A 144,179-nucleotide genomic window follows, 5' to 3' on the forward strand; every position below is an offset into this window, starting at 1 on the left:
AAATATTACTTTTGTATGTAGCTGTCTCTTCAACTTTGGGCTAATTTTCAATAAAACTGTGCAACTAGAATTTTCATCACAAGAAGATTTCATTGAAAAAAAAATCTTTCTATGTTCTTTTTAATTGAAAATCATGTAAGTAATACCATCAGAATCTCAATTTGCCTGAAACTGTTGTGCTTTATATCTATAAATACTGTTGAATGGTGTCTAGTATAAAAAAAGCATAATTATTACATAATTTCAGTTTTTTCAGTGTAACTTGATACCCCATGCTTTTTTTCTCTTAAAAAGTCCTTAAATCATGATGTTTTATCATTCTGGGCACACAAAAGTCCACATGAGCTACTTCCTTGCAGTGAACATATGAGAAAAATACCCTATGCAGGTTGCAGTCTTGTAATTGACTGCTCCATAGGCTTACATGCAAAACAGCTGATCTTTGAAAATAAAAAAATAAAAAATGCTACACAGAAATATTTTTTCATGTTCATATCATGTATGTACTAATGTGAAATTGTGATTTTATCCAAAAAAAAGAGGGTCTTGCCACGAAGAATAAAAAGTTACGTAATCCTGAAGTCAAAACATTTTTTTTCTTCTTTCTGTTTGCTATTTTTACTAGGCCGCACCACTTCCAGTAAACATGATATCCTTCCACTTTCCTGGATTGATATCCTCCAAAAGATGCAAGATTTTTTTAAAGTCTATATATATGTTTCAATTCAGCATAAACCTATAATCAAACAGAAAAAATTGAGTTCACAAAAAAATTCAGAAAAAAATGCACTATTTTGTTTCCCTCCATGTTTTGAGACATACACCGGAAACTGGAGTTGTAATACAAGACTGGTACCTTTAGATCAGTGTAACAAGTTTATTGTTAGCATCCTGTCATTATACTGAAGAGATAAGTAGATGATACATTGCTCTGTAAACTTAAAAATAACTTTGTTTATTGTGTCAGACGTCCTTGTTTAATTTCTACGATTTTATGATTTCGGAAAGAAGGGCTGGTCATTTCAAAATGCAGCCCAGAAATTATTTTGATATTTTTGTTTGATGAAAGAGTAGACGAAACTATTTAATTTCCAGTGTCAACTATTTTAGACATCTTCTGGACGAAAACTCACAAATTAAGAATTTAATTAAATTCTTTATTACGACTCGGACAAAACGTGTGTAAAATGAGGATTAATTACAATCCAGACCAATAAATGACAGACTGAATAGACGGGAAAGTTAACCGAAAATTATAACAAAAGTTTACTTTCTAAATTTTTCAAACTATATAAGGTACATCTTTTTAAAAAAGTGTAGATACTCTGTGAAGATCACTTCTAACATCTCATTGACACTGTCAGAATAATCTGTCCAAGAACAGTTCTACTTTGAACAGTTTTTAGTAGAACTGTCAGAATGTGTGCTAGTCGTAGAACTGTCAGGATCAGTTCTATCGTAGAACTGTCAGGATCACTTCTATGGTAGAACTGTCTAAAACTGTTCTAGGTAGAACTATCCAAACCAGTGCTAGTCGTAGAACTGTCCACAGAACTATCCATAACTGTTTTAGCCGTAGAACTGACCAATCCTGTCAGAATTGTAAAACAGTTCAAAATGACGTCACTGCAGTTAGGGCATTTCACTGGTTTTAATATATATTATCGTAGAACTGTTGTAGTCGGAGAACCGTCTAAAACTGTTCAAGGGTAGAACTGTCTAAATCAGTTCTAGGTTGGAACTATCTATAAGTTGTCAGGGTGACAGTTCTACATACTGTCCTAGAACAGTTCTCCTGACAGATTCTGACAGATTTGATGAGAGATTAGAAGTAATCTCCACTGTAGTTTTATGCACATATAAAATGAAATTGAACATGGAAACGGTGAAAGCGTCAAAGAGACAAAAAAACAACAAAAAAGCAGAAAACAGCTCGAGGCCTACTATAGTTCTTCAACAGAGCAAGAAAATCATGCAATCCGCGGAGGTCTTCAGGCCATTTCTAAACAATGATTAGATTTTAAAGAGATGTGGTATGAGTGACAATGAGAAAACTCCCCATCGAAGTCATGATTTGTAAAAGTAAACCATTATTATAGCTCAAATTGAAGTCTGCAGAATCAACTCGTCTGTATTAAGTCACATATGATATCATGCTAAAAGTTTTCTACCCCATAGAGTATAATAAATATATTTCAATTGCATCAATACTTTTCAGTTTTTTTAAATATTCTACGCCTGCAAATTAGCTTTTCATGGGTATATCCCATATTACTGAAACCAGTTATACATGGTATATGCTTAACAACCATGACTGTATTCAATTAACGTAGCATAAAGTATTTTACATTATTTTGTAAGAAGAAACAACAGTTTGTATTCTGAATCAACAGGTAAAGAGGTAGGGTACTAAGTAATATAATATGCATACTTGATCACATGACTTTTATTCATTGAACCTATTATCTGATTGTATATACTATTGATGAACAGAATGTTTATGGATATGGAGATTTAAAAAAAAAATATTAAAACAATAATAAGGTATTTACATTATTTTGATGAATTGTTTTCGATTGAAATCAGATATATGGGCGTTTTTCAATAAAACGTGATTTCTTGTCCCAGACACTTTTAACAAAATGTGTTTGATCTTGAATTACAAGTAATTGTTTTTTGCAGTCAGTACATTGAATTAGATTTAACATTTGTAAGGAAAAGAAACACTATTTTTAGAGGGATTAATAAGATATTGATTCATAAATTGTTCAAACTAACCAAAATGACATATCCCTGGACCTCCTGTTCAACATTCATACTCCAAAATATTGTAAAAAAAGGTAGGAATAAATGTTATTTTTACTTAATATAAGTTCTTTAATTATTCAAAAGTATGTTTAGAGCCAATATATTTTATTAAACAGCTTTTGGCAAAGGATTTTTAATTTTAGAAGGCGTTTCCTTTATATTCCTGACAACTGAATGTCCACTACGAAACGAAGTCATTAAAATAATTTTGCTTATAAACAGTTTTAGAAAATCAATGTTTGCAAGAGAAATAAACATTATGGCCTTACAAAGGCAGTGATTTTTTTACATTGTTTTATAACGGCTGTTAAATTGTTGAAAAAAATAATTGAGCACATCAAATTGACCAGGTTAATACCCTTATATTTTTGTTAATGTTGACTATGAAACGGGTCAAATCTCCTTCAGTATCTGGTTTTAAAATTATGAAAAAAATATCAGTGTACAACTTAACTTTGTACTTGTTTAGCTTTATAAATATTTTGATATGAGCGTCACTAATGAGTCTAATGTAGACGAAACGCGCGTCTGCCGTACTAAATTATAATCCTGGTACCTTTGATAACTAATTAGTATGTGCTTTGATGGATAGAATAATTTTTGTTACAATTAAAATATAGGGATTGTGTGGGGGAATAAAATATGTGAATATGTCCACTACGAAAGGTCACCTACGTAACAAGTATGGAAGCAAGACGTTTCGTAGTGAACACTACCACTACCATGTGTCGTGGACCTCAATCCTTTTGATGTCTTGGGGGGACTAATAAGATTGAAGTCACGCTTTTGAATATCGATATCTAAACTTTATTCTACAGCCATTTTATCAAACACATGGATGACAGACGACACTAACTGTTCGCCGCCGACAAGCATAAAAGAAGGTATACAGTCCCGTAAAATACAATAAACAGGCTAAATTATGTCCTACATTTCCGGTAACCAGAAATACCAAAAAGAGGTATATAACATCCCCCGCCTAAATATGAAATTTTAAAAAATTTTGTCTGGTCACTGGAAATGAAGACAGCAATATAACAATACGATAAACAAAACAAAAATTCATTTCAAATTTGTATACACCATTTCTCACTCTAGCATCACTAACTCCGTCACAGACTCCGTACATGGACGTAGTTTTGTTTGTAATTGCACATGTAATAAAAGATTAATAAACATTTCATACAGTTGACTTAACTTTTAAGTTTGATATATATTGGTGACAGTTTGTGCTCTAATCACAGTGTGCTATCAGAGACCAGAAATTTTTAATATAATTATTTTAAATAACACAATCTAGTATTAACACTATCACACACTCACGTATACAAGTAGCCAAAAGTTCCATGCAAATAATTTTGATAGACATATCATACATACACTGTCAGCCTCATTAAACAATGTTATAGAAAATGTACAGGTTTTCACTCTAGTAGACACTATAACACTATGTACACCGTTATATATTCAACTGAGAAAAAAATTTCGCAAGTATTTGAAAAAAAAATTAATTCTGTTGCATGTAACACATCTAGTTCATATTAATGCCTTATCTAGCTTCATGATATATATACTTAAAGTTTTTGAATGTAAAATATGATAGAAATGTCTACCTTTAAGAAAAAAATCACAACAGTCATTCGTCATATCATACGAAATTAACAGTAAATAAAAGTACATTAGCGCAATTCAATTAAAGCGATGCTATCATTACCGAAAACGTCACAAATCAAGAAGATTATGTACTTCTGCATAGTCCATAGCTAATCTTTAGGGTATAACTGCAACTGTTCACATCTCGCGATCTAAGGTTTGTAAGTTTAGCGATGCAATCATCACCAAAACAGCAGAATTAAAGTCCAACCATGGGTATTACTTAATGGAGTGTAAATAATTTGAGCGATCAATCATCACTTTATAAAGCTCGAAACTAAACGTTGTAAGAAATCCAATCCTTGCTATTGTTAAACGAAGTGTAATTTCAGAGTAGCGATGCAATCATCACTTTATAATGCACGTAACCTTTGCTATATTTGAACGGAGTGTAATTCAACCTTTGCTATTTTAAAACGGAGTGTAATTTAGCGATGCAATCATCACCAAAACAAGGAAAACTATGATTCGAATTTCCTCAAATTTTATCTACGACAGTTTCATAACTTGTGAGGAAAATTAAAAAAGTTCTTCCACATTTATACTATATTAAAATTTTAATATGAAAGGCAATTGAAAATTAACTGGCGATACTTTATCTGATACCAATTGTTTAAGACAAATTAACATAAAAAATGAAATGGCTTATTGTGAGGAAAATTTTTTAGAAGCAACACTGTACATGAAGGTACCAGGATTATAATTTAGTACGCCAGACGCGCGTTTCGTCTACACAAGACTCATCAAGGACGCTCATTTCCAAACATTTAAAAAGCAAAAGACATTTTTCAAAACTTTTTCTTATTTATTGTTCTTTTGTTTTCATTTATTTTTAAACAATTCTTTGAAAATTATCGTGTTTGACATCCCGATTCTAATTTCTTTTCCTGTGTACATCATTATTGGAATTTTGTTTAGTTCTTTCATTCAACTACTTAATGTAATTTTGATGTAAACATTTTGTTATGAATGAGTTCATTAAAGATTTTGTCTGTTAATTGTCAAGGCCTTCGGAACACATTAAAACGTAAAGACGTATTTGATATGCTGAAGTCAAAGAACTGTAATATATATTGTATTCAGGATACTCATTTCACAAATGACATAGAACACTGTTTCATCGCCACCGGAAATTGGGTACTAACGAAGCGGAGAGTAATGAAATATTATAAGACCGATAAGTACAAAATTAAGACCAGATTGTATGTTATACTCCAAAACTTGCCACTTACATGTAGTACCGGAAAATTTCGAGGTCGATCGTCCTCTGTTGCCCCATTGGCAAGATATTCAACTGTTTTTTAATATTTTTCCCCGACAGATTTTTAGATTAGTATAGTGTGGCATCATTTTTACTGAAATTTGTTGTCAAACAGATGTTTTTTAATTCAAGTTTTGGAGTATAAGACAAAATCTGTCTTAGTTTTGTACTTTTCGGCCTAATAATTCAAAGAATTATATACCAGAAAATCATTTCTTAAGCGGTACTCACGTCAAATCAGTAGAAATGCTTTAAATTGAATGAATTCTTATCTTGTTTACTTTTTTCATTTATCTCGTCAGTACCCAATTTCCGGTGGCGATGATACACAGTTTAGAAAACATACTGAGATATAGGATATTATGAGTGTTACTTTTCATCTGTTATCTCAAACTTTAGACATGTAAGAGGTGTAGCTATTTTGTTCAATAATAATTTTGTGGAACTCTTGTATGTCTATACGGACCAAATACAGACAATCCAGATTTTTCCCAATATTCTGTATGTTACTGATGATTCTGAAAATGAATACTTTGCTATTTGTGGTGATTTTAATCTTGTCCAAAACCCATGTATATATTATTGTAACTATGTGAATATTAACAATCCGAAAGTTGGGGAAAACAAATTGTGAAGAAAGAAATTTGACTAACCCATGTAGAGAACCTTTTTCCAGATGTACAGCGATACACTTGAAGGAAGAGAAATCCTTTTAAAGAAGCTAGATTAAATTTTTAACAGTCTCAAAAATGTAATGTACGTCCAAGCTATCGATCAGATCACTCTATGATAATGTTAGCTTTAGAATTTAACCCTTTAAATTCTCCCTCATAAATTCGTCCGAATTTAAAACATTTCTAATCTATCTACATGACGAAATAAGAGGCAAGTCAAAATGTAGGTTTGGTTTGCTCGCAGTAACTTCTTATTTTCTGTGCGATTCAACATTTAATTATGATAATAAGACATTACAAATATATCCCAGCAAATACACATCTAGCTATTCCAAACTAAATCATTATAAATAAATAAAAATAATATACTATGCAGAACGTGTTGTTACTTTGAAGTTACTGTGAGAACCTCGATACAAATTATCCAAGTATCGGACTTATATACCCCACCCGTATTCCCGCCTATGAAATGCTCGTGCAGTACTCACTAAAGACTTATATATAGATACTATCCAACCAGTTCTTCAAACTTGTTTTACAACTTGTTCTACAAACCACAGTTACTAAAGATAGAAATAGATAAGGGAAAACCCCAAATATAACGGAATAGAAATAAATTTCATTAGCCTAAGGAATAAAGGTTTGTGGAAGTTTAATAACTCTTAATTATATGAATAAAGGCAACAGTAGTATACCGCTGTTCAAACTCATAAATCCATGTACAAAAAACAAAATCGGGGTAACAAACTAAAACTGAGGGAAACGCATTCAATATAATAGGAGAACAACGAAACAACACTACAATGTATCACACACAGAAACGGACCAAGCAACAGACAAAATCCCACGAGAATAACAAATATAACATCAAAACTAAATACATGAATTTGGGATAGACAAGTACCGTGACACGTCTTATCGCAATGTGAATTTACACTCAAAAATAAGAGAAAACAAACGACGCAACGTTAAAATGTAACACACACGGAAATGATATATATAATAAGAAGATGTGGTATAATTGCCAATGCGACAACTGTCCGCAAGAGACCAAAATGACACAGACATTAACAACTATAGGTCACCGAACGGCCTTCAACAATAGACTATATAAATACTATTAAGCAAATAATACAGGAATTGAAAAAAAAACAATATTGTGCTTTAGTTTATAATATGGAAAATATTGACCAAATTTGGCTCAGTAGAGATAATACAGACATTCATTTTAGAATTAACTGTCAGATTTTTTTTCTATATAGATCAAACTTCAAAAATATTAACTATTAACAAAGAAGATTTTCTGCGTTCTCAGTTTTCGACTTTTTTCACTAAAAATCACTCATTTCATCTCAAAATTACTTCAATATGAATAATAGTAGCTAAAGGACTACATTGTAGTCTTTTAAGATCAGGTTTTCTGTCTTCCACAAGCTTTAGGTCTAAAAATGCAGCAATCAATAATAAGTTTTCTTCTTTTTCAGTTTTCAGCATTTTTTCTCTAAAAAACACATATTTCACCCAAAATAACCTTTTCCGCAAATTATATCAATGTATAGTTCGTACTTTATTTGGCCTTTTCAACTTTTTTTTTGATTCGAGCGTCACTGGAGAGTCTTTTGTAGACGAAACGCCCCTCTGGCGTATATACAAAATTTAGTCCTGGTATCTATACTATATATAATTTGCACTAAAAAAAGCTTGTGTTGCATATAGTTGGAGGTTGAGTGATTTTAGAGCTTAATTGACTAGGCTAATATCCAAACTCGTTCGTTATGCCCGTGAGTGTAGGTATGCATTTTAACGACTGTAATCAACGCATCAGTGGTAAATTATTTTAGTCAGGAATTTCGTTACCATAAACTGCTTTAATCTTTTACTAAACTTTTTCATAAATAAATATATTTGATTTATAAGTCTGACTTTACTGAAACTTATTATAACTGGATTTCATATCCTAAATTTTACGATAGTATTGTATTTGAAACGCGGTAATCACTATGTGATGACTCTGTGATCCGTGTTAACTCATTAAAGGTTATTTTACAAATGTTGTTAATATATCTTTGTATAAAATAAACATTGGCAAAATTTCGATTTCGTTATCAGCAGTTTTAAAACAGAACTAATTTTTTAATCTTTTTAAACAGTTTGTTTTGGGGAAAGACGTAAACATACATATCCACGTTAATTTGCAGTTTTACTCATAACTATCTTATTGCGTGGCGATACTTTTATAATTGGTATAAGTTGCATTGCACACGTTATGTCTTATTTGACTGTCCATGACGTTAAAACACTAAATACCTGGGATGTGTTATAGTTGAATTAGACTATGATGCATGAATTTTGTCGAGTCTGCGACTTTTGTTTCAAGCGCGAGACATTTCGATCCTACATTCAGTCGTCGTCGGTTGCGTCCACAAATATTCACTCTGTGGTTAAAGTTTTTGAATTTTAATACCTTTCTATACGGGATTACAACCAAACTTGAATAGAAGCTTGTTAATGATCATACGATAGTTTCCAGTAGTACATTGTGTAAAAAAACATCCTGATTATCCGTATTTCAATTATAAATGAACTTAGTTTTTCTGGCAGTTAACAGTACATTTACCCTGTGTTTAAAGTTTTTCTATTATTATTAATTGTGTATGGCTTTTAACACGTGTTTAACTAGCTTTCAGTAACTGTGAGTACCTCTCAAATTGTACTTTTGTGTTAATATGACCTGTTTATTTTATTGTAATGCTTTTTGTTATTTAATATATATCTGTTTAGTGTTTTAATGTTTACTTTTTTAGTGTCTCTATATTTAAAAAAAATACCAGCTTTGAGAAGTATTTGGTATGACTAAAAATTTTCACTTCTGTTATAGTGCAATGAACAAACGAATATTTCTGTTCTCCATTACTGTATATAATACATAACGACATAATAATTTTCATTTAGATAAGGACGAATGATAGAACCTATTGAAACGTTTAAACCCACTGCATTTGCTTACATCTGTCCTTAGTCAAGTTTTGGTGATGTGGTTCATAGGTGTCTCGTTCTTGTTTTTCATATAGATTAGACCGTTGTTTTTCCCATTTCAATGGGTTTACACTAGTCTTTTGGGGGACCCTTTATAGCTTGCTGTTAGGTCTGAGCCAAGGCTCCGTGTTGAAGATCGTACTTTGACCTATACTGATTTACTTTTACAAATTGTGACTTGAATGGAGAGTTGTTTCATTGGAACTCATACCACATCTTCTGTATATCTTACGCGGGGGTCACCACCCCAGTAGTCAGCATTTCTGTGTTGACTTGAGTAATCATTGATATGTTCATAATTATAAATGAACTGTTGACAAAACTTTGAATTTTTGAAAACTAAAGATTTTCTACCTAGGGAATAGATTACCTTCGCTATATTTGACAAAACCTTTAGGAATTTTTGGTCCTCAATGCTCTTCAACTCCGTACTTTATTTGACTAATTTAACATTCTTTTATTCAAGCGTCACTGGTAAGTCTTTTGAAGACGAAACGCAGGTCTGGCGTAAATACAAAATTTCAATCCTGGTACCTATGATGAGTTTATTTAGACAGCAGCGGAATAGCGTGCTCTGTATGACGAGGCATTATTCACCGATTATCAAGATCAACATAAAATATGAAAAACATTTCAATTTTTATTGCAGAGTGTTTCCATATCAATTTTAACTGACGTATCAGAAGTCACTTAGATCTGTCTCGAATGGCGTCCAGTACAGGTACATATTGTGACATTTGTCAGAAAAAACATATATCTAAAGCGGCGGAGGAATATTGTCCTGAATGTGAAGAAGCCTTTTGTACTGATTGTAAAGATCATCACAAACTGGCAAAGGCGTCAAAAAGTCACCAAGCTATCTTGATAGATGAGTATAACAATTTGCCTCCCTTTATTCGAGAGATCAAACAACAATGTGACGAACATGGGGATATATTTGATTTTTTCTGTCCAACGCATAACGAGTTGTGCTGCAAACGGTGTATTACTACAACTCATAAAGAATGTAATGAATGCATAGTAATAGAAGATTTTGTTAAATTTTCGAAATCATCCACAACGATAGATGAATACGAAAAAACTTTGAAAGACGTTGAAGGAAATATTCAAACTGCGATCGATGATAGAAAATATAACCTGGAGCAGTTCGAAAAGCAGACACAGGATATCACAAAACAAGTAAAGGGTAAAAGGAATGAAATAAACGAGCATTTCGACGACCTTGAAGCGAGAAAATTGGAAGAATTGTCAACTATTGGTAATGAAAAGAAACAAAACATCCAGTCAGTTATTGAAAATTTAGAAAAACACAAGAACAACAATAAACAACTCAGGGAAGATGTAGATGCAATGAAAAAGTATGGATCGAATAAACAAGCCTTTATGGGAACAATAAAACTTCAACAACTCGTATCAAGTCAAGAGAAATTCGTCCGATCATTGCAAGACGATGAGAGTTTACGTTTCGTTGAACTTGAATGTTCCATAAGTGAAGGGTTAAATAGCATCAGCACAGGGAATCACACTTTCGGTACGGTTACACAAATTTCTTCTGATACACTTGCTCAATTCAATTGGAAAAGTACCAAATTAGCTCAGATATTGACACCACCGACAGGTATGAATAGTATTGGCAACATTAACCCTAAACTGATATGTAAAATCGATGTCGATACCGATAGAACTATAACATCATGCGTTTTGGGTAGATATCTTTTGTTTTCGACAATGGGAAATGTATTGCAATATAATAGCAAAGGCAAATACCTGAAAAAAGTAGAGCTGACGAATTCACATGCGTTCGATATCGTGTTAATTGATTTGAATACCATTGCAGTTACAGGTGGTAGTTCAAGTTTTAAGATTTACATTCTTGATGTAGGAACCTTGGAATTAAAAAGAGATATAGATGTTGGAGAAGGCAACTGGTTGTTTGGAGCAACATATGAAAAGGAATCAATCATCGGCTGCACAAAAGACAATGCAATAAACAGTTTCAACATAGCAATTGGAAAAGACATTAGCCAATTTGCTCTTCCTTTAAACATTAAACATACAGCTAACGCATATCTTGCATCCGATAACAATCATATTTATTTTTCAGATTTACAAAACAATTCTGTTACATGTTATGAGCGCAAAGGCAAGATAATATGGTCTTTCAATAAAGATATACTAAAAGAACCCCGTAGTATATGTCTAGATTCAAATTCAAACGTTTATGTAGCAGGAAGTGGTTCAGACAACGTCGTGGTCTTTTCATCTGATGGATTGCATTCAAAACAATTACTTGGACCAGACGATGGAATTCAAAAGCCGCATGCTATTCATTACGATAAATCAAGTAAAAGACTGTTGGTTGTGAATGAGAAAGGACCAGCATTTTTATATCAAACTGTTTAAATAGAACATTAAATCATGTTTTCCAAACGACTATCGCAATATCATGCAAAACATTCGAGTTGATATCGTCAAGCCATATTTAACTAATTTTAAAAATGAAGCTACAGAATAAATAATAAAAGTTTAAATTTCAAAAATATAAAGAAAAAAACAATGCTAAAGTAAAATAATTACACTTTTTAAATTTAAATTTTCCAGGATATGCAAAAATAAGTTCATATAAAAACATTCTTAAATAAAAACTTTTCTAATTGAAAAGCTAAGAAGGAATTTGATGTTTCAAATTGCAACAGTGAAGCTTTAAACGGGAAGTCGAACATGTATTTGTACAGTCAAAAACAGTTTAATTACAATCCATGTGCTTCATATCTTTATTTTCAAAATTGTTTTGCCTAAAATCAAAGCAAATGTGACAGTTTGATATTACTTGTGGTTTAAGCTCATAGCCGAAACTCACTTTCATTGCATCTTTTGAAACAAACTCCATGCTATAAACAAAGGTACATTCATGGATCTACAGTCATTCTATACCTGTATCTTGCATTAGATTATGTTTTTCTTGGACTGTTTATGACGTCTTTACACTTATTCCATTGGATGTCGAATGTGTAATGATTGATATTTGAGTCTCAGATGCATATTTTTTTATTAGTTTTTATTAACCTTTGAACTAGTTGTCAGTAACTGCGAGTACTCTCAGATCTGTACTTAGTGTCTTTATGTTGTAACGTCCACTGTGTGTTTTTGTTAATTGTTTATTTTCTATAAGAGATCAAATTGTTAAATTAATTGTAATTAATATGATTATATATTAGCATTGTTTTGTAGTAACCCTAATAATGACTATGTATTTTGCCTCTAGTCTTGTTCCGCAAGTATATATGTGTTTGAGTGTTTTCAAATAAAGTAAAGTATAAAGTATAAGCATATGTTAACTTCAGCCTATGATTACTGATAAAAACCACATGCATTTATGATGTCTTCCACAGGGATAATATACTGTTGTTTGCTTGATAAATTTATCCGGTTGCTACATATTGTTTCAGATAAGTTGTTTCACATGAGACCTTCCATCAATACTATCGTATAATATAGTGTCGTTGTCAACTTAGAACCAAGAAACAGAAAAAAGAACTGCATAGTGGACATTGAAGTGCGTCGATCATTCTGCATTTTATAAAACTTTTCAGACTACTAGAAGTGTGAAACGTCCGTGTACTCATTGTGATATGTTTATTGTCAATAGTAATTGAGAGACATTGCATACATTTGTACGTGCAAAGAGGAACATATTCTTCATATTTTAGTTTTTCCTGTTATTATATTTTGTTACTTCCTATGAATCGCGATTACGTCCTTCTGATCGGAAGTGAAACGTTTGCATTAATGATCAACTGCACAGGCTCAAACTGGAAATGAATAAAATTAGATTGAAGCATATTTCCATTCGAACCATTGGGATAACACGTATTTTTTTTTTTATATATTAACAAAAAATATCAGTATTTTATTAAAATATAGAGTGTCATCTTGGTTTCTGTTCAAGTTTTGTGTCGCATTTTCGCCTGCATGTTGAATTTATATTATAACTTTCATTAGAAGATGCATTTTTTGTCTTGGAATTTACAAAATAATTTACTTTTTAAACGTCCGTTTAATCTATCTCAAGTACACCATAATTTAGAATTAAATTCCATGGACAAGGTGAGACAACCCTGACTTAAAAAAAGATTACAGGTGTATTGGAGGCACAGTTTATGATATCTTGATTAATTATTTGATAAAGTTAAAAATAATTGTCAATTAAATTTTACCCAGCTATTTTATAAAGCTATCTTTTGCTTTGTAATATCTATGATTTCAACGTCATTATGCAGATCAGGTGCATATCCATGTTTTCGAGGGAAAGGAGTGGACAGTTAATTGTGCGTATTGTGTAAGGTGATTGCTGTAGGAATGATTTTTTTTAGCACAAAATTTTATATTTTCGATCAAAACATCAAAAGTGAAAATTTTAATTTCGCTATCGTTTTTTATTACACGTATATTGATAAAAATGTATTTTTTCTCATATTTTGTTTATCAAAATAAACTCATCATAGATACCAGGATTGACATTTTATATTTACGCCAGATGCGAAAAAGATTATATGAGTTACCGTAACAATAAAACCATCTCCTGTTCTCAATAATTAAAATTAATCATAAAATTATTTTACTTTATGATCTTGCAGTAATTCATTGGTGCGACGTGAGAGTGGTAAAAATATTATAAAAGAAGATGAGGTATTATTGCCAATTTGACAAATCTCCACCAGAAATCATAATGACACAGAAATTAACAACTACATGTATTACGTACATGGGGGACATATACTTGCCTTCTCATGTCGCTAAAGTTATATTTGCTTAAGAGCAACAAAAACACGTCTAAAGACTATTTCCATAGCACGTTTATTTCAAAGAGACAGATAATATCACATGACAAATATGCATCATTATCATACAAAGGGACACAACTCTCACGACTAAACTGCAAAACACATACGACCATACAATACATATACATAACATCCCGCCCCCAAAAAGAAAATTTCCCAAATTTTGATCAAAATGGTTTATGTGTTTTATCCATATACAAATTCAAGAGGGAAAATACACTTTAATTTACATTCAAACTATGTAATCACTTCCGTATAAGACTAAAATCATTTTCCAAATAATCAGGTAAATACATTTATAATAACTGAAATACTCGTGGCTGACCAGTTCTCACAACTAGCATCCATTGGCATATACACCAGTATCAACAATGCAGAAAAATCCGAACGTCTGGCATCTCGATCTCCCCCTTAGGACCTTATGCACGCATTACGTTCATTCAACAACACAAAAAAATATGCATTTGATACATTTACTCAATCTACTAAATGGAAAGTACTAGAATATTGTCATAAATGTAGCTGTATACATCAAATTGATAGATAATCATCAGAGACCTTTAACTCTTAAAAATGGTAAATATAACATAAAAGAAACACTTCATAAGTTACATATGCAGCCAAAAGAAAATACGACTTATTCTCCCTCTCTAACGTGTTCAATCTTTCATACATCACACTCACAAAATAAAATAAAGATGAAACAAATGAATAGCTCTAGAAATGTCAATATCAACCTAGGTTTTATTTATGACTATTATCTCACCGCTACTGACAATCCGCTATCAAATCAGTCCAACTGCTAACAGAAATATATGTATTAATAATAATAAAAAATCCTTCAGACAAAAATTGAAATGAATTCATACTTAAAGTCGGTGTTTTCCTTGTAACTGGGTAGCGTACGACGAGATAAATCTCACACGTACCGTCTGTAGTATAATTTAAATAGTTCAAAACTGCAACACATTTTCCCTGCTAAATCCTATTAGTAAATACACATATAGGTCAAGCTGATTATAGTTAGTAAAGATAACGCCAATTACTTTAGCAATTATTTTCGAAGTACTGTAAGCTAGATGATCGGCCGCGACGTCACATGACACATGCTTCAGTTTTCTGCACACATAAACATACACAGCTGTATTTCTTGATGTCAGACTGACCAACGCCAAATTGCGGTTAACATCTAATTGTTTGTGTAGAAATTTCAATCGCGTCCAACAGTCCAAATGAAAATCAAAGTTCAAATGATAATAAACAATTGCGAAATACTTTCGATATGAATATGCATGTATACAATGTTGTTAAAAAACAGTTCCTTGAATTTTACCGTTTTCTTTTGTTGTCGAAAACTCCCATAAATTTGTGACTTCTGAATATTGGCTAAATCCAAATAAAAAACATCCAAATTTCACACAAAATCCAAAAACTGTTTCTAGTGTCAACCGCATGGTACTGCTATACTCCACTAAACGAAAATTCCAAGGTTTCAACGTGGTAAAAATTTAATAATGGCACCGCCAACCTCGTGGTCTAGACTTTAAAAAGTTTGATCTTCATCTTGGGGACAGCTCACATAATAAACACTTAAAAAGGGGTCGTTTTGAAGTCCTCCACCATATTACGTACATGGGAGGACATATACTTGCCTCCCCATGCCGATAAAGTTATATTTGCTTATTTCCATAGCATGCATAGCACGTTTATTTCTAAGAGACAGATAATATCACATGACAAATATGCATCATTATCATACAAAGGGACACAACTCTCACGACTAAACTGCAAAACACATACGACCATACAATACATATACATAACACATGCCACCGTACGTCCTAGGACAAATTTCATTCCGCATAGTCAGCTATAAGTGGCATGTTTTGAACTAGATAATAAGCCCGACAATGTCGAAATGTATTCGCTCCATCGAATAGCATGCATGGATCTGCACAAGTAGTGCTCTAGGTCGAACATGCGCTTTTTCATTTTGATTGTAGGTGGTGCATGTACCGACATAATATTCACCTCCTTTGCGCGTATTATACCACAATAATTCCTGCTTCAACTTATCGGTCTTTTTTTCTGACCCAAGCGTCCTGATGCCTTTTTGTCATGGCAGTTTTAAGAAGTATCCTTTCAACTGTAATGGGACAACTAAGCAGATATCACAACGAAAGTCAGAATTCGAATATACATAATATACTTAAACTCATTAACAAACTACTTGTAGCGTTATTAATCAAAAGAACACAACTTATCATTTAGCTAAGTTTCTGCATATTCTGCATAACTTTATATGTAAATTAGTCCACACTTAACAAGCATGAATTTGCAAATAAGATTATCTAACAAAGAATCTAAGTCTTCCACTACAGATGCAATTTATTTAAATCTGAGTTGTCTCTCCTACTCCATGGCATCTATGCTTACTATCTTTATATGATTATAGTTTATTTAATATTAATTCAAAAGGACGATTTAAAGAGAAAGCAAAGTAATTTGACATCCAGTAGAAAATATTGCGTGCATGCTATGGACAAAAAAAATATCACACACCCCGAGGAGGGCTTCATCTGGTCCCCAAAGAAAGATGTATACTAGTTCGAGCAAATGTGAAATAAACAAACACCCAGAAATACGCTGAGTAATAAAATTTAGAATGGAAATGGGGAATGTGTCAAAGAGACAAGTACCCGACCATAGAACAGACAAAAGCAGAAGTTCGCCAACAGGTCTTCAATGCAGCGAGAAATTCCCGCACCCGGAGGCGTCCTTCAGTTGGCATCTAAACAAATACATACATTTGGTGGGTGGTCCTGTTATAGTGATCGATTATCATGATTATAGCATGTATAGGGGATTACAGGACATTTGACCTGCCACTTGAAAATAAGGGTACATTGGATTCGCTGCAAGGGAGCTTAAATTGCAGAATGAGTCGTTGCATTTTCTCTACACGTGCTCCGGATTTGACATCCTCCAAATGAAATGCCATAAAATTTTTGGTTTATTGAAATCATTTAGAAGGATAGTTGTTTACTATGTTACGAATCATTATGACATAATCTACGTTAATAACCAAAAGCATCAAAATATATAAGAAACATATTTTAAACTAATTTCCTTCAATCAATATTTAGAAACAACGCAGCTGTATTTAGTCAAAAATGATCTCATGTTCAGTTATCTATCCCGTGACGTACATGTATATAGAGGGGGGATAGGACCTTTATCGGGACTCCGGAATCGGGTGTTTTTAAGCCCGGGATGTCGGAATTGACTCTTTCGGGATCTGGGAATATTTTTTTTCGGATTTCGGGATGCCGGGATTTACTTTATTTAAATTCAGGACCTCGGTATTTCGTGATTTTAAGCCCAGAATTTCGGGATCAGGACCACTCCTATCCCCCCTCTTTATACGATTCATTTCCGTCATGATTAAATTTTTATTTTTGTTTTTATTATACGACTGAAAATGGGAATTTCATTTGTATATCCTATATAACTGTTATATGCTTATCACATATAAAGAAATTAAAAATAACGTAGCATAAATGTACCAAGTATATATTGTAAACGGAAAATGCATTATGTATTTTCAATCATATTCAAGGAAAACGGGTAGGGTAATGTAAGATTCTGAATGCTATGCATATTTGACAACACAACTGGTACTTATTTGAGGGGGGGGCAAGAGGGGTCCCAATAACAGCAAAACAGCAAATTGATTTGGCACATAACAGATAACAAGGAATTAAAATGGACAAAAACAGATACATGTAACATTTAATGAAATATTAAAATAATTCGGTCTTTGACAAATCAGTATTTCTTATTACGGATATAATCCTTTGTAATGCATTCCATTTTTTATGACTATGTTTTTAGTATTAATTTATGCATCTGGAATGTGTTTAAATTACTACTCAATATATTATAATATTTTTTATACGCTCGTTTACGGAAAGTATTATGGTATACTGTTGTCCGTCTGTTGTCAACATGTCGGACATTAACTCAAAAAACTCTTTAACCATTTGCATTAAACTTTGGGAAATTGTTTATATCTATTGACGTGAGCTCTCTTTTTTTTTTTTTTTTTTATAAATTTTAGATTTTAAGTTTCTGGGTAATGGGTTTTTATTCAATAAAATTGGTGTTTTTTTTTCAGTTTTCTGATAATATCTCAAAAATGCTTTCACAAAGCAAGGAATTTTGGTGAATTGTTTATATCTATATTAACATGAGGTAACTTTCAATTTTTATAAATTTTAGATTTTACGTTTCCGAGTTAACAGGTTTTTTTTAATTAAAAAGGGGTGATTTTCCAGTTTTCAGACATTAATACAAAAATGTTTTCAGCAGTTCTCATGAAACGTTGGTGTATTGTTTATATATATTGACTGAAGCTCCTTTTGTTGCTAATAAAAAAAAAAGTGACCTACAAGAGTTTGAATATTCTGACTTTTTCTAAATGACCACTTAATGAGGTGTGTGAATTTTTCTTAATAAAACTATGAGGCAAAGTGGTGTATATGGTAGAAAAATCAAAAGCACCAATTATAAGCATGCAATTTATCAAGTACTTCGAACGAATTTTGACACTCTAAAAGCAATTTATTCCACTATTTTCAAAGGCCTTATTTGAACAATTTTTTATCAGCTGAGGTTTTTGATTGTACCAAGTGCACAAGTAAGTAGAAAACATAGTTTAATAGGGAAACAATGGCTTGAAACGAAATAAATCTTTGTTTGTAATGAGTTATGTGCAGCTTCGGACCCAAGTACATGCTGGAACTTTCATTGTACAATGCATTTGGTTCTGCTTTGAAAAGAATTACAGAGCTGAGTCTATGTACCATATTATATAAAAGATTAAGTGGTTGTTAGGACCTAGTCCTTAATTGAGATCCTTGTCAGATATTCCTGGCCATATGTTTTCCTTTTTGTCATATTAAGAATTGTTTTAATTTAATATGTTCGTACGGAAAAGAAGGAACATTATTCTCATACAAAACATTAAGATAATTCTAAATACACATTCATAAAAAAAAAATGGAATTTATTACAAAGGATAATCATAAGATATACTTGAATTGTCCTGGACCTCACTTCTGTGATGGGTATATGTTAATGGAATCCTTCTCTGAATACGGGACAAACATATTAGTAGTGGTAGGCCCCAATGGCCAATGATCTTCAATTTATACCGAATATTGATTGTCAAAAAAATGCTAACATTCCAATTTTCAATAACAGTTAACAGCAAATACATTATCACAATAACAGATAACAAAAAAACTAAAAGCCCAATAACAGCTAACAAAGAATAAGACAATAACAGCTAACAGCAAATATATTTTCAAAAAAACAGAAAACAAAGAATTAAATTGCCACATAACAGCATAACAGTTAAACCCCTTGCCCCCCCCCCCCCCCTCCTGTGAAATGCAGGATATTGTCTAAACCGTAAATGACCTTTTCCATTTTCCAACATTTACTTTCTTGTTTTAATTGAGAGAATGTTGTATTTCTTTAGAACGAATTAAATAGAAACAGTAATGTACAAATATACTTAAGCTTACTTTTAATACATGTTATGAAATTACATTGACAAAATTATCTCTTTAAATCATTAAGGTGCAAAGTGCTTAGTGTTGTAAAGACAATGACTTTTAAACAAATAAATTTAAATGAAATACCTAAATGATCAGTCGTTCGTATCGCGTACTTTATGTAAAAAGTAAAACAGAAGGGTTTAATAAGGTCTAATGAAGTGGTTTAATAAGGTCTAATGAAGTGAAATAAAGACAATGGTATAATATTACATTTTTGAATCTACGCTTTTTCAACAAACTTTATTAGCATGACGGCGTTTTTAACTTTTTGTTGTAATTATACGATTTTTTAAGGAAACCTTGTTGAAATCTTTTATCTTTTATCTATTCAAATTCAAATTAAATCGGATTATCCTGCATACACTAGAAAATACCAATGCTCAATGTATATTAAAAATTCAAAACCCGCGCATATTCTTACCATTTCTTCACGCACTCCACTATGTCACAGATGACGTTGGGTACTTCAAATTGTCTGAGCCATACTCCCATCCGCTTGACCTTTCTTGTGAAGACACTGAATTTGATTTACAATTATCTAAGTTTACAGAAATTTGTCTCTCGCGATTTCGCAATAAAACTGTAAGTACTGGTAAAGGTAAGTGCGTCATTTTAACGCAAAGCTAGGAACTTCAGTTTCGTAGTCCCATGCTTATGACATTAACGAAAGCAGGGGCGGATGCAGGAATTTTCGAAAGGGGGGGTGCTAACCCAGGGCACCCAGGGCAAAGGGGGGGTGCAAAACATATGTCCCGATACAAATGCATTGATCGGCAAAAATAAAGGGGGGTGCGCACCCCCGGACCCCCCGCCCCCCCCCCCATCTGGATCCGCCACTGGAAAGTTAATTTACCATGATAAATAAGGGGAGCACAACGCTCCTGTGATATCTTCAACCTCTTTTTAATATTGTAAAAATTTGAGAAACATATTATATTAAGAGTCATATCAGTTTAACCATAGACACATGGTAAATATTTAACTTTCAATTTTGCTAATTTTGAGAAATAAAAAAAATATCTCTCGATTTTTGGGTAAAATCGATCCTCATCCTTATCGACCTATTTCTTGATTCAACTTTTGTTATCAAAAGTTTTATTGATTTTTAGATTTGAAAAAAAATATATTATAAATTATTTATAACTTGCGTTTTGATAATTATTTACCGTGAAATTTTTCGATTGACATAATATATTTATGATTATGTGATAGAGATTACTTAATACGTCCCTCAAAAAGGAATTGCCTCTTTAAATATTTTTTCTGGAAATCATTTTATCTATTTTTATATTTCATCAATGGGTTGTATGATACATGTATCATGTTAATGTGTTGCTAACCTGGAAGGTCCGCCATTAAAACAACAGCGATTAGTAACTAAAGGTAGCCACGGTAGGTACAAATATATATTAATATGTTAATATGTTCAAGAACAATTGTTAGCAAAGTAGAAATGTGAAATACACTTGCAGATAAATTCATGCTTGATACAGAAATAGTTAAAAATACAGAAATTAAGGTACGCCAAACGTTTGATCAATGCGGAAGTAAGAAAGTTTTCATAACAAACAATTCAGTATAATGGTATAACATATATCTTTTTGAATATTTTCTTGACCTTTCATATAATTACTGTTTCGGAAGTATACAGATTTACATATATAAACTGTATACATAGCCGGATTAAAGTCTAACTATCGTGTTACATTAAAGTTATACCGTGCTATTGTTCATTCATATACGATTCGTTTACTCAAGAAAAAAAGGGGGAGGGTCCTTCCCATGCGACATATTCAAGCGGCACGTCCTATCATGCATTGATTGTCGGGGGGGGGGGGGGGGGGGGATTGGGGGGTTTTGTTATAGTATTTTCCTAAAAAATATTATGATCCTCAATTGGTCAAGCAGATGAAAAAAAAATCTGATTGCAGAATCCCCTCACACCTTATTCATGTTATTGTTAAACTTTAAAAAAATATATATATAATTGATAGTCAGCAACCGACGGTGTGTTGCAAATGAGGGTGCAATATCTGTCTTCGAGTTAAGGGCAATATTATTTATATGCAGATGAATACAATGGGAGCTTGATGTGGTGAGCTTTAATCGCAGACAGTCACATATTTAGTACATTCTCTGTAGTCTACGGCCTGAGGGTGTGGCATCTTTTAACTTTTTATTTCAAAGGATTTAAATAAATGAATTATCAGTGTATATAAAGTGGGAATCCAGCTAGTTCATTTCCACTGTCATATGCGGGTATGTCTATTGTAGAATAAAGGATCATGGGAAAACTGTATTTGTTTACGTTTTGAAAATACCAAATTAATTGATTTGAAGGAAAGTTTTTACATATTTTCATTGTGATATGTCTTTATATTGTACAAACATAGCATTAAAGTTCAAATAAGTGTTATAAAAGCAACATAATATAGCATATCGATTTTTGAAAGCGATCCATTTTAACTATAGATGCGATGAATTATCACTGTTAGTGCAGTCATTTCTGATGTGGAATTTTCGAAGATGCGAGGAATTTTTATTGTAGAATTATGTGATAAATGCACTTGAAACAAATGAAAAAACTTAGTTGATGACTTTAGAATTTATGATAAATGTATTTTCAAATTGAAATACAAACTCCTCATTCATTCTTTATCAAATATATAGCTTTTCAAACTTGTAACAAAATCGCCTCTCAAAATGTCATATTGTATTCTTCAAATTACGTTTTTCCTTGATTAAAAAAAAAAATTAAAAGATATTTCTGTATTTTTTTGAAGTCAAATATTGATATTGCGGAGTTTCAGTGCAGTCTGTGTAAAATAGAGACGAGTACATTTGAGGACGTTATCTTCCACGCAATAAATACACTTGCGAACAGAGAAATATGCATCTTGAAACGCAATGGTGACAGAAAAGCTTATAAAAGATTAACTTTCCCCAGTTGTACCCTCAACTGCTTCAATTTCCATATTCTGAAAAAAAGACTGTTTTGGTAGAACAAATGTTCTTGACTCGATTGTTGGTTGCATGATTTTAACTGTATAAGGTGAAACGGTATGTGACATAAATTATCCACAGTCATTAAAACATGAAATGTAAGGTGTGGGCGAACTTTTTTGTTTGCATTGGTACATTGGTACGTGAAGTAGAACACCCTTGATACAAAAAAAAAAAATTATCCGTAATGAACAGCTCGATACCAGAGGAGGATTTAGGGGGATAGGGGGTTGCCCCCTTTTTTGGAAAACATTTGGTTACTTTTATATGGATTCGCTGGAGCGGGCCCCCTCTTAGGTAGTCATTGAGCCCTACTTATAAAAATTTCTAGATCCGCGAGTGGATACTACCACAGAGGTCAAACAATGCACATTTGGGTAATTGTACACAACATGCATGCTACAATTCATGTTTGATGATCTTAGACCCTTGGGACCTCTATGTGGGCTATTTCGGTAACTTGGTAAAAATCCCCAAACTGGATACAAGGTTAGATTCAGCATGTCAAAGAACCCCAAATATCCATAAGGTCTTTTGTCTTTAAAAATGCATGCATGGGATACGTTTGTTATTGGAGGCATGACTGTAACAATAGGATGAAGATAAAAACAAATATCTTATTCTGGGGTCTCATTTGGGGGGGGGGGGGGTCTAATCCCTGGTCCCACTTACTGCTTTATCAGATTCCCGTATCCCGCTTATACTATGCAGTTCTCATTTTTTTTTAAATTTTCCGTGTCCCGCTATACTTTATTTCTCGTTTTCACGACACAATCATTTGACTATCACGTGTCATGCTTACAAAAAAATCGACAATTCCGCGCCATGCTTATACCCCAACGCGACCAACTATTCTACTCTTTTCTGACTCATATTAAGCCCATTATAAATATATTAAAAAAGTGTGTTTTTTATCCCTTTTTATCCTTTTTATAATAGATAAAAAAATAAATATATCATACAGTGAAAATGCGCCGCATATACAATACTAATGAATCGCTCTACAGTGAAAAAGAAAGAATAGTATCATTATTCGACAGTAAACATGACTCGCATAAAGAAAGCATCATAGTGGAATTCAGTTCAATATGAAGAAACTCAATGACAAAACCTATTCTATGGTTATACAACTTTAATAATTGTGTTGAAATGAATATTTTTTCTGCAACAACATCTTACCTGTTAGTTATAAAACACCTGCACGATCTGTTCGTGAAATGTCCTAAATATTCACCTATTTTGGTATATATTTCACAGCTATTTGGATTTAGGCGCGAAAAAAACCCCGTTCGCATCTCTTACTTTGTTTTATTAGTATTATGTGTTTCTTAACATATACTTTTTAACTAATTTTCTTCATTTTTGAAGAAAATAAAAAAAAAATCGTCTGTTTATTTATCATTCTACATCAAAAATTTCTGGCATATACAGTGAAAATGATATTTTAGGATCCGCACTTTACATACACTGGTTATTATAGTCCGCCTAAAGTTAAGCACTTGTCCGGACAACCTATTTTCATTGCATTCATTTTTTTTCCATTTAAAAAAAATCAGTTAATCCTTGAAAAAGAGAAAATATTCATGTACGTATTTTGCTAATATAGACCGTAAACAAACCACCAACTTAAGTTTGGTCACTTTATTCAGGTTTTATGCATACGAATTTTGCGTTCAGAGAAATAGTGAAAATTACACAAATTAGAAACGGAATTTAACTTTCACTGTTATTTTTTTAAAACAATTCATTACCCAATATCATTAAAAGTCTCGACAAATAATCTTTGGTATGTTTGGCAAATTTAATGTCAATATTTGTGTCAACATGATGTGTAACCACCTCTCTTCCGGTATAGTTCAATATCACGGCGTCTCATATCCTACATGTACAAGCCTTCTGAATTTTATTTGTGCAAAATTTGTTCCATTCATCAACAATTGACCCTCTAAAATCGCAAAGCTTTTGCAAAGGTAGATCTTTACGATTGATAATTCTGCCAATGGCTTCCCATACATGTTCGAGAGGATTCATGTCCGGAGACATGGAAACCCAAAATATAGGGTCGATGACTTCTTGCTCTTTTTACTCGGTTACAATCCTTGCCTGTATTGTCTATAGCGTTGTCGTCCATAGGCGGATCCAGGGAGGGGGCCCTGGGGGGCCCGCCCCCCCCCCCTTTCGTGGGAAAAATTTGGTTGATTATATAGGAAATCATTGAAGCATGCCTGGAGCCCCCCCCCCCCCCCCCCCCATAGGAAAAGTTCTGGATCCGCCACTGTCGTCCATGTATAAGGGTCTTGACGCAAGTGGGGGAGTTTTGTAATATTTGTTAAGGCATATATGTATATCTTACACAGGTAAAGAAAACTGTACTCTATAGGAAATTGCATTACGCACCGATTGTAAAAATCAACATAAACTGTCAAAGGTATTTCTATTTTTATTGCAGAATGTTTCCATATAGATATTGACTGAAAATATCAAGTCAGTAAGACCTGTTTCGAATGGCGTCTAGTTCAGGTACATATTGTGACATTTGTCAGAGCAGACATATATCTAAAACGGCGGAGGAATACTGTCCTGTTTGTGAAGAAGCCCTTTGTTCCGATTGTAAAGATCATCACAACCTAGCAAAGGCAACAAAAAATCACCAAGTTATCTCGATAGCCGAGTATAACAAGTTGCCTGCCTTTATTCGAGAGATCAAACAACACTGTGACAAACATGGGGATAGGTTTGAATTTTTCTGTCCAACGCATAACGAGTTGTGCTGTAAACGATGTATTACTACAACTCATAACGAATGTAAAGAATGCAAAGTTATAGAAGATTTTGTTGAATCTTCCGCGGCCATAGATGAATATGAACAAACTTTAAAAGACGTTGAAGAGAATATTCAAACTGCAATTGCCGATAGAAAAAATAACGTTGAGGAATTTGAAAAACAGACACAGGCCATAAGTAAACAAATTAAGAATAAAAGGATTGAAATCAACCGGCTTTTCGACAACCTTGAAGCGACAATAATGAAAGAATTATTCACTATTAAAAGTGAAAAGAAACAAAACGTCCAGTCAGTTATTGAAAAATTAGAAGAAAACAAGAACAAAAATATACACCTCAGGGAAGATGTAGAAGCAATGAAAAAATACGGATCAAATATACAAGTGTTTATGGGAACAACAAAACTTCAACAACCCGTATCAAGTCAAGAGAGATTTGTTCGATTATTGCAAGACGATGAGAGTTTACGTTTCGTTAACCTGGAATGTTCCATTAGTGAAGAGTTGAATAACATAAACACAAGGATTCGATCTTTCGGTACGGTCAAACCAATAACTTCTAAATCACGTGTCCGATTCAGTTGGGAAAGTGACAAATCAGCTCAGATATTGACAACACCAACAAATTTGAAAAGCATTGACAATATAAACACTAAACTGATATGTATGATAGATATCAATACTTCTAATACTATAACATCATGTGTTTTGGGTAAAGGTCTTTTATTTTCGACAACAAATCGATATCGAGGGAAAATATTGCAATATGATACTCAAGGGAAACACTTGAAAGAAATAGAGCTAAAACAATCATATGCGTTTGATATCGTGTTAATTGATTTGGATACCATTGCTGTTACAGGCGGTGGTTGTGACTTTAAAGTTTACATTGTTGATGTAGCGACGTTGCAAGTCAAATTAGTAATAGATGTTGGAAAACAAAATTGGATATATGGAGCGACCTACAAAAATGAATCCATTATCAGTTGCATGTATGGCAACGCAATACAGATTTTTAACATTGCCAACAACAAAAACGTAACAACATCAACTCTTCCTTTCAAAACTAAATATACAATTACCACTTATCTTGCCTCCGATGACTATTTTGTTTATCATTCTGATTACCGAAATGGGTCTGTCGCATGTTATGATCTCAGAGGGAAGATTATATGGTCATTCAAAGAGGATGTTCTACGGGAACCCCGTAGTATATGTCTAGATTCTTATTCAAACGTTTATGTAGCAGGAAGTGGTTCAAACAATGTGGTAGTCATTTCATCAGACGGATTGCATTCTAAACAATTACTTGGACCAGACGATGGCATAAAGGCTCCGCATGCCATTCATTATGATAAATCCAGTAATAGATTGCTGGTCGCAAATGCAAATGGTCCGGCATTATTATACCAAGTGTCTAGTTAAAACAACAAAGAACATATATATTCAAATTCAAATATAAAGTGCTTTAAAAAAAAAAGACCAGCGTTGAGTCGTTTCCTGACAGGCAAGACAATCGATTTATAGCTACAGGAACTGACACAGCTTGAAGTGTTCAAACGTCATCTTATTTATTGAACTATAATTTCCAAATTTGAAAATTTATACAAGTTTAGCTTATCAAATTATAAGATATAGTATTTATTTTAAAATATACCGAAATACCGAAGGTTATGTTTGAGAGAAAAGAAAGAAAGATATAGCCATGATAGCTGTATGCACTAAAACAAGACCGAATATAATTTGAACGATTTTGCAATTAAAATACTTTTCATTTATTCCTAGCATTTTGTTTTTTTATATTTAGACAGTTGAAGTGAAAGTTTAATGTTGCGTATGGTAACATGTAGTACATATTTAATAGTCGAAACATAATAGCAATGAACAGTATGAATTCAACACTTTTGAGACCGTTTGTAGAATGCTCATATATGTGTACGGTTATCACTGTCACAGTGCCTCTATAGGTGGGATCAGATCTGTTGAGTGTTTTCTCCTCAGCATAAATATTTTATAATATAAGGAGCAAACACACGCGTCAACAAAAAGGCTTTTTTCTTGCAACATTGAATTGAACGGATTTATTTTCGGACTCTTTTTTATCTTTTTTTCATGCAACAGTTATGATTATATATGTTCCAGGTGTAGGCAACATTTTCAGACTACCATAATTATGAAGACAGAATACATTTATTCTAATTGGTCAGTATATAAATAACACATAGCTGAGAGGGTGATAGAGCAGATTGGTACCCCGAGAAAACATTGTCAACCGCGGCAAAGCGAGGGGTACCAATCTGCTCTATCATCCTCTCAGCTATGTGTTATTTAATTTATTATACTGAATGTTCCATCATTATTGTCTTTTACAAATGAATTTTATCTAAAAATATTTTCTATGTAATCACGTACTTAACAACGTAACGTGTATTAGAAAAATCAACAGAAGTAAATAAACAACAATGATGCATTGACTTGACATATCAACGATAAAAGGATTCGGCCCGAAACGGGAAAAAAGATCGGCTATCTGGGAAAAAAAATATTTTCAATTGTTGTTATTGAATTGTTGTTATTTAATTGATTTATATTTTTTGGGAACATCACAATTTAAAATGCCTCATATCTGGCGGAGAAATATACATCACAAAGAACATAATGAAATGTACATCACATGTGAAATAAATCGATGGTAAACGAAATCGTTTCAGTATGGAATTGAATATCAACAATAAGTATTACACATAATGATTTATCGGTTTAAAAAAAATATATAGTGAAATATGTTTTTCCAACAATTGTAAAAGAAATAAGTTTGAGTCGTTCCACGCTTCGTTGTATAGTACATTGAAAACAAGGACATGTTGAAGAGTTCGTCATGAATATTTGAATATAGTTCTGGCTCTACTTTTCAAATATTCACGAGGAAAAGTAATACCCGGTTAGTGACTGTATATGACATAGAAATATACAGTCAGCGCATTTTGACTGCTCAAATAGAATGAGTGCAGTATAAGATGTTTTATTTTTTTTTATTTGAAAGTCAGATAATAGAATCCGAGCCAAAACGTAAAATTTAGGCATTGTCTTTAATAACTCGATGTAAATTCAATTCATTGTCCTTTAAATTACCTATTTTTGATTGGTCTAGCCGACAGGGCAACACTCCAAAAAATTGTCACCCACTCAGCCATGTGATAGAGTAAATTATCACCCTCGTATTAGCCAATCAAAGTATGGCATTTTAACGTGAAGTATACTAATTTAAATTGTGATCGATTATGTTAACACTTACAATTTATTTTGATGCAATCAGTCAACTATTGTACAAATAGTAGTACACCAATATATTGGTACAAATAATGTCACCAGTTATCCTGATTCAATCTTTTCCGAACTAGAATTGAATTGATATATCATGTATATATATGAAAGTACGTGTAGGGATCCGTTTCACGTTCTGAGTCGATTTTTCATAAATAGAAATGTGTTAGAGTTTCGCGAAACCAAGTATCTCGACTTCTTTTGCTTTAAAAAAAAAAAGAGGAAAAATATTAAAAAATTTCCTCTGGTTACAAACATTTGATTATACGAAGCTTCTGTTGAAGTTTAAAAAAAAAACATGATGATTTATGAAATTCATAAATAGTTTAAAAGCTTTAAGTGCAGACTGTTTATTATGTTAACTGAAAGAAAAACTAAGTCCATTTATATGTAATATACAAAAAACAGGAAATAAAGTTTTACAAATTGTCCTTCTAGATACTAGTTTTTGATCATAAACAAGCTTCTGTCAAAGTTTGTTACAAATCCAGGATAGTTCAAGAAAGTTATTAAAATTTGAAAAAAATTACCACAGACTGAATGTAATGTTAACTGTCAGAAAACTGGTACATTTATAAGGTGTAATACCACCAAGTCATAGTACGTTACATCCGGTTGCATACGAAAAAGGGACTACAAAAATATTCACTCCAATTTGACAGTTGTAGATAATGAATCCTACATTTCATTGCAGTAACAAACTTTTTGGTCATAAACATATACATTTGTATCTTGGGTGTTTCAAAGCACTATTATTTTGGGTTTCTATAGAATATTTTGGAAACTTGATGTTACATTGTTACTAAAGCTTGAACACAGGTAAAAAAAGAGTTGAACATTTGATTGGTTAACTTCCAGTGATGGTTACTTTCTTATATCCAATCAAATGTTATGTGAAATAATGTCTATAGTACTAAACAGGATAAAACTTTACTCATGCCAAGTATTTATTCATTAGAAACACAGGAACTCGTCTCAGAACTTTTTTTTCCTGTACACCTTTATATAACACAAGGTACTTAACTCGTGATTTAGAAAAATGTCAGGCGGTGACGAAATTCCTTTATATGCCGATTTCTCGGCTGTCAACCCCACTACAACTTGTTATTTCGTAAATCTAAATTGATTTATCTTCACAATGGTGTATAACACGCCCACTTTTGTTGTCGGAATCATCCATAGCAATCCTACCCAAGTATGTCAATCGTTATTATTTCGTCAACCTACCCAAAATTATATTATCAAAAAATCTAAATTGTTCGCTCAACGTTTAAGGGTCAGTTTTGATTGCAGGATAAAAAAAATGTACATCGTATAAAATATAATATTATTAATTCGCATATTTTAACAAACTTGATTCCTTTAGGGAAAGTCACATGTTAAACGATATTTTCGATGGTACATGTATCTGTGATCGATTATTTGACGAAACAATCTTCAAATACATAAGTTGTCAAACAAAAACAAAAAAAAGTAAATGAAATAACAACTAATATGTTGTTATTGTCAAGGAGACAATATGATATCTATTAAATTCAAACAAAATCAAATGACGATTTTGATGTAAATATTGTCTGAAGTTAATAATATAACAAATATAGCCTTTGTATGAGGTCTATAAAGGATATATCGACCCAAAGATATCAGTCAATATACTTCTTTCATGTCAATATATCCTTGTATCGACCTCATACATAGGCTATATTTGTATAATATCATTTCCGTCATGTTTCTCAATAAAATGTTATATTGTCCGACCCTGTTTACATAATGTAATATACAAAAAAAAGTAAAATCACAAAAATACTGAACTCCGAGGAAAATTAAAAAAGAATGTCCCTTTTAAAAGCTAAAAAGAAAACCAAACGAATGGATAACAACTGTAATATTCCTGATTTGGCACACGTATTTTCTTATTGAGAAAATGGTGGATTAAACCTAGTGTTTAAGCTAGCGAAACCCTTCACCTTCACAGCAGTGAACATTGTGTTATAAAAAAACAAACAATATGTAACAAAGAAGCACAAAATTGTATATACATTTTAGACCAAGCATATTAACAAAAAGTAAAGACAATAATACACAAATTTACCATAGTACTGTAACACAATGACGGGATGTATAAGAATAGATCCACGTCATATACGTCACAACTGGAATACGAATCAAACCATCTCGGTTTTTCTAATAAACCAATATATGATAACATACAATATTTGAACTTCATGTCAAGTATATATATCCCTTGGATGGTGTACAATTCTCATAAAACGTGTATGGTGTAATGGTGTATGGCATTTAGTGCAATGGTAGCAGCTGTATGGTGCTATGGTGTAAGGGGTATGGTGTAATGGTGTAACGTGCGATCGGGAATGGTGTACGACATTTAAAACTATGCAAAATATTGAACTATTTGTTTTAACTTTATACATTTATTTACAATATTGTGATCATAATCCTTTTTTTTTAAATAAATTTAAAAAAATGTAGTCGCACGTTTTCTTTGAAATTAAATTACATTATGGTGTAATGTGTAAGGTGTATGGTGCAAAGGTATAAAGTGTATGGTGCAAAGGAATATTGTGTAAGGTGTAATGGCACAGGGTGTATGGTGTAATGGTGTATTGTGAGTAGTGTAATGGAGTATGGTGTTAGTGGGAGGTTTACTGTGCATTTCTGTTAATAACAAGACCACATACATAAATAAAATACCACGTTTCAAACAAAAGGTTGTATTTGTGACTAAAATGGACCATGTAATTACTATGGGTGCCTTCGAGCAGAAATATTCCTTAGCACAGGCATTTTCTACATTTGAAAATGCCTGTACCAAGTCAGAAATATGTTGTCCATTCGTTTGATGTGCATTATCATTTGATTCTGCCATTTGATTAGGAACATTCCATTTTGAATTTTCCTCGGAGTTCAGTATTTTTGGGGTTTAACTTTTCATTTACTAGGAAAATAATGGCAACAGTAGTATACCGCTGTTCGAAATTCATAAATCCATCGAGAAAAAAAAACAAATCCGGGTTACAAACTAAAACTGAGGGAAACGTATCAAATATAAACGAGAATATGTGTCAGTGGTCACAATGAACATTTTTTTTAAACACAAGAATGCTCAAAACAGAGTGTACCAACCATTCATACGAATCACTGATGTTAACTGCATTTGACTCGATTGATCAAATCTTGTATGTGTGATTGAGGAGATTTTATCATTGGTCGTGTAAAGCTTGAGAAAAAAATTGATCGAATAAGCATATCTTCAACGTAATGAAAACAACACTTTATAAATGAAGTACGTCCGAAGCACTTTCCTGGATTTCCCTTTATCAGGAAAGCTGTAAGCCGAATATTTGAAAACCAGTGATTATTAAAACCGAAACATTTGAAGGGCTAAATGACCAAAAATGATCTAGAATACATTAAAGCCAAATCTATCTAAGGGTTTATCTGAAGGAGTTGAAACCTTAGTTTCTTAAAAGTTTCTAAATCAACAACGAACAATTTCTTAACATTTTGTTATAAAACATGTCAGTATAAAAAAACTTACTACTGAGCTGATGATACACTTGTAATTAGTGACTTATAGTTCACCAGCAGCTATAACGACCCAGTTCTGTAACAAATGAAAACACAATACATGAGAGAGTATTGGTAGTTCAGAATCTCGATGTGTTATCTCAAGCAATGCAGCAGGATTTTTTCACATTACCACAACCTCTATTTAATTCATGCAATTACCTAAGTTGGATTAGAAAAAAAAAAACATTTATGGAAAATGGAAGCAATGGACAATGTTTCTCACAGGATTATAAAATACAAGAACTGCTTTGATATAAACAAAACCGTGGCACACTGCATACACGGCAAAAGTGAAAATGGAAATGAGGAATGTGTCAACGAGACAACAACCCGACCAAAGAGCAGATAACAGCCGAAGGCCGGCAATGGGTCTCCAATGCAGCGAGAAAATCCCGCACCCGGAGGCGTGCTTCAGCTGGCCTCTAAACAAAAATGTAAACTTGTTTAGTGATAGTGCACGTCATAATTAACTCCGACATATATATAAGAACTAAAATTAACACGAAGTGCACACGCTGAAATGTCTCGCCTTATTTACTACTCATTGATATTATGATGATAGTCCTATTAAAATATAAAGCTTTATTAAAAACTGTCACATAAACTTAACATTAACCAAGATAACTAAACAAAGACCAATGAACCATGAAAATGAGGTCAAGGTCAGATGAATCATGCCAGGCAGATATGTACAGCTAACAATGCTTCCATACAACAAATATAGTTGACCTATTACTTATAGTTTAAGAAAAATAGACCAAAACACAAAAACTTAACACTGAGCAATGAACCGTGAAAATGAGGTCGAGGTCAAATAAAACCTGCGCGGCTGACATATATATCATAAAATATTTCCGTACACCAAATATAGTTGACCTATGGCATATAGTATTAGATAAAAAGACCAAACCTAAAAAACTTAACTTTGACCACTCAACCATGAAAATGAGGTCAAGGTCAGATGACATCTGCTCGCTAGACATGTACACCTTACAATCATTCCATACAACAAATATAGTAGATCTATTGCAAAAAGTATGAGAAAAACAGACCAAAACATAAAAATTTAACTATAACCACTGAACCATGAAAATGAGGTCAAGGTCAGATGACACCTGACAGTTGGACATGTACACCTTACAGTCCTTCAATACACCGAATATACTAGCCTTATTGCTTATAGTATCTGAGATATGGACTTGACCACCAAAACTTAACCTTGTTCACTGATCCATGAAATGAGGTCGAGGTCAAGTGAAAACTGTCTGACGGGCAAAAGGACCTTGCAAGGTACGCACATATTAAATATAATTATCCTATTACTTATAATAAGAGAGAATTCAACATTACAAAAAATCTGAACTTTTTTTTCAAGTGGTCACTGAACCATGAAAATGAGGTCAAGGACATTTGACATGTGACTGACGGAAACTTCGTAACATGAGGCATCTATATACAAAGTATGAAGCATCCAGGTCTTCCACCTTCTAAAATATAAAGCTTTTAAAAGGTTAGCTAACGCCGCCGCCGCCGGATCACTATCCCTATGTCGAGCTTTCTGCAGCAAAAATGGCAGGCTCGACAAAAACCATATAAAGAGCACATATATAATACCGGTATACAATTACCATTTACTTAAATAAATAAGTATATTTATGATATTTTCTCCTAAAAAGTTCACTACGTCATGTATATTATAGAGATATGTTTGACATTTTCCTTCAAAGTCAAAAACAATTTAAGGAATTCCACAACAAGGTTCCAGAATATATAAATGTACTGTTACCATAATGAGTATCTAACTCGATGAATAAATATACTATTTTGGAAAGATGATATTTATTATGAGTATTATCAACGGCTGATTAACTTGAATATTCAGGTACAAGATTAATCATACACGTGATTCTCTCATTGCCATTAACTATCTAATTCTGTTTTAATATTACTGGTGAAAATATAAAAAAACTGCTTTAAAAGTGATCAACTTGAATGGCTTTTTTTCGACAAATGTTTATTAAAGAAACAGCCTAGATATTTATGCGTTTTAATTGCATTACTAGTTTTACCTTTAAAAGTAAACTTTTGTTTGTGATATTTTATAGCCTTTCCTATGCATTGTACACCTTGTTTATGGTGAAATCAAAAAATTATGTCATACAGTATGTATTATCTACAGTAAAAAAGTAACTGCCTGTTTAAATATTATTTTCTGGAAATCATTTTATCTATTTTAATTTTCATAAGTGGGACATATGACGTCATGCAAAGGTGTTGCTAACCTTGAAGGTCCGCCATATTAACTTAGCAGTTATGGGTAGGTAAAATACATATTATTAATATAAATATATTAAAATGTTCAGGAACAATTTTTGGCATGTTAGGAATGTGTTTACAGTACAGATATCATAACATTAATAATGTTAATTTCAAAGTTGCATAAATTCATACTCGATATAAAAATAGTAACAATCAATAAAGCACAGAAATGTACGTTTGATAAATGCGGAAGTAAATAACCTTTCAGAGCAAACAATATGAATCTTTTTAAAGATATGTTCTTGACCTTTCATATGATTATAGTTTCGTGTGTATAAATACATTTTATATCCATCTATGCAGAATTCCTTTAAAAATTCTAGAGTAACGTGTGTCGTGGGCCTCAATCCTTTTTGTTGTCTTGGGGGGACTAATGAGATTGAAGTCACGCTTTTGAATATCGATATCTAAATTTTATTCCACAGCCATTTTATCAAACACATGGTCCTCCACCATGTCGTGGGCCTCAATCCTTTTTGTTGTCTTGGGGGACTAATGAGATTGAAGTCACGCTTTTGAATATCGATATCTAAATTTTATTCCACAGCCATTTTATCAAACACATGGGTGACAGACGACACTAACTGTTCGCCGCCGACAAACATAAAAAAAGGTATACAGTCCCGTAAAATACAATAAACAGTATAAATTATGTCCTACATTTCCGGTAACCAGAAATACCAAATAGAGGTATATAACACGTGACACGTATGTTATTCGGGATCAACAAGTAGATAATATTAGACAAAAGAAAAAAAGCGGGACAAATACAGACTAAAACCGTTACACAGAAAATCAAAACATTTAAAAAAAGGAAATTCAGCATTTGCGGGTTAAATGTTGTATTATTGTTCTAAGGGCAGCATCTTGTTGCTCCTGCCATGTTCTAGTTTCTTATTTAAACCCCTACTTGTTATTTATCTTTTTAGAACTAATTCATTGTAATTGTCTTATTTTCATTTTTTTGTAAATGGTTTAATATGCACATAGACCAAGGTGAGCGACACAGGCTCTTAAGAGCCTCTAGTTCAATGAACTATCTCATATTTCCGTCAAGATATATGCCATTTTCAACTTTTCTGTGATTTTTGTTAAAAAAGTATTACGCTTGGATTTTCAAAATTGTGGACATAATTATAAAACATTCAAATCAGGATACTAATGTGAACAAAATGTTGAACTGTATCTCATTCGTGCTGAACGGTCTATACTGGCACAATTTGGTTTTGGCACACTTCCTTTGAGAATCGAAACAGGACGGTTCGTTACAAAATGTGTTGAAAAAAAAGTAAAATCACAAAAATACTGAACTCAGAGGAAATCCAATCGGAAAGTCCATAATCACATGGCCAAATCAAATGACAAAACACATCAAAAACGAAAATGAACGCCTCTTTCTGATGGACTGTAATTTTTACCGAGATCTAAAAATTCAACTTCAACTGAATATAGAACACTCATTTGAAGACATCTTTAAATATGAACAATTTAAAGTATTCATCTGTAAGTATCCTTGATAAACTGCTTAATGTTTTAACAATGCAATTAACTTTTTGTATAGGAACAATCAAACCTGAATTCTAATTTTGTCCACTGTTCAATGATAATTCTTTTTATACGTACTAGAAAACATGTTCAAAGTGACTTATAGGTCCAAAGGGCCTGGTGAATTACATGTAATTACCACCGCTTATTGACATATTGTTTAATATTATAAGACACATGTTCCGCTAATAAATAATTTTGGTATTGGTATGTGCCAGTTTAATCTTTTCTGAGATTTTGTTTACATAGTATTACGCTCGCGTTGCTGTCTTTTCATTCGTATATTTTAAGGATTGCCATTCAATGGTCGGGACTCTCTACAATGCTTCCTCCGCCAATAAGAACTGATTCCTCGTATTGGGGTTGCCTATAAGAAAAAAATTTTTTTTCTGAAATAACATTGGTCTGAAAGGTCAAATTAGTAAAATATATTCCACTAAGATTCTCCACTTCTGAACGGAGGACATAAAAAATATATAGTACTGGTGTTGCCCATCACTATTTTATATAGTGTGTGTTGGGATTGAGGTTGGAATGTTTGCCTGCATTGTCATGATTATAAAAATAAGTTTTAGGTATATATACTTATTCAGCTTCTGCAATTATATTAAATACCTAACGATGTGGCGTTGCTAAAAAAATGAACAACAACGGAATGTCGTAAAGGTCAATATTATACATAATCAAATGAATGCAACATGTGCTTCATTTTATGAGCTGTTACAGTTACACAATACGTTTTAGGGACACCGCCACTGAAAAAGAAAAGGTATTTATTGTACACAGATAGCAATAACATCTTGATTTCGTCTATATCTAACATATAACTAATGTGTTAAAACAGTATTAAAATACATTATATATATTTACAGGTTTTATGAATATGATACCTCTCCAGACATCTATGAAAACGACCAAATGAACACATGTTCTCCCATATGAAACCAATTTCAACCAATAGAAACTTTCATTTTGTAAACTACAAAATATACCGGTATATGAGTGGGGATATTCAATGAAAGATGCGGTTCATAATGCAGCACTCTTCCATCTTTCAATGTTCATGTCAGAAAGTTAAGTATCAATATTGACTGTAAATATCAGAAGTCACTTAGACCTTTCTAGAATGGCGTCTAGTTCAGGTACATATTGTGACATTTGTCAGAACAGACATATATCTAAGGCGGCAGAGGAATATTGTCCTGTCTGTGAAGAAGCATTATGTACTGATTGTAAAGATCATCACAATCTAGCAAAGGCGTCAAAAAGTCACCAAGTTATCTTGATAGATGAGTATAACAAGTTGCCTCCTTTTATTAGAGAGATCAAGCAACATTGTGACGTACATGGTGATAGGTTTGAATTTTTCTGTCCAGTGCATAACGAGTTGTGCTGCAAAAGATGCATTACTACAACTCATAGCGACTGTAAAGGATCAAAAGTTTTAGAAGATTTTGTTGAATTTTCGAAATCTTCCGCGACTATTAACGAATACGAACAAACATTAAAAGATGTTGAAAAGAATATTCAAACTGCGATCGTTGATAGAAAAAATAATCTTGAGAAATTCGAAAAACAGAAACAGGCTATCAGAACACAAATTAAGGATAAAAGGGCTGAAATCAACAAGCACTTAGACGACCTTGAAGCCACAACAATGAATGAACTTTCAGTTATTGAACGTGAAAAGAAACAAGACGTCATTTCAGTTATTGAAAAATTAGAAGCTAACAAGTACAAAACTATACAACTCAGAATAGATGTAGATGCAATGAAAAAGTACGGATCTAATATACAAGTGTTTATGGGAACAACAAAACTTCTACAACCTGTAATAAGTCAAGAGAAATTCGTCCGATCATTGCAAAACGATGAAAGTTTACGTTTTATCAACCTTGAATGCTCCATTAGTGAAGAGTTGAATGGTATCATGACAGGAGTTCGTTCATTCGGTGTGCTCACACCAATAACTTCTGACGCGTGTGTCCGATTCAGTTTGGAAAGTGACAAATCAGCTCAGATACTATCTTCGCCGACATATATGCATAGTATTGACAATATTAACACTAAACTGATATGTAAGATAGATGTCAGTGCCTTTACAACGATAACATCCTGTCTTGTCGGCAAATATGTTATGTTCTCAAATTTAAAATCCAGGTTGTCCACAGGATGTTTATTGCAGTATGATGGAAAAGGGAAATATTTGAAAGAAATAGAGCTGAAAAATTCACATGCCTTCAATACCTTATTCATTGATTCCGAAACCGTTGCTGTTACCGGTGGTGGTTACGATTTTAAAATTCACATAGTTGATGTAGCAACATTGCAAGTGAAAAAAGTAATAAATGTTGGAAACCAAAATTGGATATATGGAGCGACCTACAATAAAAATGAATCCATTATAAGTTGCATGCATGACTCAATAAAGATGTTTAACATTGCCAACAACACAGATGTAACAGCATCAACTCTTCCTTTCAAAACTAAATCTACAACTTTCAGTTATCTTGGCTCCGATGACCATTATTTTTATCATTCTGATAACATTCACCATTCTGTTACATGTTATGAGATCAAAGGGAAGGTAATATGGTCCTTCAAGGATGCCGTTCTAAAGGAACCTCGTAGTCTATGCTTGGATTCAGATTCAAACGTTTATGTAGCAGGAAGTGGCTCAAACAATGTTGTAGTTATTTCATCAGATGGGTTGCATTTGAAACAATTACTTGGACCAGACGATGGCATGAAAGCACCGCATGCCATTCATTACGACAAAACAAGTAATAGATTGTTGGTTGCTAATGAGTTTGGTCCGGCATTTCTATATCATGTATCAAAATAAATCAGTACAAGATGTTTTCAAATTACTGTAAACCAACTTATTTTCGCGGATACTTACTTTCGCTTTTTACCCTTCCTGGACCACTTCGCGGCTATTTAATTTCGCAATTTTCTGAAATTCAATAGGGAATTATCCAAGTATTTCATATTCGCGACGATTAATATTTGCGTTATTTTTTTCCTCGCGAAAGTCGCGAAAATAAATCACTCGCGAAAAATAAGTTGGATTACAGTACATTAATGGTCCTTTAATAAAGATAAAACAAAACGGCTTTGATCCCATGGCCACATCTTTGCTAACAATGGGTGTATATACACAACAATACTACAGCATAAAACAATGACCATGTAAATTTTAAAATCTTGACACAATTAAACTCTAAAATATAAAAGATAATTAAAGAATGTACAAAAAATGAACCAAAATATCGAATATTCATGTTTAATGGGTAGGGAGGAATACTGGTATGATATATTATTTCATGAAAATCCTTAAACATATGGGAATAAAATGCTTTGCTAAGCGCAACATGATACAACCGTAGAGGTCGAACCCTGAACAGTCAAGACAAATTTGAACACTCTCTTCAAGCTTGATACTGTCTGAATTTGGATTGTGATCACATTTTAGAAATACTTTAGGTTTCTGACACAAAATAAATGTCAAATATCTTAAAAATCAATCGCGCAATACTGTGCATTTGAAGATTTCCTCTTAAAACTTTACCAAAAAAAATGAAATTTCTCACTTGGTTTCTTCCTTTATCTTTTTCTCAAATTTTCTTTTGCTATTTTAGAATTATGTAAACATATGAAAAGTATTTTTCCACAAACTGAGTTTCATATTTCCAAAAAAAAAAAGTAAAAGTCTTCAAAATTAAAAACCTTATTATTCATTGTATGCTATTGCATGTATTGGTAGAGACCAACCTGTAATTATCGTCATTTTTTTTTGTTAGAAAAAGGATCAAATAGTTTTACAACTCTTGACTAATAAAGCAATAAGTAAAAAAAACTGATAAACATGTTGTCATGTGTAGATGCTGGTGAAAATTATCTTTGTTTGCATTACATTTACCAGAACAACGAATGGGATGTAGATGGATTGACAGGTCTATAATTACTTTATACAGTATAACCTAACAAAGTTAAAGCTGAACATTATATATGTTAAACAGTTTTGATTATTGGGCACAGTTAATGACAAAAATACTAGCAGATGTACACCCCCTGCATTCAAACTTTGGGTATTTATGCAACAAGTAAACATGATCTCAAAGATAACACAAAGAAAACTAACCGGATTTATACTGCAAATTCAACATTTTTTTGCCTCTTTAATTGTGATATTTGTTCAATGCACAAACACGATAGGGATTATTGAGATTTTAAGAAAAGCTGCATGCAAAAAATGAAATCAAATTTGAAATTGCAAGTTTTATGTTTGTGAAACATACTCCATAGACGTATTTACACTTGTATGCAAATTTGTCCGCCATTACATAAATTCACACAGGTTCCCGTAAACTTTGACATCATAATTCAAAACATTTGATGTCACAACTAAAAAGTGATTGTTGCTTGACGTCAAAAGGTTATTCAGAGGTGATATAAGGTCATTCGGAGGCAAAATACAGCTAAAGACCAAAATTCTAAATACGTCTATTGCAATGTGGGCAAAACATTGCAAAAATTTATGAATTTAGTCATTATGGTTACTGATACCTATTCCATGGTAAGTTACCATGGTTACAGGCATTAAAGCCTCCTACAGAACTGGATTTAACGTCATTTTCAAACTCAACATATTTTTCTATTTATCTCCTTTGAAATTGTATAACATTTATAAAATCTTTTCCTTAAAGAGTCTTTATAACTACAAACAACATTTATAGGCCTTATTCAATCATTAATTACACCTTTCGAGTTATATATATAAACTTTCAGTATATATATATATCAATTTTCACTTATTATAAAAAGTAAGATAGTTCATTTTAATTTTCACTGCATAGTATGTTACAACTCTTGTGTGACATCAATATACAAAGATAGATTGGACAAATTCTAATACACTTTATACCCAGGCTAGAAAAATGACAAGTACAAAACGTATGGTACATGTATATAACATTTATAAAATCTTTTCCTTCAACAATCTTTATAACAACAAAGCAACATTTTGTAAGCCTGATAAGGCCTTTCAAGTTATATTCATAAACTTTTCGTATCAATTTTCACTTGAGAGAGAAAGTAAGATAGTACATTTTAATTTATACTGCATGGTTTGTTACGATTCTTGTGTGGCGTCTCTATATCCAAACACTCCCTTCATCATCCTACATTGTGACAAGTGTTGGGATTCTGTCGGCATCAGGTAAGCTCCTTGGTCTCCTAGATATATATGTCTTACAAAAGTTAAGAAATGTAAATTGAGATTATAAACTGCTTTTATATCTTGAACCGTCTGTGATGTTGATAATTTTTTGCTAGATTAATGTCCAGTAGCAAATATTTCATGCATATTCAGAATAACGGACATGATTGAGAGATATTTAGCTTTCATTTTTTATGACATTTTTGAAAGGATCATATTCTAATGAGTATGGGTCAATAAGAATATTAATTATAAAGCCAAATTTTTCTGCAATTTAACATTTTAATACCATACATGTTCTTCAAGTCTACCTAGTCCCTAACTATACAAAGGTATATTGTCTTCAGAACACAAAACTTTTTGTGTGTGTCTAAATTTGTTTTTTTTGTCAGTAGACATTCAGTGGCGGATCCAGAAATTTTCATAAGTGGGGGCCCACTGGCTGCCTAAGAGGGGGCCAATCTCGTCACGCTTCAGTGATTACCAATATAAGCAACCAAATATTTTTCTCAAAAGGGGGGCCCGGGCCCCATGTCAACCCCCCCCCCCCCCACTTAAATCCGCCTCTGACATTTACACCAAAATATTTGTATAAAAAATTCATTTAGATGCATTGGACACGGCTGTGAACACAATTTATGGTCATCATCCTTTATTAACCTTAATTTTAAATAAATTACTTCAGTTGCATCTAGAGTTTAAACTGTAGATATCCAACACTTTAAGTAAGCATACAAATCCTGGTCATTTTGGTTATGAATATAAATTGCTAGGTATAGTCAAAAAGGATACGGTAATCTAATAACCCACAATGCACTAGCACTTAATTCTACAACATCAGTTGTACCAAGGTTGAACAGAGGACATGGTGATGGTGCAGGCTGTATGATAGGGTTGACTGTTATCCTGACTGGTCCCTCCGGTGTTACTACATACAGTCTCATTAACTGACCAAGGAATCCTTTAGATGATCTAAAAAGTAATAATAACATAAAATTGATTGATAGATTGTTGGTGTTTAATGCCACTTTCAGATATACAGTGTGAACGAAGCTGGAAAGACTTTCAGATATACAGTGTAAACAAAGCTGGAAAGACTTTCAACTATACAGTGTGAACGAAGCTGGAAAGACTTTCAGCTATACAGTGTGAACGAAGCTGAAAAGACTTTCAGCTATACAGTGTGAACGAAGCTGGAAAGACTTTCAGCTATACAGTGCGAACGAAGCTGGAAAGACTATCAGCTATACAGTGTGAACGAAGCTGGAAAGACTTTCAGCTATACAGTGTGAACGAAGCTGGAAAGACTTTCAGTTAAAAGACCCAATAAAGGGGCCAGCTGAAGGACGCCTCCCGGTGCGGGAATTTCTCGCTACATTGAAGACCTATTGGTGACCTTCTGCTGTTGTGTTTTTTTCTATGGTCGGGTTGTTGTCTCTTTGACACATTCCCCATTTCCATTCTCAATTTCATACAGTGTGAACCAAGCTGAAAAGCCGAGAGATCTAGAGAACCACTGACATTTGGCAGAAAAATGGGTGATCCCAGTCAATTACTAGCAAAGTTCAATACAACTGCCACATGCTAGGTTTGAATTCACAATCTCAGTGTTGACAGATTATTGATACTGTATATGAACTTCTTTGAACACAGAGCAAAGAGGCCCATACATCATAAAAGGAATAATTTGGATGGCCTTTAAATTTCTGATTTAGATAAATCATGAAAAACACTTTGTTTGTGACGAGTGAACCAACACCTTCTAACGGAAAAGCTGGTAGAGTAACCAAGATGGATACCGAAGTATGCTGCGGTTGTCTTAAAACCTCATGGAAATATAATATGTAGAGACAACAACATCTGGGTTACCGCAAGGTGATAGTTTTATTGAGTCGACATGTTTTGCCGCTAATGCGGCATCATCAGGACAATATTACAGAGTTTACATGTTCATAAAGTGTATATAATGCGGTTGTATTAATTATGACGTAAAAGAATAAAAGTGAAAGTGAAAATGAAAATGTAAAATAGTGTTCATAATGTAGCAAGAATAAAAGTTAAAAATAGAAATAAAAACAAATGTTTATCTTGACTGGTATGTTCCGTAGTCACTGTGATTGAGGTTCATATATAAATAGAAAGTGAAAGTGAAATTAAAATAAGAATCTAGTATAGTTAAAAGTGAAAGTTAGTCAATAAAGTTATTAACGATGTGGTTAGCTGCTATTCTTGCACGTCTGTGTAGAGGTCCTCATAGTGGTTTATAAAATGTCAGTTCATTTCCAAATAGGACAACACCCCATTGGCCATCCCGTACCAATTCAACTGGCTTCGCTCCGAGGGAGGTACTGCTTCCATTGAGGTAGTAAAGGGTGAAGTGTATGATTGCCGCAATTTTGGGAATTGTAAATCTTGGTAGATATGTTCATAAAAATTAACTTTGATAATAAAATGTCCGTGGATCAGGCTTTTCTTTGTAAATTAGGTTTGTGGTTTATGTGGTTCATCCTGGTTCTGGTTCCTTCCCTTTTTCTTTAAGTAAAATGCCTGGTATTCCGAATTACTTTGACTTTGTGTACTTAGGTATGCTGCGGATGAATTTAATGTTCAATTTCCATAAGGTTCTAAAGTGGGCTAAGTTTTTCTCTTGGATGGTTATCGTAGTAGGAGCGGGTGCGGTTGCGGGTGCGGTTGTATTATCTTCCATATCTTCGTCGCGGGTTTTTCTTTTCTTCGAGGTAGGGGCTGTTTCTTCAGTGAGGTTGGTGGTAGAATGGAACTGGTCGGTAGACATGAGGCTGACGGTTGTAACTGCAACGCAGGACGGCTAAGGTGGATCGTGTGCGGATGCAGGGGTTCACAGAAAAATAAATAATTTGTGACGAGTGAACCAACACCTTCTAACGGAAAAGCTGGTAGAGTAACCAAGATGGATACCGAAGTATGCTGCGGTTGTCTTAAAACAACTTATTGAGTCGACATGTTTCGCCGCTAATGCGGCATCATCAGGACAATTTTACAGAGTTGAAAAACACTGATAAATGATAATATAAAATACAAGTATCTATTGAATTGTATTGTGGCTTACCATACATCTAATTTAAAAGTTTCAAATTATTGAAAAATTTATGTCTATTTTGTGTTTACAACTGAAATCATAAATTATATAGCAATTACATTTCTTCTTCTCACTGTCGAAATTGATATCATTGCCAAAAGTGACCCGGCACTAAGCAAGTAAAAATCCTTATTGGGAATCCTGCTTGAGATATACATATAGTCTTTAATAAGAAACAAGTGTCTATATATCCAATGTTTCGAAAAATAAATTATAAAGGGTCCCTCTAAACTCTATATCACACATGCTACTGTTGCTGCTAGTGTAAAAGTGTAAAGTTGACTGTAAAATGTAAGTCCATTAAAAAAATTTAATTCATGAAAAAACGATATATTTTTTTTTAGTTATTATTCGTGATCTTGAAGAATATTAAGCTGCTGTCCCAGTTTCATAACAATCATTTTAGGTTTACAAATTTATCATGCAACATAAATGTGACAGGCTTGAGAAAAATGTGAATAACTTTTACACCAATTATCAATGACCTTTACATACCTGCAGTGAGGACAAGCACAATAGAGAGGCATATCTAAGTTGACTAATTTATTGGCATTATCCTGCAAAACAAAACAAAATATACAATTGTGTTTCGAATCATATTAAACATTGGAGCTGAGTCGGATAGAAATCAACCATATGAATTTCAATACATCTGTAAACTTATTTCACATTGAAAAAAATCTGTATACAAATGAAGGCAACAGTAGTATACCGTTCAAAACTTGTAAATCTATGGACAAAAAACAAAATTGGGGTAACAAACTAAAACAGAGGGAAACGCATTAAATATAAGAGGAGAACAACGACACAACATTAAAATGTAACATACACAGAAACGGACTAAGCATTATACAAAATCAACAAATATAACATCAAAACCAAATACATGAATTTGGGATAGAAAAGTACTGTGACACGTCTTATAGTAATGTGAATTCACACTCAAATATAAGAGAAAACAAAGTCTGTCACTGTTTATAATTATGAATAGAGGCAATATACATGTAAGAAACCCACAAAACAGACATCTTTTATTTCGTATTTCAATGTTAAAAAAGCAATCAAAGTATTAGCAATGTACTAAATGTATATAGATGTGCACTTGTATAAGATTGATTTCTATCCAATGCAGCTCATTTTATGAACAGTAAAGGAGTAGAGTCAGTATCATGATTAAACAGCCATGTAAATGTGTATTTTCCAAACTGTAAAAATTGTTTTGAGTAAATATATTGTGTATTTTTTACTAAATCTATAATTCTTGGAGTATAATCACATATATCCAGAAATTGTTTATCTGCTTCATTGTTATAAATACATGTATAGGAATAGATCTAATTTTTCTAGAAATTTGTTACGTTTTTCGGGGGAAATGTTTTGCCCATTGAAATTTCAATTGAAAAATTAAGATGTGGTTTACAATAAACAAAGGATATTTCAGCACAAACATTTGTAGGCTTGGAGTGCACAACGTGGCACCACTGTTAATTTTTCAGAAAAACTGACAAGTGGTATTCCCATACACTTATTGAGTCCCAAATACATCACTTATAATACAATTAGTAAAAAAAAAAAAAAAATATTATATGTTTTCAGCTGATTCTATCAACATCGTCGCATTTAAAAAACTTTACAGAAAACTAGATATCATTGAGATGGGAGCCATCTCTGTGGGCCCCGCTGTGAATAATGTGCATTAAAAAATTGTATCTTTACCATAGGACATGGGTTTGTCAACTGAAATCAAAGTTTTTGACCTTGACCTTTGACCTAGGAAGTTGTAAATAAATTATGACACACCCTTTGGTGTTGGTTTATAAACATGTCAAGTATAAACTTTGAAAAGATAACGGTTCTCAAGATATAGAGCGGACACGATCTTTACCATAGGACATGGGGTTGTCAACTGAAACCAAAGTTTTTGACCTTGACCTTTGACCTAGGAAGTTGCATATAAATTATGACACACCCTCTGGTGTGGGTTTATATACATGTCAAGTGTAAACTTTGAAATGATAACGGTTCTCAAGATATAGAGCGGACACGATCTTCACCGCAGAACACAGGGTTGTCAACTGAAACCAAACTTTTTTTACCTTGACCTTTGACCTAGGAAGTTGTACATACATCATGACACGCCCTCTGGTGGTGGTTAATAAACATGTAAAGTATAAAGTATGAAATCATAATGGTTCTCTAGATATGGAGCGGACACAAAAGTGTTACGGACGGACGGATGGACGGACGGACAGACTGATCACTATCGGCGGGTGGCGGGGCCCTAATTAACAAAACAATGATATTCTCAAAAGTGCTGTCAACTGGGCTGGTGGTACCCCAGAGGACAAAATGTCTCAAGCAGTGGCATCATATAAAACTCATAAATTTATTGTCCACCATTTCTAAATATACTTTTACCTTGACAGAGCTTGTACTGGAGACCTTGATGATTTTCTCAGGTCCACTACAGAAAAATCTGTGTCCCCTTGGACATTCATATTCATTTCCTAAATATATTCTAAGGTTCACTTCAGCTGTATCTAAAAAAAACAAATTTACATAAAACTTTATTACAATTATTTATTTTTTTCAAATATTTAAACATTAATGTTTAATTTATATTTTTAGGGTTGTCATGGTTGTTCCTTCATCTTGTTTACATAAAAAGACATAAAAGATAAAGCTTTAGCAGAAGTCTCTGCACATAACTGATGCTCTTACAAGTTCTTCCCAAGCAAATATGTGACCTTTCAAAAATATGTTATATTCAACTTTTAAAAAAGGAATTTAAAGTCCCTTGGTCTTACATCATAATCATATTCCAGTGACAAGAATGTGTCCCTAGTACACGGATGCGCAATCCACAAAATCATTTTCTATGTTCAGTGGACCGTGAAAATGGGGTGAAATCTCTAATTTGGCATTACAATTAGAAAGATCATGTCACAAAGAACATGTGTACTAAGTTTCAAGTTGATTGGACTTCAACTTCATCAAAAACTACCTCGACCAAAAACTTTAACCTGAAACGGACGCAGACCAGAAAACATAATGCCCATAAATGTGGCATAATAAAAAAATTGTAAGGGTTCTGCGGAACCAAGTGTTTCCCCTACTTTATAAATCTAATAAATATTTTTAAAAACTTCAACTGCAGACTGTATGTAATGTTAAACTGGCAGAAAAACTAGGTCCATTTATCATATTTATAAGTTAAAAAAGGTTACGGTACACAGAATTTTTTTAACAAAATTTATTTCTGGATACTACAATGTATCTTATGATCATTAAAAAGCTTCTGTCTAAGTTTGGTAGAAATCCAGGATAGTTTTAGAAAACTTTAACCATAGGGTGAATTTATGAGGATGCCGCCACCAATGACAAAGCTGACGACTGAATGTAGGATTGCTATGTCTCGCTTTTTCGACCGAAGTCGAAGGCTCGACAATAACCAAACCATAGTGTTTTCAAGTCTAGTTCTGAAATAAGGCAATGCCATAATGAACAGCTTGAATATCAACTTGGTGTTAGAAAATACCTTTAGAGCTTTTCTTTTGCTTTCCTTTCCTTGAAGCAGTTTCTCCAACAGATGGCCACTTGTCTTTCTCTGCTTTTACAGTGATGTCCCATGGCAACAGGAAGTGACTTCCATGAAGGAATCCTGGGTAATCTAAACCAGTATTATGGTTGTACAAGCTAGCTTTGCCTATACAACACACAGCCCAGGATGGAAACTTAGGTAATAATCCAGGTACAGATTCTGAATGAATCATTCCAGGCAAGTATTCAGTGGTAGAAACTTGCCTAAATGTGGCAGGTATACCTGTAATATTGATATTACATACATATTTAAAAAGGCTTTATAGATACGTCTAGATGACAAACAGCAATAGAGGCTTTGACTATTGATATATCAATGTTTTATAGTATTTTATAGGGTTCCCATTGTTTGTTCATCTTATGATAGATCTCATGTATCCATTTTTTTCTAAATGATGAGGCCTGCATTTTACAAAAAAAAAATTATGATTAAATTGAAAGTAAGACTAAAGTATTTTGAATTTTTCAATCAAGCATTTCATGGACTATTATTAAGAATGAATTAAAGGATTCAAAATATTAAATTATTGTTTAAAGCAAAAATTTATGACAGAAAATCAAAGAATTATCTAGAATCTTGTGTGACAATGAGTTTTGTTATGTCAAAGTTTTTTTCACCCTCCATATGGTTTTGGTTATGCTTCTTGTTAAAGGCTCCATAGTGACCCAGGCTTGCTTTAAAATTTAGTGGATAGTTCTCTCGTTAGCAGTTATACCACAGCTCCTTATTACTTAATAATGGCAATTTAAGCATGTCAAATTACCAAATGTTTTTAGGTCAATAGACTATGAATGAGGGAGCAGGGCAATGTAATTGAGACATTCGAATCATAATACAAACAAATATCATTGAACTATCATGTGCTGTCTTATACTGACTTTCTGTGGTTCAAGTATCATTAAATCAAGAATGTTAGTATAATTCTGCTAATAACATTGGCAAAAATTGGAATCCACATTATACCTGTAGTAGACTGGCATTGTAATCAACATATAAAATCAACCAAGTCCTTAGGGCGACCATTCAACCAACATTGCCTTAATTTTTTAAGGCAATGATTTATAATTGTTTATATTTCTTAATTTTACCTAGAGCTGCCTCTTCTGGTTGTTCTGCTTCTGGTTCTTCATGATCAGGCTCTTCTTCTTTTATTTCTTCCACCTTTTCTAACTTTTCTGTCGTTTCTTCCATTGGACTAGTAGACACAATCTGATGGCTATCTTCACTAGCTACTTCTTCTACAGCCTCCACATGAGGACTGGTAGTGGCAAAATTGTTTGGACTGATACCTTCATGATGAGAATAGTCACTTCCACCAGACTGACCTGTAATTTTAATTTTATTTCAGAAATAATTCTTTTACATTTTGTATGTCCTGTTATACACTTATTTAACATGGATTGGCATTATGTGTTTTATTAAGGTGGTACCCAACACTTTCACTAAAATTAATTTGGCTCGTTTAATTTTCATAAAATTTTGTCCAACCGTTTTTGTCAGAAAAATTACACTGGTTATATATATATATATAGCAGTTTGACAAATATGAATTTTGATCATTGAAAAGCTTAATATTCCCTTTACAACACAACGTAATTAAAACGTTTAGTTGACTTTACAGAGTTATCTCCCTGTAGTGTTAGGTACCACCTTAACAGCTTTACAATAATAGTTACTGTGGATTCATTCATTTTTGTTGGATACCAATTTCCTTTAATTTATGGTTACAGTAGAACCACAAATTCAAATGTTCAACACATTACAAGCTGTCTAAAGGAATGTATTCAGACTATGCCAAAACAACGAAATTAAATATCCAGGATTATTTTAGATTTCCTAAGTCCACAAAAATCAGGCCCGTAGCCAGGAATTTCCAAGGGGGGAGTTCGTTGGACTCATGATCTCAACTTAACAGTCACAATTTGAACAAAACGTTGACTTTAACAGTGCTTATTTGATTTCAAGGGGGAGGGGGGTCATCCAAACCCCCCCCCCCCCCCCCCCCCCCCCCCCGAACCCCACTGGCTACGGGTATGAAAATAGGTACCCAGGGAAATAAATGAATCCACGTGCACAGTACGTAGCATGCATAAATGGGCCAATGGGGGGAAAAAAGGATCATTTCTATTGGAATAAGAAAATGTAAGATTTTTTTAATCAAAAGAAATGTTCTAAACACAGATGCTTAAAAAAATTTCTTGTAAATATTTTTTTTTTTCAAAATGTTTGTATTTAAAAAATAATAACCACAATTGGTACACTACATATTTGACATTTACCTAAACTTAATGCTAGACTGAGATTAGCCATGCCAGATACAATATCTCCAGATTTGACTGTTGGTGTGTCCCCTTGTGAATTCTTATGTGCCCTCTCTATCTTTTTTACTTGTGCAGCTCGAGCCTCAGCCGTGCTAGGTTTGAACGATGGTAAATCTACATGTTCAAGTTTTCCACAACAACTCTCTTCTAATCCTGCGTAGAAATCATAATTGGCAGCCTGTAATATAAAAGTAAAATAATATCTTTAAATAATCATAAATACTTTGGTCTAAAAAAAATTAAATCGATATATCTTGGTCATCATTCATTCATGCAAGAATGTGTCCATAGTACATGAATGCCCCACTCACACTATTTTTGGCGTGAAATTATGGTCAAATCTCTTATTCAGCATAAAAACATCCAAGTAATTCGATTTCTGGTCGATAGTTGTCTAATTGGTTATCCTACCACATCTCCTTTCGTTTCATCATGAACAAAATATTCAAATGTTTTTTCCTAAAATAGTCCCAAAGTTGATCATTTTGACAGTTTTTTCTTGAACATTATATTCGTTAAATTATTGACCTAATTTTTGTTTCTTCAAATGAACTTTAAAAATAAGTGCACAAAAAGTATTGAAAATCCAGAAATGTTTGTGTGCATTTATTATTACAATGGTCAACATTGAGATATAAATTACTGAGATTTAAAGAAATACAGTACTAATAAAAAGCTATCAAATGTTTACTTGTCCTGCCTCAATTTTTTGCAATAATTAAAACATTACAAACAATTCTGAGTCTACAATACTACAATTGCAATACCTTGTGATCAAATGGATCATCCTTGTCAGCTTGTTTCCTGCCACAGTTACAAGCGGCTCTTGTCTTTAGCTGGTTTGTGTGTGGCATAACTGGTAAATGTCTGTTACTGTCCAATTCAGGTTCATCTGGTAGTCTGTGTAACTGTAAGAAGATGTAACTCATAACTAAAAGTCAATTTAAACTGATAAAACCTGTTACTTTGAATATAATCTGAAATATAATTTTTTTATCAAGAGAACTGTATTTATACTGTGCAAATAAAATTTTTAAAAAAAATTGGTGATAAAAACTTGATATCACTCTTGAAAGAGCAAAACCAGATTTTCAAAATAAATTCTTGGAAGCATGTTAAAGAAAGATAAATGCTTTTAAAGACATATTTAAATAAATAATTATGTTCTGTCATACCAACAAGTTTTTGTCAATTTTTTTTTTACAGTAGAACTGAATGATATAATTTGCATTTTAAAGGGTTTAGACCAACATTTTTGTGTAACAATAAGAAAAACATGCTACATGACTTTCAATAAAAACTAATTACACATATAAAATTTAAAAAAAAAAATTGCAACTATTTTTTTTCTTACAGGATTGATGCAATGATTGCCAGTAACACTAATTTCTTCACAGAGTTGTCTCCCATTTTTCCAGAATTTTTCACAAGCTTCATCTAACTGGACCAGATACTTCTCAGTGGCAGGTCCTCTAGCAAACTGATGGAACACCCTGTGTGCTTGCTGTAACTGAAATATTTAAGAAAATATAATATATTACTTAATGTTATATATGTAATAATAAATTAATCAAATGTTTTTGTGTTTGGAAAGAATATTCAAACCATAAATTGTGTTCTGCTTCATAAAAAAACATTTGCTTTTATTTCTGGTTATTCAATCTTTTTTTAATTTAGAAAAAGTCACAGCAATACAAAAGTCTAAATTCTAAAAAAAAACCATTTAATATATACATGTAATTTATTAATTTTACATATAAAAAGAAATTCAGGATAAATCAGATACAATTTTAAATAAAGGTTGTTTGTTCAATTTTGTCCTCTATTAAAGCATATCCTGTTACTATTATTATAGCTGTAAGCACCTAGAGATTCAATCAAAAATCACTTGTGTTGGTGTTGAGTGATTTACTAATGATGTGGGGTGTCAATACTATGATCTATCACTCTTTTATATACTTTTTATTGAAAATACATTGAGTTTTCATTCTAAAGTGAATCACTCCTGAATCACTATAGCTAGCAATGATTAAATATTTCCCATGACCACTGGCTTAATCATCCTTGTGTGTAATGAACAGTACTAGTAGCAGAAAACATAAGGAATGAAATTGAGAATGGAAATGAGGAATATGTCAAAGAGACAACAAGCTGACCAAAGAGCAGATAACAGCCAAAGGTCACCAATGGGTCATCAATGCAGTAAGAAAATCCAGCACCCAGAGAAGGTCCTCAGCTGACCCCTAAACAAAAATAACTTACTTTGTTCAGATGGAAGTTTGTAACATAATGTGTTGGTAATCCTTCTTGGTAAGCAGCTTCAGCTACAGGTAAAACTTTGTTACACCGACTGTAATACAAACAGTCAAATAAAAGTTACAACGCAAAGCAAACTTCATATTAATGGTCAGACAAAATATAGGTGAATGTGATAAATTTGATGCAACTGTCATACAAGTGAGAGGTTTAGCTAGCTTTAAAATCAGGTTCAATCCACCATGTTCTACATAAGAAAATGCCTATACCAAGTCAGGAATATGACAGTTGTTATCCATTCGTTTGATGTGTTTGAACTTTTGATTTTGTCATTTGATTTGGGACTTTCCTTTTTGAATTTTCCTTGGAGTTCAGTATTTTTGTGATTTTACTTTTTACATGCAGTTTCAAAATTTTCAATGTTAAAATATTCAGAAAGAGATAGTTAGATATAGATATTGCTTATTACTTTCAAAAGGAATTTCAATATTGAAACTTTTGTATAATCTGTATTATGGAAAATAAAATTCAATAGAGATTGGAAGGAAAAGCCCTTATAACAAGCATTTTTACTCATTATGACTAGGTATTATGTTTTTATGGTATGCCTAGAACATTTTTCTTAATTTTGTTAGGTATGAACATGATGAATTTTACATATTAAACTCTTTACGACCAAGAAGTGATAAGTTTTTTTGGGTTTTTTTTGTAATATTGCCTCATCTACATTGTCAGTCTCTCACTATATATATATATATATATATATAATAAAGATTTTATAGATGAGTTCAAATTCCCAAATTACTGGTGTAACCTATTCTTGAGGTTTCAGTTTCATAATTTCTTACCCATGATTAATTGTAATATTTTTTTAAAAGACACTTAATGTGAGGGGTTATTTGCTATTTTATTTTAATCTGGACTTTGGTGAAACAAAATAATTAACCATGCAAACCCCCTCACATAAAATGTTTAATTTACAGTAAATGGAATTTTAATATCATTTGCATACTTCTCTGAAAATCTGATATCAGTTTCCAGTAATGATTTCAGGGTGTTGAAGTGTGCCTGAGCTTTAGCATTTATTCTTTCTCCTAGGAAAAAATCATACAATCTGTTTGCTATCATACACCATAACTCACATGTTGGTACCTATAAAATGAAAGAATATACAAAATTGTCATATCTGGTCTTAAAATAAAATCTGATTATGTTTAAAATGATAGGTACAAAAGACTTTACACACTTTGGTATGTAAATGCAGGTCTTTTTTTTTATCTAGATCTTGTCCATCTATCCTCAAGACGGTTTCAGTAAAACATATTTGGTACCAAAAGAAGGCACTTTGATAATAGTATTACCACCCACAGAGGCAATTTGCATACGTTCTTTTATAAGTACCAGCTCAAAAAAATATTGCAAACCAAACCAGTGAAAAATTTCAGCAACATATTTATTTATAACAGGGCTTTGTAATATTTTAGTTATGTCAAATTTAAAAGAATATTACTTATCAGGCTAACTTCCTGTCCAACAACCAAACATACTCAATGTTTAATAGATGCAAAAAAATGAAAAGAACTAGTATGATAAAAAGATAATAACATTACGTGCATACAAATATCTTTTAAATATCAGCCACTTGAAGCTGACTTTTGCATAAAACAAGATAAACTAAACATAGCTGCAATTTAACTGAAAATAAAATACATATTTTTAAAGAGAGAAAATTCAGTCTTATTACCATTAAACCTGAATAAAATAAGAAAGATCTTAAAACTGGAATCAAACATTTCTTACCTCAAAAACAGGTGTGACTGGGTTTCTTCCAACATTATCATCAAATCCTCTCCCAAGTGCTAGTTCAACATGCTGAAACAAAAACTCTTTAAATGTGCTGTTCCCTGGTACAGGAGATGTGGGAAGTGAAGATGACCTAGTTTCTGACCCTGATTGTGAGGAGTGTCTGTTGGATTGATATCCTCTACTTCTTGGTGATTCTAGAATAAAAATAAGGTAAAAAGCTGCTTACCAAGAATATATATAGCTCAACATGCAGACTTCTAATACGTTCAGGTATTTCACATCCAATTTTTTATGGAAATATTCTTTATAAAGCACAAAGGTGTCAGTATTCACCTCAGAAACTTAAAAAACCTTTGAATAGACTTATTAAGAAGGGATATAATTACGATACTGTTGTCAAGTCATTAAAGATTGCATATTTTGGCGTTAATATTGAGTCACTGATAAGGTCTTTGCATCGGAACTAAACACATTTATTCTAAAAACAGTTGTTGGCATGACACGGGTTATGTTCTTCTCATATATGTTATGATGGTATGATACTAAACCCCTAACGGGAAGGATTGTGCCTGATGTTCATATGATGAAATCATAATCTTTCAGTCAGTTTAATTGAAGTCTGGAGCTGGCATGTCAGTTAACTGCTAGTAGTCTGTTGTTATTTATGTATTATTGTCATTTTGTTTATTTTCTTTGGTTACATCTTCTTACATCAGACTCGGACTTCTCTTGAACTGAATTTTAATGTGCGTATTGTTATGCGTCTACTTTTCTACATTGGTTAGAGGTATAGGGGGAGGGTTGAGATCTCACAAACATGTTTAACCCAGCCGCATTTTTGCGCCTGTCCCAAGTCAGGAGCCTCTGGCCTTTGTTAGTCTTGTATTATTTTAATTTTAGTTTCTTGTGTACAATTTGGAAATTAGTATGGCATCCATTATCACTGGACTAGTATATATTTGTATAGGGGCCAGCTGAAGGACGCCTCCGGGTGCGGGAATTTCTCGCTACATTGAAGACCTGTTGGTGACCCTCTGCTGTTGTTTTTTATTTGGTCGGGTTGTTGTATCTTTGACACATTCCCCATTTCCATTCTCACTTTTATAAAATGCATAACAAAGGGATTGATATCGCAAATTTTGCCTTTTTTGCAATGTTTTTTATAATTGCTAAAAAATTTCTGAATAAAATTATATAAAAATAAAATTGAGAATGGAAATGGGGAATGTGTCAAAGAGACAACAAACCAACAAAAGACCAGACAACAGTTGAAGGCCACCAATGGGTCTTTTATGCAGCAAGTAACTCCCCCACCTGGAGGTGTGCTTCAGCTGGCCCCTAAACAAAATTGTGAACTAGTTCAGAGATAATGGACATCATAAAACACACATTAGAAATAACTTTATAACAATTTATAATAGCTTTTGACAAGAATGCATGTTTTTTTTTCTATGAAGCTTTCCTGTTTCAAGAATACTTTTTGCAACTTAAATTCATTTTCAATCATTAAACAATTCTATCAATTTGTAACTAGTTGTAATATGCATTTCTGTTTCATCATTGTGCATATTTATAAGGCCAGGATTTTTTAATTTGTTGGTTTACGGATCCGCCGACCTGATTTTGCCGATTTCCAGAATAAAAATAAAATTGACTTTTCATGCTTTTCTTATTCCCGCCGACCCTAGCAAATGCATTATCCCTGAAAAATTATTAAAATATTCTTTTTTTATGATTGCATTAATGACTAACAAAATTGATAACACTTTCTGTACAGTGAAAAAAAAAACTTCCAGTTAACGTTTCTAAAAATAGAGAAATCAATTTTAACTGACCTGGAAATGTTGTTTCCGCAAATAATTTTGCAAAACAAAACCTGTGTTTAAAACCAATTACACAATAAGTTCGTTTCCTGTATTTGTCATCAGTCCGTAAGATGCATCATCTGATAGACATAGACATGTCCAAATGTGGACAGGTGGAAGACATCAAGTTAAAGTACTGAATATTAAATATTCATTTAGAATTTTCTTGTTTCATAGATAAAAAAAATATCGTCCATTTGGATAAAAAACGGGAATGCATGACAACAGATTAAGCCGATATTCTCGTTTTACTGGTGGACGAGTCTATTATGTTTTTGACACTTGTGTTGAACTTGAAACTTATTTTTGTACAACGTTTTTACATTTTTTCTTTATTAGTTTTGCTGCTTGAAGATCATAATTCACCAAGTTTTCTGGAATTAATTACGAGCTACGCGAATCTGTTTTTCTTGTTTGTGAAATGACGATTTAATTTCGTCTTTGTGTGTACACCCCCTTTTTTACGGGACATTATTAGAATGTCATGCGATGTTTATGACAGCTGAGCAATAAAATTTCATCGAACTAAAATCAAAGAAATGATGACAAAATAGCATAAAAAACATAGTGTAAGAGAGGTGAAATATATATTTCTTATGCATATATATTTTTGTCTTGTAAGATATTTTTTTTCTTTTTTTTACTGACCGACCGACCTGACTTTTTCATGGGGAAAATCCGTAAACCAACAAATTAAAAAACTCTGGCCTAGAGACATTTTGTCAAATATTCTTGTTTTGTAATGTCATTATTTGTTTTCTCAATGTTGTATGCAAAGGGAGATAATCCTTAGTTGTTTTATAGTAATTCACATTTCCAAATGTGTTCAATAATATACTTGTCACTTACCAACACTATTATTCATCCTCAACTGTTGTAGATAGAAACTGACAGGATCTGATATCTCTTCTTTCTTTGTATGGATGTAAACAAACTCCTGATTGGCTGGCACAGCAAACAACGAATTGTTACTGCAAATACATAAATATATAAACACACCAAAACCCAATGAATAGTAACTATAATGTTACATCTTTACCTGATTACATTTACATTTACATGAGCATCACTGACTTTTCTTTTGATATTGAATACATAAAATTGAGAATGGAAATGGGGAATGTATCAAAGAGACAACAGCCCGACCATAGAAAAAACAACAGCAGAAGGTCACCAACAGGTCTTCAATGTAGCGAGAAATTTCCGCACTTGGAGGCGTCCTTCAGCTGGCCCCTAAACATGTATTGGTTAATGTGACCATCGTTAATTTTTAAAAATTTTGGGATGTTCACTTCTCTCGTGTTTTACTTTGTCAGATATTCAGAATACTTTTTATGCCATCAAAAATTTTACCATCTAACCCTTCTTTTCTTCTCCTAATTATAAGTTATTTTTCAACATCTTATAAAATCCAGGTTAATTTTTCAAAGTTTTTTTTAAAGAAAATAGGTCTCAATGTTAAATGTATGACAAATCTAGAGAGAATCATCTTGCCAATTTTTTAATTGATTATATCTTAAAAAGGACACAGACCTGTACCTCTTTTCTGTTTTTTAAATTCAGTTATTTATATACTATCAATTTATAACAGTTTTAGTTTACTTATTTACATATTATTAATTATCTATAACAGTCTTTTAAAAAGCTTGTTTTTTTGAAACAGAGGAGTTAACATACTTTTTTTTCTTTTAAATTTTAGACATATTTTATTAATAATCACCAGTTACATCAACCCATACTTAATTCTCATTGGGAAATGCATCTTTGTATTCATAATAAAAGTGTAGCATTTTAACTCTTTTTAAATTTATTTAAAGAATTTTAAGTGTAACAATATAGATTTTTGTACCTAATATTTGTGATGATCCTAGACTTTCTGAGTATCCTGTAGATCTGATCTTCTATTGCATGAACTAACTTCTTTTCAACTGAAAATTTGGTCTGAAAATATAAAAGAATATAAAGATTAAAATTTGCATGTTAAACATACAAAAATCAGTCTAGATTAACATTTTTTTTGGGAGGGGGGGGGAGAGGGGGTGTTATATGTATTGAAATTTTTGACTTTGTAGAAACTTATAAATGTTTCCTTTCCTTGAAATGTAAAGCTTTCCTGTATATTAACATATCATGAACATAAATGCTCTCTCCTTCAATAGGATAATCTCTTCAAAAGCATAATTATTTCATCAGACAAATTTTGTTGAGAGATTCAGTGGAAAGTTGAAATGTCAATGTGAAAATTTTTGTGGTAAATGATTAAAATGATGTTATGATATGGAGATCATCTTTTCCTTTAAATCTGTATTCTTATTCTAACTAGTGGTACTGACTGCAATATTCATAAAATGAAACACCATCCCCAAAATAGAGAAATGAAACAAGCCTATGATTTCTTGAGGGAAAAATATAAACAATATAAAACAGAACATGTGGTATGATTGCCAATGAGACAACTGTCCACAAGAGACCAAAATGACACAGACATTAAAAACTATAGGTCACTGTACGGCCTTCAACAATGAGCAAAGCCCGTACCGCATAGGTGGACAAAAATATGTAATTACATGGTTAAGATTCTAAGATGGTTTAAAAAATTCTAATCAAGGATTTAGAGGTAGGTACCCTCCAGAAAAGGTAATGACAAAGTTTAGAGTCACTAAACATTGCTAAAGCATCCAATCTACGAATTTACCGCAGTTTTGTTTTTACTGATGGCACCAGTTTCAACTGGTTCAGTTTTCTTTGTTAATGTTGTTGATTCAAACATGAAGAGCACTCTAGGGGAACAAGGTCTCCCAGAATGGTACCAGTCTTTAGAAATGTGAAATCCGTGTAGCTGTTCTGTTATACTGTGTAACAACTTTAATCTAGAAATAAGTGAATAATCTGTTAATTTCACAATTTCTCATTCATTCAATTCATAAGGTTAGAAAAATTATATGACTAATATTTTACAAATTTTCAGCATGGTGATGTCTTATTTGTTAGATAAGAATAATTTATCAAGCTAATTATCCCCAATGCCTCATCACTTTTAAATTTTAAATTTATCAAAAATACATCAAAGAAGAGTAACACAAAAAAAGACATATAAGAAGCAAGATCTTCCTATCCTTTGAGGCAACCCATGATAACATCATATTTTTTTAAGCATGATATCTGTTGCTCAGTCTTCACAGTTTTATGTTGTGTTTGTATACAGGTCTGGTTACGATTTATTTTGTTTTTTTTGCCGTGATTTTGTTGGTCTCTTTATCGTTACAAGGAAATGTTCTTGCCTGTGTAACCTTATACCTTTAGAGTTGAGGGTGAAAAAAAATTTTTGGTATAAAATTGTCCAAAATTAATTTGATTTGCTATGTTTGAAGCTGTTATAACCAATACAGACACTCTTTCTTCAAAACCCTAGATCCCCCCTGGTATAAACAGAATACTTGATCTAGAGGTTAACATAATCGTAAAAATTACACTTCTATTGCTGAAAATACAGGAAGCAATGTACCGATCGAAGGTATTTGGCAAAAATAAAAACCTAAATGACAAGAATGTGTCCATAGTACATGGATGCCCCACTCGCACTATCATTTTCTATGTTTAGTGGGCCGTGAAATTGGGGTAAAAACTCTATATTATAGGGAACATGTTTACAAAGTTTCAAGTTGATTGGACTTCAACTTCATCAAAAACTACCTTGACCAAAACTTTAACCTGAAGCGGGACAGACTGAAAAAAATGACGGACAGACGGACAAACGAATGGAATCACAGAAGAGAAAACATAATGCCCCTCTACTATTGTAGGTGGGGCACAATAAAGAAATCCTTGAATAACCATACCTGATAGTATCAATAGTTCTGAATAGTCTGACATAACTAACATCAAAAGAGGCTCCTGGATGAGATAGCTGAAAAAAAGATTCATTATTATTCATGGATTTTAATGGTATAGCTAAAAACAAATTTAACTGGTCAACAAGTACTAATTATCTTTATATTTTGTTTGCAGAATTTGTCAAAACCAAGAATTCTGGTGTGCACAGAAATTAAATTTTCCTCAACCAATGTTAATTGTGATCCTCAAAAATAAATGAACCCACAGTATATAAAGTTAACACAATGAAATGTTTCTCTGGTTTTATGGGTTATTATATCTGATAAAAGTTTTAATATATTATAGGCTCCCAGAAGGCTAATTTATTCACCTTGTACTATAAAACATTTCAGAAAAAGTTCATTTCAGAAGCAATTCAGATGGTAGTAAGATCTTGAGGATTCAATCATTGTTTGCTTTGATTTCCAAATAAAATTTATAAACTAATTACTAAGGCCGCATCTCTTTCTAACAAAAATTTTGTAAACGTTGTGTTGCGTTTGTCATTGTTTTCTAAACGCTACAAAAGTAGAAACAAATACATCGTTTGATAAGTCTTTACTGACCCTGTTTGAACTTTCAATAATGCATGCACATGTTGTTGGTAAACAAACTTTTTACAAATGTAGAAACAAATACTTTGTTTAAACAGGTTGAAGTAAGAAACAAATGTAGCGTTTGTACTAACAAACGAAAACGACAAACTGCAGACGCAGTTTTATTGTTTGCATAGTTTGTCAAAGTTTATGTAAACTTTGCAAACGTATGTTTGAAAGAAATGACCAAAACATGTGCGCGCTTAGTGGTTTGCTTCTTTTGTGTTAGAAAGAAATGCACCCTTAGTATCATTCACACATAGATTTGTTCATTTGTTCAGTATGTTCCTGTATGTGTGCAACCTTTTCAGAGGAGAAGATTTGCCAAATGCAAAAAAACAGTCTTTAGTCCAAACTCTGCCTTGTTGATAGAGAACCTTTTTTTTCAGAATTCTGGATCATCTGTTTGTATACATATATATAAACTTACAATAATGATATGTGATATAGAGAAGAGCCACAACAGGGTTTTAGCATGTCTGTATTCTTCTTTCTGCCACATGTTAAAAAAGTCCTGAAAAGATAAATGAAAGTGAAATATATAACAAAAATTATTTACTAGTTTTATTAATTCAAGGTGCATAGAAGCATACAACATGACAGTACTTGACACATTGTAAATTTGGAATAATTTGAATTTGAATTGAATTTTTGTGTTTTAACACCACTTTTAAGCACTGCATTTAGGCTATTTTGTAGCGGCCAGTTTTTTATTAGTGGAGAAAGCCGGAGTGCCTTGAGAAAACAACGGATCTTCGATAGGAAAACTGACATTCATAGTCAATTAAGATTGGAGTCAAGTGCACCCACATGAGCGGGGTTCGAATTCACAACCACAGTGTTATGGCTAGTGATTTCAGTATTAACTACTTAGACCACTCAGCCACCAAGGGTCCTCATAAATTAGGAAGAAGCATACAACATGACTGTACTTGACACATTGAAAATTTGTATAAAGGAATCTTTACAATACTAAAAGACGATTCCCTAGGGCCTTTTAGCATCTTGGTATTGAAATGCTTTATTTCTTAAATGTGATGTTATCTGAATTGATTTTCTTATATAGGTTGTGTTGTAGATGCGATACATCTAGTTTTCAGAAACAAGTTGGTTTTTCAAATCTCCCCGTTTTTTATGGTGCTATACAAAAAGCACTACAATGGACACTGAATCTCTCTTTTATTAGTTGACAACTGACCTTTTAAAATTATAGATGTTATAGAAATAACTTGGTGATGGTCATTGGGCCATTCCAGTTAATGTCTGTTAAGAAGGGATGGATGGTCCTTTCTGAGTGTGTAAAATTCATACATCTTAGGGGGTGTCATTTTTTTTTTTTATCTGACACGTACAATTATATGCAAAAAAAACTTTTGAGGGTCTTGCAGCAGTAGGTAATTTTTTCCCATGAATGCCCATCCACCCAATATGAACAGAAACTCTACATCTGATAGGTCTTAAATCTTAGATCTGATAGGTAGTTTTTCATGATGTTTTTTCTGATATGTATAAAAAAAAAATCTCCCCATCCATCACCACCTGTTAGAAATTAACTGGAATGGTCCATTTATCATTTTGTAAATATTTTAGCAATAAATAGGAAATAACTCTAGCCAAGCTTGCCTGATCAACATCTTGATTAATAAGTCTCTGACACTGTACGGCCAACCTGTATGTGTCATACATACATGTGTGGTGTAAATACACAACTTGACTTTCTGCATCATAGAAACATTCAACTGCATCCTACAAAACATGAAATTTTCAGAATATACTCTGTTTTTACAAACAATAAAATACTTAATTTCATATGTATACCAGGTTAAGACCTCATTAAAAGATAAATTGTGAAACATTTGTGAATATTTTCCCAAAATTTGTATGATATCATTCCAATTCAAATTTGACTTTATTCTGATTGTAAAATATCTTTTTTTTTAATATCACAACAATTTGCCACAAAAGATCTTTTACAGCTTCACATACAGCTTAAATATTTTTTGCTAATAGTTCAGGTCAGATCAAGGGTTGGAAGAAGGGGATGTGAAATTGTTGTGATTTTTATATGATTCACTTGAAATATCAATATGGTTACTTCATTATCATGATTATGTTCATTTTTTGGTACATGAAGTATAAATAATGTTTACATTCATCATCTGGTTAAAAATCATTGTGAACAATTTTTTTCTTCAGAACTTGATGTGTGTCTTCTTTAAATCTAGAGAAAAAAAATCAAAAATTTAAGGGGCATGAAAAACATTTTTTTTTTTAATTCACCTTACTTCACTGGCTGACATTGTTAGGGTTTTGCCCCTCAAACCTCAAATCCTGGATATATGCCTTGAGTATTGGTCAATCAATTGTGGACAATAAAAAAAAAAACACTAAAAAATGCACAGTGTTGTTTTCATACTTGGAAATCTATAATCAAATACCCACAATTAACTTTCTGGTATGTACTGTTTTAAAAATTCAGTGTAGTGCGATCGGTAGCTTTTGTTGTTTGTTAGCTGTCGACCTGATGTCCACCATTTCTTTAATTTATTATCAATACAATCACCAGCTAAATAACAAACCTGCTGTATCAGCTCTTCTGGAACATTCAGCAGACCCTGAATATAAAAAAAAAATCTGTTATGTAGTCCCAGTCTAACCTATTGACAAAAAATTTCTTAACCATCTCATTCTATGTGTTGGAAATATCCCACAATTTTTTTTTACTGACTCAACCTTTTTGAAATAAAATTTAGCAAACTGTGTAACACGTGTAAAAGCTACTTAATTTCATTTTTATTTTTTTCTGCTGACATCTTGATAGATTTTTTTTATTAAATACATGTTACATGTAGCTTTTACATGTAGCTTAATTTTATTTTTTTTGTATAAAAGGTTAAAAAAAAAAATAACCTGTTTCCTAATATTTGATAATTTGTGCTAGTACATGTATGTTAGCAGTAAACATTTTATAGCAAAATTTACACAATGTAAACATTTCAGTTCAATCAAATATATTATTCACAGTCATGATAGTAATGAACACAGTGAAAATTTAACTGCCTCTTTTAACATATCTCTTGCATAACTGGCAATCAAAAACATGATGTGAAAACACCCAAATAGTAGGCTGTGTTTATAATTCATTATTAAGTAAAGTCCAGCGTCACAAGTTTAAACATGGTACATGTACATGATGTATTATAGAAAAATAAGCATTGAAATTCTAATGAAAGACTTAATTCAGTAATTACAAAATCTAAGACACATTCATAACATTCTGCTATTTTACAAAGTTTTTAGTATGTTATCATTGGTAATCAATCAATCTAATTGTAAACTTTAGAATTACAAATTTTTTTGACACTAACTGTTGTTTCATAGGTACATGTTCATAAATCATACCTGGTAACATGTACATGTACATTGTTGTATCTAAGACATTAAACATGTTAAATGGCAAATATATCTGAAACAAAGAATTCAAAACTTTTAGGCTAAAATACAGGCCTCAACATCACTTGTCCTGGTCTACAATATTTCTAACCATACCTTGAACACATCTTTGTCTAACACAGGATTAAATACTGATGCCTTCGATGCAAATGGATTGTGTCGACCTTTACCAATGACTGAAACAACACACACCTTATTGTCTTTGTTTGGCAAGGATCTGAAATAAAGTTAAAATAAATGCAATGTGGGATACATACCCTTCATACAAAGTTTCATGGCTTTTGAAATATGGTGTAAAATAAAGAAATAACATGCATCTAATGATCTACAATCATGCTAATCATGGACTTTTGACCTTTTATATATATGTATTAATAGTTATATGGAAATTGACTTCAACATTTTTTTTCTGTGTATTTTACATGCATTGTATTTTGCAAGATTTTCAATATTGACAGAAATATGTACATGCATACATGTATCATATATATTATTGTTTCAGGTTGGGTGAAGGTTTGTACATATAAAACCTGCTATGGAGTTGTATCCTTGATTGATACTTAAAAATAGAAAAATATCTTTAGAAACACAGAATATATTCTTTAAACCATGTGATCATGATAACCAATGAAAAAAAATTACCATAGTATGTCTAATATTACATAAAACGGTGAAGTATATTTGTAAATTTCATGCTATATATTGAAATAGAAAACTAACATCCCTGCAGTAAAGTTCTGTAAATTGTTTGTTTAATTGGGCTCTCAGGTACAAATCAAATTTTTTTTTATAGGATTTCGCTTTTTTTTTATAAATGAACTTTATCATATACTTAATAGAAAAATGAAATAATAAAATGTGGTCACCGTTCATGTAAGCTCACAATCTGCCTCCGAAAGAAGCATACATTTTTGTTTACCGTATGTCCATTTTTCCTGTTGAACTACATTTTACATGTATAATAGGAGAAATAAAAGTTAAATCGAAAAAAAAAGAACTAAATTACAGAAATCGCTTAAATTTTACAATTATTTAGTTTAGGTACAGCTTATTTGAAAACAATAATTTAAAATATAGGTCACCGATGATTTAAAAAAAATATTTCAAATTTAATGCCAACAAGAGGCTGTCACAACGACATCAAACCGGATTTATTAACATTTATTTGTGTCCTGGCAATATCACAAGAACCATTACTGATGAATGGTGAAAGTGAAAATCGTCAATATCAAATTTGACCTCCATTTTGTCATCAGTATCAACATATTAAAATTTGAAAAGCTTAGATTGAATGGTTCATGAGTAAATGCAACAACGTGAATGGAAACGCCATTTTACAATCTTTAAAGAACCATAAATCCTGAACGGTAAAAGTCAAAATCGTCATTATTGAACTTGACCTCTATTTTGTCTTCAGTAACAACATATTAAAATTTCAAAAGCTTTGGTTGAATGGTTCATGAGAAAATGCACGGACACGACGGGAAACACCATTTTTCAATCTTTCAAGAACCATAACTCCTGAATGGTAAAAGTCAAAATCGTCATTATTGAACTTGACCTCCATTTTGTCATCAGTAAAAGCATATTAAAATTTCGGAAGCTTTGGTAGAACAGTTCATGCATAAATGCACGGACACGACTGGAAACTCCATTTTTCAATCTTTCAAGAACCATAACTCCTGAACGGTAAAAGACAAAATCAATGATATAAACATTTAAAAAGTCATTTAGGGCAAAACCGACTCAATTTAAAAAAAATAATTTTGTACCATATCTTAAATTTAGTAATCACTAATGAAATATAATAGTGTAATAAATAAAATTTTTAATGAAAAAACAAATGCTAAATATTTTGCTTAAAATTTTGTACCCACAAGCCTCCTTAACACCAGAATACTGCGGTGTTCCCTGAAAATACTCAACATTTCCTAACTTATGTCCAACCTGTTAGAATGTGTCAAAACATGCAATGGGGTTTTAGAATGACAGACTAGGAATCTGCAAAAAAAATCTTTGGCTTGATCTATAGACAGTTTCTAATTTGGGTTGAAAAGATGGCTAACGTGAGGATACCCAAATTGCACCTATTTTGATAGTTTTTTAACCTACGTTTTTTTATGCTTCAGACAAAAGTTTTCATTATGTGTTTATTTTGAAGATGTATCCTTATTTACTATATGGTTTTACCAATTTAATTTTGAATCCATATGGAATCATAGTAAAATTGGTCTGAACTGACCTCTAAACCATCACATTGCACAAATGATTACAATGTAATGAGGAGTACCCAAATTGCATCCATGCTTAAATTCGCATCGTCAAAAGTGGATTAACAGAGCTTTTGTTTAATTTCTTCAAATATTTTGAACAATGGGATATTAATCCATGACGACATTTTCAATTCATTTTGCTTTTTCAGTAAACACTTCATCCGTTGATAAATACTGTTAACGTTTTGTGTATAACTAAATATTTTTACCTATTTTGAAAGATGTGCATAGTATCAAATCCGTAGGACCAGTTCTTCAAATAAATCTGGTCAAAGCTGATTGTGTTAATTTAGTAGATACTTTTATTCATTTCCTATTATCATCACGATTTTATCTTGCATTTATCAAGAAAAATCAAAACATCTGTTGTTGTGCTCAATTTTGACATTGTGTGCAATAAGTCATCAGTTCTCGATAGTTGTGAAAAGTGTAGTATGGTAAGCATATTTGATATTAATATATGAGATTTAAAATTATGCAAATTGAAGTAAAATATCAATTAACTAATATTTGTCTCCAGAAAAAATATTTTTTTTTATGAATTTTAGCCTTATCGATCAATTAAGGCATCTTTAACTGATATCCTAGGAATTATCAATTAAGGACAAAAATATGCATTGAATATTAATTTGAAATGATTTTAAATTATTGAATCAATTCATATACAGTCGATTCCACTTAATTGCATACCTCTTAATAGCATAATTCGGTTAATTGCATAGTTTTCTCCTGCAAAAAACCATTTCCCATTCATCTAATGTTAAATTGTCCAGTTATATGCATAGCTCAACAAGTGGCTTATCGGTTTATTGCATAGAAAGTTATTGCTGTCTAGATATGCTTAGCTAAAACTGACGAGATTTTTGACTGGAAACGGAATTTGGTAAGTATGTTTTTCTTGAATGCATCCTTATTTTTCGTTATTACTTCATATTTACTTTTGTGTTATTTAAATAAAGTTTTAAAACAGTTTCTTTCGTGTTTATATTATGGAATTTGATTAAAATAAACCTTGATGTCTACACAGGTAAAGTTTCCCATGTTCTATTTGTATTTTAAGCCTCGAGGTCATAAAAATGTCAAACAGATAATTGTTGTAAAAACACTGACCATTCTATCTCAAAGGGTGTAAATAATTGATTGGATTTAAACACTGTCCATAGATTACATTTGGGGTTAATTTTAAAAACAATAACTCCTGCTAATTATCGATCATATAAACCAATGTGAACTCTGGTAATTGGGCTTGGGGTAATCTGTATTAATGTTAAATATTATAGGGCATTTATATATGGTTAAAGAATTTTATACATCAATCATTTATTTTCAATATTTTATTATGAACAGAGCATTTACTTTTAATTATTATATTTTCTCACTTTCAACACTCATGTCCAGCAAATAACCCATACAGGGCCCCATTACTGCTTTGCATATACGAAACTAACGAAACTAACGAGGTGTTACTTCACTGTCCAACTGCATATCAAAGGCAATTCATTACACATCTATTGTTAAAATAATCATAAACTGTGAAGTATTGTTTCAAAGTTTATTTTAATCAAAGCATAACAGTTACAATGTACATTGTACATAAGGGTCATAGAAACAAATCTATTTTTAGAACAGTTTATTTTCATATCCCAGGTAAAGGAAAGTCGGAACGAAAATAAACTAAAACTAAAACAAAATGTGTTTATAATCTTTATTTAAAGAAATAAAATAAAATAACACATATGACACTAGACATTTAATTTTTATTAGAATAAGTCAACATTCAGTATGTTGTATGTGGATTACAGACGTTCATCTTTCTTCAGGGATTTCCTTTATGTATGTACTTTGAGATTCCGCCAGTATAGACGCACCCCTTGATTGACTGCAAGGGTACAGCAGATCCATGTACACTCTCTAAGGATTAATGGAGATGTGTCCTTTACAATATTAACCCACCACCAGAACAATCCCCATCCCAACACCGCCCAAGGGAGCATGTAGGACACAGGGAAGTCTGTTATTATGGTGGAGGAAGCTGAAGTACTCGGAGAGAACCACCGGGCTTCTCGGCGTGAACAGACAACCCGAAGAGATTTCAGAAGATTGATATACAGGTCAAGCTGCGAACAACTTTGACCTACTGAGGCCCCTGAAGTATCCAAGCTAGTTTAAACTCCGGTCTGGATACCAGAGATATGTGTGAGAGGGTGAAAATCAACCTTCTGATGTAAATGTACTGACATTTTTAGCATCCCGAGTGAGGATCGAACTCGGGACCTTCAGCACTATTGCCATCGGTCTTAACCACTAGACCACGAACTCACATACTGATCTGTTCTATCGATGTTATTTGACTCTGTCATTTGGCATTTCGTATATAAGCATACTCCGCTTTATTGCATAATTTTGTCTGACAAATAGGCTGTGCAAATAACCGGAATATACTGTATATGTATAAGATGTTGTCACAGCTGTTATTTATATTTTTCTGTCACAGTAACAATATTTAAGGGCATTACTTTTCCGATAACTGAATTGAATTAAATTTCATTGTTGATAAGATATGGCGCAAACTGCGTTCCATAGATATTTTCCATAGCAACGTCACACTACATCTTACAATAGTGTATTACGTATGTGGTCTTGCCTTTCTTTTCGAGCTAAGATTTCTTTACATTTGAAAACGTGCTATTAATGAACCGAGGGGATGAAGTTGGGGTTGTTTTGGGAGTAAGGAAAAGAAGGCTAAAATTGGAAAATATAATTTTAAATGTTGTAAAATGTCTGAAAACTTGAAATGTTGAAATTAATGTTTGCTTGAAGCGAGTTTTTATTCTGTCCTTGAAATACCAACAAATAAAGACATGTGCGATTTCGCGAACTACTTTTATCATGTTTATTTTAACCACTCGCATTGCTATTGAGTTAAAAAAAAAAGATTACTATCTAGAACGGATGATTACACGATACCTTTACATTACATGGGGACGAAGTCCCCAATTACGGTAGAAAAATCAATTAAAAAAAAAAAAAAAAAATTGGGAAAATTTCCTGAATTTTTCATTCTACTAATGAACTCAAAATCGTTAACTTTTTTTTTCAGATCTAGTTCCTGTTCCGGTTTTCCCCGCATTTGCACAGAAATCTGTCTTGTTTGCATGAGAATTTGAAAAGAAAATTATATGTATCAGTCTAGTAAAACATAAGATTGGAACTCAATACAATTTCATCTTTAATAATTGTTTGATTTGAAAAAAACGTTACCTGATGGAAGCGTTTCTTTTGTTTACATTGAATATGACGTCATAATTTAAACAACGTCACAGATAAATCCCTAACCACAGAACCGAAATCGGGAACGTTACGGTATTTCTGTTTCCTTTACTAACATGTTTGAAATTGAGGTAAGAAAATAATACATACAGACTTCGTCCCCATTCACAGGTTATGCCTGCCTCATATTACGCATAGCATGAAAGCAATTGCTTTTATAAAAAGAAAAATCTCTGACCCAAAAGTATAGGCATAGAAATTATATTAACATAATTTCAGCAATCAAAAAGATGACAGAAGCAGAATATGCGGACAGTCGCCTGACAGAATGGAGATTCTTCTTCTTCCGAATACGGGAGTAGACTCCTAGGTAGGAGTGTAAAACTTCCCGGAACTTGTGTGCTATGTACATATGGACTTAATTTAAAAATAATATGACAAAGAAAAATCGTTATCAATAACATATATACATTATGTACAGTGGCTTTAAAGTTTAATAAGTTGCTGTGGATCCTTCAAGTGTTAGAGTGGATATGCCACTTTTGAAGGATTCCAGGGTGTCAGACATACCTATTGCTTCAGGTAGTGAGTTCCAGTCCGAAATAGTGCGAGGATAAAATGAAAATTTATAGAAATCTTTATTTGTGGATATTTGCCTAAATTTATGTTTCCCCCTAGTGCGTCTATCAGAAATTGTTAAGTTGTCCTTAGGAACTTCTACTAACCCCCAATTTATTTTATACAGCATAGTTAATCTAGCCTTTTTCCTTCTTAATTCTAAATTTTCCCATTCCAATGATTTTATTAAATTTGAAACTGCTCCAGGTGATCTGTCTTTATAATCATTGAAGACAAACCTGGCTGCCTTACGCTGTACCTGCTCAACCTGAGTGATGTGTTGTTTTTTGTACGGATCCCAGACAGGGGAAGAGTATTCGACGACCGGACGGACAAGTGATGTGTACGTAAGGTTTTTAACCTTACGTGTGCAGTTTTTTAAGTTCCTACGAAGAAAACCTAAGGTTTTATTTGCCTTACAAGTAATATTGTTAATATGCGTTCCCCAATCAAGATCATGGCTTATAGTTACGCCTAAATATTTACTGTCTTTTACTGCTTCTAAAATATGATTATGTAATATATAATCAAAAGTGGAAGGTTTACTTTTTTTAGAAATATGAATTACATAACACTTCTCAGGATTAAAATTCATTTGCCAATCCTCTTCCCATTTTACTAAACTAGACAAATCTTTTTGAAGTAATTGTGCATCAGAACTATTATTTACATTTCTATATAATAAACAGTCATCTGCAAAAAGTCTTGCATTGCAAGTTACATGTTCGGGTAGGTCATTTATAAAGAGTAAAAATAATGTTGGGCCTAAAACTGTTCCCTGAGGGACACCAGAATCAACTGCTAATTTTGAAGATTTTACACCGTTTAGTAGTACTTGCCGTTGCCTGTCAGCTAAAAAGTCATTTATCCAATTTAAATTTTGATTTCTAATACCATAAAATTCTAATTTCTGGGCTAATCTTTTATGGGGGACTTTATCGAAAGCTTTGGAAAAATCTAAAAGTATGACATCTATTTGGTTACCATATCCCAATGATTTAGCAAGATCTTGTATGCTGATGATAAGTTGGGTCTCACAAGACCTTTTGCTTCTAAACCCATGCTGACTATCATTTAATATGTTATTAGTTGTAAGGTGTTTCCTTATGTTGCTTGTTAAAATATGTTCTAAAATTTTGCAACATATTGCTGTTAATGAAACTGGTCTATAATTAATAGCGTTATGCTTGTCACCTTTTTTAAATATAGGTACAACATTAGCCTGCTTCCAATCATTTGGGATTTTACCAGTATCAATAGATTTTTGGAAAAAGAATGTCAAAAATGGAGACAATTCTTCTGCAAAATTATGTAAAAAATATGCTGGCAGATTATCAGGGCCAGTGGCTTTATGTGGATTTAAGTTTTTAAGTAACTTTAATAAGCCATTATTACTAATAAATATGTCTGGCATAGTGGGGTGGGGACTTGTACCTTTATTTGGCATAGAGGATGTATCTTCGGTAGTAAAAGCCTTTTTAAATTGTTCGTTTAGGATGTTAGCTTGTGTATTCGATTGTAGCTCAAGATTGAAACGATGACATACAGAAATAGGAGTAAGATTGTAATGTCTTATATGACTTTCTACATATTTAAATACAGTGAAATTATTACTGAAAATCAAAATCCAGTGGAAACTGAAAAATATCCATGGGCGCCGACATCTTGAACTGGTTACAATCCTATTTTCGGAAACCAGTTCAGTCAACGACAAGTCGGACCTAAATTAGATCGTTACTTATTTAGAGACAACTCGGACAACTTTAAAAACAACTCGGACCAGTTTGAAAGTAGGGTATATTAAATATCAAATATAAGAATTCGGAGGGTATAAGTATGCTACATTAATGTATGTTTTGATGTTTTGATTTCATGTACTAAATGAATATATCTTGACTACGTGATTTAAATTGTAAATACAGACGACCACAGATAATACGGTTCAGTGGCACCTACAAACATATGATAGTTTATATTATCTGATAAGACTGTGCATAGTTGTCAATAACAAAGGCTTTGGCACAATGCAATACTTTATTTAGGTAAAAAAAAGGTAAGATTTGTTTTTGTGTATTAGAGGTTTCAAAACAAAAGGCAAAATAAACAAAAGAGTTTTCCGATTTTTCAATTAAAACGAGACATTCAACATCATGAACATGTTCAACTGGAAGCAAAGAATTAATAAGAGAAGCGCATAAAATAAGATAACAGCTAGACATATTGAATAGTACGCCAGACGCGTGTTTCGTCTACCCATGGAACTATTATATCATAATACTTCCCTAGTCTATCTAACTGCATGACGCTCAAATCAAAAGTGATATTTGTCCATTGTGAGCCAAGGCTCCCTCCCCTCCATGTTGAAGGCCGTACCTTGACCTATAATGGTTTACTTTTTATAAATTGTTACTTGGATGGAGAGTTGTCTCATTGACACTCATACCACATCTTCCTATTATATCTTATTAATAACACGAAGCACTGTTAATTGTAGTTTAATTTGACACATCTATATTTTCTACTTTACAATAACAATTGATATAATTTCACAGTATTTCATCTGTGTTGATTTGTAAAGAAGAAATATTTTCTATGTAAAAAAGAAGATGTGGTATGATTGCCAATGAGACAACTGTCCACAAGAGACAAAAATGGCACAGAAATTTAACAACTATATGTCACCGTACGGCATTCAACAATGAGCAAAGCCGCATGGTCAGCTATAAAAGGCCCCGAAATGACAATGTAAAACAATTAAAACGAGAAAACTAACGGTCTTAATGATTTATGATTTTTTATTTTCCACAGATATAGTTTAGGAATGATGATCATCGCTGTATTTCTGTTGTTGGTCTCTAAAGTTAGTAAGTAACTATATGATTGAAGATCAAAGCTTCAATCTGAGATTACTGTAAATTAATTGTTTTTATTTCAATTTACGATTTATCTGTTTGTTTAATCATTATAACTGAACATCTGCAGGTTGTCATTGCGTTAATACTGTTGAATCAATTTTGGAGTAAATCAGAAAAGTCATTTTTCGTGAGGTACTTATTCTTGGTGCATTCATACATTATATTCATGCAGAATAGCCATGGTTTTTGTGTGTGAACATAATTAATCACTAAAAATGCACAAAAAGTGTCTTTTAATATGCATGTAACGAAATTAAACGATTCAAGATGAAGTATTTTCACGTTTGTTTTTGTTTTTTGTTTTTTTTAACTATTTTTCTAAATATAAATCTTTAACTTAATTTGAAATTGGACATTAAACTAAATTATAAGTTGGACATTAAAGAAGAATTTTAACGTAACCGTTTTAAAAGGCATCGGAATCGCCATAATATCATAAACCGATTGAACGTCATGGTAGGAATTAAGGAATAAGTTAGAAAAAAGATAAACTACACCTAAGTAAGTACTTTCTCATTTGTAGCACACACGTACATTTAATTCGAATTGCATTCGAATCGAATGCGAATCGAATTCGCTAATCGCATTCACACACTCTTCTTTTTTTAATTCGAATTATCCAATTCGCATTAGAAATACGCTTTTGTTAATACGAATTAAAAGTTAACGTTGTTTGGACAGTAAAGCGAATTCGACGCGCATTGTAATTCGAATTAGAATTGACGTTAGGACGTAAGACTTTTCGAATGCGAATTAAGAATTAGTTAATGCGAATCGAATTCGAATTACGTGTGAACTCAGCATAGGTCTGTTTCAAAATTATTGTGTTTCAACTCCGCACACACAAGTTTATATATTAAGTGAAATGCTGGATTGTGTCCAAAACGGTCTTTGGATTCAATATCAATCAACTGTTTCAAAAAAAAAAAAAAAAAATAAACCGAGTCAGAAACGCCATTTAGTGATCATGGTGATAATCTCAATTGCATGTCGAATGCATCTGCAGTTACAACTGGAGGCAAACTATCACACTGTTTTAGTTCTGTTAATCGTTGGGCGTTGCTCGTACTAAACGACAATAACTGACGCGCGAATTCTCATAAGTGTTGCATATTTACTCATGATTTTTACTGTAGAATAAAAGATAAAGCGTTTGAAATATTTTTTTCATCCATCCGAATCAGCGAGTTTTGAATACTTCATGAAATGGGATGTCATTATCATTTTCATTTCAAGCAATATAATCTATATATCAATGACATTTTTATATACTTAAAAGTCTTACTACTTAAAATACACGTTACGACAAGCAAATTGTTGTCAATTATCCTTAATACTACTATATACAGGTTTAAAACTCAATTGAGTTTTTTTCCTAGATATAGGAAGATGTGGTGTGAGTGCCAATGAGACAACTCTTTATCCAAATAACAATTTAAAAAAAGTAAACCATTATAGGTCAATGTACGGTCTTCAACACGGGGCCTTGGCTCACAACGAACAACAAGCTATAAAGGGCCCCAAAATTGCTAGTGTAAAACCATTCAAACGGGAAAACTTGGCCAACGGTCTAATAAAAAATTTAAAAAAACGAGAAATGAGAAACACGTATAAATAACATAAACAAACGACAACTACTGTACATCAGATTCTTGACTTAGGACAGGTGCAAACATTTGCAGCGGGATTAAACGTTTTAATGGATCCAAACCTTCTCCTTTTTAAGTGAAAAAAAACAGTATTTAAGTGAAAAAATATTTTTTCCCTACTTTTTCTTTATGCTTATAATAATACTTTAATCATGATCTTGAAATTCATAACAGTGTCACCTTCAAAGTAGATTATAAATGTTGAAAAGGCTCATGCATGACGCAATTATAAGTTTTCTATATTATATCGGCGAAGACAATAGTAACTTTTTTGAATATCATGGATGCATGAATTTCATTAACCTGAAATGTATGATTCAATATTCTGTAAAAATATGAAGGTCACGGACGGATATTCTGCACTGTGCATTCTTGACCTGTACTTTCTTGGCTCATATAAAACCAGGATAAATCCACCGTTTTCTATATAAGGATATGCCGTTACCAAGTCAGCAATATGAGCCGTGGTGTAGTGGTTAGTGCATTGGACTACTAACACAAAAGTTCCTGGTTCGATTCTCGCTTGGGATGCAAATTTCAGAAACTTAATGTTCGGCTCTCCCTCGACGACACCATTTGCGAGTATGGTCTTGAGGAAACGATGATAGTCTGTCAGAAGGGGACAATAAATGGCTGACCCGTGTTAAGAGAGAGCCATATCTCTTGCACGTTAAAGACATCCTGCTTAGATTTCGAAAAAGAGTAGGCTAATGCCGCTACAAGGCAGAAATCGCACCCGCAAAGTGAAAAGGGATTAATATAAGTTGCAAAACTTGTTTCCCAATCCACTATAAATAAATATTTTAAACTAAGTCATCAATATGACAGGTGTTTCAATCGTTTGATAGATTTTGGCTTTTGATTTTGCCATTTGATATTAATTATATATATAAAGGGTTTTCCGTCTTGAAATTTCATTTGAATTCGTTGTTTTATAAGTTATTTTCCTTTTTTTCTTAAATTGTGTAACACTTTGCAAATTTTTAACTAAATGTCCTGGTTTCGTCACAGTAATGCATTTAAAAATGTACACCTCTGAGGAGCCAAAAATTTCTAGAATTAATCTTTTTTTCTTAACCTGATTTTTCGGATAATAAGACTGTAATAAAATAATTGGTAAAGAAAAAATCATATGTTGGTGCACTTTTTTTTTGCTACGGCCCTTTGAAAATGCCCAATTTTGACGATTTTCCCATTTTTCATCGATTTTTACCTATTTTTGGGCTCTAATCTTGAAAAAAAATCACAGTTACACAATTAAACTTTTTTTCATACTTTCTACAAAGATGAAGTGGACCAATCTGAATAAATTTTACTAAAAAAAAAACTATAGGTAGGTGTTAATATAAGAAAGTTTTATCATATTTTGAAGCTTTTTTTGTGTAAAATTTACCATGCTGTCAATTTTGTATTTTTGTGATTTTTCTCAGTTTTAAGAAAAAATTAGATTTGAAAAGACAAACATGATATGGGATGTACATGATTCTTGTAAAATCATTTTTTGTATCCCTCACCCATTTTCTCAAAATTTTGGCTAAAAATACAGACTTAATTGGTCGTAAAATTTGAAAACTGGATTACTCAAAAACCATTCATTGTAAATACACAATTTTTGACAGCGTTATGTTTGATTATAATATTTTTAAAATTCATTGATATTTTCCCCTTGTATTACATGTTTTGGAAATAATTCAAGAACGAGATTTCAATGAGACTGAACGAGACTGAAAAGTCAGAAGAATACATCCTTAAACCACATAATTTTCTTCCGTTTTTATCTTTTTTATCTTTCGAGTTTGATGGTTGTAAGATCAGAAAAAACATCGTCTATATTTGTAGATTGTGGCCAGGATTGTCTTTCGTGCACTGGAGTTGAAACATATCTGGACTGTAATCGACATGAGACTTGCAGTAATAATGAGGTATCATGGGTCATTTCAGTATAAATGCATATATACATTTGTAGCGTTACATGTTCTCCTACGGTAGGACCATGCAGGAAATCAAAATATATATGTAAACAAAAATTCAGGATATATATGTAGATCAGACTTTCGTATACATGCGTAAGTACAGTCAACCATTTCTTCAAATTTCCGATGTATATTAGTGTCTTGACAATCTCACCACAATATAAACTTTATTTATGTTTATTGGTAAACATTTTTAATAAATCTGATACATGCAAAATGTATTTGTATTTGTAACACGAATATCCCCAAAACCTTGCTACTGCACATGTTTTTTTTCAAATTACGTGCCGTTCTTTATTCCCCAGTTCTAACTATTGTTTATCCTTTTGGAAGCAACTTCGTTTATGTTTTGTATCTTATTTTAGTTTTACGACATGTGATCTAGATATGTCGGGGAGGTTTGTGCTATCCTAGAAATGGGTTAATTCCACAATAGTTTGTATCTGTAACTCATAAGGATATGTTGCCATAACAATTTTACTGTTGGCTGTTGTTTGTTTTTTTATTGCACGTCTATCAGGGAGCTACCATTTGATTTTTATGGGGAGGGGGGGGGGGGGGGGGGGCTAGGATGAAATTTGAAAAAAATAGGCAGGACAGGAGTTTTGAGTAAAAAAAAAGGCAGGATGAGACACTTGCAAAAAAAAAAAAGTCAGGACGACAATTTAGGTAAAAAAAAGTCAGGATAAACTAAAAAAAAAAAGCAGGACCGCGAACAAAGTGAAAAATAAAAAGGCAGGACAGAGATTACAGCTACAAAAAAATGCAGGACAAAATTTTTCATCCTAGCCCCCCCATAAAAATCAAATGGTAGCTCCCTTAGTTGGTTATCAATGTGGTCTATTGTACTGTCCCAAAGTACAAAGTTCAGTGGTTTCTGTTATATCGTCCATTATTGTTAATTTTATATGTAAATTAAAAAATAAATCGGACTTTAGAAATTCAAAAAAACTAAACGAATTTCATATGTTGATATTTTACTCATTCCTCATGTTTATATAATTGTGTTGTAATATAAAATTGAAAATGGAAATGAGGACTGTGTCAAAGAGACAACAACCCGACCATAGAACAGACAACATTAACAGCAGAAGGTCAGCGATAGGTCTTCAATGCAGCGAGAAACTATACATAGGTAATAAACATGCACACATAAATATAAAGAATGATGTATACATAATGATGCAAAATGTTTTCTCAGTATGTACATGTATTTTATATAGGTTTGTTTTAAGCAGAAGTACTCAACATTGTCTGGAAAAATGCTTTATGACTTTGGTTGTTCTATGTCGCAGGTAAGATGACAAATCTGCTACTGTAATCAAGTAATAGTTGTAAGAACCTATCCAATTTGAACGGTTCCTTAGGGACGACATCAAAAGATCAATGTAAGATAAAAAAACTTAATTCAAATAGTTTGGGGGGGGGGGGTTGAACTGCTGCAAGATTTGCTTATCCGACATTGATTTTTACATATATCTATATGGGTCAATCAATTTTTCCCAAACTAAGTTAATAGGGGGGTAGGGGGTCAGTGAAAAAACTATTTGAATTAAGTTTTTTATCCTTCATTGAACTTTTGATGTCGTCCCTTATTGTTCGTATTTTTATGACCATATGGAACATATAAAACTAATAATAAAGACAACATTTACCTTTTAACATAGAAATCTTTCAATTTTCTAGTTTATGCGAACCCTGTACATATACTATTGAGGCCCCTCATGGGGGGGTCCTAGTAATCACATAATCACCATTTTTTTGCCAATATAATCACATAATCATTAAATATTTGCTTATCTTTAGTAATCAAATAATCATAAACTAAAAATACAGTCCTAGGTAATCAAATAATCATGAAATATTTGGCTTAATAATCAAATAATCATTAAAAAAACGGCCAAGTAATCACATAATCAAAAACCCCATGAGGGCCCTCACTATTTTGGTTTACGTATCAGAGTTAATGTTTACGATATAATCAAGTCGAAGAAGAGTCTATAGATAAAGGCGACATTACTTTTACCAATGAATACATCATATAAATCTACAAGAAAGACAACTCATGGTTACCGTATTTAAAAACAACTCTTATGGAATGGCATTAACCCCGAAACGAGGGCATTCACAAGGTAATCGTCACCGGCTTTGAATGCAACAATCGCCGTATACAATAGGCATCAAAAATTATAAATCGGGGAAACTTTTCGGAATCTTCAATTGTGGTCTCTACATGGGTGTTTTTTATTCATATTATTTAGGAAAAAACCCGACTTAAACCTTTCTTTTTATCCATTCATACACACATCAAATCTGATGATCAAAACTTATATAAGTGAGAACTGCTCTAGTTCATTACTTTAGGAATATTTATCAAAAACTAAACCCCTAACGGGAAGGATTGTGCCTGATGTTCATATGATGAAATTATAATCTTTCAGTCAGTTTAATTGAAGTCTGGAGCTGGCATGTCAGTTAACTGCTAGTAGTCTGTTGTTATTTATGTATTATTGTCATTTTGTTTATTTTCTTTGGTTACATCTTCTGACATCAGACTCGGACTTCTCTTGAACTGAATTTTAATGTGCGTATTGTTATGTGTTTACTTTTCTACATTAGTTAGAGGTATAGGGGGAGGGTTGAGATCTCACAAACATGTTTAACCCCGCCGCATTTTTGCGCCAGTCCCAAGTCGGGAGCCTCTGGCCTTTGTTAGTCTTGTATTATTTTAATTTTAGTTTCTTGTGTACAATTTGGAAATTAGTATGGTGTTCATTATCACTGGACTAGTATATATTTGTTTAGGGGCCAGCTGAAGGACGCCTCCGGGTGCGGGAGTTTCTCGCTACATTGAAGACCTGTTGGTGACCATCTGCTGTTGTTTTTTATTTGGTCGGGTTGTTGTCTCGTTGACACATTCCCCATTTCCATTCTCAATTTTATGTATATCCCATTATTGACAGGCGGCAACAAAATATGTACAAAGTATATAAACACCCAACTAATGAATTATCTAGTTTTGTAGACATTCAGTTGGACCAATCTTCGGTAGACGAGCAGAAGGACACCATATCCTCTGCGAGGCATGTTGTAACAGTACAAGATTGTGTAATGGAAATCTGAAATGTGATAAACCTGTAGTACAAAACAGTAAGTGTAATATTAGTTACATAGTGTGTTAGTGACCTAATACGATATATGGAATTTACTGACCCCGTATATATATATATTGTATTAGGTCACTAGTACACTATGTAACGAATTTATCTTACTGATTATCTTTATTTGTTGAATTAAGACTAGAGTTGTCTTAGTTGAAAGCATACTAAATCTTCTTATTTTTATATTCAAGTGTTCAAGTGTTCAATTTAAAGAACCTACTTCTATTGATCTGCACAAAAAAAATAATGTCAACAACACCAATTTAATATCAACAACCTTGATATGTAACAATATTAAACAGAACGTTCAATGCATTTACATATTCAAATAGTGTCAAAGTCATGACTCCACTACTAACCGTGTATTGACATAAGCCCCGTCTCCCTACTAGCCTAATATTGAATATACACGGTCTCGATGCGGACGCTTGTAACCAATCATATTCCTAAAAATGTATAGGAGGTAAGTTAAATATATATAGATATATATATATCTGTGTCAATAATTTTCCCACTAAATTAATGATCACATCATAAATATAAGTTTGACCAAGGAGAAAAGAAAATGAAGCTATGCACGTCAAATGTCGCTTTATTGGATACCATATTTAGGAGCATAATACCCCAAAAATTTGGAATTAAAGCAACGTATTCATGGTATTATACACAGTTAACTATTGCAGTGTTGTCATTCACACTTACACATATCTAGCTGAAAACATGTCAGTGTTTTAGGTACTGACTCTTTTTATCATCTGGATATACGTGTTATAGTGTTCTTTATTTTTCTGTGTAAATTATAAACATTTACTGTTAATATAAAAAAGAAGATGTGGTACAATTGCCAATGAAACAACTCTCCACCCAAAACCAAATGACACAGAAATTAACAACTATAGGTCACCGTACGGCCTACTTTTGGTAATATTCTATTGGCATGGCTTTATACTTATGCTTGCCGCCAATGAGTTGTTGTACTGGGTAATTTTTTGTATTCTTATTTTTCATTTTTGCTTATCCGATTTGCCGTTATACCATTTATTTTCTTTTGTGACATATATATTTGCTTTTGTAGTGGTTAAGATTCTAACACAATAATGGCTGATGTACCCATATTTTTGACAATTTTACATAAACATTGTTTTGATCACATATTGTTGTCAATATACCAGTAATGAAATTTTATGCGACTTTCTTTAGATATCAATATCAGGGTTTATCTACCATTTTCATCATAAGGAAATACATGTACCAGGTCAGGAATATGACAGTTGTTTTCAATTCATTTGATGTGTTTGAGCTGTTGATTGTGCTATTATAGGACCTTCCGATTTAAATTTTCCATGGAGTTCGGTATTTTTTGTTATTCTACTTTTTAATGGTTATGTTTGGCCACATGTTCTGATGGTAGATTTCAAGTTTGTTTATCATTAAGTTAAATGTATACGTTCAAAACATTGCGTGCTTAGCAAATGCTTCTAGTAAATATATTTTCATTGTATATTTTGATAATTTTAACAAATTGTCATAGCGTTTGTTGTTTATAGTATCTTAAAGTGGTGTGTTATTTGATCTTTTCATATATGTATCTAATCTTTTCATATATGTATCTAAATAAACCAATTTTTTTTATTAAATGTAAAAGAGTTTTTTTAAAGCAGCGGAACAAAATTACTAAAAGTCACGAGTTCTTTCAGATCTCCAAATAGCTGGTTTGACAAAGTGCAGCAATCGAATCCCTGACATATTACTATATTTCGTTATAAAATTGTTTTTTTCCTAAGAAAACAATGTCTCGTTTAAATAAAAACCTTAATCTACATGATCTATTCCCTACAAAAAAAGAAAACCGTAAACGTGATTTATTGCAGGGGTAATGATTAATCTGGTCGGTATTTCATGATGTAAATAACCCCACAAGTAAAAATAGTCGAAGATAAAATAAGATGAAAAATTGCAAGTGTGTAAATATATTGTTAACATTTGTTCGTTTTATTGTCATGTTTTGGTGATGTTGTACTCTTTTAGACTTGTAATATATTGTTTTAGACACATAGTTTACAATACCTTCACAACAGAAAACATAATTCACTTTTTTACAAATTTATGTACATTACTAGGCTTATATCCTCACCTTTAAAAGAAGAAAGTCAACATTGATGTTAACGACCAGGACAATATACGCAATAATAATTTCCATTTACTTTGATGTACCATATACACGTTAATCTTTGTTAATAGGCATAACACAATTTAAGCATACTCTCTTTGAAGTTTCTAATAGGAAGGTTCGACTTTTTAGTGTCTGCTTGATTGTATTCCAGATACCCATCTCCCACGAGAATGTTCCGAAATAAAAACGCCATATTTGAAGAGTGGAGTTTACAACATCTATCCATTTGAGTCACCTCTAGCTGTGCCAGTGTTTTGTGATATGACGACAGAAACTAAAAGCTGGACGGTATACCTATATTATATGTAAAGATTAAATCATTCATAAAATTATCCAGATATCATTACACATGTTCATCAGCTGACTAATTACCTGTACAGTTTACTGGTGAACTGGAGGATGAATAGATTACAAACAACAAAACAGGAACAAAACTACATATACATATTCGATTTAATGTATTAGACTATTCAAGTCTATATGCAGATTGCTTTTTTTTTACTATACGCACAACATGCACAACATGAACTATGCATGCGACATTTCAAGTTTAATTTTACTATTTTTTTTAGTAGAAAGTACTGCCTCACTTAGCGTGGTCCTTCGCAGAATATTTTATCGCTTGCCAATAACAACTAATTCGTTTTTGAAATACATTTATTTGGTGTCTCTTCATCTTATATTTATATCGACAAAGTGTTTATTCGTCCGCAATATACATGTGTAAATGAAGACCTTGTTTTTCTGAATCAATCTCCATTATCCTTGATGCATACATTTTATGAATCATATAGAAACATTTTTCAAGATCTGACCTAATTATCATGTGCGCTGCCATTGATCTATCACGTGGTGCTGCAGCCATAGCACTAATGATAGATAACGCACGTGCTTTAATCACAACAATATCGATCTTTTGTTTAAATTTTGTTTTCCACTATTTTCTTATTCGTTTTCTTATGGAGAGTGAAAGTAAATACAAAACGGGTGGTGGGAACTCATGTTCAGTTCATGGTTGTTCCAATAATCGGGAAAAAATAACTTTATGGAAGAAATCAATGTGTGAATTACATGGTGAAATGCACGACCATTGTCCGTGTTTAATTCCTTACAGACTTCATGTAATGCAATCCAAAGAATTAATACGACTTGAGTGGATTAAATCTTTAAATCGGAAAGATCTTCCAAAAAATGTATATGTATGCTCTGAACATTTTATTGACGGAAAACCTACGGATAGAAATCCTTCTCCTAAGTTAAAGATGGGGTATGAAAATAAGACAACTCCGGGTAGAAGAAAAATTTTAAAACATCAATTGTCAGTGAAAAAAAGAAAACTGGAAACTGGTGATTCCGATTCCGATATGGAAATAACAGAATTGGACACTACCTTAGAAAGTGAACCAGGCGCAAGTACGCCGTACGAGAAATTACCGGAGGCTATTTGTAGTTTTAATGTTATAGAAGCTTCATCTACTGTTAGTACACAATATCTTGAATCTGACTTCTTACCGCAGAAAGATCACACGTACGGGAAAGAATGGACCGATTTTCAGACTAAATCCTCTCAAACAAATATAGTTTTAACGGAAGAAAAGGGAGTTCAAAGTAAATCTGACGGAGCAACTATGTCTGCTGCTCAAAACTTAAAGACGGACAATGACGCTTTATTGTATACAGGGGTCACAAAAGAAGTCTTTTTCACGCTGGTGAAATGTTTTACTCCTTTCAATACATTCAGTTTTCAATTAGAGGTAGCAGATCAATTACTCCTTGTGCTCATGAGACTAAAGTTAAATTTAATTTTTGACGATCTATGCAGAAGATTTGGTATATCAAGTGGTTTAGCTTGCAAAATATTTAATTCATGGATTCCTGTGTTGGCAGATAAGTTAAAGACCTTGATTGTTTGGCTCCCTAGAGAAGTAATAAGAGACTTTTGTCCCGAATCATTTAGGGAAAATTATCCCAGAACTACCTGTATCATTGACTGTGCTGAAACATTTATTCAGAGACCAACTAATTTAAGGAGTAGGGGTGAAACGTACAGCAATTACAAGTCCCATAATACAGCTAAATATTTAGTAGGGATATCCCCACATGGACAAATTATGTTCATATCCAAAGCTTTTGGTGGTCGTGCTAGTGATAAATTTATTGTAGAAAAAAGTGGATTCATGAATTACTTGCTTCCAGGCGATGAGATAATGGCAGATCGAGGCTTTACAATAGATGACTTATTGTTTCCATTGCGTGTTAAGCTGAACATTCCAGCGTTCACAAAAAACAAACCCCAGTTAAGTGCGGAAGATGTGACAACCACAAGAAGGATTGCCAGAGTACGGATACATGTTGAAAGGGTAATTCGACGATTGAAGGTCTTCAAAATTCTAAGTGGGACTGTGCCTGTATCATCCTTAACACTGTTTGATGACATTTTGCTTGTATGTTCTGCTTTGGTTAATTTACGGTCAGATCTGATCAGAGATACTAATGAAAGTAATGAGTGAAATTAGTTTGTTATTTTTTAACAGTTGGAATATACACTGTACATGTACATGTATATTTAAGGCATTTGGATAGTGTAATTGATATATATGTTCATTGCATTATGATTGTATTATGTTGTTTGTTTAGCGTCCAGTGGCAAATAGTTTATGCATATTCAGGATGACATATTTTCATCTAGACGTCTTTTGGTTATTTTATGAACTCTACCTTTTTGAATTTACCTTTGTCATGTTTGTGTTAGTTTTGGGTCAAATTTATTTTGTAATTGGGTGTCTGTCGCATTGATGTATAACATTGTCCAACTCATCTCCTCTTATTCATAATTTATAATAAAACTTTCATCGCAATACATCAATCAAAGAGTAAAACATCATTGGAGGTATTTAAATGAAAACATTAAACTTGGACACCTTTTTAGATCAATAAATGGTTTCATGATTAACCTTTTAAGATAGTTTACTCTTTAACTGATGTAATGGGATGAAATTGTTAGTAACTTACAACCGACAAACAGTTGAAATGTCCTTAAAAATAACACAGGTTTCTTTGTGAATAGCCAGACCACACAACTATGGGGATTATCGTGTTAGATAATTAAGACACACCATGGTATTTACTGTGTAAATATTACTTACACTGTAACACAGTAGGGCAATCAATTGACATATTTCTGATTGAACAATGTAAACAAACAAGTACAACTAAAGGCTCCCTGCTGTCATTATCTGAACCAAACTACATGTAGACACATAATTGTGTAATTATCATAAGAGATGCAGAAAGACTGACCATACAAAAGTATAATGAAAATAAAAGTACATGCATCAAGAGTAACTTTGAAAAATCACAACAATCAAGTTGTTTGAAGAATACACACACACTGACAATCATACCACATCTCACAAATAATATATATATACAGGTACATGTATATATGTTCAGATAAACCAACAAATGAAACAATTATTTAAATGGATTTTTTTTAGTTTAAAACAAATAAAATAATTTTCAATACAAAATAAGCACATACATCGGTGTTTATTTATAAATTATACATTCCCTTCAAAATCTGACTGATCAAATTAAGCAAATGTACATGTATTTATATATATTATCAAATATGCATAAACTTTACAAAAGCTTTGCTCATCATCAGACGGTCATCTTGGATCTCATTAACTAAACATGGTAGAAGTTTTTTTACATAAAAAGTTTTTAATCTGGTGACTTGGTTATTAACGTAAGTCTCGTTATACAGAATGTCAATATATTTATGTTCATCTACGCCCAGCCATACAAGCAACTTGCACTGTTTTAATCCCGTACAATACATAGTGAGCTGAACTTGTAGGTAAATTCCTCTGCTCCCTTTTTCCTTTACAACAAGATCTCCATTTTCATCTTTTCCGACATCATATTTTCCAGATTCAAATAGTTGATCTTATGTTGACCAACTAGAAGAAGGCACTGGACACTTTATTTCTAGAAGAGTTTGTCCATCAAAAATTCCATCTGGACTTGCGGACAACCAGTTTTCCTGTTGTGACACACAAATGCCTTTCTCTTGGACTTGATGTCCATTAGAGTTCAGATACACTTTTGCATCTATTTCTCCCTGCTGGCCATGTTTAGTGAATTTATTTCCAACAAATTTTGGGTGTAAATGTTCACGTATAAAGTTCGTGCTGTCTGTTGTTTCCTTAACCGGCACTTTGTGAGCACTGCTGGCAGTTATTCTTAACTTTCTACAGTCTTTCCATAATAAGCTTTTGGACTGAAGTGTTGTTTCAGTCTGTAATCTAACTACTTGAGAATCCGTCAGGAACACATATTTAGAAAGAAACTGCACACATTTAGCACATGATGACAAATCATTGTGTTCACCATGAACTTGTTCAATACTTTCTTGAGTACGAACTGACGGATTACTTTTAAAGCTTTTGTTCATGATTGTTCCTTTTATTTCGAATAAAGGTAGCATTGGTGAGGCATTGACGGCTTCTTTAAATTCCTCTTAATGGTGTATCTCGTAGTCCAGGAACATTTTCATTACCCATCGGATTTTCACCAAGTTTGGGTTTTTTCAGCTGAATACTGACAAGGGGCTTTGGTTCAATGTTCCTGGTAGTTCCTCTATTCCACTTGGCAGTTTCGTCTGTGCAACTTACTCCAGTCATGCTATTTCTCACAGCATACTCGATCTTCCACAATAATGCTCCGACATGACTGCATGAAAGTCCTAAACCAGTCATGCACGTACACCAGGCTTGTTCCACTGCACCTTCCCCTGTGCACATAACATAGGCATCATTAAGTCTACTCACAGTCTGGGATGATCGTACACTCGCCTTCATAAATATTTTGTTATCTGTTGCATTGAAATACAATATTTTGTCTACATTTCCACTTTGAAAATAATTATAACTCTGTAAGCTCTTAAAGGTTTTCATTGTTTCCCCATCAACTGCCTTTGATCTTATCAAGTAGTTATAAATGTCACCGTACATTAAATTTGGCCAACTCCTCATATCGTCATTCCAGTCCTTTATTTCTTTGAAAATATCTGGCATTGAACTTTTAACACAATGTTTAACTTAAGTAGACATGATGAGGATGAACTAACTTGTTTATATATTTCTCGTTACGATTGAATGCTTTGTTTACGTTTTTATCATTACTGTAATGGCGGACGTGATTATAGCGCGCCCAGCGGCGAAGATTATTACTACGGGTGATAATTGAAAAAACGTGTCTATAGATCTGAAAGTTCGAAGGTAAAAGACACATCACTTTTTGTATGCGGGAGAACGATCCGTTTCATAGAACCCTTGTTAATGTTGAAACACTTCAAATTCATTACCAAATATTGGAAATAATGCGGAATATACCTCCGGATCCTATAGAGCAATATCCCAACATAATCTTGATGTACACTTTATATGTATATATATTTTACCTCAATAATCCCTATACTTCATATTTATTTGCATAATTCCATATTTGCATGCATATATAAGATAATAAAGCAAAATATCTTAAGCTTCCAACAGGAAATGTATTATAAAAGATAAAAATGTATCTTTTTCTGTCAAGGTAGAGAATCATCACGTTTTTAGTTTTCATAAATCATATTGCTTTTATAAATTTGGGTTTGAAAATTCCTTATGAAGATAAAACGAGAAAAATGCTTTATCGTATGCACATAATGCATAAAAAGCTATTTTTATCATTCAGGTAATACAAAGAAGATACAATGGTTCTGTTGGTTTCTACAGAAACTGGACGGCTTATAAAGAGGGTTTTGGTTTTGTAAATGGAGAATATTGGTTAGGTATGTATACACCAGTTGCGTTGACAAATAGGTGGTGAAAAGTGGAGCATGTAAAATAACACGTCGACGATACCTTTCTGCATTATTGAAGTGCAAATGCTTTAAGTTAATTCAATCAGTACAGCTGCTTCTTTCCTAAAAATACATTAACCATATGTTTTTTAATTCATGTATGGCAAATATCGATAAACAGATTATATATGGTTTTCAACTCGCATAATGTGCTAGGTTATATAACGCTTGGGGATATCACTCGCATCAAATTCCATGATACATCGACGAATGCTAGGGAAAAGAAGTATGCATTAAGTTTGTCGGATACATATTGAGAGTTGAATTAACTACTCGAATTGCTTTATACAATTTGTATTTCTTTGTTAAACTCCAACTGTTCATACAGGTAACGATATAATTCATCGGATAACATCAAATGGTAACCACGAGCTTCGAATCGATTTATCAGACTTTGAGGGCACTCATAAATATGCAAAATACTCAAGCTTCAATGTTGGTGATGAGTGGAGTGAATATCCATTGCATGTGGCGAATTATTCAGGGAATGTAGGTAAGATGAACAGAATACAACAAAATTAGAAAAAGAAGAAGTAAAATCTGTAATAAAATTAAAAACCAAATAGTGTTAAAAGACACGTAACTGTACTTTTAAAATGATATATGGTATGGGGTATGCTTATTGTAGAAAGGCGTATGGTGATTAGTACCAAGATCATAATGCGATACTGTTTTCATAAACACAACATACTATTTATATAACGCATAAAGGGGAAACAGAAATGCATAACAAAGATAAATGAAGGATGCAATAAAAATCATTATTCAAAGAAATCCAGAAATATATTATATATATGAAAAATTAAGAAAGTGATACACAGATATCTAAAGATAGCAAAAACATAAAGCCACATAAAAACCGTGCAGGCAAAAATTACTCTATAATCAATACCGTCGTTTTGCATTTACTGTAAATTCGATATTCTGAAATATGCATTACTAATAATTATGTATCCATTATTAACACATTACAAGTTAGAAAGTTTGACCCAATTTTATAGGTGTTTTAATAATGTTGAAAAGTCATGAATTCATGGTTAAAACATGTAAAAGCTAATCAAAACATTTGGTTCTAATAGTAATGTGTATGGTTACTTCTGGGACACTCAAAATCACAACGGAAATTGGGATATTTAAAAACCTTGTGCGTCCTGTAGGGAAAGACTTAGCTCTCTCATGTAGAGAGATTATTGCAACAAATAATGGTTTTCAGGGTTCTGCCCCTATCCAACATATCCTCAGCAGTAGTTCTCATAACTCGCTGCGTTGGAAGACCAAATGTTGACCTTGGATTGTTTTCTGGTCTTTGCTTGGGTTATTGTCGTGTTGACTCATTCCATTCTCTAGTATATTCTCATAATTCCATATTTTAAGATATTGTCATGATGGTTATAATTCTTTGATATTTAAATATGAATAGCAGTTTATTATTTAGCTCATTCTAAACTTGAAAAATGACATAAATTACGTCCACTTTTTAACATAGTTTAACTTCTGATGACTTATTTTATTATACTGTCGCCGGGAAAAAGGTTCCTAGTTGCTTACGTCTTACTGTCCCTACGATCAATAAAATTGTTGTCATTTATTTTTCTCATCAACTTCAAATCTGATCCATTTTTTTTAATTTAGTTTCATCTCTCATTTCTTTTCTGTTAATAGGAAATTTAGCATCTATTAACTTTAGCTTCAACATTACACCCACCCCCTTTTCCTCCCAACACTTGATATATTATATGTGTTTTTAAATATCTTGTGTTGTGTCTCTTTGTGTGCCAGTTTATCTAAGCCTATGGCAGATATAAGTTAATTCGGTAATTTTAATGCTCTACCTAGAGGCGGCATGTTTTTCGGTCTGTGCGTTCATTTGATCGCCCGTCCGTCAACCTGTCCATCTTAATTCGGCATTAATTTTATGGTCGATGTAGTTTTTATAATATGACCTTTCTATTGTTAATGCCAAATTAAAGATTTTATATTAATTTCACTGTCCACTGAGCATAGACAATGACAGTGCGAGTTAGCAGGTTAAAGTTTCTGGTCATGGTAGTTTTTGATGAAGTTGAAGTCTAATCAACTTGTAATGCGCATCTGGTGCAGAAAAATTGGTACCGTTTATGTTACTGTAACTTTGTTCCCATGTTACCTGTGATATGATCTTTCTAATTCTAATGCCAAAGTAGAGCTATTAAGCAAATTTTACGGTAAACTGAGCATAGAAAATGACAGTGCAAGTTTGTCATCTGTGTACTATTGACATATTTTTCTTTCTTCATATTTCAGGAAATATTCTTATGAACCCAGCTCAACCTCATAATGGAATGCAATTTTCTACTGTCGATCACGATAGAGATACGACTACAGGCAATTGTGCAGCGGCCTACAAGGGAGGCTGGTGGTATGCAGCATGTCATAATGCTAATTTAAATGGAAGATATCTATCCGGTCATCATGAATCATTGGGTGATGGCATTGACGTCAGTACTTTTCGTGGCTTGCATTATTCACTGAAGACTGTTACAATGATGATTACGAAAATTAATCTTTAGAAAATAGAAATAAATGGACTCTTTTCAATCCGTGTTTGTTATTTAGGGGAAATGATAATCAATATAGTATCTATATAAGTCTTTAAAAAATAAAATGTTACATTTGGGATTACAATTATAGGTTGATGCCAATTCTGTGGTGATGCAGCTTGTTTTACTGTACTTTTTAGCTGTCATATTAATCGATGCTTTGTATTGGAGAAACACTATATGATTCAATTATTTTCTAGTATCTAAGATAATTGTAAAGCTCTTGCGTTTAGACACATCCTTATCGATCAATTAACTATTAGACCTTTTCAACAACTGATGTGAGGGGTCGTCTCAAAAATGAAAATTGAAAATACTACTATTGATCACTTTTGGATTTATTGCTTGAAACTTATTTGATTGGCAATGATACAACTTTCTACAAAAGTCCAAATAACATGGAATTTTTTAAAATTCAGAATAAAGAAGAATATTAATTTTACGGAGAAAAAAAGAAGAGAAAAAAACAAACAAAAAATAACCAAAAAATAACCCCCCCCCCAAAAAAAAAACAACAAACAACGATCTCTGATCGACTAAACGGGAATCAAATATGAAGACGAAGCATACTTTCAAAATATCATTCACAAAAATTTCTACTGTGTGAAGTGCGTACAAATTACTAACATTTTCAGGACTTAGTACAGGTGCACAAACATGCGACTGGGTTTTACCTGTATAGAAAAGATTATAAAACCGGCAAAGCTTTGTCAAGGAAAAGAGAAACAGAGAAACAATATCTGACCCGTTGACAACAAAATAAAATATAGCAATGACAGTGTAACATATAAAACCAACGAGATTTGATGAACACGGACCCCACTAAACTCCATAATGCAATGCTATATGCGATATCCGCTTCTTGTAAGAAACTATGAGCTCATTTTCGAAAACTAGGGAATTCCTCTACGGGCAATTATATGGGCCAAACAGTTCGTGAGGATGACGATATAATTAAATGAGGGATCACTTAATTTATTGGAATCCCAACCAATGCTTATCACTGTCCAAAAAGAATTTAAAATGACAAAGCGCTATAGTTACTAGCGTGTTGAATTATAAATTCAATAGGCAGGTATGCGTATGTATTGCTAAATGTTGATACATTGGAACGAGAGGCCAATTACATTCCCCCTATTCATGAAGGAAAAACATCAACTTTAACTAGGTATCTTAAAGCGGCTTAGTATTTCGTTGATAAAAATGGCGATGTGATCTTTTCCTTCGACTTTTGAAATCAATATGTTTTCACCCCTCCGGGTATTGAATATGTACTTCGGGTATTAAATATGTACATCGGGTAAGGATAAGCCCGTTTGTAAAACACTGACTCGACCTTGTTTACAAGTGTGTAACAGACGGACAAACAGTCCAGTAATTATGCTTCATAAATTCTCATAAATCTTCAGAATTTTACAAATACACATCTATCGTTATTGACATGCGGCATAATCATAAAATGAACGGAAAACTGATAATGCAGGATGTGGAATAATTACAGTAATTTTTAAATTAATTTTACGTAAAATGTCGTGTAAATACATGTAATATCAATATTACTAGTATATGATAGAGAAAAAAATTTATTTACTTTTTTTTTATACATCTGATGTAGCTATATATAACCGCCAAATCGAATTTATATACGTTATGATAATCAGACGTTTTTTTTTAGACGACCCCTTCATTTTACCTGTAAACTGTAGGTGTCGTTAGTCGGTGTCGAGAGTTGTTGAAAAGGTCTAATAATGGTGCCGATTCCAGTCGTATATCATTCTAACATTACTTCAGCAGTTTTTCTGTTGCGAGCACATCTCTGGCTACCAGATCTACGAAGCCCATATAATGTCAAAATTCAAGCAAATTAAAAATTAAAAGATTTGTTAACGATTGGACAGATGATATTTTACAGTTACTTAATGGGATTTTCACAAATTGGAAAGCCGAAATCGCATCTTGAAGATCGTGTTTTAAGTCTTCCATTCCTAACAATGTCAATAAAAAAAGAATATTTCACTGCCTTTTACATGCCATTTTTCAAACAAGAAACTATAGTTACTGTATTAAGAAGGAAATATGATAACTGTTTTCTATTAGTTTAAAGTGTGTGAGCTTTTTATTTTGCCACTTGATTACCGACTTACCGTTTTCAATTTTCCTCGGTATTTTTGTTATTATACTTATTACTATTTCCAGTGTTTATTGTGATTAAAGAATGATTAATCCATGTCGTTTTGTGCATTTTACAATTTCTGATCTCTAAATTATGTATTATGAATTTAAGATAAGGTTAATTCATACATGCATAATTTCTATTTCAAAACTGCATCCTGATACGCAGATATTTTTCAGTGTTCTGTTTTCCATACCAGATATATTATAATTTGTGTTTCCATTATTCTATCTATAAATCATCACGAATTGGTTGATCGTTATGGAATATCCGTTTTCCAGATGCTATCGGATATGTTCCTTATGTCGTAACTACAATCCCGTTCCCTTTTCAAAAATGGAACCTACCGAATTAGACTTTTATCCGGCTTTATAATTACATGAGCAACACGACTATTGCAACATGTTAAGGTAGATCTGCTTACACTTTCTGGAACCGAGATCACCCCCAGATTTCGTGGAGTTCGTGTTGCTGTTGTTCCCCTATTTTTGACATTTTTACCTATTGTGTCTGATTGTTTTGTTCACAAATCGTTGTCAATATGATGGAATTTGATGCGATAGTCATACAGGTGAGAGGGTTAGCTAGCTTTAAAACCAGTTTAAACCACCATTTTCTACATACGAAAATGCCTGTCCGGAATATAACAGTTGTTATCTATTCGTTTGATGTGTTGAGCTTTTGATTTTAACATATGATTAAGGACTTTTCGTTTTGAATTTTCCTTGGAGTTCAGTATTTTTTTATTTTAATTTTTTCTGGTAACTAACTGAAAACCCTTGCCGTTTTTAGCACAACCTTTTTGATCTTTTGGTCCTCGATGCTGTTCAACTTTGTACTCGTTTCGGCTTTCAAACTTTTGTATCTGGGCGTCACACGTAGGTCTTGTGTGGACAAAATACACTTCTGGCGTATTAAAATTTTGAACTTGTTGCCTTTTGTTGGCTGTTATTCGTGTGATTCTTTGTCAATTGTGTTCTCCAATTTAAATATATTGTAGTCCTGTGTTGTCATTTTGATGTTATATTTCACATGGCCATAAAAGTGCGAGGTTTGGCATGCCACAAAACCAGGTTCAACCCACCATTTTTTCCTTTAAAAATGCCCTGCACCAAGTCAGGAATATGGCCATTGTTATATTATAGTTCGTTTCTGTGTGTATTTAATTATAACGTTGAGTCGTTTGTTTTCTCTTATTTTTTAGTGTAAATTAACATTGCGATAAGACGGATCACGGTACTTGTCTATCCCAAATTCATGTATTTGGTTTTGATGTTATATATATATGTTATATTTGTTATTCTCGTGGGATTTTGTCTATGTGTGTTACATTTTAGTGTTATGCTGTTGTTCTCCTCTTATATTTAATGCGTTTCCCTCGGTTTTAGTTTGTTACCCCGATTTTGTTTTTTGTCCATGGATTTATGAGTTTTGAACAGCGGTATACTACTGTTGCCTTTATTTTTCGATACATTGGGAGTAAAAATAAATTTTGCAAATGCTGTTCAAATGGGAGAGGGAATTAGGAATCGTGCAAAAATAAAAATGGAAAATGATTTACCATATGATGGGGATAGGGGAGTACTGTGGATTCATTAATTTTTGTGGGTATCAATTTTCGTGGATGAAGGTAAACTTGGTTCGTGGACATTTAATTTCATGGATTTGCGGAAGTCGTCATACAAGAATTTAGAAAATTTGTCATTCGTTGAACATATAATTTTGTCGTTCACCAATACCTACGAAATTCACGAAAATTGGTATCAAACGAACAATAATGAATCCTCAGTAGTGCAATTCGGAACAGCAATGATGTAATGAAGATTGGTTTCCGTGGGAAGTTTACTTATGAGGCACTGTATATTGCCCGATTACTATCACATGTCTGTCTTGTATCTGATGGCTGAAACATGATTTAGAGAAAACAATACAAAGAACTAAACTGTATCTCTACTGACAACTTCACTAGTTTTATACATGCCCATTTCATTGAAAAATCAAAAAGTCACACATTATTGCAACTTTGTATTACTTTGTGGTTCGTACACAATGGCAGAAAGTGTGTCTGTTCGTATAAACAGCTGTACTTCGCTAGAATATTTGATAATTACCTGATGACCTATATCTATTGTGTCACATCAACATAGACACACATGATTATTGACTTCGTGGTAAGTACTTATTTACATGTGTTTACATATACTAGGTCGAAAGGTGTAAGCCCAATATAAACGTGATATGATAGGAAATAATTTGTAAGTGACAATTGGTGGAACTTTAAGTTTTATAGAAGGTAAACCAGACTTTTATTAATATAGAGGTGTCCAGAGAAGAGTATACATAACGGCAATCAATTATTTATAGGAGAACAAAATATATTATGCATCAGTATGTTTTCATTCGTGAAAAAAGTCAGCACACCTTCTTAAATAAAATTTAAAAAAAAGGAGCTACTATTTTTATGGTGTTCATGTTTTAGTCAGTGGGATTTCTTTCGACAAACACATAATCTCACTGAATGTCAGAACAACCCTTGTGACTTTAAAAGGTCTACGTTCCTCCCAAAATTATTTATTGTACTCATAATTCCAGTTTTCTTTTTATAAATAAATGGCTAGTTTTTATTATAAAACTTATGTAAATAACTTTTCTGTCCAAATTTAGAAGATTTTCTTTTTAATTGTTTGCTTCCAGTTAACAATTTGCCGATATGTTTTCCGTATGCAGTGAACTCAGCGTGACCTTTCTCGTATAAATCAGGTAATCGAAATGCGCATGAATCTGTCATTGAAATACTTAAAAGATCTTATTGTAAATGTTATACACGTGCTCAATATCGATTCTTCTTTTCTGATTGTTAAGTATAAGGTGACAATTGGTACATGTAAACTACGGCTTCTCAACACGACAATTAAATAGCTGCCATATTTTCACATCATAACAGACCGAGAGAATGTTGTAGTGGACGATTAAACGATACGGATACGTAAAAAATGACAAAACCGTGCACAAAAGACTAAGTTATGATATAAACATGCATTGGTTCAAAAATTTGATAAACATATTTTTCACCAGCCACTAGTTTCATTTAACTTTGAAATTGCATTATTTTATTTAAATCTTATTCTAGATTTTAATTTTACTGTGTTATAATATTCTATCGTCTAGCAATTTAGCGATTTGAATAAATCGCCACTGATGAATCGTTTGTAGCCGAAACTTGAGTCTGGTATTAGATTATAAACCTGGTGTCTTTAACGATTTTTTATGGTGAATACGATAATGTAGCCTCGTTTTGAAAAATAACACTCAAAACTCTTTAAATGGTGAAAAGAAAGATCACAGACTGACAATTTACTTTCCTTTTGCAAGGGGTAAACATATTCACGTAGCATTGAAGGTAACCAAATTTGCATACTTATATGCCTAATTTTTTTGAAAAAAATTACAGAACCATGTCAGTTGCGAAACATATTGCATGACATTGAACGTGAATATTATTTGTTTACAGATAGTTTGAAGAGATGACCAAGCTGATCGTTGCTGTGTTTATGTTGTCGGTGACAACAATTAGTAAGTAACTCAACCAGTACGATAATAGTTAGCAAAATTTGCTTACTAAACAGTAGCACACGTGTGAATTGCCAGTATGGGGTCGTGTACGTATTACTTGGTCAATTTTGTTCAAATGTTCGTCGGCTAAAGTTTTGACTGTGATATTGATTTGTTTATATGACCCCATGGTTTCTTCTTCCTTCTCTGTAGTCGCTGTATCTATCACTGACTATGGAATAATCGAATTTCTTTGTTAATGTCAAATCACTTCTTTTGAATTTTGACATAAAAAGGAGTTGTTTTTGTGAAATAAGTTTCTTGTTTTCGTATTCATCTATTTGTTTACTAACATGCATATGGATATCTATTTAATGCATTATAAAGAATAAAGTTTATAACATTAACTCCTATATTCGCACTAGGTAGACTGTGGAGAATTGTTGACGAAATTATATTAACTATCTAATTCTTTAGTATAATACAAATGTATGTTCGTTCAATTTGACTTTTCATATACATATATAGCTCTATGAATTGACAGCAAATTGTTGAACGAACATCCTTGTTATTTATTCCAAGAAAAGCATACATGTGTATAAGTACATTAAACATACAGTATATAAACATATATATATATATATATATATATATATATCATAAAGCATATTTGTAACGCAAAACCATATCATTTTTAAACTATGCTATAATCGACATGATGTATCATGGATACACTGGTAATTTGATACCCGGATCAGAACAGTACAGTTTTGTTTTCAAAAGTTGTTTATGTATATATCAGTTGTATTTTGGTTAGATTTTTCATCAACTTAGATGTATCATTTATCTATTGGAGGTTATGGCTCTATATATTTTTCTTTTTTTAAATTCACTTGCTCTATCATTGTAGATTGTGGTCAGGATTGTCTTTCGTGCACTGGCATTGAAACTGCTGGAGATTGTGATAGACGTGAAACTTGCAATAATGATGAGGTACTGGGTACGTTTGAACATGAAGACAAATAATCATGAATTGTAAAAAATAGTTGTATTTTAAAAATACATGTAGGCTACTTAAAATCTAAAATTGTATAAGATCTTGATTTTAAAAGTACACAACTTATGATGAACGTTTCATATTGAAACAACAAATAAAGGTAGTTTTATTTACCAATTAATTAACATATCTAAAACAGATGCATAACACTTAAAATCCAAACACGTTTTGGTACCCTTTTCAGCCCATGGAAAATGTGAATACCAATAAACAAGCAATGTAATGGAGTTCCCTGTTACAAATTTTGGGAAAAGAGAGATACATTTTATTGCTATATAGAAAAGAGATGACATATGTTCCTAATTTTAGAATTAGTAAAGATTCATCAAAGATACAATGCTTATAATTTGACACATAAATGCCTGTTATTTACGCATATAACATGTATAATGAAGTATGTAATAAATGATAAACATTGTTTCCTCCATTTGTCCTATATATATATATATATATATATATATATATGACTGTGTTTTGTAGGTTTGTTTCAAGCAAAAATACTCTACAACTTCTGGCAAAGTTCTATTTGATTTTGGTTGTTCTAAGTCACAGGTAAGATGAAACTAGATTTTGAACGTTTTGGTTATATTTTCACTCATTCATGTTTTAGATGAAATATTTAATCAGTCAAGCAATATCATATAGATTGTACAACAGCATCAATTTTTTAGATAGAAACATGATTAAAGGTCAAGTGGAGCATTTTCGAGTTTATTACATATCATGTAGAGACATCCCTTATCATATGGTATCAGTATTGAAATCTGTCTTTATGATCAATGAGAAAAGTTAACTTTATCCAATGTTTAGTCGATCTATGAGTTTGACTGTCCCTCTGGTATCTTTCGTCCCTCTTTTAGTGAGTACATGTACAAAATATCAATCAATTAATTGGTTCTAATATATTATAAAACTTACACTACAATTTTTTTTTATATAGCTTTGCAGCAAATCATTGGGAACTATATTTGGGAGAAGAGAAGAAGGACATCACATCATATGTGAAGCATGTTGTAACAATACAAGGTATTGCAATGGAGAACTTCGATGTGACCCGGTTATAAAACAAAACTGTAGGTGTATACATAATCTGTCATAACCTACTCGTAAGCATTTTGGAAAGTTTAACATATTAATCAATTTTAAGCATGAACAAAATGGAAAGGAAACTGAACTTCACAGTAAATATAAAACTAAGGAGATGTGGTACGATTGCCTATGAGACAACCTCCACCAAATATATTGTCATGTGTTGCTGATTCACAATGTTAACTTTATTTCGACGTCCATGTTTTAAAATGTTTATAGAATAGCTAATCGAAGAATTCAAATAGAGAAAAATATTCAACGAGTGACCGAACAACACATTAATTCACGAATGCGCGTAGCGCATGAGTTAATTATCAGTGTTGTTCGGTCACGAGTTGAATATTTTTCGATGATTTAATTCTTTAATTAGTTAATCTTTTCATTACATTGGCAAATGCCTTTTTTTTTAAAAGAAATTAATGTAAAACATGTCAGGAACTATGTCTTTTTTCTACGCATTCACAACTTGTTTTGATCCGCCGTTATCGACGTCTTGACAACGCCTATTGTTGTATGACGTCAGAGAGTGAAATAACAACATTTATTTCACATGTGAAATTATCGGATTTTATTTACCTGGGAAATCAATGTAATTTATTGCAACCAATGTAATAAATTGTTTTTAACCTTTAAGTTGCACTTTAAAACAAATATTTCCTACAATTCTGAGTTATGACTCCTTGGTGTTTACACTGATGAAAGCTTTAGCGCTCAGTGTTCAGGTAACAAATAGTACTACTAGAAACAATAATAGAGTAACCTATGACATGGCTACAAAAATCTTTATTGTTTCATGGTTTACTGATAAAAAAAATATCACAATTAGGGTGTTTCAAAGTAAATTAAAAAACGCAGAAGTCTATAAAGGAAAAAGTCAAAAGAAATATCTAAATATAAAACACAAATAGAGTGTTGCAAGATTGATACATTTGTTATATTCAGTGACGATACTAGTATCGCTATATGTTAAAATTCTTTTTTCAATCTCAATTCATCCGACAAAGGAAACGGGACAATCTATTATCTATATTTATGCCTATAACTCGTTTAAACAGTACTTACATTAAAGATTTAGACAGTACAACCAAAAACGATGAAAGTTATGAAGGAAACTAACATCTTACTTTAATATCTATTTGATCGCCATTGCTTAGTATATAATAACTTGTTTTCGGTTTACATATGATACAGTATATGCATTTACTTCTTGCAAATGTTGAATAATCGAAACACTTTTAAAGTATGAATAATATAAATTGTCCTGTCCTTATTGAAAGTTTAAACTAATGAGTTATTGATATGTTTACTTTCAGACACCCATCTACCAAGAGAATGTTCAGAAATATTACCATCAAATTTGACAAGTGGAATTTACAATATATATCCATTCAATTCGCATATAGCTGTTCCAGTATTCTGTGATATGACCACTGAAAATAAAAGTTGGACGGTAACATATTTTGTATTTGGATAGTTAAACTTACCACATATACTAGACCCTATGTATTTACTTACCTATTCATATCATTGTCTCACTTTTCGGTCTTTGTAGAAATGGCTTCAATACTTCAAGCGACAACTCTACGAGAAAATATACCTTTCTTTGTATTCTCTTACAATAGTCATCACCGAAGTAAGAGATCCGTACATTGGATTTTGTCTCATTGACACTCATTCCCAATTTTTTTTTATATGAAAGTGATTCGTGTCCAAATCTCGTTTTGAAGACATGCATTACAAAAACTATTCTCAGTAATTAACCACAGTATTAAATGTTTATTAATTCATAATCACGATATGATTTAAAAAAAAGGTGGTCGTCTGATATTGATGTTTATTGCAATCAATCAATTTTCCCTATACTTGAAATCAATGTTTTTCTAGGTTAAAAATCGCATTACTTGGTTGATATATTCCAAATGATTTTCAAATTTCGAACAACACCCAAGACGTCGCTACTTATTTTGGTTTATAGGAAGCATAGCCGTATACTTTTCCGTAAATGTTATTTTGATTATACGCTTGAAGATTCAATACAAGTACACGACAATGTAATGTGATTGGTAATAAGACAACTATTCGCCAGATACCAACTGGCGAAGTAAAACATATTAACGGGTATGCACTCCTCTTATATCCCCGGACAGTGGTGTAAAAGCAACTCACAAAAACGAACGGTTAAATCATTTAGCCGTATTTGGCTTTTTGTAATTTTAAATATTCAATGCTCTTCAGATTTGTTCTTCTTTGGCTTTGTAACTATTTTGATATAAGCAAGCGTCACTAATGAGTCTTGTGTAGACGAATCGCGCGTCTGGCGTATTAAATTATAATCTTGGTACCTTTGATAACCAATTAAAGAGATAGCTTTAAAAGAGAATTATGTATGATCAATTGAATGTTTACAGTTAAAACTTTATAAACATTTGAACCAGACAGATTATTAAAGAAGTCAATGTTTTCATTTCATTTTTGACCTTTATACACACAGAATGAAAGTCTACTTTGTAAAGCCGGTATAACTCAATGTATTGACTGAATTGTTATGTAACTTGATCTATTAAATCAGAAGAACAACAGGTATTTTCATCCTCTTCTATATCTTCAATGTATCGACTGCATTTTAATAAAATTAAATGCATTAGATTGGAAAAACAACATGTGGTCAGCCTCTTTTATTCATAAATAAATGTTTTTAAAATTTAATAACTAAACGGTATTACTCAAATGAGTTTATTAACTTGACGTTCTCTTTGCTCTTGGAATATACCGACAGAGACACCTAAGGATTTTCGCTTGTCATGTTTAGGACTTTTTGTAAGATTTTCGGAATCCTCTGGTTTTATCCATTTGAATGCTTTAAAAAAAGTTGTCCGTTGACTCCCATTTTTCTTTTTCTAAATCTTTTACATGTATAATGATAAGTCATCTATTAAAGTCTCACACACTTTTAATTATTTTTCAATAGTTTTTGAGAACTTAAATTTGTCAATAATTAAGATATGAAAGTCAAGAGAGAATATTTTACCGCCAAAATTTCAGTGGCTTATATATATATATATATAAAAAAACACATTGACCTATATATTTGTTTTGCTCTTTTGATCTCTTTTTTAATCCCCTATCAATATAAACTAGTGTTTTGAAAAACTAATTATATTGTCACTGAGAAGCAATCTCTCTTAACTTCAGGTAATACAAAGAAGATACAACGGTTCTGTTGACTTCTTCAGAGATTGGATGACTTATAAAGAGGGTTTTGGTTCTGTTGATGGCGAATATTGGTTGGGTATGTAAAAATGTTGTTGTTTGTAAAAGAAATTACAATTAAATAATAAAATACTATTTAAGTTGAAGTGGGAATACATATTGAATTATAGCGGACGTGGAAATACAGAAGTATAACATTTGAGACCGATTTTTTCAAAGAGATAAAAATGAAATCGTATAAGGACACATATATAATGGACAACACTATTTAAAGAAACAAATCACCAAAATGTATATAAAGAACCATGCTTGAGTCGGTATTTATCAAAATAACAACTGCAATAAAATCTTGTTCGAAAATCAAAAAAGCTTACAACTCGCAACACGTCATTTTCAAAGACGTTGACTTTAATGGTATCCACAATCATATACATCTATGAACTGATACGTGAAACTGATAAGAAAGAAAATAGACAGAAAGCCAACCATACATTACCAAGAACATTAAGTATTGTTCATCAACAAAACAAAAAAGAAAATGAAGTACGATAGGGAAAGCGGTACATGATAAACACGTCGCTTCTATTACTTGAACAGAGGAATATGTCAGAGCGGCAATTTCAATTAGTCATGCATGGTTTTGATTTGTCGTAATGTAGGTCAGTTGGGCTCTATTTTTTTCATAAATAGTATTTTCTGATATGTTTTATCAGCAATACTGAAAAACAAGTTCATTTTTTTTACATAGATAAGGCCGTTAGTTTTCTCGTTTGAATTGTTTTACATTGTATTATCGGGGCCTTTTATAGCTGACTATGCGGTATAGGTTTTGCTCATTGTTGAAGGCCGTACGGTGACCTATAGTTGTTAATGTCTGTGTCATTTTGGTCTTTTGTGGATAGTTGTCTCATTGGCAATCATACCACATCTTCTTTTTTATGTAATGTATTAAGTCTAATTTCTGCACCAATTGAAATCATTAAATTATAGATTAGATTATGCATCCAGGCAAATTATTTTTCAAACAGGAAATGATATAATCCATCGTATAACATCAAGTGGTAACCATGAACTTAGAATCGATTTATCAGACTTCGAGGGCAATGATCGATATGCAAAGTATTCGAGTTTTCTCGTTGGTGATGAGTGGAGTCAATACCAGTTACATGTATCAAACTATTCAGGGGATTCAGGTTAGATTTATATCATCTATGAATTTATAATTATTAAAACGAATCGCAAGTAAAAAACTAAATACATGTTTCGAGCAAAATAACTTAATACCTCACATGCAAACAAAGGGAAATAAATACATACAAACAAGCGATTGAGTTAGCGTTAATTATCATATTAGGAATGGTATATTACTATAGCATTTACAAGGACACTTAATCATAGGACTATATTATTTAACTAGGATTTGTCATATATATGTGTCGATGCTACTGCTTGTCGAAAAGTTGTTAGTCCCCGATGATTTCATCATCTTAGCGGTCTGTACTGCGGAATGACCATGATTCATAGCATTAAAGTATGAAACTTCGTGTTAATACATTTGGAAATTATTGAGAAACACAACTGCATCAAGCAAATTTGGTCTTTGATGCAATTGGCTATGTTTTTATATTTCTTTTAATCATATAGCTCTTAAAGAGTTGACGTATTTCTACTGAATAAAGCGTTCAGGATCCTGTTGAAGATAAATTAAAGAAAAGTTTATTTACACACACTGCTATTTCCATTTCTATTTTCCATTACGCAGGTTAAAAACGCATCATGTGTATTAACAAACCTTGGGCCGATACTGATGATGCCCACCTTGACAAAAAACACACAATAAACAAAAAACTACTGCAATAATGATAAGAGTTGATATTTAAAAAATATACATGTAATTGATCAAGTTGAAACCTAGTGATTACCTTCTGAAATGCATTTTTGTAAAAAAATATACCATATATTTCAGTTATGTCACGAATGACGCGTTTCTTTCCTTTCGAAATATATAGTCAACCGGTTGAAAGGTATCGAACCATTTGTCACATGTTACCATCTATATATTTCAGGAAACTTTCTCATGCACCCAAAGTACAACCATAACGGAATGCCATTTTCTACTTATGATCACGATGCTGATGACTCTCCCCTTAATTGTGCATTGCAATACAAAGGAGGTTGGTGGTATAACCATTGCCTGATTGCTAATTTGAATGGAAGATACCTATCGGGTCATCATAATTCTTTTGCTGATGGTATTGACGTCATAATATGGCACGGAACTCATTATTCGCTAAAGACGGTTACTATGATGATAACCAAAATAAATCTGTAGAAACTAAAATAAAATTGATTTCTTTTCTACGTAACCATTCATTTTGATGAAGACTGTCATAGAATAGAAACTTGTTTCATGCACTAAGAAATTAATCTATCACAAGTCGGCTGCCTGTCGTCCCTCTGTGTCTGCGATTGTCATCTAGGGACCATCAATTGTTTTAATACAAGTAGGATTAAGATGATATATTTTTATCTTTAACTTTAAAAATAAAGCAAAAAATCCTTCGATACAACAAGCATGACTTAAACTAAAAATTCAAGTTTTATGTTCTTTTAAAATGTTTTAATTGTTTTTCTTTCTCCAACCTTTTGTTTTGATGAAGACGAATCTATTCAAAGAACACACATGCACACAACAATTTTTACAGTTTGTTCTACAAGAAACGTACATAACAATCAACTGGCAGTGCCGTCCTTATATTCTTATTTGTATTTTACTCAATAACGTTTTCTAATCACTTCATGTTTGAAGGATTCACCATTGCAGCTATTTATATTAAAGATTGCAATGTAACAGGTCTTCTTTATTTTAGGTCGTCGCGGCAGAGTGAGATAAGTAGTCAAACTACTGTATCACTTTTCTGTCAACTCTGAGATTGTGAATCCTGAACGTGACAGGTGTGTTCGACTCTAAAATCCATTTACTAGGATTCCTTCAATGCACTCCGGCTTTCTCCAACAAAGTAACACAACAGTGTTCACTTAGGGGTTACACATCAATTTATCAATCTGCATTATCTTAGCGGGAAAATGTTCAATCTTCTCAATGTACTTGCATGAAATACATATACATGTCTGACAAAATTGATTCATTTTAAGGTTGCTTTGGTTTCTTCTTCCATCTTGGATTTTGAAAAAGCAGATTTTTTCCATTTTCTTTTCTGAAAGCATACTGTTAAAGCTATCTTCTAATTTTTTATCTGAAAATTTTGGTGTAGTTTTCTTTTAATCACACAAAATAAGGTTTCCCTAGCATAATTCTTACAAAATCCGACAATTTTTCACAACCTGTAGTGGGGAAAAAAAAGTCCGATGAACTATACTTTTTTCATATTTTTTAAATAAGAATGATATAAACTATACCAAGACAAATTATTAAAAACAAATCTATAAATTTTGATTTAACTCCCCTTTCCCCTTTACCTTAACATTGTTTTCATAGCTAAATATTGGTCGACTTGTTTTCATTTTTAGCTTCTCTGATCTGGATGTGTTGAAATAACATACTTAGTTTGTTCTCATGTTTTACTGTTATACCACACTTAGGTGAGGGTTAGTGCTTTCAAACATTTTAAACACACCACATTCTTTATGTTCCCAGTACTCGATGTTTTAGTGGTTGTCGTTGGTTCGTGGTTGTCATAAACGATTTAAAAAAAAATCTTCTTAATTGGGTCGTTTATTTTATAATTGAATTGTTTCATACAGCAGATCCTGCTCCACACATGGCACCCGTCGTGTTGGTCCTGTTATAACTTGTAACAGCTATTTTACGAAGAAAACAGTAGCTTAGACAAGATGTTATAGCCACATAATACTTCCATACACACGATTGGTGTTAATTATTCATTGGATAATAAATAGTTTGGACATCGGTGCAGGTATAAGAAACATGATAGACAAACACATCTTCAAATTCCAAAATCACATGTAAAACAAAATGTGAACAATTTGGACTATTTGAATGTTTTATTGATCGTTAGTAATTTTTTTATACAATTGTTTTATTCAATGATTTTTTCAATTTTTCCTCTAAGTCACTAACTACATTAATATCTTCCAACTGTGCTGAAATGATCAATTTTGGTAATTGACTTGTTTCTGTGTATGTGACAGCTTTAAATCTAGGTTTTGATAAGCCTAAAATGAAGAATAAAATTAAATATATTATTCCTTAATGCCTGCAACACAAAAGTTTCAGTCTTCATATGCTCATTCGCTCTAGAAATATGTACCTGACGTTATAACATATTGTTAGGCATTTTCAATTGTTTGTTTATATATATTCATATCTTACAATGTTTTGTGTTTCCCTTTTCAATATTTTATTTGTATTTGGTGACGATTTTTTTTATATAGATTTGACCGTTTTAGCATCAACCTAAATTTATCATATACATATGACTAAAACGTTAAAAAGTTAAATGTAAATACATTGTATTGACTATATCAGCATGTACTGCTATACTAAATTACCAATTAGCCTGTTCAGAATCTAAAGAACTATGGGTAATCTCATTGTTCGTACACCAAAATGAAAATAACGTTACGTCATTTGTCCAATTTCCATTGTTTAGAACGTGTTAAACCAATCACAACATTTTGGTGTACGCTTTTGAAAAATGTACCCAGAATACATTAGTTTCCGAAACGAAAAAATTATAAACAGAATTCCGATCAATGCAATGATTTAATTTATTACTTATTATGTTTTTGTTCTCAAGGTGATGGATCCCGAGCATTGGTGGATCTAAACAGTTTTGAAAAAAATCGTGATTTTGCAATATTGTCGCAAAGGTTTTACTAATTGTTTTTAGTAATCAATAATATGTGATTTGGTTTATAGTGGAAAGAAAAATAACCAAAATACAGAGGTAAATACTAGGTGGTCAGTCTATAAGCAAATTGCAAAATCAAAGGCCAAAACACATTAAACGAAGTGATAACAGCTGTCAGATTCCTGACTTGGTACATGTATTTTCTATGTAGAAAATGACGAATTAAACCTGGAGATCTGTCTCATTCAACTCATTCTTATTTTCATATATCCTTGCATTATCCTTCGTGCAAATCCATAGAAAACCAAGGCTCCGTGTTGAAGGCCGTACATTGACCTATAATGGTTTACTTTTTTTAAATTGTTATTTGGATGGAGAGTTGTCTCATTGGCACTCACACCACATCTTTCTATATCTATTAAGTTCCAATCAATATTAATATAGCTATCAAAGATCTCAGGCTTATAATTTATTACGTCAGACGCGCGTTTCGTCTACAATTATTTTTTTTTGAAAACAACACGTTTAATAATTTAATGCGTCCGAAGCGCTTTTTTGGATTAACCTTCTCCAGGAACGATCAAAGCCAAACATTTGAAATCTGAGGATGTACAAGTACCGAAACCGTTGAAGAGCTATATGTCAAAATACCTAAAATAAATAGTCAAATTCATCTAATGTCAACCTTGCCTGAGGGAGTTGAAAAAGTTGTAAAGCATTGAGGTACCAAAATTTCAAAAAGTTGTCGCTATGTCTGTGTTAAGAAAATCCTTAGTATTTGGAATAATTCATATATATTAGATGACTAGTATCTACTGGTCTTAGACCATCACTAGTAAATTGCAGTGGCTTAACTTCAAGAAATATGAACTAAATGAAACATACGTAAAACATCTTTAACCGGCGGCATCCAGGTAGATTGTCTGTTGTGTTTCCTCTGTTCTGTTTCTGATAAAAGCGAGGCAAAATTTTGTATATCAAGAACTATTAACTTCACTAATTGAAGATATCGATTATTTTCATTTTCCAGAACCAGGTCTCGAATAATCTTTGATTGCGTTCGTAATGGTACTGAATCTACAAAAATACACCTTATTAAGAGGAAGCATACTTGTATAAATATCACAAACTACAAACAATAGTGGGAGTAATTTTTGTCATAGAAATAGATGGTAGTATTATTATAATTTGATTGATTGGTATTTAACGCAACGTTTTACTAAGAGTCGAGCGTTCTGCACATATTCTGTGCGATATCCGAACTTAAAACCTCAGTGTTGACAGGATAGTTAAACAATTCAACTACTTTGCCCACTAATTAACAAAATTCGCACTGGTTCTATGTAAATACAACTACTATTACTTGTTTGTCAATTATGACACGGAAAAAAATAAACTTGCTCTAAAATTTGGTCGGGTTGATGTCCTGTTGACACATTCCCCATTTCCATATTCAATTTAATTTTATTACTACATCTAATTGTGTTGTAAAATGCTCGGTTGGAGCAATATGTTCTGTATGCTACTATTCACTATGCTACCCCTGTTGTATTTCAATGTTGATCATGAATTGAAAAACATGAAACGACTTAGCATTCTTTCCTAAGGCAATTGGTATCAATTCTATTTCCAGTTGCCGTTTAAGGAACAACGTTAATGTCATACTTGGGAAAGAATATTGAAGAACCATCTGTTTTCGCTTTTAGTCGGGTTGTTGTCTCTTTGACACATTCTCCATTTCCATTGTCAATTTGATAAGTATTCAATCAAGACAAAATTGACAAGTTATCCATGTGAAAACGCATTATAGTGCACCATGCTCACATTAAGCTTAATATAAACCATCGTTACGCTCTGCTTTGTTATTCTTTAAGAATAAATACGAGGAACAGACAGCTGGCAGAAATACAGTTGTTTAAATATTCCATGAATTAGAAGCAGCAATATTTTACTGATGTACAATCATAAATCAATTAAAAAATACACAGCGATGTAAAATTTTAAAACTGGCATTAACTCAAAAAGAAACGAGATAATACAAGTCGATAAGAAAGTGTCCCCTGCTTTGCACCAGCATTATTAGACAAATGTATGCATTAAACGACCATTAATACATTTATCATTATCAAACATGTCTAAATAATTCAAACCATGCCAAAAGTGAGTTAAACTACAAACCTATGATATCGATTAACGTGACATATACCAAAGAAAGAGGCATATACTGATGACTTTGTAGTAATATAAACCGACAGATTTTAATTAAAAACTATGTCAATCCGAACAGGAGACACAACTCATTTAGCTATATTTAATCTGATTCACTATAATGGCTATAATGATTCACAATAAAATTCACTTTAATTGGTATATATTGTTTCAAGAAGTATTCAATAATCACATAGAAAACCAACCAATTTCATATTTTTATGGATACTGGGGTTGATAAATCTTGAACTGCTCATACCAAAACAATCAAAATCCTAGAAAACGTTCAATGACATTGCGTTGAAAAGAAATAGGGGCAATCTGTATTTTAATTCTAATACGAAAACAAACGAATTGATAATGCTAAAGGTAAATAGGTGCCATAACTCTTTAATCAAACGTAAAAGAGGGGCGAAAGATACCAGAAAGACAGTCAAACTCATAGATCTGATATAAACTGACAACGCCATGGCTACAAACACACTTATAATAAATAGTACACGTGGTACACAAGAATCTAAAGACTAGGAACACGAACCCCTCGAAAATCTGAGAATGATCTCAGGTGCTCCAGAAGGGTGAGCAAATCCTGCTTAACCTGACCTGCAGACAGTATATAGAAATTCAATCGATTCTCACCAATTGTTCACTTAATGAATGGACACATACATTTCTATGAAACCACATCTTAACTGCATACGTTAATTAGTTCATAGACTAAGTATAATTAATACATATTAATTTTACCATCGTTTTCCAGTAAAGAAATTGTAATTGTTGACAGTCTTTCCTCCAAAATGAATTGAAAGACGTTTGCCATGTTCTTTTCATAATTGGTGTTGTTTGAACAAAACACTTTTATGGACAAGAAAGAACAGTCACGTTTATCCTTTATCATCCCGTCCTTACTATCCTTCAGCACTGAACTAGCTGCAAATTTAAAAATATTCACCTGTCATATAACTGGACATTACAAAATGTATCCATGAACGCACATATCAGATATGTATAGTATTAATCAAAGAGCAATTCATTGTACCGAGGTTAATATGGCAGTTTATGCAGTTAATTGCAGTTTATGGACGTATTGGTTATGTTCTCCCATCAACAAAAACAAAAGCTAATATCGAATGAAGTTATAAATTATCTCCTTTAATTAATTGATGCAAAAAAGCATAAAACAGTGAAAAATATTAAATATTTTTATAATGTCAATCAATAAAGTGAGTATAATTCATAAGACCCGAAGTTTTTTCAAAAGTTTTTTTTTTCTTTATCAAGCAAAACTGTAAAACAAAATCATCACAGATTCAGGCATCTGACATAAGATGAACAAGAATGTGTCCCAAGTTCATGAATGCCCCATCCGCACTATCATTTGCTATGTTCAGTGGACCGTGAGAATGGGATAAAATTTCTAATTTGGCATTAAAATTAGAAAGATCATATAATATGGAACATGTGTACTAAGTTTCAAGTTGATTGGATTTCAACTTCATCAAAAACTACCTCGACCAAAAACTTTAACTTGGACCAAAAACTTTAACCTTGAAGCGGGACAGACAAACGGACGAACGGACGACGAACGAACGGACGGACGGACAAACAGACGCACAGACCAGAAAACATAATGCTCATAAATGGGGCATACAAATAATAAATACCTTGTTCTTGATTTGAAATAGTTATCAGAGCGTCGCTTTGATGAAACCTTGTGCTGGGTAAATGCAAAATTATGATTTTCGTATCATTACATCTCGCTTCTAAGATGGATTTTGTCTGATGCAAAAACTCTAAAATTTTCAAATTTTGTGTTTTTTAAAATTAGAGTTTTAAATACTAATATATATGCATTGGTGTCTTAAACGTTAATTTGATGATCTGAAATTAGGGATTCCTGTCAGTACTCTTTTTTTTATTACATTGTTATGTTTATTTAACACGTTTAGCTGCATTTTGTTGCACCTGTCCTAAGTCAGGAATCTGATGTTCAGTAGTTGTCGTTATTGAAAGTTGTTCATAAGTGTTTCTCTTTTCTTGGTTTTTATAAAGATTAGACCGTTGATTTTCTCGTTTGAATGGTTTTACACAAGTAATTTTGTGTGTCCTTTATATCTCGCTATTCGGTGTGAGCCAAGGATCCGTGTTGAAGACCGTACTTTGACCTATAATAGTTTAATTTTACAAATTGTGACTTGGATGGACTGTTGTCTCATTGGCACTCATACCACATCTTCTTATATCTATTAGGTAATTGGTATTGTTGGTAGATGTAATACTGGCCATTCTCACACAATTTGTAGAGGCACAAGACGATTCTAAGCTCAGCAAACTATATTATAAAAATCTTTTATCTATCAGCGAGATGTTTTTGTACAGTGTGTTATTCAGTTTATACTTTACTGTGTATCTTTCATGAATGTGACCTACCGAATTAGACTATTTACCGGATTTGTAATCACATAAGCAACACGACGGGTGCCACTTGTGAAGCAGGATCTGCTTACCCTTCAGGAGCACCTGAGATCACCCCTATTTTTTGGTGGGGTTCGTGTCGTTTATTCTTTAGTTTTCTATGTTGTGTCGTGTGTACTATTGTTTTCTGTTTGTCTTTTTCATTTTTAGCCATGGCGTTGTCAGTTTGTTTTAGATTTATGAGTTTGACTGTCCCTTTGGTATCTTTCGTCCCTCTTTTACACTTCTTTTGAGTTTGCAGTTTCTGACAAAACATTAGTTCATTCGAAAGGAAATTATTATTTGATAACCATTTGTTCAATGCATAAATATACATACCCTCAGAGAAGAGTTCTAAATCTGATACAATCCCTGTTTCAAATGCCTATAGTAAAATGAATGAAAAGTTTTCATCAGTACTGCCATACCATGTACACAATGATCAAATAATTTCTTACAGTCAAACATTACAAACTCATTTAGACATAACTTCAGCATACATGTTGTTTTTGTTAGCCCTTAGCTAATACCTAATTGAAACGCCGTTTAAAAAGATATATCAAAAATACCCTTTTGTCAAGTTACGTTTGCCTAATATTAATTTAATGTTTTTTTACATAAAATAATAACTTACTGGTTCACTTGATTGTAGATTTGTAGTGATACAATTAAGATTTGGAGGGATTCCAATACAATACATATAGCTTGCCATTACTGGTCTGACGTTTTTAGATACGGAAGTCGATTACCACCTTCAATGCTCAATTTCTTTAAATTCATCCCATACATTGCATATGAATTTAATAAAACAACATTTTGTTCGCCATTTTTGTTCTTTGTTCTTTAGATATCGAATAGTCCATTTCTATGTATGTTGGTGTTTGTTTATATTGCAGTTCAGTGTGTCTGATTTTCCGTTGTTTTTCTCTAATGGTTGATGTGTTACCTTCGGTTTTAGTTTGTAACGTGAATTTGTATTCTCTAGCATGTCTACACCGAATGATGAATTTTGAATAGTGGAATACTACTGTTGCTTTTGTTTATCACACAGACTTTATGATGTTCAAAAGATTATCAATGTGGTAAAAGAAAAGATACTGTTATTAGAATTTTGATAATATAAATTTTTTTCTGGTCCCCAAAGTGTGCCGGATTACACAAGTTACGCTGTATTTATGTTTAACATTTATATTTTAAGCTTGTACAAATATCAATATGATTGTTATACCTCAATTGACTTTTTATCGTCTGGATGCAATACCACCCTCATTTCTTTCAAATTAATATGCCTATAACGATACATAAATTTGCCAAAAGCATTCCGCATTGTCCGAGCTACATCACCCCAAGGGTATTTCAGCTTTCCAGTTCCAAAAACTGGGAATGCTATACTCTTGCATTTGTCTTTTTCTGCTTGTATAAGGCAATTGTACACCGTTTGTTCTAAAATCTTAAATGAGAAATATGTTTCATGGTTATCATGTAATAAGAATAATCTTTACATGTGCACGTTTCTATTTTGAGTAAGACATGATTTGCAGAAGATAAGTATCTGCATCATGTTGATATACTTAATTATTACTGTAACGTACACGTGTCCATCGATTATATATATAACAGATTTATATGCATATTATACCAATCTTTATAAAAACAGTATTTAACCTACGTTGCAATGAATATTAAGCTTTCCATGAAGTTCATTGTGGAATTGTCTTTGCGGAATAATCATTGTTTTTTTTTTTAAATTTGCCATGCTTTTTAGTGCTTTTTCAGTGATGGATTTTTATTGCCTTCATTTTCTGAAACATACACCCATCTGAAACTATATTACATGTCACATGTATAAACAATGAATGTATTATTATTCGTCGATTGAGATGCAAAATTTGTTCAAACCTTAAGATATTGACGAGATATGCCATCCTTGTTTGCGTAGAAATGTGTGATTGTGCATTGAAATATCTTGAACATAGTAACCTTCAAGTATATCAACTTTCACAAAAAGTTCTTTTTCAATTTACTTGATTTCTATTGTTTTAGGTATGTATAACCATACGCATATATGATGTTTGTTGTTTGTTAATGAAATTTGTATAATATGTTAAATAAAAAAAGAGTGTATAAGGCCAAAGAAACATTGAAAATTGAAACGCCGGAAATGTAAATATATCATCATCTCGAAATGTATGAAAATCGCAGGAAAACAATTGTGATATTGTTTTGCATAGTTTTAATTACCTTAGTTGAAAATTCAGCATTAGCTGTCCATAATGGTAGAGCAAAATGATAGATAGATTTCCAGAATTTTCCTCCCGATGTTATTGCTAAGCTTCCATAGTCAATCCCATTTGGATATTTATCGTGACAATCCTCCAAGAGACATTTTCCAACTTTTTCCAATATTAACAATGATACAGCTCCTTTTTGAAGCTGCAGTTCTCTGTTTGTACTGTTTACTATAATATCAGTCTAGAACGGTAATTAAAAAGAAAACTTTAAATTTCTGTTTTCATTAAAATATGAACCACTGAGCCCTTACTAACGAGATAAACAGTTACGCTATAATTTATTTGGAAAGTCATACATTCACCAGAGACACAATGAAGTGAAAGTAAGCAACTCTAGATTAACATAAGCAACACGACGGGTGTCACATGTGGAGTAGGATCTGTTACCCTTCCAGAGCACCTGAGATCACCCCAAGTTTTTTGGTGGGGTTCGTGTTGTTTAGTTTTCTATGTTGTGTCATGTGTGCTGTTGTTTGTTTGTCTTTTTCATTTTTAGCCATGGCGTTGTCAGTTTGTTTAAGATTTATGAGTTTGACTGTCCCTTTGGTATCTTTCGTCCCTCTTTTATTTCGACAATTAACAAAACTTGAAACGTACGGTAAACTGTAGAAAGCTCAGAATCAACAACATGAAGAAAACAATATAGCTTGATTCATTATAATAATAAATAAAGAACAATCTATAGGAGGCAAGTATACACTTTTTGACAACAACTTATCTAAGTTTGCATCAATAACTCGGTCAGCTGTCAAAATCAGTTACTATATCTTTTTTTTAATTGATTGTTTATTTGACCTGCCGACAATTTTTCAATTGGAAAAAATATTGTTCATAAAATAAAAGCCGTCGAAACAAATTTCCTTACCTTTTCGTCAATAATGTTTCCAACTGTCCATTTGAAAGTTATATCTGATGAATTTTCTGAAAAGAAAAGTGTACTATGGATTTACTGATGACAGATTAATGATGATGTGTTTCAAATGAATAACAAAAACATCGCCATTATCAAATCATCTATCAGTACATTTTTTCTTATTCGTACACGATTTATCCTTTTCCTGACCTGTTGATAATTTTTCTTTAATCAACATGATATTGTTTTAAGTCAGTTCTCCATAGGTCAAATTACGATTATGACGTCGAATTGTCATGCTTTCCTCTGCATTTCTCAGCAAAACATCACAAAATCAGGCGATCATTCCTTATGAAGTCACATTGAAATAAACACATCTTTGTGTAGATTATGTTATAGTCACATCCTTCGAAAGTGAAACGTACTCAATGAAGCAGAAAGAATGTGTGTGTGGTGGCCATGTTGGTTTAAAAGAAAGAAAATGGGAAGAAATTTAACCCACATTGAAAATATACTGACTCAATATTTTCAATTTTCTCTTATTCCATATCCACAATTTAAACTGATTTCTCTGTTATGAAACTTATAGAGCACAATTTTCGATGTCTAGTTCCTACACAAAAGTGAGCATAGCTATTTCCTGTTAATTTTTTAGTACGCAAAGTATTTGAAATAATAGTATTTCAATTATCATAAGGAAATTACACTTTACATGTGATTTATTTTTTTTTAACGTTTTTAGTTTACACGACTAGTATGTGTAACATTTGTACAAAACAAATGTTTTTTTTTTGTTGACAAAACTAGTTTCTAAAATTTACGGTGCGCGACGTTCGATTTAAATGCAACATATCTTTATTTGAAATATGACATAGTAAATGTTTACAATGAATTACGCATTGCAACCTGACTATTTTTCATGAGAAAAAAAAAACAATCAGTATTTTGATACAAAACAAAATAGATTTTTATCATACAATCTCCATACACAGGAAACAGGAATATTAACAAACATATACGTTACGAAAAATTTCACACGATTGTATAAGGAAGCTGGCAAATAATCACGACTAAATTGAAATGTATAGGTCAAAAACTTAGATATTTTGAACAAAAGGAAACTTGAAATTTGTCAAAAGGAATGAAGATCAATTTTTTTGTCAATACTTCACCAATCAGAATGAATTGAAATATTCAAAATATTTAATGACAAAAACAGAACAATCAAGTATTATATAAAAAAGGAGCAAGATCTGTTTATTTGTTCGAGCAATTAAGATCCACCCGGTATTCGGTTGGAAAGTAACGGATCATGAGTAGAAAAATATTTCTACGATGTATTTACATAAATGATCAAGCTTATCACATGTCTAAGTCAATACAATTTATAATCTAAGGATATAATGTTTGCATTTAAATTTAACACCGTTTCGTCCTCGAAAATGTATTTAAAAAAGATTAAGACAATTTAGAAGCAGTAACATACAAATACAAAATCATTGTTGAATGGGATATTTATCAAAACAGGGTAAATGCATTTCAGTACTACATATAGTCAAACTTACCCCCGTCATTTAGAGGTTCATCTCTATAGGTAGGTACTTTACTAAAATCGTAAAAGTTTAGTGAACTTGGTCCGCTTTTCAACATCATAGTTAATCTTTCGGTCATTTTGATGTCCTCATAGCACAAATATATAACTTTTAAATGTTTCAGTTCTGACTTATAAAATGCTGCATTAAAATGTTGTAATAACGTCACTTCAGGTAGACTATCACACATTTTCAATGGTATTGCTAGGCTGTTCAGCTTTTCTTCCTCTATTTTTGCAAGTATTTCTTGTAAATGATGTATAACTTTCTCTTGGTCTGGTACTCCTAAGTAGGGTATATTCCATAACAGCTTCTTAGGAGATTCATGGTCTACTCTTCTGTATCTGTCTACTTGATGGTCATTAACAAACATAAGATAATGCAATAATTCATTTACACATTTTTTTTTTCATTATTTCTTAAAATAGAAAAAGAATAAGCGAATACCGGATTATAATACATATTCTACTGTTTACGTATTTATTTTTATAGAATCATGTAGAAGGTGAGGTCGGAAAGATTTTGAGTAATTTTTTTACCTGTCAAAGAACAGAAAAACAACAACAATCCTAGTCCTATCTCCAAATTAAAAAGAAAGATTGGAGGCAACATTTGTTTATTTGTTCAAATGGACTCCAGACAAATAGTTTTTCTGGCATTTGTGAATAACTCTTATCGATATTGTATTAGATATTCTACAGATTTATATTGATATATGATATATTTTACAGTTTATGTCAAATATTTGTAACAGTTATAAACTGAGGGATAGATTTTCAGGATAAGAATTCCTGACGGCCAGATGACGGAAGGGTTTCTTATCTAGACACGTCGTATCCAGAGTTGTATATCTAACGTGCACCGTATGCTAAAAAGTAAAATTTTGTAAATGAAATCTCACTAGTAACCTTACTTTATATATCTTCGTTCAAATTTGAACAAGTTACTAGATTTTACTAATGTCAAATTTGTTGTTTTCATATCCCTGTAAAATCCATGTACTAAATTTGATCAGCAGTTCAAGGTTGACCGTTTCGTGCAAAAAAAAACAAAAAAACAAAAACATCATGCTCCTTATATGCAGTTGTCAAGTTGGTCGGGTATTTTTTTAGTCAAGCGTTATATTTGTTAGAACTAAAGATAAAGGTTAAATTATAACCTAAAGTACTTACATGTACCTGTTTAATTAAGGTAATCATAAACGTATCTAATATATGTTACGGTTTTATTATAAAAAGAAAGAAAGCCGCAACCCATCTTTTCAGGAAAAAAAACCCTTCCTATTCCGACAAACTAAGGGAAAGGTGTGTCTGGATCAAAGGCCCGACAACAGGACACACTATATATAAAAAATGCAGATAGAATATTAAGTAAATCCCTTTTTGGGGGCAATCCCAGTTTTCTGGGAGTTATACATGTAATCCCCGTTTTTTTATCAATGCTTTAGAATAGTGACATATGACTGGAGTTAAAATTTGTATCTTTAACCAAAGGAGAATTTAAAAGATTTCGTTTTATTCAAAAATAGATACTAGTACTTATTATTTTTCTCGCTATTGGAATTTCCTAAAATGAGTATGTCTTTTTTTAAATCTTGAAAACAACTTGTAGTGAACACTAAAAGTAATTTCTTGTGCTCATGCTATTTCAAAAATAATCAATGTATATTGTTATAAAAACAATGGACTGTCTTTAAGGGATGTAAAAGCAGGAGTTTTCAGAAACCCCGCTCGTCACACCCTGTGGTCAAAATTCATTGTTATTCGTAACAATAGATCTATTCAATTTAGACTTGTTTCAGAAATAAAACTGTGAAGTATAACAAAAGAGCTGGGGTGTTAGAAATAGATATACGTTTTCGAGTTACTTTTATATACAATCAATACGATATATATTTGTAGACGGTACCTACATGTATTTTTTACTGTGTCATTGTTTTATTTGTAGAAACACATTTTTTAGGATCTCATGCGTGTGACACTTTGATAAGTTTTTTTTTCAAAAGAGCTATGTTTACACAAAAGTCTGGTACTGTAAAGTTAGAGAAAATCGAAATATCAGAACCCATCAAGCAAAAAAGCTTAATTCAGAGCAAAAAAGAAACGTATTGAAAAAGAGAGAGATGTTCTTGTATGCAACTAAACGTCGTTGGTTATCTTATACCGTTTTATTTTCTGATCATTATTTAAATATCAACCAGGTTTTTTAATTTTTCACAAAAAGGTCATTTATAGCTTGGTTTGTGGTATGGATTTTGCTCTTTGTTGAAGGTCGTACCACAATCTGTTATTGTGAAGTCACGTATTTTTCATTTGATAGCTATTGATAGTTTTGATAGTAGCAATCATACAATTTTTTGGTCTTTAATTAATTCAAAATGCACACTGTTTTGAATGATATTTACCTATCCGATCTGATACCCAAACAACATCATCCGTTAAAAGTGTCGCAGCAGTTCCGCACACCAAAACAACGTGAATACCTTTATCCCAATTCACACACTGAGCTACATATTGTATAGATGGATGTTGGATTTCTAATAATAATGTACATTTAAACTGTTCTTCTAGATGACGTAAATGCTGCAAGATATTTTGGTACAGTGTATTCTCGTTTTTGATGTAACAGGACCATTTTTTAGTCGAAGTTTTCAATCCATCTGTAAGGAATTCTACAATAAACGATAAAGTAGTGTCGATAATAACACTAAACAAGAATGTGTCCCCAGTACACGGATGCCCCATCCGCACTATCATTTTCTATGTTCAGTGGACTGCGAAAATGTGGGAACATCTCAATAGAATTAGAAAGATCATATCATAGGGAACATATGTACTAAGTTTCAAGTTGATTGGATTTCAATGTCATCAAAAACAACCTCTACCAAAAACTTTAACCTGAAGTGGGACAGACGGACAGACGAACGGGCGAGCGGACGAACGAACAGACGGACGCACATACCAGAAAACATAATGCACATAAATTGGGCATAAAAAAGTTATAGTTTAAAAAGTTTAGTTTAAAATTACAGATTTCAGTTAATACTTAAAGAGAGGCTAAATATACCACGGGGAAAATCAAACTCATAGATCGAAAACATACTGACAACGCCATGGCTAAAAATGTAAATGACAAACAAACAAATAATAGAACACAACATAGAAAACAACAGACAAAGCAACACAAACCCAATAAAAACCGCTGGTGATCTCAGGTGCTCCGGAGGTAAAAGCAGATCCTGCTCCCCATTTGGCACCAGTCGTATTGCTCATGTTTTTCCGAAACCTGATGAATAGTTTAATTCGGTAGCTTACATTCGTTAAAAGGGAACCATTGTGTAGTCCTTTTGGGGATGTTTAACGACCTTAACTATAAACGAGGGTCACGCATGGTTGGTTTGACATTCCATATTGCGGATGAAAAAGAGGACCTTCACAACTTGAATGTGGATAGAATTTTTTATGCATCCTATGACAAATTGAAAGCACCTTAAACTAAAGATAATCAAATCGTTTAACCAATTATCGCAAAGTAAAAAAATTACAACCCAGTACTAAATATGTTACTCATTTATATTCTATAACTTCATTGTCCTTGCAAACTTCATTTTGTAGACATTTACAAACATTTTGTGTTAATCATTGTGTTAATATGGATCTTTAATTTTTACACACTTAGAACTTGAAATTGTCAACATTTAAGAAAAACAGAAGCTATTCACGTATTCTCTTCAAATGAAAAAAAGATTAATAAACTCATTTTGATCTGAAAAAGTAAAATTACAAAAATACAACAGGTCATTCTGACCTAAACTTACCTTAAAAGGTGTTATACCACTATTGATTTCTCAATTAGTATGATTAGTCTTTGCTTTTGCGCTTTTAAAATGATTGTGCAGATTTTATCTTTGTTTCAAATAAAGAAATACTTTTTCATTGCATATAAAAAAAAAAAAAAAAAATAACTGGAAGTTAACCAATAAAGTTTTCACCTCTTTTTTGGACATATGTTATCCCTGAATTGAAATAACCGTTATCAGATAAATTCATTTTGCTAGTTTGTACCAAAATAACATAAAAAGGTTAAAAAAGAACAAGATTAAAATAAGGATGGAACTATCTTTAAATAATCCACTAAAAAAATATATTTTGAATCGTTTTCAAATTGCAATAAATAAAGGCAACAGTAGTATACCGTTGTTCGAAAGTCATAAATCGATTGAGAAAAAATAAATCCGTGTTACAAACTAAAACTGAGGGAAACACATCAAATATAAGAGCAAACAACGAAACAACAGAAACGCTAAAGTGCAACACAAAAACAAACGACAATGCAACACACACAGAAATGAACTATAAGTTAACACTTACCCTTTTCCTGACTCAGTACAGGACATTTTTTAGAAAAAAAGGTGGGTTGAACCTGGTTTTTGTGGCTAGCCAAACCGCCCGCTTTTATGGCAATGTTAAATATAACACTACAATGACAACATTACATGACATGATTACAATTCAAATGAAATTGATAATGAACCTACCTGAAAGTGATATATCACAATCTACTTTCTTACACATGTTATGTTTCAGTTCTTCGTGTAAAAGTCTTGCTACAATGTCTTTTGTGGACGCTACGACAATGCATTGTTCGAACTGTTTCTGAACAAGACGTTTGTTGATATTTTTCTGGACGGTTGATATGAAGTGAGTTGTTGTTGTAAATGGCTCATGTCCACCAATTGCTTTGGTAGAAAATCCAGCTATTGAAAACTGCTCATAAACGGCAGATTGGAAAACTTTTGGGTCTATCGTCGTACTACTTGCTATGCATAATTGTCCGTTTTCTATTCCCCATTCAGTTTCCACGTTCCTTTGTCGTAAATAATTGTTTAGAACAATAACCATATCGTCCATTTGTAAAAGTTCAATTAATAAGGCATCAAATGTCAACCATAAAAGGACAGGTTTACTCGACAAGCATTTCACATTATCAACCGCTCTTTTTATATCTGTGGCTATCTCGAGAAACCCTACAATATGGATTCTACCTTCATGATCATAGAAAAAGTGTACTAGGTTGTCTTCTACTTGCGCTGATAACTTGCGTACTAAAGATTCCTTAGCTCTACTTGTCCTTGGTGCAATTTGTATTACGAGTTCTTCGGCCTTATTTCTTAGAATATCAGTAACCTCACTAAATATAATGTGTTTATTTGAAAGCACTTCGACAACCATTACTTCGGTAGAATATGTAAGATTGCATTTGTCAAAGTTCTTATCAACTGCTTCTTTAATTTCATCACAGTGATTTAGCAGAAGAAACTGCATTTTTATTGGTTTAATGATATCTGTTATATCCTTACGATCTACTAGTCCTGTTTTGTTCTTTAATTTAAGTTCAAATTTGACCCACTCTTTAGTCAATTCAACATCAGGAAGAATGGTGTCATCTTTGTCTTTCTGTAATTCTAAAACAATGTATAACATGACTTAACAACTACAGCAAAAACAAAATGAAACAAATGTTCCTCCAACTTTATAAACTTACGGTACAATATAAATAAACTTCTGTCAAGTGTACAAATGTACAAACACTGGGTCGATGCGACTGCTGTTGATCATTTCGTTCTCAAGTGTATCACTAGCCCAGAAATCATACAGCACAACACTTTTTAATTGACACGAGCTTTCATTAATATTTACTATTAACTGTATATATTGTTTTGAATTATTTTCGAAACATAAGCTTTTTCTACCCCAAGTGTAGATTGGCAAATCTGTATCTTACGCAAGGGTATAAGGGTAATCCTTTTTTATTATCATTTTTAAATTGTCGACTTTAATCTTTGAATTTTCAACTTTAATATTTATCCAAAGAAAGAAAAAGGATGGTCCTAATACGCTTCCATTGTATCTAACACAACCATTCAAAATGTTTTTTTTAGAGCTTATTTATCTTATTTAGCCTTCCAAGTCTTATAATTAAATGCAACAGATATATATCGCTGTTCAAAAGTCATAACTTGAATAAGAGAAAACAAAGCTGAGTTACAAATCAAAACCGAGGGAACACACCAACTATAAGTTTATAATCAAACACAAACAGAGTCTTATCTATACAAATCGCACATATTGTGTACACATTTATAAGTCTGGTATCTTTTCCATGTGTGAATTTTCCCTTTCTATGTATGTTTTACAAATAACAACGAGTATGTAACCACTATTTACCGTTTCTCTTTTGCTATATCATGTGATAGATTTGCTGTAAAATATATTTTTTTCAGTTACGTAAAAGCATATTAGAATATCTGTATACTAACCATCAGAGGTATATTCATTGTCAAAGTCGCTACCGAAACCTACACTGTCAAACGATCTATGAGATATCAGAATGGGTATCCTAAAAAAAAAAAAACATAATCAAAGTGTTTGTTTTCTGAAATTTTTTAAATAACGCAATTTATCCAATGACCACATGTAATACTACAGTTTTCATAGTATAAACGGAAATTTCATCAATTTCTCATTATTGAGTGTAAAATAAGTTATTTAAGGTCAAAAGGTAAACTTGAAATTAGTTATTATAGAAACATTTAAACATTTAAACAATGAATAATGAATTCAAAATGAATGGCAAAAAAAAACCCCAGTTATGTTGATGCATGTCTGTTTATGTTTTTAAAAGAAAAAAACATGTTAAAAATGCGCAGGAAACAGTTGTGTCGGCATGAAATATTTTCTTACTTGAAGGTGGTACCTAACACCTGAACTATAATTAATTTGGCTCGTTTAATTTTCTTTAAATTTTGACAAAGTATTCAGTTTGACCCTTTGACAAAAATATAAAAATTTCAAAAACTTTGAACCAACCGTTTAATCAGAAAAATTACACTGGTTATATAGCAGTTTGACAAAAACTTATTTTGATCATTGTGAAGCTTAATATTCCCTTAAAACACAACTTCATTAAAAAGTTCTACTGATTTTACAAAGTTATCTCCCTGTAGTGTTAGGTACCACCTTAAGATAGATACTTTTATGAATTCAGTAACAAACGGTTGAGAAAATAGATCAAAGCACAGAAATGCTGAATATTCATGTCACAGTAAATGAAGTTAAAATATCTACATGTTGCTAAGCAGGTACATTATAAGAGATAAAACAATAAAAAAAGGAAGTAAATGATTAGAGCATTTTGAAAAACAAAAGTGAAATTATACAAATGTTATAGGTGAAGCAGAAATAAATTCATTCAAGAATTACTTGCAATTCATCAAGAATTTAAAATGATTTTATATACAGAGAATACTGATACTATTTAATATTTGTTACAAGTAACAATGTTCACACTGATTATTTTCAGTTCAATATCTGTTTACATGTACAAAACTATACAATGTGCTACTTCAAACGCAAGGAAATGTTTTTATTTGAACATGTACGCGACAAATATTACCATTGTATTTTTTTACTCACCCTTTCTTGGAAATAGCTATTATAGTTAAAAGTATATTTAGTATATGTTGAAAGTTGAATGTAAATGTTCTGTTAACAGGAAGATAAAAACTAATGTTCAAATTATAAATCTTCCGTTTTTCATTTGTTATTTAAAGAAATGGAAAGTTTGATGACAAAATACGTACTTATATAGATATAGGAAGATGTGGTGTGAGTGCCAATGAGACAACTCTCCATCCATATAACAATTTAAAAAAAGTAAACCATTATAGGCCAATGTACGGCCTTCAACACGGAGCCTTGGCTCACACAGAACAACAAGCTATCAAAGACCCCAAAATTACTAGTGTAAAACCATTCAAACGTGAAAACCTGCGGTCTAATTACAGGACGTACAAAAAAGTTGTTGGAACATTTCAATAATATTTTGAAAGATTTTTATTTTATTTTTGTTTGTACGTTTTCTTAATTTCGACGTGCAAAATTTACATACAAGTGCCAATGTGGTATTGTTTTTTCTTTCGAGTCGTCAATATTCTCACATTGATTCTCTGTGCAGTTTAAGATGAACTTCACAAAATTGTTAAAAAAAAGTTATCTTTATAATTTGTTCATTATCCGCATTCATCGAACAAGGGTTTTATTTTTTGTCATGTTTATTGTCAACATATAAATCAATGCTAAGAAGAGGATAGAAGGTTTCAAGAAACAAAGTCATTACTCGAAGACAATTCGAACACAGAATCGAAAAGACAAAAAAGTCCTTAAAACGTTAACAAAATCGTAATATCGCATATGACCTATAAAACAAAGAAAGATATCAGATGTTCCATTATGTTTCACATGTTAATGCAAAATCGGCGATAAGTATCATTATCACTATTTTGTGCATTTTTTCTTTGATTTTTGTTGTGTGATAATTTTTCATATCATGCTACTTGTTTGAGATGGCAAATTATCGCTAGAAACTAAGGAAACATCTGGGGTTACTAATGAAATGGACAGGAAATTGGCAACGTCGTCATCGTAAAATAGCGATGAACAGATTATCATTGGTCATCTCAACTCGATTGCTACTGTCGCTTTCGCCATACCGGCTGAAACGAAAAAATCAATTTCGTTGAGATGATCAACGATAATCTATAATTCATATATAAAAAAAAAAATTGTGATGGCTTTGTGGTTACAATTATTGGAACATGATATTCGTCATATGTGAAACTGGTGTATTTAAGTAACAGTCACCGACTGAGTGTTTTATTAATAGCTTTGGTTTGACATATCTTATGAACTTGAATATAAATACTTTATATGCAGGTCCTGATAAAAAGATGCTAGATTGATATGGAAAGTTCAAAATTGGAAAGTAAAACAATCACTGTTATCGTGAAATTGGTTTTCCGACCAAACCTTATTGTCAATTCAGAAGTTCATCTATGAGCACTTAATGCGGGGTTCACACATTGCCGATTATTGCTCCCGTTTGAGATCAGACAGCGATAAGACACGAAAAGTGAAAAAGTCGGATTAGTATCCTCAATTATCTGGAATGTCCTATTATTGTCTGAACGCAGTCGTTTTAGTTCGTAACAGATTCCTACTGGTCGGGAAGGGTCCGAATAGTTCGACAAAGGACCCCGACAGTTAGCTGCGTCCCGTAACATTCGGGGAAACTCAGCCGATTTTGTCTACTCGGATTACAATCGTGCTTATGTCGTGACAGATTCTGCTGTATCGGATCGAATTCCTAACAATGTTCTGTGTATTCGGGACGGGAATGATCTGGAGAAATTTTTCAACGCTGTTTTTCTGCCGATTGAGTCCAGATTGCATCCAGATTTTGTCGATTGTGAACCGTTTTTGCCGAAACCGTTCCGAAACAGTCCCGTTATTAATTCTAAATTCGTCAATGATACCCACGTCAGAGTCCCGACAATTACAGAATGCAATACGACCGAGACCAGACAAAGCTGTTTGCAATGCGATAGAGCGGACCGTGATAGGATTACGTTCCGACAATACCTGATCATCCCGAGTATGCCAAAAGTTTTCGAACGGATAACTTCCGTCAGAGTCGGTTCACTGTCTTGTCACTATCTGATCTCTGTCGGATTACATTCGGTAGAATCGGGACGCAGTCGTGACAGACTCAGTAGAATTTTAACTGGCGAAAGATACAAATCGGATTAGAAGCGGATTTAGAACGGGATTATCGGGATAAATTGGCTTGGAAACGGTTGAATATCGATGCTTCCTGAACAATATCTGATTGTTGTCGTGATTAAAAATTTTTTACAAATTTTAATTAAAGTTTGAATTTCCATCCACGATTCATAGGATCTTGATCAGACTTTTAATGAATTTTAATCGGGAATGGTCCTGTTACAAACAAAATGTAAGGACGGCAGTAAAAATCGTGAATGTGTGACCCCAGCTTAAGATGATATAAACACTTTTTTTTTAATTCGATGAGATGGATAGGTATAGTGACTTAACTTCATAATTGCATGAGAGGAAATCATCTTTGTACCAAAACGTATAGTTAAAAACTTTTACGTTATTCTTTCTAAGAATGTCATGTATGTAATCTGCCTCATATGAATTAATGTTTAACACTAAACATGAGTTCCTAGTTTCAAATTGATGTGACCACAACGTCAAGGAAAATAATTTTACCAAAATAAATGAAGAAGTAAAGAAAATACACAGCCTTTACTGAAGCTCTGTCAGATTTAAAAGCATCAAACCTTCACTATTTAGAAGAAAACAAACCTTTAAATAAGGGAATCAATGGTATTGGTTTTACACACGACAAATGCACACTGTAAAAACATGACCAACACGACAGGTGCCACATGTCAAACAGGATCTACTTACCGTTCAAGAGCATCTGAGAATTATCCCAAGTTTTTTGAGGGGTTCGTGTTCTTTAGTCTTTATTTTTTATGTTGTGTCTTATGTACTCTTATTTGCCTGTTTTGTCTTTTTCTCTTTTAGTCACGGCATTATCAGTTTGTTTTCGATCTATAAGTTTAAATGGCACTATGGTATCTTTCTCTCCTCTTGTACGAGTCAATAACTATATGATACTTTAAATGAATCAAAAATTCGATCATATGTACTGATGTGCTTATTGCTAATTTATTTGGTATTTGTAAATGCGATGAAATTCAAAAAATTGTCGTGATTTTCTTCAAGTTATCTTTTAAATACATAACTTTTTATTTAACTGCTGCAAGTGAAATCATAATTTTTGTTTTTGTTCCCGTCAGTCCTGTGACAAACAAGCTGTTTGAAATTATATAAAACATTTCTGTTTCAAGATCAATCATATAACAATATTCATACTAACCATCAGAATCAATTTCGTCATTTGAAAATGATGACCTGTTTCCGTCAAAATCGCTAGCCTTTTCATTTTCGGATGATGAAAAGGACATACTAGATGATTTCCCTGAAAAAGGTCTCTATAAGAAATAAATATTAGGCTGAGTTATGTTGCAAAACGACATACAGTGCTGGATTATGTTAGTTAGTTTAGTATAAACTGACTTCTTTGTTCCAGTAAAAAAATACCATTAGTATCGCATTATTCTAACACACGAAACTGCTTTTATTATGTGCATTTCAAGTAATTAAAGTCAATAGAAAAACTTACAGATGGTCATTAGAAGAAAAAATGTTTTTCTGTTTAAAAATCAATAATATAAGGAATTAAACCATCACTGGTATAAATGCACATCTTTGTAACTAATATATAATTTAAAATATTCGAAAAACTCTATTGAAACGCAAAATAGATAGACGGATAGACAGAGTCGCTCGGTATCTATACCAGTATTTTGCTTCTGAGCGCAGTGTTCTTGGTTGTTTTTATTTTGAGCAATATTTAAAGAGAACTAGGGAATAATTGAGAATGGACTGTTTTTTTCACGCTGTCGATACATATTTCTCTTTTCACAAGTGTGTTTGGTCTGATCGCAGCATGACTTGTCACTATTGATTTCAAAAACGGTAAAATGGTACATTAGAGTGCATTTCATTTGATGTGTTTGAGCTTTTGATTATGGACTTTCCGTTTTGAATTTATTTACCTCGGAGTAAAGTATTTTTTTTTATTTTACTTTTGACGGGGAAACAAATTTTATTTGCAAAATTACTCGGGATAAAAGATATTTACTCGTAAAAAAAGGGCGAAAGATAACACAGGGACATTCAAACTCATAGATTGAAAATAAACTGAAAACGCCATGGCTATAAAAGAAAAAGCCAAACAGACAACTAATAATACATATGGCGTATATATTAAATTTTAATCCTGGTATCCATGATGAGTTTATGTATATCAGACGATAAAAAAATGTTAAACGTTAACGTTATCTATTTAAATCATTAAGGGAACAGTTTCAGATACAAATGTAATCATGAAAATGTAATCATATTTCAAAAGGACTACGGGACGGCGGGCGGATTAGTATTTAAATTTTTTTCTTTCATATCGCATATTCCCTGATTTTCAAGTACCGACTAAACGATTTTTTGCTTATTTTGCAAGACTAATATAAGTTAAGACATGTTGGAGTTAAAATAGAAAGATACATCTTATACAAGACAACAGATTGTTAAAACAATGGGGATTTTTTGGTGATATATCCAATACAGCATTACAAATCTGTTATGATTATTTGAGCTACATTGGTATGTCTTGGTTTACCTGGTATCTCTATTGTTTCATTTTTTGATAAATATTTCAGATGACTCCATATTTTTGGACCAACTGTAATGATCGTAGATCTAAGTGTAATCCTAGGTAAAGACGTAGTTTCCGCAAATGTCTCATATGCATGAATTATATGCATAACATAAGTAATGATTTATCAATTATCTACCCTTCAGTTATCATTTATGATTTAAAAAAAAATAATTCGGGCTGATGTTAATAAATGATAAAGAATACGTAAGATCCTTATGAAAGGATTCAATCATTCATTAATGCTTTTCAGGAGTCAATATACGTTATCCTGTATCCCCGTAAAAAAGGGACGAACGATACCAAAGGGACATACCTAATCTCTTATAATACAATCAATTTCATCAAATGGCATGGATCTTTTATTCGTATGAAGTTGTACACGAGCTACGATGTCTTTCATGTTAACCTTCACCTCATTTAGACATATGAATTACGTGCCGTTTATATGTGATAGATATCATAAACAACAGCATATCTAGAAAATCTTAAATTATAAGTAATGAGTAACTTTTCCTGGTAAAATTAAATTTAAATCTATTGTTCAAATGATACCTCTTCCGTTTGAGATGGAAAGTAAGTGATAATAAGTATAAAATATGTACAGTCTTGTAACTATGATATGTCAATAACAGTTTTCAATTGCAAAATATTAGTGTATATTTGTGAGATTTTTTACTTCAGACAGGCAAAATAACGTGACGTCAATTCATTGTCAATCTACGAGTTTGAGTGACTGACTTCTAGCGTCTTTTGTCCCTCTTTTATGAACATTGTCGATTTTTAAAAAAACTAAGGCTTTCTATCTCAGGAATAGATTACCTTAGCTGTATTTGGAATTTTTTTTAGGAATTTTTGGTCCTAAATGCTCTTAAACTCCGTACTCTATTTGGCCTTCTAAACATTTTTTAATTCGAGCGTCACTGATGAGTCTTTTGTAGACGAAACGCACGTCTGGCGTAAATATAAAATTTTAATCATGATATCTATGATGAGTTTATTTGCAACCACTGGGTTGATGCCACTGCTAATGGAGATTTATTTAAATAAAGGCAAAAGTAGTATACCGCTGTTCAAAAATTGTAAATCTATGGACAAAAAAACAAAATCGGGAAAACAAACTAAAACTGAGGGAAATGCATTAAATATAAAAGGAGAACAACGACACAACATTCAAATGTAACACACACAGCAACGGACTAAGCATTAAACAAAATCCGATGAGAATAACCAATATAACATGAAAACCAAATACATGAATTTGGGATAGAAAAGTACCGTGACACGTCTTTAACCGAGGGTATCACCAGCCCAGTAGTCAGCATTTCTGTGTTGACTTGATTTACCGAAGTGCTATTTTTATTCTTTTAGTTATGTATGTGCATTGGAAATTAAATCCTAATCTTAATATAAATACATTCTTATAACATGAATTTATTCTCAAACAAAACGATAGTTCAGGCAGATGAAAGGGGATTGAATGAGTTCAATTACACCATTGTGATTATTTGTTTCTATTTTGTCAATTTTAAACATATATAAAGTATTATTTTGACCTTAGCGATATTTCTCAATTCCAACTGAAGAGAACATTGCAAATATACATAAATGCATTGTTTTAACTTTGAGTCTTTTTAAACAAAGGACCAACCCTATTTTGTTGTGAATTTGTATTCAGTATATACTTTTTGTCTTAAAGATGATGTCATAGTAATAATTTTTCCATTTTCTTTTTTAACATTCATAATACTTTTTTTGTTTATCGAAATTTCAGAACTATTTTACGAAATGATTCACAATATATATTGAACTTACTGGTTTTTATGTATCAACATCCATCGATATACTATTTCTATTTCCTTGATGATAACAATATATACATTGCATCTGGTTTGAAATTGGGTTTTTCCGGTTTGCTATTATTAGTATTTATAGTTAACACATATTCTATTGTTCAAAATGACAAATAGATCAGACACGAGTTTACAACTTAGTAACGTCTTCTCCAAAGTAATTATAAGTAGATGGTTACTAATATAACTAGTTCTGCAACAGTACGTTAGTTGTTATAAAGCATAATATAGCACGACAACATTTTTGGCGGTTTGTACGGGAGGGGTTTAAGGTACTATATAAAGTTTGGCATTTAAATGTATTAGTATCGAAGGTGCTCGCAGTAACGCGTTATAACTATTTTGATCCGAGCGTCACTTATGAGTCACATTGGTATACATATTATACAGTTGCTGCTATCTTTATGACATGTATTTATTTATATGCTGTTTAAATCGAAAAAATCTGTACAATAAAGTAAAATGAAATGTTGTATCGCAAGAGAAAAAAATATGTCACTGCGTTCAACTAAATTCCGTTTTCTGTGTTATTTATAGCCTATTGATTTTAGAGTAGAATTATTTTAACTTCAAACGAGCAGGGCGAGGGAAAATTTAAGGATTTATATATAGCAAAATGTTCAATTGTATATCTGATTAATGAAAACTCTTATCTTTTTAGTTTTTTTGATTTTTTGATTATCTTTGAGCGCAAGTTTCTTAAATATTTCAATTTTTTTCCTTATGTTATGTTTTCTTCTATTCATTCAACCTTGTAATCAAAATTGCGTAAACGTGCGGATTTCCTCATGTGGAAATCACAGTACTATCTTCTTAGTTTTAACATGGGTTATAATTGTAAGTATGATTATATATTACACATTTCTGTTAGAGAAAGAACACACAGTTGTCTGCCCTTGATTTGTTTTTGGGTATGTGTATGTTAAAAAACCGTTGAATTCTTTTATAATTCCATCTTTTGTACATGTAAATGAGGGACGGGACAGTCAAACTCATAAATCTAAAATAAACTGACAACACCTGGATAAAAATGACAGAAGACAAACAGACAAATAATAGAACACATGACACATCATACCAAATAAAAAATAAGCAACACGAATCCCACCAAAAACTAGGGGTGATCTCAGGTGCTCCGGAATGGTAAAGAGATCCTGCTCTACATGTGGAACCAGTTGTGTTGTTTATGTTAGAAGAAATCCGGTAAATAGTCTAATTCGGTAGGTCACATTCATGAAAGGGAAGAGGATTGTAGTTACGACGTAAGGAACATATCCAATATCATTTGTGAAACCGTCATTCCATAACGGTCAACCAACTCGTGATGGCGTCCGTAAAATTTACGAAGGGATGATTTCAACTTCATCATTTGGAACTCTTGGTTTAAAAGTTTCCTTATGAACAGCAACCATCTATCAAGATACATGATGGAAAATGCAAGCACGGGAATATCGTATTAATTGGGAGATATATATCCCGTTTGCAGGTGCTCCATGAATGTTGCTATTTAGAAATGGAAAGTTCTCAATTAGAAAGCTGAAATCATCTCTGTTGTCGTAAAGTTTTGTTTACAACCGACCCTCATTGTCAATTTCTAGATGTAAGTCAAGATATGAGGCCGACTTAACTGTATCTGTTGTATCCTTTATCTCTAGTTCGATGGGAAAGATGCGTTCAACATAGTCACCAACAAAATTGGCTATTTCTCAATGTTCAGGCGTATTCCGATATTTAAGTCCTTGGTTACTCCTGTAATATCCGTTGCGGAACATATTGACTATATACCTTTTGTTCCTCTCTTAATAAGCTTTCGATTGAGGTATAATATATATCTGTAATTAGGGGCTGAAGGGTCCTGCCAGTCCATTCCATTATTCAAAATATCCATTTCATTATTCAAAATTGACTATTTCTTAATTTTCACGCGTATTATGGCATTTATGTCCTCTGTAACCTCTGTAATGGTCATTGCAGCACATATCGATTATACTCAGTTTATTTCTCTATCCATAAGCTTTAATTTGGTAAATATTTTTTGTTCTTAATTGTGAGCTGACGGGTTGCAGCAGTCCGTTCCATAATTCAAAATTGGCTATTATTTTCTTTATTTGCACGCGTAATTCGATATTTAAGTCCTTCGTTACTGCTGTAATATGCGTTGCGGAAAATATTGACTATATACCTTTTGTTCCTCTCTTAATAAGCTTTCGATCGAGGTATAATATATATATATATATCTGTAATTAGGGGCTGAAGGGTCGTGCCAGTCCATTCCATTATTCAAAATATCCATTTCATTATTCAAGATTGGCTATTTCTCAATGTTCAGACGTACTCCGATATTTAAGTCCTTGGTTACTCCTGTAATATGCGTTGCGGAACATATTGAATATATACCTTTTGTTCCTCTCGTAATAAGCTTTCGATAAAGGTATAATATATATATATCTGTAATTAGGGGCTGAAGGGTTCTGCCAGTCCATTCCATTATTCAAAATATCCATTTCATTATTCAAAATTGACTATTTCTCAATGTTCAGGCGTATTCCGATATTTGAGTCCTCAGTTACTCCTTTAATATGCGTAGCAGAACATATTGATTGTATACCTTTTGTTCCTCTCTTTATAAGCTTTCGATTGAGGTATACTATATATCTGTAATTAGGGGATGAAGGGTCATACCAGTCTATTTTATTATTCAAAATATCCATTTCATTATTCAAAATTGACCATTTCTCAATGTTCAGTCGTATTCCGATATTTGAGTCCTTGGTTACTCATTAGTATGCGTAGCAGAACATAATGACTATATACCTTTTGTTCTTCTCTTTATAAGCTTTCGATTGAGGTATAATATATATCTGTAATTAAGGGATGAAGGGTCATAGCAGTCTATTCCATTATTCAAATATCCATTTCATTATTCAAAACTGACCATTTCTCAATGTTCAGGCGTATTCCGATATTCAACTCCTTGGTTACTCCTGCAATATGCGTTGCGGAACATATTGACTATATACCTTTTGTTCCTCTCTTAATAAGCTTTCGATCGAGGTATAATATATATCTGTAATTAGGGGCTGAAGGGTCCTACCAGTCCATTCCATTATTCAAAATATCCATTTCATTATTCAAAATTAGCTATTTCTCCAGGTTCAGGCGTATTCCAATATTTAAGTTCTTGGTTACTCTTGTAATATGCGTTGAGGAACATATTGACTATATACCTTTTGTTCCTCTTTTAATAAGCTTACGATCAAGGTATAATATATATATATCTGTAATTAGGGGCTGAAGGGTCCTGCCCAGTCCATTCCATTATTCAAAATATCCATTTCATTATTCAAGATTGGCTATTTCTCAATGTTCAGACGTATTCCGATATTTAAGTCCTTGGTTACTCCTGTAATATGCGTTGCGGAACATATTGACTATATACCTTTTGTTCCTCTCGTAATAAGCTTTCGATAAAGGTATAATATATATATCTGTAATTAGAGGCTGAAGGGTTCTGCCAGTCCATTCCATTATTCAAAATATCCATTTCATTATTCAAAATTGACTATTACTTTCTCAATGTTCAGGCGTATTCCGATATTTGAGTCCTTGGTTACTCCTGTAATATGCGTAGCAGAACATATTGATTGTATACCTTTTGTTCCTCTCTTTATAAGCTTTCGATTGAGGTATACTATATATCTGTAATTAGGGGATGAAGGGTCATACCAGTCTATTTCATTATTCAAAATATCCATTTCATTATTCAAAATTGACCATTTCTCAATGTCCAGGTGTATTCCGATATTTGAGTCCTTGGTTACTCCTCTAATATGCGTAGCAGAACATAATGACTATATACCTTTTGTTCCTCTCTTGATAAGCTTTCGATTGAGGTATAATATATATCTGTAATTAAGGGATGAAGGGTCATAGCAGTCTATTCCATTATTCAAATATCCATTTCATTATTCAAAATTGACCATTTCTCAATGTTCAGGCGTATTCCGATATCTAAGTCCTTGGTTACTCCTGTAATATGCGTTGCGGAACATATTGATTATATACCTTTTGTTCCTCTCTTAATAAGCTTTCGATCAAGGTATAATATATATCTGTAATTAAGGGCTGAAGGGTTCTGCCAGTCCATTCCATTATTCAAAATATCCATTTCATTATTCAAAATTGGCTATTTCTTTATTTGCACGCGTAATTCGATATTTAAGTCCTTGGTTACTCCTGTAATATCCGTTGCAGAACTTATTGACTATATACCTTTTGTTCCTGTCTTGATAAGCTTTCGATCGAGTTATAATATATATCTGTAATTAGGGACTGAAGGGTCCTACCAGTCTATTCCATTATTCAAAATATCCATTTTATTATTCAAAATTAGCTATTTTCTCATTTTTACGCGTTTTGTGGAATTTGGTTCTCCGTAAACCCTGTTATGGCCATTGCGAATCAGGATATAGCTATAGTGTCACAGTCATTTTTTTTATACTTATTTCACTATTCATCGCTTCAAGTTGAGTAATGAAACATAAACTTTTTCTATATTCATTATTCATTTTTTAATATTGAATAGTGAATAGTGAACTATTTCATTATTCATTATTGAATAATGAATAATGGACGTATTTTCAGCGCGGTAATTACAATCCTGGTACCTTTGATAACTATTATGTCATATTCGTTATACATGATATTACATTAACCATTATGGTATACACAGATTTGCCAAATGAATGTTTAAATCTGTACACATATTCTAAGAAATCCTTAGTACCATCAGTAGACTATTTTTTGGTCTAAGTATACCAATCAATGTTTGTTTATTCAGTTGGCTTAACGGACAACTTAGAGGTAGAGTTTTTAAAATTTTAAAGCGTTTGCATACATGTAAATCGGGTTAAAATAAAAAAAAAGACTTAAAAAATGAAGCCAAGCCAAGACACCAACTCTCTCTCTTTCTCTCTCTCTCTCTCTCTCTCTCTCTCTCTCTCTCTCTCTCTCTCTCTGTTTCAAAATATATATTTTCACACCCCTTTTTGACCCACTACATTGCCATCTTCTCAAATTGGTAAGTTTCTACACAATGTATTATATTTTTCCCGATCTACTGTGTACAGATCGCTTATTTTGTTAACAAAATTTTTGTTTGTGATTTTCTCAATATATTGTGGTTATTTTGACTCTGATGAAATGAAACACAAGTAATTTATCAGTTAATCTTTATTCGTGTCTCTGTTCGTGGTTATGTCTTTTGATGAAACTAGTTAAATATTGATGATGAGGAATAGAAACTTCAGCATATAAGATAGTTCATTTGATGTAAAATTTTGAAATGAATTATAATTTTGTAAATGCTGTATATGTACCTATTGCACGGACAAGACACAAAAGACAGATGTTAATGTATGCGGGGACGAAGGAAAACATTGATAATCATATGTTCCTTATCTTGTCAGTACAGCAATGATGAAAATTTATTTTGGATATATTTAAGACTAATGAATAAGTGTTACAAATCTATGATGCATATCAGATATACTTATAAGTTGGTTGAAATGGGGATACCTTGATTAATAAAGGTAAAAAAAATCACAAATGACGTACACGGTAATTTATGGTGCATGACGATAAAATGTACACTTTCATTTAGACGATGAAAATTTTTTACTGATTTTAACGAATCATGTTTAATTTCCCCCGAAAATAACGGTAATGATAATTATTTGACACCACTGTCAAATTACGAAAAGGATATTTTGTATCTTACCTCATATACATTTCTAGGAATGTGATTGGTTAAAAGCGCCCTCGTGTGACCGTGTATATTTGATATTAGGTTAGCAGAGAGGCGGAGCTTATCTCATACACGGTTAGTAGTGGTGTTACGTCCCTTTATAAAAAAACAAAACGGTACCAAGAAAAAATCATTAAGGTTTCAACAGACGAAGAAAGTGATGATTAAGATTGAAATAACTTCATAAAACACATTTAAACCTAACACATTGTTATTGTTGGTATCTGTTTTTGTAGGATCAATGGAAGTAGTTTCTTAATGCTAACAGTATTGAATACTTGCTCATTTTGATAGGACACTAGCCTAAATTTTACGCTTTAAGATAGTCGGTAGCATAAATTCGTTACATAGTGCGCTAGTGACCTAATACGGTATATATGGGATAAGTAAATTCCATATGGGGATTCGAGCTTCACTCTCGCCCAATATGGAATTCACTGACCCCATATATACTGTATTAGGTCACTAGCACATTATGTAACTAATAATACCTGACGGTAAAGGGCATTCTTACTCTCTTATCTCCCATAAGAATAAGAAAGATGTTTTTACCTTGTCGTATTAGATTTTAAAGTATAGAGTAATTGTGTTGTTTTAACTACTTCACAAGTTGAGCTTTCTAGCTAACAATTTGCATTACCAGAAAATGATGCATGTCATGACGATTAAAATGCAGTTTATAAATTGTGTTTTATATTTTATCATGCACATACATTTGCACTTAAAGATGTAATAAGTTGAGGTTTTAGAATAAGTGTAAAAAGTTTGGAATCCTTGGTGTTTTTCTATACCGTGCAATGTGAAATATTTTGCCCAATAACACCTATTAATTATTATTTTTATACATAAGACTTAATACAAAATGCAGCTCATAAAAGGTCATTTGCCAAAATTTTAGCTGATTCTTGATTTTTTTCTATTTGAGACCCAAACAATGCAAATATAAGGTAAAAGTCCGAGTCAGCCTTTTCCCGCAATATTTTAAAAATCAAATATCTCGAAGAGGAGCTCCATGACCTATAAACATTTTTAGCATATTTTGTTCCTTAACCTAATGCTCTGCCGACTTCCAGTTCCAATTTTAATTTTTTGATTTTTTGGATTTCACCATTTACATCCTTAAAGTAAATAAGGAAATCGGAACGTACAGATAAGGTACTAGGTAGCAGATGAATTTACTATTTGTATCGGTATCGGATTTGACCCGGAACTTGTTAATTATGGGCAATGTTAATAATGTGGAAAACAAAAGGGTCCAAAGTGGTGTAATTTTTAATCAACACCATTGTCCTATATAAGCTATTATATATTATTACCTCCTAGGAGTCGATATAAAGAATTGAACGATGGGCAGTCAGTGCGTGAATTTTCCTTGCTACCTGATTGGAAGATATTACGTAACGTGAATAATCAAAGTTTATTGATTGGTTAGGACAATCCAAACCTAGTAAATGTCCTTCAATCCCGTAGAGTATCGAATTTGTCCTCTCTATTTTAGCAATTAGATTTTGCCTGGTCATTAATCATGCATATTCATGATATTGGTACACAGGTAACTTTTATCTATAAATAGTCGAATCTTCTGGAGTTTCGTATTCGTAAACAACAACGTTGAAAATAAAAAAAATTAAAATGCTACATAGAAATTTTTTTTCATGTTCATATCTTGTATGTACTTATGTGAAATTGTGATTTAATCGAAAAAAAAGTGGGTCTTGCCACGAAGAATAAAAAGTTACATAACCCTGAAGTCAAAACATTTTTTTTCTACTTTCTGTTTGCTGTTTTTACTGGGCCGCACCACTTCCAGTAAATATGATATCCTTCCACTTTCCTGGATTGAAATCCCCAATAAGATGCAAGATTTTTTTTTAAATCTATATATAGGTTTCAATTCAGCATAAACCTATAATCAAACAGAAAAAATTGAGTCCAGAAAAAAATTCAGAAAAAAATGGACTATTTTGTTTCCCTCGATGTTTTGACATGCACCGGAAACTGGAGTTGTAATACAAGACTGGTACCTAAACTATATATACTACTACATAACATGTGACCTCACGTGTGTGGTAAAATTTGTTGATTGATGCACGTGGCTATTCTAGTAAATGAATTAATCTGCAAAGCGAGAGCACTTTCCATTTTCATCAGCTAAGAGTCGACTAGCCCTTTTTGAAAGGCTAATGCTTGTAAAGTTGAATTCTTTGATTTGTCGTTTTTACCCCATGACGGCTAAAACGTTAGACCTCGTTATATATTTTAGTATTAAAGATATTATACATTATTTAAAGTTAACAGTGGAAAGGAAAATTATTTCGGTACTTACGCTACATTTAAAATGAAGATTTGCTTCAAAGAGTTCTAGAGACTTTTGTTTTAGTGTTTTATTGAAAATTTTTAGGGGAAGCCCTCAGTGAATTATAGACTTTTCAAGGAAATTGAATTATATAGTTTGTGTTTTTCTCTCAGTTCTTATAGTTTTGATATACGCCAGCTATACATTTGTTGAGTTAAAATATGCATGTGAAAAATTGCTGGTAAGTTGATAAATTTCTTTCATTTAACATGTTTAACGGCTGCATTAACGCTGGGTGTCACATGTGGAGCGGAATCTGCTTACCTTTCCAGAGCACCTGGGATCACCCCAATTTTGCGGGGTTAGTGTTGCTTAGTCTTTTTTTTTTATTAGTTTTCTATGTTGTGTCTTCTAGTTTTTCTGTTTGTCTTTTTCTTTTTAAGCCATGGCGATATCAGTTTAGTTGGATCTATGAGTTTAAATGTCTCTCTTGTATCTTTGAAGGTTTCGCACCTCCTTTTAAGAGAATTTATGTCGATATTATGCAATTTTACTGACCCATATTTCTCTCTCTGTAACGCAAGCAGTCGATGATAATATTCCTTTTATATACAGTGCAAATAAGGTGTCCTTATTACATCTATTTCTTCTCAATATAATAAGAAAGTTCTATTAATGTTTATATTGCATAATTCTTCCAGCGCAAATATATATAATTAATCAAATTTTCTTATCAGTCTATTTTAGTGAGCTGCGTACACTACCAACAATTTGACTAGCGTTTACATGTACATTAAATGCCGCTATAAAAACAGTACTTTTAGGAAACATTACTAATCAGTACATTAAATGCCGCAATATAAACAGTAAGTTTAGTAAACATTACTAAACAGTACATTGAATGCCGCTATATAAACAGTACTTTTAGGAAACATCACTATTCAGTACATTAACTTTTATATCATTTTCAGTAATGTTGGGAAAAAGTTGATTACAGTACTGAAAATTACAGTCATTTTTCAGTACTGAAAATTTCAGCCATTTTTCAGTACTGAAAATTTCAGCCATTTTTCAGTACTGAAAATTTCAGCCATTTTTCAGTACTGAAAATTTCAGTCATTTTTCAGTACTGAAAATTTCAGTCATTTTTCAGTACTGAAAATTTCAGTCATTTTTCAGTACTGAAAATTTCAGTCATTTTTCAGTACTGAAAATTTCAGTCATTTTCAGTACTGAAAATTTCAGTCATTTTCAGTACTGAAAATTTCAGTCATTTTTCAGTACTGAAAATTTAATTATTTTACAGTACTGAAAATTCAATCATTTTTAAGTACAGAAAGTTGTAGTCAAATTCAAGACCTAATAAAAAACTCGGTTATGCTATCACAAGGGGCCCTATCACAAATATCATAAGCCCCAAGGGTGAGTTGGGAATAGAAATATGCTCACTTTGTCCTGTTCCGATCGGCAGTAAAAAGCTTGTTAAAGTGGGGCGTCCGTCTGGCTGTGAAAGGTGTATCAAATTTGCAGCTACGTCCTGTCAGAATGCATATATCGAGGTTTAATCCAATGCCTCGAGTAAATAGAGTGACAAGATCTCTGTTAAGAACCCTTGCAACAACTCTTCTTGTTGCATGGCAAAATTTTTGTCCCTTACTTATATACCTTTATTTTCCAGTGGAAGTCGAAATTCCCCCTGATCATCATCGGGATGGGCCTCTATTATTAAAAGACCTACTAGTACCTGTTGTATTTATTGTTAACTTGTTCTCGTCCAGAACCATCGTGAAATATTTGCCACTGGACATAAAGCAATCAACAATCAATAAAAATTAACAAATATCATAAGTTGGTTTGGGATAAAAACAAGAATTTTATTTTAAAACTCCATGGCTATATTTAATCTTTCATTTCAACACATTAATACATTAAAGAGGATTCTTTTGATGAACTTTATGACCACATTCGTTATGTGCCTGTTTCAAGCCACGACTTCTCATTTTTGATTGTTGTTTGTATGTCATAACTGGTGTTATTCAATGTTTTTGGCGTAAACCAGTGCGGGTTTTTTTTCCTGACGATTAGTTTCGCTAGTTATCAAGATGACTTTTACAGCTTTCCATGCGCAATGATGTTTTCATTGATGATTTATGTGAAAGGCGGAAAAGGAGCTGTCATAAAAACAGTCAAATTCAATCACATTAGCAACAAATACAAAACTATCAGACAGGGGTCACCAATACAGTTTTTCAATATTAAGCAGTCAGCACCATACAAGAAGTTCTGAATAGGTCCGAGAGAAAAAAAAATAGATGTCATCTAGATGTAAAGCACAATGTCAGAATATCGTACATCAAACTAAATGTATAACTACACAAAGACATATCTATAACATGACTTCGTCCGACTTGGGACAGAGGTGCATATAAATATGGTGGGTTAAACCGATTTTGTCGACGTCTGACGTTGAACATTATGGTTATTTATATAGTATCCTTGTTCTGTTGTTGTTCGTTGGGAGGCATACCACATCTCCTTGTTTTATTAATAGAACTAAATATGTAGATTATATATATGCAGTCGTCTATATTAAAACTGTTGCTCTTTCATACTTTCTTGTAGCACTTGAAATGCAATGACGTCTTTAATATAGTTCACGTTTCTCTTATAGATAGAAAAGATTCTGTTGATACCATGACAGTTTGTTATCAGTAATAATTTAAAAGTAATTCAAAAGAATAAGCACACGTTTCAAGATATTTTTATAACATTAACCTTGGATCAAGTCAGGAACCTGTAGTCTAGTGGTTGTGGTTGGTTCATTTCGGTAATATTTGTTGTTTGTAAATTGTTTTGTTATACATGTACATTAGGCAGTTAATATTCTGATATGAATTGTTTCATATTCATATTTCACATGTTTAAACCTTTTATAGCGACTTTTACTCACTCTATGAAGGTCGTACAGTCGACTACAATTGCGTATATCTACCTTAAACTTTGGTGAATTATTATAGTTGTATCATTGAAAATTATAACAACATTTCTTATTTTTACCAACACTGATATTTTCTATTCAACGGCAAGAAAATAGAACTTTGCTTCGTATTGTTCTTTGTGTGGTTTTAATATAGCATAAGAATTTTGACAGCAGTAGATTTTGAATGAAAAGCTGGACTAATTTTTAGGGTAGTAAGACAGAATCCAATTAAAATACATAATTCTAAATATGAAAAGAAATGTTAGTTAAATCTCCACAAAACAGTAACACTTCTACAAAAGATATTTCAGTCTATTACTAATTGGAGTCTTATTAGATTTTCTTCATCTTTTACGTTACCAAGTAAAGGAGTGTTCAAGTGCAAAAAAATGATTTTTTTTGTCCTTGACCTAAAGCACTTTCAAAATCACGGTTAGTGTAAAAGATCTAAACTACAGACAAATTTTCTACCTATGAACCCAAAGTGAATCGATCTATCACATGATTTTTTTTAATTGGAAATGAACACGAATCGAGTCTTCACAAGAATTTAACAGTAACTGAACATATTGTAGATAATATTATAGAAAGTAAATATGACTTTTTTTGGTCGTGAGCATGTTTTATACAACCTATCTTTATTTCTTTCTTGTTGATCAAATTTCTTGGTCCTCAACAATTAAAGTCAGTCCTGTAAGCTCTAACCAATAATGTCTCAGACAAATACAACTTATAAGATGCAACGAGAATGCTCAAGCTGAAACGTTTCGCCTGCTTTTATATTCACGAATTATTTTATGCTGATAGACCAAGGTTAGAGTTTTAGTACAGGTGTCACATACATCACACATTGTCAAAGATCCATGAACATGAAGTCAATGTGAGATAAACCAATTTAAGTCAGAAAGACATGTATAGCTGACAATCATTATGTATCACGCGTAATATAGTTTTTCTATTGCTTATCTCATACAAGAAACAGCCAAAACAATGAAAATTACATATTGACCAATGAACCATGAAAAAATAAAGTCAAGGTGACTCGTCAGATGACCCCTGCTAGACAAGACATTTAAATCATAAAATCATTTCATACACTATATCTAGTTTTATATACTAGTATTGCTAAAAGAAATAGACAAAAAAACTAAATTTAACATTGACTAATGACCTGTGCAAATTAAACAAATAATAGTTCACAAGACACATAGAAAACTAATGACTAAGCAACACGAATCCCACCATGGGTTTTATCTCGGGTGCTCCTGAAGGGTATGCTGATCCTGTTCCACATATAAATGTAGCACCCATCCTGTTGCTCATGTTATTACAAATCCGTTAAATAGTCCAATTCGGTAGTTCATTAATAGGTAAGTGGGAAAATAACATAATAAAAATAGAAATTTGTTTTCAAGCAGTTGCTTGACAATGAAAATGAGGTCAAGGCCAACAGACATAATACAGACTTTCGTTATACATGTATAAGCCACAAGGTATGAAGCCTCCAGTTAAAGTCAATTACCATATAAAATATCAAGCTCAATACAAATAGCTAACGCCGTAGGATTGTTATCTGTATCTTTCGCATGTCACAGGCATGACAATAAAGCAAGAAGACAAGCAAAGTCATGTACATCGATGACTCGCATCCTGGATTTTAGTTGTATTTGTTGATCAACTTTGAAACAAATTACTCAGGGAAAAGGGTCTTACTTGCAAAAGACAGAACGAAAGATTTTTTTCTAATCCATTTATCAACTTAATATTCTAAAAATAATTTATTCAAACGCCTGTACCAAGGTAGGGACCTTCTCATTGCTTGTCTCATGTCCAAAAAAACATAAAAAAAATCTTTGTTGATTTAGTTTTCATTCACAATGCAGAGCATGCTACATGTAACAAGTGTAGATGGTATGTTTCCCTTTTGATTTTTGTTTGGTGTTTTTTTATCGATTAATTGCTGTCGGATACGAATGCGTTTTTTTTTTTGGGGGGGAGGGGGACAGGGACCCATTCCTCTATATGGAGCTACATGAATGGTGAAAGTGAAAGCATAAAATTTCTACATGTCACACAACATGGAAAGGACTATTTCAATGTTTTGTACTTAAATGTTTCATTTAAAACTAAATTTTCTCTTTTGGGACTTTATCTGTAATGTTCATACAATAATTTTAATTTAAATTGTATATTATTATGAACGAGCTTCTGGTTTTGAAAATATACACTCATGGCAAGTTATTATAGGTTCTTTCGGTCTCTTTAAAAATACACCACCACTGTATGTCTCTTACAGTTTTGTTTAAATGTTCTTCCCTGCACATAATTACTTATTTAGATATAGGAAGATGTGGTGTGAGTGCCAATGAGACAACTCTCCATACAAATAACAATTTAAAAAGTAAACCATTATAGGTTAAAGTACGGCCTTCAACACGGAGCCTTAGCTCACACCGAACAACAAGCTATAAAGGGCCCCAAAATTACTAGTGTAAAACCATTCAAACGGGAAAACCAACGGTCTAATTTTGTATGTTATATTCTTGTAGGATGTTGATTCAATGATAAAATCCTGTTTAATAAACCGTATTAGACTCTTGGAATTCTTCATTCTGTTGCTGAA

The 144,179-nt window shown here is 32.3% G+C and overlaps 8 protein-coding genes and 1 long non-coding RNA gene across 11 annotated transcripts in view; 6 read left to right on the forward strand and 3 right to left on the reverse strand.

Moving 5' to 3' along the window:
• Positions 1-12,966, forward strand: part of LOC139501563 (uncharacterized) — a 14,523-nt gene extending 1,557 nt beyond the window's left edge. The window contains exon 2 of the mRNA XM_071290680.1: positions 10,082-12,966. Coding sequence (XP_071146781.1) covers positions 10,138-11,835 — 1,698 coding nt within the window. The 5' untranslated portion in view covers positions 10,082-10,137 and the 3' untranslated portion in view covers positions 11,836-12,966. The remainder of the gene's footprint in view (positions 1-10,081) is intronic.
• Positions 12,967-25,326: 12,360 nt separating this feature from the next.
• On the forward strand, positions 25,327-27,384 carry LOC139500007 (E3 ubiquitin-protein ligase TRIM39-like). Its single transcript, XM_071288699.1, has one exon. It carries the CDS (start codon positions 25,408-25,410, stop codon positions 27,109-27,111), a length of 1,704 nt encoding a protein of 567 aa, XP_071144800.1. The 5' UTR covers positions 25,327-25,407; the 3' UTR covers positions 27,112-27,384.
• Positions 27,385-34,832: 7,448 nt separating this feature from the next.
• LOC139500008 (uncharacterized) lies at positions 34,833-39,326 on the forward strand. Its single transcript, XM_071288700.1, has 2 exons — positions 34,833-34,918; positions 37,338-39,326. The coding sequence occupies exon 2, from the start codon at positions 37,592-37,594 to the stop codon at positions 39,308-39,310; it is 1,719 nt and encodes a 572-aa protein (XP_071144801.1). The 5' UTR covers positions 34,833-34,918; positions 37,338-37,591; the 3' UTR covers positions 39,311-39,326.
• A 1,816-nt stretch (positions 39,327-41,142) lies between these two features.
• On the reverse strand, positions 41,143-72,448 carry LOC139500009 (nonsense-mediated mRNA decay factor SMG8-like). 2 transcript variants are annotated; one of them, XR_011658287.1, is made up of 22 exons: positions 72,351-72,448; positions 64,672-64,792; positions 63,702-63,737; positions 62,746-62,868; positions 61,553-61,636; positions 60,493-60,560; positions 59,349-59,523; positions 58,503-58,594; positions 57,503-57,624; positions 54,783-54,982; positions 53,995-54,134; positions 52,989-53,076; positions 52,081-52,236; positions 51,494-51,634; positions 50,685-50,904; positions 49,494-49,730; positions 48,343-48,627; positions 47,223-47,344; positions 45,300-45,361; positions 42,479-42,658; positions 41,510-41,717; positions 41,143-41,228 (listed from the first exon to the last, which is right to left on the reverse strand). XR_011658287.1 is itself a non-coding variant. In XM_071288701.1 (21 exons), exons 1-21 carry the CDS (start codon positions 72,398-72,400, stop codon positions 41,600-41,602), a joined length of 2,820 nt encoding a protein of 939 aa, XP_071144802.1. In that variant the 5' UTR covers positions 72,401-72,448; the 3' UTR covers positions 41,423-41,599. The 2 variants fall into 2 exon arrangements, 1 of the variants encoding a protein (XP_071144802.1); XM_071288701.1 differs by lacking the exon at positions 41,143-41,228 and having other exon boundaries at positions 41,423-41,717.
• Positions 72,449-73,545: 1,097 nt separating this feature from the next.
• Positions 73,546-91,098, forward strand: LOC139500011 (microfibril-associated glycoprotein 4-like). Its single transcript, XM_071288703.1, has 8 exons — positions 73,546-73,600; positions 77,140-77,222; positions 78,497-78,568; positions 80,291-80,423; positions 82,759-82,895; positions 88,353-88,449; positions 88,850-89,014; positions 90,805-91,098. The coding sequence occupies exons 1-8, from the start codon at positions 73,558-73,560 to the stop codon at positions 91,068-91,070; spliced, it is 996 nt and encodes a 331-aa protein (XP_071144804.1). The 5' UTR covers positions 73,546-73,557; the 3' UTR covers positions 91,071-91,098.
• LOC139500010 (uncharacterized) lies at positions 83,351-85,119 on the forward strand. Its single transcript, XM_071288702.1, has one exon. It carries the CDS (start codon positions 83,432-83,434, stop codon positions 85,115-85,117), a length of 1,686 nt encoding a protein of 561 aa, XP_071144803.1. The 5' UTR covers positions 83,351-83,431; the 3' UTR covers positions 85,118-85,119.
• Positions 91,099-95,476: 4,378 nt separating the features above from the next.
• Positions 95,477-104,527, forward strand: LOC139501014 (microfibril-associated glycoprotein 4-like). The gene is made up of 9 exons (XM_071289958.1): positions 95,477-95,566; positions 96,785-96,846; positions 97,736-97,818; positions 98,363-98,434; positions 98,823-98,955; positions 100,285-100,421; positions 102,164-102,260; positions 103,210-103,374; positions 104,248-104,527. Exons 2-9 carry the CDS (start codon positions 96,798-96,800, stop codon positions 104,511-104,513), a joined length of 1,002 nt encoding a protein of 333 aa, XP_071146059.1. The 5' UTR covers positions 95,477-95,566; positions 96,785-96,797; the 3' UTR covers positions 104,514-104,527.
• A 1,661-nt stretch (positions 104,528-106,188) lies between these two features.
• On the reverse strand, positions 106,189-130,492 carry LOC139501092 (uncharacterized). Of its 2 annotated transcripts, XM_071290066.1 has the most exons (14): positions 130,437-130,492; positions 127,209-127,325; positions 122,734-122,813; positions 120,952-121,878; positions 118,819-119,073; positions 116,388-116,762; positions 114,835-114,890; positions 113,920-114,150; positions 112,907-113,128; positions 112,018-112,063; positions 110,889-111,017; positions 109,972-110,154; positions 107,902-108,093; positions 106,189-106,378 (listed from the first exon to the last, which is right to left on the reverse strand). In XM_071290066.1, exons 4-14 carry the CDS (start codon positions 121,736-121,738, stop codon positions 106,230-106,232), a joined length of 2,625 nt encoding a protein of 874 aa, XP_071146167.1. In that variant the 5' UTR covers positions 121,739-121,878; positions 122,734-122,813; positions 127,209-127,325; positions 130,437-130,492; the 3' UTR covers positions 106,189-106,229. The 2 variants fall into 2 exon arrangements, with proteins under 2 accessions (XP_071146167.1, XP_071146168.1); XM_071290067.1 differs by lacking the exons at positions 120,952-121,878; positions 122,734-122,813 and having other exon boundaries at positions 116,388-116,699; positions 118,819-119,085; positions 127,224-127,325; positions 130,437-130,468.
• A 13,591-nt stretch (positions 130,493-144,083) lies between these two features.
• LOC139501302 (uncharacterized) overlaps positions 144,084-144,179 on the reverse strand; it is an 18,202-nt gene continuing 18,106 nt past the window's right edge. Inside the window, exon 3 of the long non-coding RNA XR_011658514.1 lies at positions 144,084-144,179. This exon is cut by the window's right edge and continues 2 nt beyond it. This is a non-coding gene — a long non-coding RNA (uncharacterized lncRNA).

The sequence above is a fragment of the Mytilus edulis genome, chromosome 13 (genome assembly GCF_963676685.1).
Source record: "Mytilus edulis chromosome 13, xbMytEdul2.2, whole genome shotgun sequence".
Lineage (NCBI taxonomy): Eukaryota > Metazoa > Mollusca > Bivalvia > Mytilida > Mytilidae > Mytilus > Mytilus edulis.

Bases quoted from the DNA above. Each gene is read 5' to 3' on its own strand.
- LOC139500007 (XM_071288699.1), top strand. From the start codon at position 25,408: ATGGCGTCTAGTTCAGGTACATATTGTGACATTTGTCAGAGCAGACAT.
- LOC139500008 (XM_071288700.1), top strand. From the start codon at position 37,592: ATGGCGTCTAGTTCAGGTACATATTGTGACATTTGTCAGAACAGACAT.
- LOC139500009 (XM_071288701.1), bottom strand. From the start codon at position 72,400: ATGTCGGCGCCCATGGATATTTTTCAGTTTCCACTGGATTTTGATTTT. The intron at 59,524-60,492 runs GTATGGTTATTC...ACTTATTTCTAG, and splicing joins AGAACTATTGATACTATCAG to ATTAAAGTTGTTACACAGTA. The intron at 45,362-47,222 runs GTAAAAGTATAT...TTTGTTTTGCAG, and splicing joins CCAGTACAAGCTCTGTCAAG to GATAATGCCAATAAATTAGT.
- LOC139500011 (XM_071288703.1), top strand. From the start codon at position 73,558: ATGATGATCATCGCTGTATTTCTGTTGTTGGTCTCTAAAGTTA. The intron at 77,223-78,496 runs GTATCATGGGTC...TATTTTATATAG, and splicing joins AGACTTGCAGTAATAATGAG to GTTTGTTTTAAGCAGAAGTA. The intron at 89,015-90,804 runs GTAAGATGAACA...TTCATATTTCAG, and splicing joins GAATTATTCAGGGAATGTAG to GAAATATTCTTATGAACCCA.
- LOC139500010 (XM_071288702.1), top strand. From the start codon at position 83,432: ATGTGCGCTGCCATTGATCTATCACGTGGTGCTGCAGCCATAGCACTA.
- LOC139501014 (XM_071289958.1), top strand. From the start codon at position 96,798: ATGACCAAGCTGATCGTTGCTGTGTTTATGTTGTCGGTGACAACAATT. The intron at 96,847-97,735 runs GTAAGTAACTCA...CTATCATTGTAG, and splicing joins GTTGTCGGTGACAACAATTA to ATTGTGGTCAGGATTGTCTT. The intron at 100,422-102,163 runs GTAACATATTTT...TCTTAACTTCAG, and splicing joins CTGAAAATAAAAGTTGGACG to GTAATACAAAGAAGATACAA.
- LOC139501092 (XM_071290066.1), bottom strand. From the start codon at position 121,738: ATGCAGTTTCTTCTGCTAAATCACTGTGATGAAATTAAAGAAGCAGTT. The intron at 119,074-120,951 runs GTAGGTTCATTA...AATTCCTTACAG, and splicing joins TTGTGATATATCACTTTCAG to ATGGATTGAAAACTTCGACT. The intron at 113,129-113,919 runs GTAATTAAAACT...TTCTCATTTAAG, and splicing joins ATGCTGAATTTTCAACTAAG to ATTTTAGAACAAACGGTGTA.